The sequence below is a fragment of the Macaca nemestrina genome, chromosome 3, assembly GCF_043159975.1.
Source record: "Macaca nemestrina isolate mMacNem1 chromosome 3, mMacNem.hap1, whole genome shotgun sequence".
NCBI lineage: Eukaryota > Metazoa > Chordata > Mammalia > Primates > Cercopithecidae > Macaca > Macaca nemestrina.
Genome location: NC_092127.1, coordinates 160,323,537 through 160,467,715, shown reverse-complemented (window position 1 = coordinate 160,467,715; position 144,179 = coordinate 160,323,537). Strand labels below are relative to the sequence as shown.

Below are 144,179 nucleotides of genomic sequence, written 5' to 3'. Positions count from 1 at the left end.
ATCCTTCAGAACAGACTTACAGGCAGTTGTTTAAGGGAAGTTTAACATAGGAAAAGCAGTGAAATTCACCATATTAAGACTAAAAAAGAAATATGCAATCATCTCAATGCATATAAAAACACATTTAACAAAATCTGACATCTATTTTCAATGAAAACTGTAAGCACACTAGAAATAGAAGGGAACCCTCTCAACCTGATAATCATGACTACAAGAAAACCTACAGCTAACATCACAATTAATGGTAAAAGACTAGACGCTTTCTTCTAATACTGGAAACAAGGCAAGGATGTCCACTGCCAGCACTTATATTCAACATTACACTAGAAGTTCTAGTCAGTAAAATAAGGTGAGAAAAAATTAGTAAAAGGCCTCCAGGACGGGAAAACAGCAAATGAAACTGTTTATTTACAGATGACATAATTGTCTATATAGAGCATTATATAGAGTCTATTAAAATGTTACTAGATCCAATATGTGAATTTAGCAAGATGACAGAGTAAGAAATGAAACATACGAAACCTATTGTGCTTCTACAAACTAGTGATGAATAATTGGAAAATGAAATTTTAAAACATTATCATTGCTACCATCAGCAACTGTATGCCAATAAAATGAAAAATTTAAGAGAAATGGATAAATGCCTAGATACTACCAAGACCTGAACAGAACAAAATCTGAAATTCAAACCCTGAACAGACCAAAAACAAGCAATGAGTTCAAAGCCATAATAAAATGTCTACTAGTAGAGGCTGGGCGCGGTATCTCACGCCTGTAATCCCAGCACTTTGGGAGGCCAAGGCGGGTGGATCATGAGGTCAGGAGATCGAGACTATCCTGGCTAACACGGTGAAACCCTGCCTCTACTAAAAATACAAAAAAAATTAATCGGGCTTGGAGATACCTGGATAGAAAATAAATGAATAAAAAAATACTCAATTTTATTTATCATTAGGGAAATAAAATTAAAATCACAATTAGATACCACTATTTTTCCATCAGAATGCCTAAAATTAAAAAGATTAATCAAAGTGTAGGCAAAGCTGTGGAGCAACTGGAACTTTCATACAGTGCTATCTGTAATGAAATATGGTACAGTTATTTTGGAAAATAGCTTATTAATTTATTAGAAAGTTAGACATATATCTTTCCTATGACTCAGCTATTCCACTGGGCAATTATGCAAGAGAGATAAAAGCATATGTTCAAACAAATATTTGTACATGAATGTTCATAGCAGCTTTATTTTTAACAGCTGAAACCTAGAAGCAATCCAAATATTCCTCCACAGGTGAGCAGATTAAAAAAATGTGGAATATTTATGCAATAGAATGTTTCCAATCATATAAAAGAAGGAACTATTGATACATCTAATTATCTGAATAAATAGCCAATTATCTTGAATAAAGTGAGCCAGTTAAAAAAGAAGGCATATGATTTTATTTTATTTACATAATCTTCTAGAAAATGCAAACTATTGTGACAGAAAGTGGTTTGTGGTTGCATGAGGAATTTTGAAGGGACTCACAGGCATCCAACTGCGCCCATCAGCATCCCCGATTGCTTTTCCTCTTTGATAAACCCTCTGATCCCTGTTCAGGTCAGTTTCAATGGGAGAACAGGAGGCCTGGAAAGAGATCTAAAAGACTTAACCCTTCCACAGGGGGAGTTAATTTGCTGCATTAGCTGGGGGCTATGCAATACCTTCTTGCTCAGATTGCCTACTCCACTCTCACCCATCTCTCTCAAGGATTACGCCTTCCTCTGTGATTGGACTTTGAGGCTGGGTTTTGTAGATGGGGATTTATTTGCAACTGGCAAATGAAACTCATCTAGCCATTAGCCTGTTGCAATTATTCCTGTCTGGTCAGCCAAATGGGAGCTCAGCACAATTAGATGCCAGGAGAGAAATACCTAGGGGGTAAAATTTTTATGATGACTCTCATGCTATTATCATGAAGTAAATCCTCAAAATTCTCTTTCTGTCATTCTACCCTTCTCCCTGTGCCGGGTAAGATTTTGAGGTGGAAAGACATCACGTCTCCTCTCTGGAATTTGAAATCTAAGCATGATGCTCTCAGGGATGTGCCAGCACTCTGAGTTCTCCAACTGCATGGTATTCATGAAGCAAGTTTCTCCAAGGAGCTCTGAGCATTTACAGCCTTAATCCAATTCAGCCTTAAAACATTCGTGATATTAAATGACTTTTGCCCAGAGCCCCAGCAAGCAAGCCATCGTTGGATTGATCTCAATCCAGGAAGTCTCTTTTATTTACTCATGGGCTTCTCTGTACTCCCTGAGCACTTTACTGGGACCCTGCAAGCAACATTCAGGTTGCTTTGCCTTCAGATGCACGAATTGTGCGTGAATTTGTCTCCCTGGCTTAAGTGTAAACTCCCAAAAAGCAGGGCAAAATTAGAAAGGCTGTTGACACGCCTACCCTGTGCCAGCCACAGGATAGTCACTCTATGTCTATTGAACTGATCAGTTATATTTTTTATTGATAGTTCTTCCTTCAACTTGTGCACACAAGTGATGAGGACACTGCAAACACAGCTCCTTTAGCAGCTGAGTTGCAGGGGAGGCAGGGTCGTGGTGCAGATACAGGCCACCATTTGTGGGCTGGTTTCTCATCTGTGTCATGGAGTCACTGAGGAACTGCCTTGCATAGGCAGGAAGACTCATGTAAAAAGAGAAATGCGGCATCTATCCTAGGGGAGCTGAGAGCTCAGTGGAGATCAAACAGCACTGGAACAGTGGACAGTCTGGGCTGAAATCTCCTTGATCTCAACCCAGGCTCTACTTCTAAGTAGCTGTGTGTTCTTGAGCAAGATGCTCAACCTCTCTGAATCTCATGGTTTCTCTGTCCACCCCAGGATGCTGTCTCTATTCCCCTACACACCTGAGATTTTCCGCCTGCGTGCTTGCTGCACTCTGAGCTGACACCTCTCTCTTCACAGTGACTCCGTTTTCTTGCAATTGCCATTTTCCATGGCTGTTTCCTCAGTGAGAAGTCGATCTCCTTGGAGGCAGGGATTACATTTTATTTGTCTTTATTTCCCCAGAGCCCAGCATTGTTTCTGGAAAATTAAGATGATGATTCTAATATTTAGCACATAGGATTCTAATATTTATCTCATAGGATTGTGAGATAGAAATATATTTATTAAAGTGCTTAGTATGGTGTCTTTTTCGCATAGAAGGCACACATTATAATTTATTCAGTAACCGTTTGAAATGAGCTGTCTTATTGAAATCAGTGGTATTACCCCACTTTATAGATGGGAAAACTGAGTCTCAGAGACAAAAGCAAATGGGAGGTTCTTGCAGTGGAAAGACATGGCTGCATGATGCATGGGACTTTGTTGGTGGTGAGTTTGCAGACGGTGAGAGAATTTTTTCTTCTAAGAGACGTTGACTAACTAGAAGGAGGAGGGTCTTGTTCGGGGAGATGGGGAAACCACTGGCAGGAAGCCTTCAGCCCTAGAATTCCAGAGTCCACCACAGGAAGAACCCAGAGGAATATTTCCTGTAGGAAATGTGTCCTGAAGATTAATGGTGGGTTGAATGCTGAGTGCGAACATTTCCCTTTCCTCATCTGCATTTGGGAGATCTTTATTTTTCCTTTTTAAAGATCAGTGGTTTCTCCAGACAAGAAAGGGTGTAAAAAGGGATGGCAAAGAATCACAAGGACACTTTTAGAAGTGATAAATACACTCACTATTTTCATCATAGTGGTGGTTTCGCAGTTGTGTGACATATGCCAAAACATCAAATTGAACACTTGAAATATATGCCATTTATTTCATGTCTGTTACACTTCCACAAGCCATTAAAAGAGGAAGGGAGAGAGCAAATTTGAAGTGACAGGAGAAAGAATGAAATTCCTTTCTGCTTGTTTCTACCATGATGCCCTCATTCAATAAGCTGGTTACATTTCCTCATGGGTTTGTAAGACATAGAATAAGAAAAATATATATATATATATTTGCATTATATATAGACTATATATGTATTACATATACATATATGTATTTATACATATATACATTTAATTGTTTACATGTATACATTTAATAATACCTCTTTACAAAAGCCTCTCTGAGAGACCCCTTGTTCTTTCCACCATGTGAAGGCACAGCAAGAAGGTGACGTCTGTGAGGAAGCGGGCCCTCACCAGTCACCAAATTTGTCAGCATCTTGATCTTGGATTTCTCAGCCTGCAGAACTGAGAGAGAGAGAGAGAGAGAGAGAGAGAGAAGTGGTTAGCACATGCCTCCATTTTATTACTTTATTGACTGATTCAAAATCATGAAGTTGAATCTTTAAACTACTCCTAGCCTGAAATGGTTTGTGGTTTTAGAATTTCTTAACATCAGCTATTCCCTCCTCAGAGAAACTCAACTGGAAATTTGTTTAAATTATTAAAAGTAATCCCAGAGGAGAGTGGCCTAGTCAGGTCAATCATGATTCCCGTTTCTAAGGCAATTCATCTAGATTCAAAAAACAGAAGTAGATATTTCCAACTTACAGTTTATCTTAATCATTGGACTATGCCCAGTCTATTCATAGTGCTGTTGCTTCCAGCATATATTTCAATATGGATCGAACTCCAATTATGCTTCCTATAATTTTCTTTAAGTGCTAACAAGCAATGATACTCAAATATGTATATTGAGATTCTCATTTTCAACTGCTTTCTGAACATATGTGCCGAGATGTCTTCTGAAATTGAAGATGCTTTAAAAACATTTATGACATTCCCCTTCCAATTATTATTATTACTATTATTATTATTGACGCAGAGTCTCACTCTGTCGTCCAGGCTGGAGTGCAGTGGCGCGATCTCGGGTCACTGCAACCTCCGCCTCCTGGGTTCAAGCGATTCTCCTGCCTCAGCCTCCTGAGTAGCAGGGATTACAGTCATGTGCCACTAAACCCGGCTAATTTTTGTATTTTTAGTAGAGACGGGGTTTCGCCATGTTGACCAGGCTGGTCTTGAACTCCTGACCTCAAGTGATCCACCTGCCTCCCTTGCAATATTTTATCCTTCTCTTACGTTCCTATTTTTGAGTGATCATTAAAAATTCAGAAGCGTATATTAGGTACAGTGTGGCAAAATAGAGAAATGATCAAATCATTTTGAGGGCATCAGTGAAAGCTTTCAGTGAAGTTGGTTGAACTGCACCTTGCAGGCAGAGGAAGAATTTTCTAGGTAAACAGAAAGTTGCATTGCTATGGTCTGCATGCTTGTATCTTCCCCAAAATATATATGTTAAAATCCTACCTCCAAAGGTGATTGTGTTAGAAAGTTGGACCTTTGGGAGGTAATTAGGTCATGAAGGCAGATTCCTAATGAATGGGATTAGCGCCTTTATAAAAAGGCCCCAGAGAAACCCTTTGTCCCTTCCACTATGTGAGGACACAGCGAAAAGGTGCCATCTGTGAAGAAGTGGGCCCTCACCAGACACCGAATTTGCCAGCACCTTGATCTTGAACTTCCCAGCCTCCAGAACTGTTAGATATAAATTTGCGTTGTTTATAAACTATTCAGGTTATGGTATTTTGTTACAGCAGCTCAGATGAACTAAGACATGCATCTAAAAACAAAGAAAACTGCATGAACCAATGCATGAACTAGAAGCAGTGGCATGTGCCTTGGGGATCTGCAAGAAGTTCTATATGGCTGTTGCACAGCATAGAGTCTGTATATAGAAGGAAGGTACACAGACAGGAAGAGGGTCCCAGAGGGGGTAATGGTATATTTTTCTAATTTAAAATAATTCAGCATACACAAAGGGATATATGTGTTTATCTATAACTTACTATAAATCTACACTCTTGGGTAATTGGTTAATATTTGAGAGGAATTTTCCTAATATTACAGTTCCCCAGGAAACACTCCTGAGTCCTAAGATTCCATGTAGGAGGTTATTGTGGAGCGTTCTCAAGAACTACAGGTGAGAGAAGGGAAGAAAGCCCTGTCTGATGCAGTGGCAACAGATAACTCAGCTAAGAAAGAGAGCTCTGGGGCTGGAATGACTCTTCAGAATTATGTTAATTAAAGCAAGCGGGCTGGACCAGACCTTTGTGCTATCCACATCAAGCAATCATCGGCTTCCAGCTGCCCCCAAGAGGAGGCTGGTCTTTGTCCTGTTGTATTATTGTACTATGCTGCAGCTTGGTTTCTCCAGAAGACAAAAACTGAAACAGAGTTAGGAGTGCAGGTTAATTTTGCCATGTGGCAGACACTGAGACCTACTGAGGAGTGCACACATCCATTAGGGAATCAAATCTGTGAGAGAAATGAGGCAGAAACTGGCTTGGGCAAGGGGAAGAACAGACCACCATGTGGAGCTGACAAAGTCTCTCTTAGCCCAGTAGGGAGTTCCAGAGCAAAGATTATTCATTACAGGAGTCCCATGATGGGTAGAAACTACTAGGCCATTGTACTACCACTTTGTTCTCTGGCCCAAGGCCACCATGAGAAGAGTGTTACCTTAGTTTAAAAATGGAGGGAAGAGCAAACTAAAAAAGCCAAAAGCTGGAGGATATCAGTGAACCATGCTCCTCACAACTAGACAGTAAGGGTTTTCTCGAAGAAAAGTCTGAGCTGCACACCTCCTACATTTACCATGTCTGCCTCATGACCTCATGATCTTCTTCTTCTTTTTTTTTTTTTTTTTTTTTTTTTTTTGAGACGGAGTTTCACTCTTATCACCCAGGCTGGAGTGCAGTGGTGCGATCTCAGCTCACTGCAACCTTCGCCTCCCAGATTCAAGCTATTCTCCTGCCTCAGCTTCCCGAGTAGCTGGAATGCCTCATGATCTTCTAAGATCCATGGTGTAGTTATGGTGCTCTGCCTTTTTGTGGAATCTGTCTGTCTGGTTCATGAGAACCTACAAAAATATCTGTTATTTGACTAACCATTCCTTGAAGTTTCTTCCAGGGCTGGGATTTTATTCTTTTGCTTAAGTTTCCCTGAGATATTGCAAATACAAATGGCAAATGAACATATAATGAAGTCACTATTTTAGATGTCCAAATACCATACACATTGCTACCTCTGAGGTTATCTGAACTGCTGAATAGAATAACTTTTGTGTTTCCAATTCTTGCTAATGGAGAGAGAAGACTGCCTCTATGTTAATGTTGGATTTTAAAATATATCCTTTTTAAGCACTATTAAGCATGTTGTAGCTTACAAAGTATATTTTATTCATCTTTTCCATTGTAACAGAAAAAATATTACAAGGAAATGTCTCAAATTTTTCTTCTTACAGTTCAGTCTCATTGAAAAGAAAGATGTCAACATCACTGAGAAGAAAAAGAAGCCCAACGTGGATTCAGTACAATTACATGGAGTACTTGTCAAGGCCCAGACACTGCAGGAGTAAATTGTAGGCTGCATTTCTGCTCTTAGGACTCAGTCAAATGGGACATAGAAGCCATACAAGGCAACAACATAACTGAAGACAAGGTGTTGGAAGAACAATAAGAACAAGTTTTTTTGTTTTTTTTGTTTTTTTTTTTGTTTTTTTTTTGAGACGGAGTCTCACTCTGTAGCCCAGGCTGGAGTCCAGTGGTGGGATCTCAGGTCACTGCAAGCTCCGCCTCGCGGGTTTACGCCATTCTCCTGCCTCAGCCTCCCGAGTAGCTGGGACTACAGGTGCCCGCCACCACGCCCGGCTAGTTTTTTGTATTTTTTTAGTGGAGATGGGTTTCACCATGTTAGCCAGGATGGTCTCGATCTCCTGACCTCGTGATCCGTCCGTCTCGGCCTCCCAAAGTGCTGGGATTACAGGCTTGAGTCACCACACCCGGCCACAATATGAACAAGTTTTTATAGGATCAAAGGAAAGAAAGAATTTGACTGGATCTGAGGAGTACAAGAATATTCCAGAATTGGGGAATAAATAGGAGAGATCAATAGAAAGTCCATTTGAATCAGAACCAGCAGGCAAGAAGTCTGAAACCACCTAGCAGCCTGTTCTGTAAGGACAAAAGATCATTAAATAGGCAACTAGCAAGCTTTACTGCAGAAAGCCAGGGATAGCAAGGGTTAGCTTTCTTTAATTCCTCTTTGTTGAGTTTCCCATTGTCTTAGAAAGTATTCAGGAGGTAAGACCTACTGATGTACAGTACAGTAGGAATATCAGGCCTATTAATCATAATCAAGTCTCTAATGCTTGTATTAATAAATCATGTTTAATCTAGAATAATTTCTGAAAATAATGCCACAGATCAATAAATAAATCCCTAGGAAAAGCCGAAGGCCCCAGGACCATAGCTGAGAACTTGAGGTCAGGGGAGCTTAGACACTCTAAGTAGAAGACACCCAGGCAAGACTCCAGTGGATGAAGACAATTACACAAGCCCACAGCCTTCTGAAATAAGCTTAGTTCTAACAATCTCAGGAAAAACACGAAATAATTTAGCTCTACTGATGGTTATTGGAGAACCATTTTCCCTAGGTTTAAAAAAGATGATGGATGTGGCTAAATCACTGTCCCCAACCTCTTTATAGAACCCAGAGCTTCCAACCTTAAGATTTAATTTCCAGGGTTAGGATGCAAGAAGTGACTTACTTTTGAGTTCTACCAGGAAGCAAAATGGCACACATCAAAAATAACCCATCTGGTGATTTCATGAATTTCCAAGCAGCTCATACAATGTACAGTCATACAGCTTTGTTCTTATTGCACATAAGAGACTATTTAAATCCTAGAAAATTGTATATTTCCAACTTCAAAATGAAATATATCATCCAACAGAATTAAAGCAGTAACTACAGAAAGAGTAATCAATAATTAGGCTCTTCCTCTTATTACCCTAGAGAATGAGGAGATGTTATTTAATCAATTGGTTTTCTAAAATTTATGACTGTTAGGAGCCAAGTCTAAATGTATATAGAAAAAGGTTCGAGGAAATGATGGAACTGTTCTCTAAGAAGGTGATTTAAGCCTTTGGATTACAGGAGGTTTAAGATGTTGCCCTTGTGGTAATGCAGTGTTTTAACTTAAGGGCCATTGTGAACATCAATTTTCCCTCATGAAACAAATCACCAGCCAACCAAAACCTCTATTACTTCTGTATTTCCCAAAGGACTCTTCCATTCCCAAATTGAGTATATGAATTGCAGCCTCATAAAGGTACTACCGAAATGTGACAGTCTCATTTGGAGACATACGTTACAAAAGAGTTTCAGCCAAAATAGTTTGAATCAGAAAGTGGTCTTTGAGTAGTTTGAATCAGAAAGTGGTCTTTGAGTAGTGACTCAGCCTAATACATCACTAAGAAGGAGAAACAAATGAGGCATTGGAGACCATTCGTCCAAATGTCAAATGGGAAAAGTCATTCACACTCCATGGCATGTAAAGGAAAGCAGTGATGTTTCCAGAACTAACTGGCAAAGACTATCAGATTTTAGAAACAAAGTCTGCATTTCATGATGCCCTAAAATCTAGTTGAAAACATAATATTCAATATTGTTACCTCTCTTTTTGTATATTTGTTTGTTATGCCGAACTGAATATATTCACTTGTTATTTGAAGTTATGTTCTTATAGGAAGGTAGGCACCAACCAGCAGTTGCTAATAATATACTATAATTAAGTAAGTAATTCAATTGAATAAAATGTATGACAAATTTAACGAACATGTTAATTAAAATGCATACTCACCTTGCAGCATCACATTAATCTTTGTACCCCCAGTGCCTATGCCATGTTTAGTATGCATCAAATATTTGAGCAATACACAAGTGAGTACTCTGAGAGCTCCCCCCGCCAAAAAATGATTACAGTTACGATCAGATCCCCAGAGTGTGACTATAAACTGTATGGGGACCAAGTTTGAATACTGTTGTGTCCTACACTGTTATTACCTATCCAGTATCTATTTCCCCATATTCCTTATCAATAAAACCTAGATTTTGATTGGTACAGCAAGGTGTCCCACTGAAAACTCATTTCTCTAACCAATGTGATGCCAATGCTTGCCCATAAGGAGGGCACCCCTTCAAAATAAAAAGACAAAGCTTCTTTGGCTTTTTATTTTTACTTCTTCATGCTTGATAGGCAGGTATAATACCTGGTTTTGGTGCAGCCATGAGGATAACAGTTGCACATTTAGGATGGTGGAGAAAAAGTTAGACAGAGGCTAAATCCTTGATAACACTGCAGAGCTATTGCTCCTGTCATTAACTTAATTCTAGACTCCTCACTGAGTAAGAAAAATAGACTCATTGTTGAAGCTATTGCTTTCAATTGCTTGAAGTCAAATACATTCCTTCCCTGTGTGTCCTTTTGACAATATCTTTAAAGTAATAAATACATAGAAACATCACTTTTCACCTTTATTCTTTTATAAGTATCACCTTGGTCCCAGAACACTGATTTGAGTGAACAAATGGTTAATGTTTGAAAGCTTTCCTGAAATTTCTTGCCTCCAACAAGAGCCAGAAGGAAGACTGTTCACATATCCTTTATATCTTGAGCCAGATTGTCAGTTCCTCCAGGCCTAATCCATTACTTTGTGATTATTGATTATTCCGTTTATGAAAATGAGTATGACACAAGTTCCTTCTTGCAGATCAGATGTCAATACCTCAGAGGGTCCTTCACCCAGATTATGGCAGCCACCCAGTAATTTGCAACCATAGCATCCTATTTTAATTTTTGGTATAGCACTTATAAACCTCTGATACTTTTCATATTTACTTATGTATGTATTCACACATGTGTGCCTTTGTTTACTTTCAGTATCCTCCCCCAAGTGCTAGGATATGAGCAGAGAATTTGTCTGCTTTATCTAGAAATATATTCTTGGCTTATAGTAGACAACTAGGTATATTTGTTGAATGACTGAATGACTGAATCAATAAGCATGAGAGAGAATCAAAGAATTGTCAGATATAGTCACTGACCTGAGGAAATTTCAAAGACAAATAAGGAGATGAGAGACTTACTGGAAATATGAAAAATATGAAGTTATAAGAATACTTTAAAAAAGCCAAGTGTGGTGGCTCATATCTCTAATCCCAGCATTCTGGAAGGCCAAGGCGGGAGGATCATTTGAGGTCAAGAGTTTGAGACCAGCCTGGCCAACATGGCAAAACCCCGTATCTACTAAAAATACAAAAATTAGCCAGACGTGGTTGTGGGTGCCTGTAATCCCAGATACTCAGGAAGCTGAGGCAGGAGAACTGCTTGAACCCAGGAGGTGGATGTTACTGTGAGCCAAGATGGTGCCACTGCACTCCAGCCTGGGCAACAGAGCAAGACTCTGTCTCTAAAAGCAAGAAAGGATATTAAAAGGACAGAGGTATAGTCAGAACCCAATGAAGATAAGCCACAACTTGGATTTTTTTAGTAGCTCAGAGGATCAAGACTTTCATATGGATTCAGGCAGCAGAGAGAGCAAAGCCATAGTGAAAGGAGGAGGGCTGGAGCAAAGCATATTATAGCATAACATATCTGTGAATTTAACCAGAAAAAAAGGTGTGGTGTCTCTTTGAGAACATTTGTGATGTGGTTGGAAAAATGGGAGACTGCTCAAAGATTGTGGTTTTAGGATTGGCTGTGCTGAGTTATTGGGTGAGTGCAAAAGTAATTGTAGTTTTTGCATTGTTGAAATGTGCCATTTGATATTGGAATATATTCTTAAATAAACGTTATACATCATTTAATGGGCATTTCTCACTTTCTCTTTTTTCCCTAATGACATTACTTGCTTTTTATTTTATGTGTATTTTAGACTATGGAAACAATGTTAGACAAAAAGCAAATGCTAGCGATTTTCTTATTTAAGTTCAAAATGGGTTGTAAAGCAGTGAAGACAATCACATCATTAACAATGCATTTGGCCCAGGAACTGCTAATGAACGTACAGTGCAGTGGTGGTTCAAGAAGTGTGGCAAAGAAGATGAGAGCCTTGAAGATGAGGAGCATAGTGGCCGGCCATCAGAAGTTGACAATGACCAATTGAGAGCAATCATCGAAGCCAATCCTCTTACAACTGCATGAAAAGTTGCTGAAGAAGTCAATGTCGACCATTCTATGGTTGTTCAGCATTTGAAGCAAATTGGAAAGGTGAAAAGCTCGATAAGAGCTGACCAAAAACTTTTTTAAAAATTGTCATTTTGAAGTGTCCTCTTCTCTTATTCTACACAACAATAACGAACCATTTCTCAATCGGATTCTGATGTGCAAGGAAAAGTGGATTTGATATGATAAATGGCTATGGCCAGCTCAGTGGTTGGGCTGATAAGACACTCTAAGGCACTTCCCAAAGCCAAACTTGCACCAATAAAGGTCATGGTCACTGTTTGGTGGTCTGCTGCCGGTCTGATTCACTACAGCTTTCTGAATCCCACTAAAACCATTACTTCTGAGAAGTACGCTCAGCACATCAATGAGATGCACCAAAAACTGCAACACCTGAGGCCGGCATTGGTCAACAGAAAGGGCCCAATTCTCTACAAGACCCCATTGCACGTCGCACCACCTACTTCAAAAGTTGAACAAATTGGGCTAGGAAGTTTTTGCTTTATCCACCATATTCACCTGATCCCTTGCCAACCAATTACCACTTCTTCAAGCATCTCGACAACTTTTTGCAGAGAAAATGCTTCCACAACCAGCAGGATGCAGAAAATGCTTTCCAAGAGTTTATCGGATCCCAAAGCACGGATTTTTACGCTACAGGAATGAACAAACTTATTTCTCCTTGGCAACACTGTGTTGATTGTAATGGTTCCTATTTTGATTAATAAAGATGTGTTTGAGCCTAGTTATAATGATTTAAAATTCATGGTTCAAACTGCAATTACTTTTACACCAACCTAATAGTTTATACCTAGCATTGCTGAGCCTCAAGTTCCTTATTTGATAAATGGGGATGAGAATGCTTACCTCACTGAATTATAATCAGGATTAAAAGAGACAGTATGAAAGCAGTTTGAGAAGCATGAGTAATTATGAAAATGGCTAACAGCTCTCGAGTTCTTATTATGTGTCAGGCACTGGAGCCATCAGTTCACACAGATGATCTCTTTTAATCCTCACAAAAACCCAGAGGAAAAGACAAGATCCAGGTTTCAACATCAAAGGGAGAGAGCCAGCTAGGAGCAGGACTGGGCTGGGGAGAGGTTTGGGTTTTGGGTGATGGAAGAACAGCTCTCAGGAAAACATTCCCTTCTTTGACCAGCTCATCTAACAATTGCTCTGACGATCCACAGTTCCACGACTTACTTCACACTTAAACTAGGAGGATGACACCCAAACATGTGGTCACCAGGTGAGACATATATATACATCCCATTTTCGCCAAGCATCTACAAATCTACTTTGGCAAAGTACATTCAACAACTTGGGGGAATTCTCTAACTTCCTTGGAGAGGAAAGTGAGCCTCTTCAAATTTACTTTTTGCATCCAATTGTTCACAATCCAAGTATATTTTTAAAGATACATTTCTTTAACTGCCATCACATGCAAATTTCTAAGGAAATTAGAATGCTGCCAAACATCTTCCAGAAATGTAGGTAGTAACTCTTGCACAGAAGAACATGTACCATAAGTTAGAAAATCCTGAATAGAATTCCAAATATTCCAGTCATGATTTACCCAAGCAGAATGGCATAAGAATTAGGAGCATAGTCTCCAGGGTTGACAAATCTGTTTACTGCCTGGCTGTCACATATTGTTATGTAAACTTGGGGATGTTTATTTATTCACCATGTAGAATCATTTTTCTCAAGTGTAAAATGGAAACAAAAATGTATTACTCCAGTGCTACTGTAACAATTAGTTGAGATGATACATATGAAGCAAAGCATCCTGTGCTTCTCAGAGACAGTACCGAAAATGGTAATTTTTTTTCTTTTTATTACTAATTAGTTAAGTCTTTCAGCTTTTCTCACTTGGTACTTAAAATAACTACCTTTATTATATGACACTCATGACAAAAGTTAGGTTTTGATGTAATTTAAGTATTGGAAAATATAAAAAGCATATTACCTCTTTGATAATTATCCTTTCAGCACAAGTTAGCATTCAGTCCAGCCAAAATTACATAATGCTAAATGCTGAAATTAGTTTACATAAAAGTTAGTGGGCCGGGCGTGGTGGCTCACGCCTGTAATCCCAGCACTTTGGGAGGCCGAGGTGGGTGGATCATGAGGTCAGGAGATCGAGACCATCCTGGCTAAAACTGTGAAACCTTGCCTTTACTAAAAATGCAAAAAATTAGCCGGGCGTGGTGGCGGGCACCTGTAGTCCCAGTTACTCCGTAGGCTGAGGCAGGAGAATGGCTTGAACCCAGGAGGCAGAGCTTGCAGTGAGCTGAGATCTTGCCACTGCACTCCAGACTGGGTGACAGCGCGAGACTCTGTCTCAAAAATAAATAAATAAATAAATAAATAAATAAATAAATAAGTGTTCTGTAGACTCTGTGATATTTGTGGTTTAGTATCATTTCTCAAAATGGAGATAGTACATGTGATCTCATCCTGAAACCCCCAGCCAAACCTACTATTTCATACTTAATAGTAAAATAGTCAATATGTACACTGAGTACATTTACATAATTCTAATCAGCCCGGGATCATTAAGTGTTGATGTTCTCTTATTCTTTATGTAGATTTTGTTTTAGTTCTCAAGAAAGATTTTCAAAATCATCTAAAGGATTCATTTACTCATGTTTTTGAATCAATATATGCCAAAAGATTTTCTCTCTTTACCAGAAAATTTACATAATATATTATTCCTCTAATTTGTGATTCTCTGTGCCTGTGGGAAAATATAAAAGAAAACTTAATATACTTGTTAGTCTATGGAAATGATATTCATGTACATTTCTTATGCTTTCCTATGCGTAATTTTAAGAGTGGAATTGGTACCTTATTTAAACTCTGAGATTTATTTGCTGTCTCTTAAAGGGACAGATGACTCCTAACTGGAAATAAAAATTGTAGCCTAGATACTTAGTCAAATATTTAATAGGACCTGCATTGTTAAGTTTGAAATTTCACTCCAGCATTAGCAGTGAATTATATATTTTATTCTATTTAGAATCTGTGTTGTTATATTTTTGGTAGTTGTAATCACACCTATTTCCCCAGCTAGAATGCAAACTCTTTGAATTTGGACCATTTAATGAAGCTTTGGAACATTTACCCCCAACTCATAGGTCATCTGTAACATAACACATCTCCCCATACACTTAAAGTCGGTGAATGAACTTCATGGGGGGTAAATTATGCCTCAATAAGGTTGGGATTACAGGCCTCAGTCACCACGCCAGGCCTTTGTTCTCATGTTTGATTGATCCTTCCACGTGCTTGAGGCTCCACTGGCTCTCTGGGTCATTGTCTGCGTGTTTACTCATTTTATGCCAAAGGAGGTAAAGAGAGATATCTGGTAAATGTGGAAAAAAACAAACTGGGCCTGAGTATTAGTTCATTCTCACTCTGCTGTAAAGAAATATTTGAGACTGGGTAATTGATAAAGAAAACAGGTTTAATTGGCTCACAGTTCTGCAGGCTGTACAGGGAGCATAGCAGCTTCTGCTTCTGGGGAGGCCTCAGGGAGCTTTTCTTCATGGTGGAAGGCAAAGCGGGAGCAAGGCACTTCCCATGGCTGGAGCAGGAGGAGGAGAGAGAGAGTAAGGAGGTGCTACACACTTTGTTTGTTTGTTTGTTTGTCTTTGAGATGGAATTTCGGAATTTCACTCTTGTTTCCCAGGCTGGAGGGCAATGACGCTATCTGGGCCCATTGCAACCTCTGCCTCCCAGGTTCAAACGATTCTCCTGCCTCAGCCTCCCCAGCAGCTGGGATTACAGGGGCCCACCACCACGCCTGGCTACTTTTTGTATTTTTAGTAGAGACGGAATTTCACCATGTTGGCTAGGCTGGTCTCAAACTCCTGACCTCACGTGATCCACCCACCTCAGCCTCCCAAAGTGCTGGGATTACCAGGCATGAGTACGCACTTTCAAATAAGCAGACCTCTAGAGAATTCTATCATGAGAACAGCACTAGGGGGATGGTGCTAACCCATTCCTGAGGGACTACCCCAGGACCCAAGCACCTCCTACCAGATCTCACTTGCAATGCTGGGGATTACAATTCAACATGAGATTTGGACAGGCACAGAGATCCAAACCATGTCAGCCTAGTTCTACTAATCCTACCCTTCTTTTATTGGAATTCTCCAGGTCTCTGCTGCTTTCTGCAGTGAGGAAAGACCTGTTCTATAATAATCCAGCACTGCAGGCTAGGCTAATCATCTTTCCAACATGTGGTTCACTTAGCAAGCCTATTTGGCCTCACACATCCTACACTTAGCTCTTACTAGTAACTAAAATGGCACTTTGCCTTCTGCTTGCCACTCCTTATTTTTCAAATGTTTACAAATCCAGGTGAAGAAAAGAGATGCTCTTTGTTGAGCTCCCTTGGAAACACTAAGACTAATTCTATAATTTTTATTTCTCATCTTGGTAATTGTTATGGTGTGGAGATTCATGTACCTTCAGAGTTTATGCGCTGAAATCCTAACCCCCAGGGTGATGGTGTGAGGAGGAGGGATCTTTGGAAGGTGATGATATCATGGAAGTAGAGTACTCATGAATGAAATCAATGCCTTTTAAAAGAGATCCCAGAGAGTTAGTTGACTCCCTCAACCATTTGGAGGCACAGTTAAGGCACCATCTATGAGGAAGTGGCTTTCACCAGACACTGAATCGATGGCACCTTGATCTTGATCTTGATCTTCCCAGCTTCCAGAATTGTGATAAATAAATTTCTGTCTTTAAAAGCTACCTGTTTATGGCATTTTGTTATAGCTTCCCAAATAATCAAAGCCAATAGCTATTGTGACTTAAGTAATATACTTAATCTCCATTTTATCCCAAGAAATGTAATCACTTGACTCCCTTCCATTAAGCCCTCACCTCTATATGCACATTTTCTCTCTCCCCATTACCTCTCACCTTCCATCAGTAGCATCTCTACTTTTACATTATAATGCCTATTAACATTTAGGTTCTGTTCTATAACCATAATTAAATATTTATGCTATCTCTGTGGAGGTATTCTAAGAGCTGAAAACTAGTAAACAGCAGTTACAGTATAATGACTACATAAATATTCAATGAAGGGCCAACTCATGTGCGACTATTCTATTTCCTTCACTTTATTCCCATATCACCCACTGCCACAGCAATCAACGTGTAATGATCCTAAGCATCCTGGTCAAATGATTCTCCATAATTGTACTTCAATATTTGCCCAAAATCATGCCTTATTTAATGTATCTCACACTTGGACACTAACCTTATAGACAGGGTTAGCTGTTATTTTTCCTGGAGTTTATATTTGTCTTCCAGACATTTATATTTATCCTTATTGAGAGAAGAAGCATATGCTTTCTTCACTGTGTCACTACTGTAATTCTGCTCACTTGTCATTCTATTTATTAATTGGAATGCCCATTCATCTTTCTGAGAAACTCCTTGCAGCCTAGTAAATTCAAGTTCCAATTTGGCATTGGTTACTTTCTGGGCCCACTGTCCACTCGTTATGCTGAGATTTCTTTTGACTGACTTCCTAGGTCAGCTCAGCTGTTTTTTTTGTTTTTGTTTTTGTTTTTTTTACCTTGTATTCTCTGCACTCAAACACTGTCATTTGCTCAGTCTTTATGCGTTTACCAAGTATTTACTATGTACAAGGTATAGTATTATACACTATGAAAATTCAAGGTAAATCAAAATTTGTTCTGTACCAAAAGAGTTAATAAGTTAGGTCTTGAACACACATGTAAATAATCATAACATTAAAACTACAAGGAAGATAATAGAGAAATAGAATTTGACAAAGAAATAGAGAATGAAAGAAATAGAAATATGCCATAGATGAAAAATTTAAGAGAGCATCAGATGTGAAGAGGTGAAAGGGAGGTAGGGCATGGTGAGAGAGAGTCAAGGAAGATCAGAGAATGCATGAGAAAGAAAGAAGGAATCTCACCTTGTTAAGCAGTGGTTGTGCAAAACCATAGACACTTTCTTAGTGAACAAAATGTTACACTCCTATTCAACATAGTATTGGAAGTTCTGACCAAGGGAATCAGGCAAGAGAAAGAAATAAAGGGTATTCGAATAGGAAGAGAGGAAGTCAAATTAACTCTGTTTGTAGATTACATGATTGTATATTTAGAAAACCCCATTGTCTTAGCCCAAAAACTTGTTAAGCTGATAAGAAACTTCAGCAAAATCTCAGGATACAAAATCAACGTGCAAAAATCACAAGCGTTCCTATACACCAATAATAGACAGAGAGCCAAATCATGAGCAAACTCCCATTCACAATTGCTACAAAGAGAATAAAATACGTAGGAATACAACTTACCAAGGGATGTGAAGGACCTCTTCAGGGAGAACTACAAACCATTGCTGAGGGAAATAAGAGAGGACACAAACAAATGGAAGAACATTCTATGCTCATGGATAGGAAGAATCAGTATCGGGAAAATGGCCATACTACCCAAAGTAATTTATTGATTCAATGCTATTTCCATCAAGCTACCATTGACTTTCTTCACAGAATTAGAAAAAAAACTACTTTAAATTTCATATGGAACAAAAAAAAGAGCTCGTACAGCCAAGACAATTCTAAGAAAAAGAACAAACCTGGAGGGATCACGCTACCTGACTTCAAACCAAAACAGCATGGTACTGGTACCAAAACATATATAGACCAATGGAACAGAACAGAGGTCTCAGAAATAACACCACACATCTACAACCATCTGATCTTTGACAAACCTGACAAAAACAAGCAATGGGGAAAGAATTCCCTATTTAATAAATGGTGTTGGGAAAACTGGCTAGCCATATTCAGAAAATTGAAACTGGACCCCTTCCTTACGTCTTATACAAAAATTAATTCAAGATGGATTAAAGATTTAAATGTAAGACCTAAAACCATAAAAACCCTAGAAGAAAACCTAGGCAATACCATTCAGGACATAGGCATGGGCAAAGACTTCATGACTAAAACACCAAAAGCAATTGCAACAAAAGCAAAAATTGACAAATGCGATCTAATTAAAGAGCTTCTGCACAGCAAAAGAATCTATCATCAGAGTGAATAGGCAACTTACAGAATGGGAGAAAATTTTTGCAATCCATCCATCTGACAAAGGGCTAATATCTAGAATCTACAAGGAACTTAAACAAGTTTAGGAGAAAAAAACAACCCCATCAAAAAGTGGGTGAAGGATATGAGCAGACACTTTTTTAAAAAAGACATTTGTGTGACCAACAAACATATGAAAAAAAACTCATCATCACTGGTCAGTAAAGAAACGCAAATCAAAACCACAATGAGATATCATCTCACACCAGTTAGGATGGTGATCATTAAAAAGTCAGGAAACAACAGATGCTGGAGAGGATGTGGAAAAATAGGAACACTTTTACACTGTTGGTGGGAGTGTAAATTACTTCAACCATTGTGGAACACAGTGTGGCAATTCCTCAAGGATCTAGAACTTGAAATATCATTTGACCCAGCCATCGCATTACTGGGTATATACTCAAAGGATTATAATCATTCTACTATAAAGACACACGCACACGTGTGTTTACTGCGGCACTGTTCACGATAGCAAAGACTTGGAACCAACTCAAATGCCCATCAATGTTAGACTGGATAAAGAAAATATGGCACATACACACCATGGAATACTATGCAGCCATAAAAAATAATGAGTTCATGATGGGTGCTGACGAGTTGATGGGTGCAGCACACCAACATGGCACAAGTATACATATGTAACAAACCTCCACGTTATGCACATGTACCCTAGAACTTAAAGTCTAATAATAATAATAATAAAAACAATGAGTTCATGTCCTTTGCAGGGACATGGATGAAGCTGGAAACCATCATTCTCAGCAAATTAACACAGGAACAGAAAATAAAACACTTCATGTTTCTCACTCATGAGTGGGAGTTGAACAATGAGAACATATGGACACAGAGAGGGGAACATCACACACTGGAGCCCGTCAGGGGGTGAGGGCCAAGGGGAGGGATAACATCAGGAGAAATATCTAATGTAAATGATGGGTTGATGGGTGCAGCAAACCACTATGGCACATGTATACCTATGTAACAAACCTGTACATTCTGCACATGTATCCTAGAACTTAAAGTATAATGATAATAATAAAGACATCCCTTCACCTTCTGCCATGATTGTGAGGCCTCCCCAGCCATGTGGAATTGTGAGTCCATTAAACTTATTTTTCTTTATAAATTAAAAAAAAAGTTACAGTACTCTTAATCTAAAGAGAAACTAAAACCAATTTCATTCATTTAGAAAATAACAAAACTGAATATTGAAACCCATGGGACACTGCCAAGATCATTGTCAGAAGAAAATCCATAGCAATAAATGTTGTATTATTACAGAGCAGTAAAACCTGGGAGAAAAAAAAATGAACTAAGCACTCACCTCAAGCACATTGAAAAATATCTAAAATATAAATCTGATCTGTGAGACATATAAATTGATGAATAGAAACGTAAGTATAATGAGTTAGAAATCAAATTAAAAAGTTGAATTCAAACATAAAACCAAGAGTGATTTTTTTTAGAAAAGTTAATGGAATAGATAGATTTTGTGGCACTTTTTTTTAAGAACAAGAAAAGTCATCATATAGTGAAAGATACAGTTATTATAACACATATAATATTATAAGAAAGTAATATATATAAATATCACATAGAAAACTTGAAACCTGGATAAAATGATTGAATTGTTTGATATTATATATTATTAAAGTTGCTTATATATGAGAATAAACTGATAACTACAAAATAAATGTTTTTAATGTCAAGGAACACCATCTGCCCCTCCAAAAAGGGCTAGAAATTCAAGTATTTCCATATAAAGAATATTGCTTTAAATATCTTAGGATTCAGGTAATGATGACGCAGACAGAAGAGGTGCAGACTAATCTAACTTCCTACTAAAACCCAAAATCTAAAGTAAAAAATACAGATAAATCAAATCTAATGGAGCAGAAGGCCTGTTAGAGTTTATTCTAAGAATGGAATTTATTTATTTGACAGGGATAAGAAAAGGAGAAAGGGAGATAAAGGAATACAAGATGATTATCTGGATGTTAATTTGGTATACATAATGAAGAGTAACATTATTCATTGAGATAAGAAAGATAACTTCATGTAGATTGAAATATGTTGCTTGAATTTAGATATAAAGTTTGGGATATATACAAATTTGGAGATATAATTACAGTATAAATACGAGAGTCACAAGCTTTAGCAAAATCAACTAGAGAGAGCATTCAGAATTCCAACAGAGCAGAATAAGATAATTAACTTTACCAAACATTATATTTTGAATATTGCATTAACCATCTATTGCTATATATATAGACAAATTACCTCAAAATTCAGCAGTTTAAAACTCGAGAATAAACTATAATTATTCCTTGTATAGTTTCTGAGGGTCAGGCACCTGGGAGAATCTTAGCTGTGCTATTCTGGCCCAGATTCTCTCATGATATTGTAGCCAGGTTGTTGGCCAGGACTGCTTTAGCCATCGCAAATATTTTCTGGGGCCAGGGTATCTACTTCCAAGCTCACTCATGCGGTTTTTCTTGCAGGCTTCAGTTCCTCACCAAATGGACCTCTCCATAGTGCCGCTCACAAAATTTAAGTTTGTTATCCCCGGCATAAAGGAACTAAGAGAGAGAAGATGAGAGAGATACATACAAAATGGAAGTTAAAATCGTCTTATAACCTAATATTGGAAGTGATGCTCGATCATTTCTGCTATATTCTATTCCTTAGAAGCAAGTTACCAAGTCCAGCCACTCAACAAGTAGGGAATTTAAGCTCTACTGCTCAAAAAGAGTATCAACAAATATGCCAACATATCTTTAAAACCCTCACAAATACCAACCACTTGGAAGAGCTAAGAGTTTGTGATGAGACCCAAGAAGAAACTATTAGGAATCCACATAAACATGAAGGTGTTAGTGATGTCCTGGAAGTCAGTTGATTTGAATAAGTCACTGTGTGTTATGATAGTGGAAAGAAATATTATTTACTGAGTACCCACTATATACCTGGCACTGTACTAGGTGTATTATGTGAATCATCTCTTTTTCTTGCCATTAATAACAACCATGTACTTCCAGTGCCTTCACCACCTGGAATCCCAAGGTACCTGAATCTGATAGGATACATTTTGGTTTTGAAGGACAGAGTCTCAAGATAGTAGGAATTAAAACACAATGGAACGTATCTTTCTCACACATAAAAATCTGGAAACAGGCAGACTAATGTAATGGGAGCAGTGGCTCTGCTCCATGAAATCCTTGGGCATTCCAGCCCATGTTTCCATCGTTGATAGCCCACAGTGTCATGATGCAGAACACGCCTAGAGCTCCATCTTTCAAGAAGCACAATGGAGGGAAGATTAAGAGGAAAGGAGCGAAGGACAGGTGCCAGCTGTCTTTCAGGAGGCTCAACTGGAAATTACCAAACACTTTTACTTACCTGTCACAACTTTTCCATGGACTGAGAGATTTCTTTACTCTGGTAGTAATAAAGCCTAGATAAAATTCAGGGGTTTTATTACTATGGAAGAATAAATATATAGGGATAAATAGTGGTCTTTATGACAGTATCATACAGAATTATCAGAAGCATTCTAAAGTACAGGTTACTAGCCTTTTGATTCCTCAGGCATTGTGAAATCTGTTAGTTTTTTAAGGCCAATTCCTTAGACACTAATTTTGACCAAGGTTTATATAGTTTATATTCTTAGTCAAAGTATTCAATTCTATTTCATTTCTGCCCTAACAGCTCACGTTATCATGAATGAGAAGAAATTTGCACCTGCATTTTAAAATTTTTTGCCCAATTTAGCAATCTTGGTTCTCAGATGTCCTATCTAGTGATAATATCTTCTTATTAGCCTCTGGTATTTTGTGGGCTACAGAAACAACTTGGAAGGACCATAAAAGTTCCTAGTTTTATGTTGGTACTAAATATATTATTTGCATCCATTAATGTCCTCACCAAATTTTTTATCAGCAATACAATGCACAAAATTATGTGTGGTGTGATTATCTGTGATGTTCCCAAATCCCGCAAATAATTATGAGTAAACAAGGACTAGAGCCCAGGTTGGAGAATTGTAATTATTTATTACTAATATTCTTGGACAAAAGGGAATGCCATTTTCCACTACTCACACACACAAAAAAGGAAGTATATAAGTAAATGTTTAAGTTCTGTCCAAAAACCACTATGAGTGTTAGGGCTCAGAAACTTATACCCCAAGGTGAAGGCCTCAGAAGTAGACTCAGAAGAAAAGTTTCTCTGAACTTCTTCTGTCCTCCTGTCTCTTGCTCCTCATTCTTCCCCACAATGCAAGTCATAGAAACTTGAATTCCTCCTTTCTAAGGTGTGTCATAGAAACCAGAACCCCTTTTCCCCAAAGCCAGCCATAAAACCTGAAAACATTACCCTAACATTCCTCCTCCTTTCTGTGTAAAAGATGGTCATAAAGAAATTCTCTGACCTGACTTGTTTCGTTGTAGGTCGTAAGACCCCCTGAGTCCAGAAAGCATTCCACTCCATATCCCAGAGGAAGGAATGCTGTACTAAGAGGCCAAGAAGCATCTGAACAATCAGACCATGCTGAGTTTCCCCACATAGTCTATTCCCATTAGGTCATACTCTTTTTGTTCAACCATATTTCTATATGGTTTTTCATTCTTCATCAAATCTAAGCATAAAAATCGACAGTTATCACTGTATCTTTGAGTCTCCATTTTTAAGGCTCCCATGTCACATAAAACTATAATTAAGTAAATGTCTTATGCTCTTCTCTTGTTAATTTGTCTTTTGTTATAGGAGTGTCAACTGTGACCCTTATGATAGGGAGGAAAGGGACCACCTCCTTTGCTCCCCAACAAGAGAAAAACACAGGTCAAAGCAGGTTGAGAACATATTTCTGACTTTAAAGCTCAGAAGTATGGTTACCACCAATTCCATCTCTTCCCATTTGTAAACCCATCTCAAAAATGTTTTGTCCTCACTGAGCCTCACAAAGATTAAATATCACGTCCGCACTTATATACTTAAGAAATATCAGGATTAGGATTGTAAATTCATGTCTTCTTAACTTCAAAACACATCCTCATATTATTTCCAACACAAGGAGACTTGGATGCAATTACTTCTTTTTTTTTTTCTGTTTTCTTTGGTATATGTAATTTAAGAGCATTGTCATTGATCTTAGGTGTATTGTTTCTTATGAAGTATTTGTTAAATTTCATTTTATTTACATTTGAATAAATTGATGCCAAAGTATCGCATTCAACATTTGCTTTAAAATATATATTGTTTGTTGTTGTTTGGTCATTATGTAATTACAACATATTAAAATGGGGATTGTCTAGATAATTAACTGGAATAGCTGTAATCTGACATACATGTGTCCCCATATATAGCTATCCTCAATTCCAAAGAAGAGAGAGAATTGAGGACACTGAATTATTCTGCCAGTTGACTCTGCATCCCTTGGTGACTGATAATTTTCTATACTGTTGCACTTGGCAGTGCTAATAAGTAAGGATTAATACATTTTAATGCTCCCTGATTTGGTCCTTTTTTTTTTTTTTTTTATAGTTTAACTGTATTTTCCAGTCTTCAAGACTTCCTATTGTCTATGGTTAATTTAAACAAATCATATTTTCACAGACCCTAAGAATCTTTCTAGAGATTTTTTTAAGTGTCTCAAGGTAGTTTATTTTAAACTATATTTTAACATGGTGACAGTTCTTTCACTTGTCTTTCCCTTTCATTGTATTTGCTTCTAGGCTAATCTTCTGAAGTACAATTTGATCATGTTTTCTGATATAAAGTTGAAAGAGATGTTAAGTCATATCAGACCTTTTAGTAATCTATACAGTTCCAGAATCATTAAGGTGAGTAAGTTAGAAGAAAACATTTTCAATGGGATATTTATATATTATGACTTTAGAGAGAATTTTAAAACAAGAAAATGTCACTTTTTATCAAACCCTTTCAATATTGGCTTTTATCTCATAGATAACTTTTCACTTATTTTAATTCAATTTTTAAATTTTATTATCTTCATAGGAATTTTAGGAGTACTGTAGAACACACTGAAGTTCCTGACTTCATTTTACAGGTGTAATTACTGAGATTTAGGTTCTATGGTTGGCCCAAATTTCATAAATAATAAATGGAAAATAAAGACCTAAAGCCTATAGAGTCCAATTTCTATGTACAGAATCTCTCTGTAATCTTTGACCTCTTTGTACATATTAAGGGATCAGGAGATGCTAAGATTGCTAAATATACAGTAGTTTTCTAATATAAATAATGATTAGATATACCTAGAAATATTTTTAAGCAATTCAGATCCTGCCCAATCTCTCTACTCCCTATTGCTACCATCCAAGATGTATCTACTGCCTTTGAATCTCTCAGAGTCAGACTCAGCAATTCATAACTAGGGTATTCTGAGACAGCTGCAACTTCCCTAGAGAACCAGCTTGATCCACTGAAACACTGGCAACATGAATTTTCCTACAGCATTATATGTTAGTGTTACTCATGTTCCCAATCCCACATCTCTAGGCCAGGGGTCATATTTCTAAATGCCCCTGTATAGCTAATAATGTATTATATACTTGAAATTTGCTGAGTATAGATCTTAAGTGTTCTCACCACACATACACACACAAAAGGGTAAATACGTGTGACATGCTGTATTAGCCTGTTTTTATGCTGCTGATAAAGACATACCTAAGACAGCAATTTGCAAAAGAAAGAGGCTTAATGGACTCATAGTTCCACATAGCTCAGGAGGCCTCACAATAATGGCAGAAGGCAAAAGGCACTTCTCACATGGTGGTGGACAAGAGAAGAGAGCTTGTGCAGGGGAACTCCTCTTTATAAAACCGTCAGATCTCATGAGACTTATTCACTATCACGAGAATAGCATAGGAAAGACACGCCCCCATGATTCAATTACCTCCCACTGAGTCCCTCCCATGACATGTGGGAATTGTGAAAGTCGCAATTCAAGATGACATTTGGGTGGGGACACAGCCAAACCATATCATTCCACCCCACCCCCTCCCAAATCTCATGTCCTTACATTTCAAAATCAATCATGCCTTCCCACAACCCCCTAAAGTCTTAATTCATCTCAACACTAACTGAAAAGCCCAGAATCCAAAGTCTCATTTGAGACAAGGCAGGTCCCTTCCACCTATGAGCTTGTAAAATCAAAAGAGAGCTAATTATTTCCTAGATACAATGGGGGTACAGGCATTGGGTAAATACAGCAAATGGGAGACATTGGCCAAAACAAAGAGGCTACAGGCCCCATGCAAGTCCAAACTCCAGCAGAGCAGTCAAATCTTAAGGTTCCAAAATGATCTCCTTTGACTCCATGTGTCACATCCAGGTCACACTGATGCAAGAGGGAAGTTCCCATGGTCTTGGGAAGCTCCACCCTGTGACTTTGCAGGGTATAGCCTCTCTCTCTCTGTTGCTGTCATGGGCTGGAGTTGAGTGCCTGCAGATTTTCCAAGAGCACGGGGCAAGCTGTTGGTAGATCTACTATTCTGGAGTCTGGAGGACAGTGGCCCTCTTCTCACAGCTTCACTAGACAGCACCCTAGTGGAGGCTCATATGGGAGCTCCAACACCACGTTTCCCTTCTGTACTGCCCTAGCAGAGGTTCTCCATGAGTGCCCCACCTTTGCAGCAAACTTTTACCTGGACATCCAGGCGTTTCCATACACCTGAAGTATAGGCAGAGGTTCCTAAACCTCAATTATTGACTTCTATGCACCGACAAGCTCAACACCACATGGAAGTTGTCAAGACTTGGGGCTTGCACCCTCTGAAGCAACAGTCCTAGCTGTAGCTTGAACCCTTTTAGCCATAGCTGGAGTGGCTGGGACATAGGACACCAAGTTCCTAGGATGCACAGAGCAGGGGCGCCCTGGACCTGGCCCATGAAACCATTTTTTTCATCCTAGGCCTCAAGGCTTATGGCTGCTGTGAAGACCTCTGACATGCACTAGAGACATTTTCCCCATTGTCTTGGTGATTAACATTTGGCTTCTCATTAGTTATGTAAATCCAGCTGGAATTTCTTTTCAGACAATGGGTTTTGTTTTTATTTTAATCACATCAAATTTTCAAAATGCCAATTTTCCAAACTTTCATGCTCTGTTTCCCTTTTAAAACTGAATGCTTTTAACAGTACCCAAGTTGCCTCTTGAATGCTTTGCTGCTTGGAAATTTCTTCCGCCAGATACCCAAAATCATCTCCCTCAAGTTCAAAGTTCCACAAATCTCTAAGGCAAGGTCAAAATGCTGCCAGTCTCTTTGCTAAAACATAACAAAGGTCACCTTTGCTCCAGTTCCCGACAAGTTCCTCATCCCCATCTGAGACCACCTCAGCCTGGATTTCATTGTCCTTATCATTATCAGTATTTTGGACAAGGCCATTCAACAAGTCTCTAGGAAGTTCCAAACTTTCCTACATTTTCCTATCTTTTTCTGAGCCCTCCAAAGTGTTCCAACCTCTGCCTGTTGCCCAGTTCCAAAGTTGCTTTCACAATTTTGGGTATCTTTACAGCAATGTCCCACTCTACCAGTACCAATTTAGTGTACTAGTCCATTTTTACACTGCTGATAAAGACATACCTGAGACTGGGCAGTTTACAAAAGAAAGAAGTTTAATGGACTCACAGTTCCATGTGGCTGGGGAACTTTTACAATCATGGCAGAGGTGAAAGGCACATCTCACATGGTGGCAGACAAGAAAAGAGAGCTTATGCAGGGGATAAATTATCCCCTGATAATTTATAAAACCATCAGATCTCATGAGATGTATTCACTATTACAAGAACAGCATGGGAAAGACCTGCCCCCATGATTCAATTACCTCCCACTGGGTCCCTCCCATGACACATGGAAATTGTGGGAGCTACAATTCAAGATGACATTCGGGTGAGGACACAGCCAAACCATATCACATGTTAATTAGCTCAATTCTTATAATTATTTCACTATACATATATATAGTGAATATATATATACACACACACACACACACACACATATATATATATGCACACACACACAATTTTATATGAATCATACCTCAGTAAAGCTGGAAAATAGATGCCCACCAAGAGCCAGGTATAGAAGCATGTGCTTGTAACAATGAAGTTTCTAAAAGAAATAGCACTGCTCAGATAAATGTTACCAATTTCTCTGATACCCCCAAAATTCAGGTTTTTGTGTTAAAAATCCTGATTTTTAATATTGGTAAAAAATTTAATAACATAGATAAGCAATTATATGTCTTGATGGATATAGGGTCCCATGGGCTATAGCTTACAATATGTGGTCTCAATCTGAGATATTCTATAGTCTTCTCATTCTATAGTCTCCTAGGGTCTCCCATGTATAGACCTGAATGATGTCTCCAGTTTCTCTAAAATTGAGTTAGTTTAAGACATGATCCCAAAGCTCACCCTAGTTTGCCAGGTACTAGGTTCCAATAGGTGAATGTAGAGTTCTATGGATGAGGGAACTGTTTGATTTATGCATACTCGTGTCAGTATTCTGATTATGACAAAACTGAATTCAATAGTTTGGTATACATTCATAAGAAAAAATGAAACTCTTATGAAAGACTTGTCAACTATAAAGCCTCAAAAGTGGGGCATAATTAATCCATGTTAGTGCTTTTGAATTTGTTTTGTTCTGGAATAAAGTATAGCACATGCTGTCTTAGAGATTTTTCTTTTCCGTTCAAACATATAAGAAAACTTGGTATTGATTTGGTAATAGCACAGACACTTAAAAAGTTAGGCTTTTATTATTCTTTTTCTGAGTTTAAAACAGGAAATCTCATCCAAAAAATGAGCATCATCTCTTCTGTGAAGTCCAAGCTGTTTGGTAGATTGATGAATGATAGCTCAATACGGAGAAGCAAACCAGTCTCCTCCCTAAATCTGTGTGATCAGAGGTTGAACCTAAACCACCACTTCTGCTATTTGCCAGATATCAGCAAAACGGACATTTCACACATACCATGAACCCAAGCTCATTGCAATTATTTACTGTTGAATGACCATTATATATATTTCCAAAGATGCATTCTCAAAATATGTTTTTCATAAACTAGTCTCCAGTTATATACATGTTACTCTCTAGTTACTTTTTTCCATTTTTGATTTTTGATTTTTGTGTGTACATAGTAGGTTGATACATTTTTGAGGCACATGCAATGTTCTGATACAGGCACGCAATGTGAAATAATCACATTATGGAGAATGGGGTATTCATCCCCTTATGTATTTATCATTTGTGCTACAAACAATCAAATTACACTCTTTTTGTTATTTTTAAGTGTACAATTAAGTTATTATTGATTATAGTCAGCCTCTTGTGCTATCAAACAGTATCTATTTTTTTGTACCACTAACAAACCCCACTTCCCTCTCAATCTCCCACTACCCTTTCCAGCCTCTGGTAATGATCCTTCTGCTCCCTGTGTCTATGAGTTCAATTGTTTTGATTTTTAAATCTCACAAATAAGTGAGAACATGCAACGTTTGTCTTTCTGTGCCTGGATTATGTCACTTAACATAATGATCTTCAGTTCCATCCATGTGTCTAGTTACTTTAATAAACACCAGCACCAACACAAAGCAGCAAATGAAAAACATCAATACAAATAGATTAATCTTCCCTGGTCTTCATAATACATTCAAACACTGATGAAAGCCAAATAGCTTTTTTCCATATAATTCAAAATAAGAAGCAAAAGACATTTTAAAATGAAACTAAATATATGTATTTTTTTTTTCAAAATTTTACTTGTCAGTCTCTTCTCAACAACTAGAATATGAATTGCCTAAATGTTTTTATTTATGGTAGAATCCTCTAAAATATTTTGCCTATAGCAGAAGTTCAACAAATATTTGTGAACTGATCAGTCATTAGGCCTAACAGGATAAATAACTCTGACTTAAAGCCAATTCAAGTCCTAAGGCAATATGCTTTTTGGTTCATTACAAAAGCTTTTTCAAAAAATGCATGCAAACTCTTTCTAAAAAATTTTCTAATATGGCATATCCAGAGGGACACCATCCTTTTGCTATGGATTTTATGCCAATGTGTCTTCCCTGAAGTGGACAATGATTTATACTTCACCTATCTACAAGTTTTCAAATAGCTATAGATTCTCAAGACAAGGTCTGAAAGAAGAATATAATCAGTTTAAAAATGGTCAAAATTTAGAAGATAAAATAAAAGCTCCAGAGGATAAAGAGATCAAAAGCAAGAAACGTAAATGGCTTATAGTCGAACAATGAAAGAAAGGGGCTGTTAAAAAGTTTGTTGCACAGGCCAGGTACAGTGGCTGACACCTGTAATCCCAGCACCTTGGGAGGCCAAGGCGGGCAGATCACCTGAGGTCAAGAGTTCAAGACCAGGCTGGCGAAACCCTGTCTCTACTAAAAATACAAAAATTAGCAGGGCATGGTGGCATGTGTCTATAATCCCAGCTACTTGGGAGGCTGAGGCAGGAGAATCACTTGAACCCAGGAGGCAGAGGTTACAGTGAGCCAGGGTCATGCCATGCCATTGTACTCCAGAGTGAGACTCTGTCTCCAAAAAAAAAAAAAGTTTGTTTCACAGAGGCCACCATACAGGAAGATTTGGGAGAGGTCAGAGTTGAAAGGAATAGCACATCAGCTAGGACAGCACATTAAGTAAGGTTTCCACATGGGTGGTGAGCTCACTCAGGATGGTGGCAGCACTGAACTTAGAGACGATAACTGTGAACCATGTGCACCTTCCATAAATGAAGGGAAAATACCAATAAACTGATAGATGGCATCTAATGAAGGCACAGAAGCATGAAAGAGATGTTGAGTACGCTGCAGACTCCAGTCTCTCGCTAAATGATGTCTTCTAAGCACTGGTGTTAACGCTGGATAGACAGTGTTCAAAGAATACATTGGTAACATAAATGAGTTAACTTCAGAGAGTGCAAGAATTCGAAGGTGGAGAGAGGGAAACTAGAGATGGCGGCAGAGATTATATGTGGTAAAGAGGAAGAAGTGAGGGGGTCGATGAAGAGCAAGATTGAATCACCTAAAGGCTCAGACAAGTGAAGTGAATTATTTTATACCACGAAGCTAATTCAGAATAGAATCCATAAAAAAAATGCACATTTTATGCTTTCTTAGGCCCAACTGTTTTTGGCCAAATATATAGCAAAGTTGGTGATGGAAAAGCAATAGTCTCAGAAAATTAAGATAATAAATGCTTTGTTATAGTGGTTGATTTTTAACGTGAGATTAAAGTAAAATCCAAAATATACTTAAGTATTAAGATTGTATATTATCACTGAAATATTTCCTTCTCTCTTACAATCTAAACTCTTAAACAATTTCAGCATCCTACTACAGCCTGAATAAATTCCAATGGAACATGAACAAATTAACAAAGAGTAACTGGGAAATGTCAACATTCCCAGATGCTGATGGTCAGACTAATGACGCCAATTAAGAAAATTGATCTTGAAAATAAAACAGATGTCCTAATACAGAGTGGGAGCACAATTCATGAAGATTTAGAGCACCCAGAGTAGAGGAAGAGAATGGCACAGTTAAGTAAATGTTTGGTGAGTCCATCCAGCTGCACATTATTCAGTATAGATAAAGGGCAATGTGCTAAGGATTAGAATGAAAATGCACAGAAAATGTTAACAGGAGGGAGAAGGAGCTCCCAACTCTGCATTGAGGAGATAGAAGAAGAGCTGATTCAACAGGTGTTTATTGCACACCTATTAGGAACTAGGTACCATTCTGGGCACTAGGGAACAGTGAGCAATAGATTCAAAACTTCCTGCCTTTGTGAGCTGATATTCTATAAGGGAGATACAGAGAAAATATATAATATGTCACGTGGTAACAAGTGATGTGCAGAATAAAAAATTAGAGTAAGAAAATAAGAATATGCATTAAACAGGGTGGTTAGGAAATGTCCCCTGCTAAGGTGACACTTAAGCAGTCTCTGACATTTGAGGTGACATTTGACTTGGTTCTAAAAGTATGTATTAAGCGACTGCCAGAAAGAGAGGTGGGGAATTTCCAGACAGAGAAAGTAAAAAATGGAAAACCCCAGGGACTAAAAACAAATTGGGGGAAATAAGCTGTTTTTGACTCCCTAACATCTATTCCTCCTTCTAATGGTGGTATTAGATGGACAGACAAACCCTACTTCCTTCCTCTTAGAGTCCCAGCTAGCTCCGAGAATGAAATTAATATGGCATAGATTAACAGGAGGAAAGCATACTCTACAAGTTTTGCATGGCATGGGAGCCCTCGTACAGAAATGAAGACTCAAAGGAGCAGTTAGAGTCAGTTACTTAGATACTGAATTGGACAAACAGAGGTAAAATTGAAAATGTGACTAAATTATATTGGGAGGCTTAAAAGATAAGAGTTATTCTAACGAGAACTGAACAGAATTCTTTCAGTCTCAACTTCTTGTTCTTGAAGATAAGGATGTCGCCTTTCTTTTTAGTAAACAGAGTCTTTCATGGGAATTTCATCCTTTTAAGAAAGAGCCAAAAGGTCAAAGTGATCTTGCACTTGCTGTTTTTCAAGTGTCTTCAACTTAAATGCACCAAAATAGCATATTTTAGCCACCTCGGTACCTTGAAATTCCTTTAGAAAACTGTCTCCTCCTTCTCAGTCCATATATTTCAGACTAAGAGTAAGACACGTACCTAGGCCTGACTAATTAAAGCATCAAATTCCTGTGCAGTGATGAGTAGCTCAACATTGTTCAATCATGATAAATCCCTGGGCTTGTATGAAGGTTGTCAGAAATCTCCACTGGGATTGCCAGTGGTTTCCATGATAGAAGTCTGGAGCTTCTGGAAGCTATCATCCTAGAACCAGGGTATGAAAATAAGACACCACAACGTAGAGCTAAAATACAAAAAGAAGTAAGTCTGATCTTGATTTTAGTTTTATTTTATTTATTTATTTCTGAGACAGGGTCTCCCTCCTCCGTTGTCCAGGCTGGAGTGCTGTGGTGCAATCTCAGCTCACTGTAAACTCTACCTCCCTGTTCAAATAATTCTACTGCCTCAGCCTCTGGACTAGCTGGGACTACAGGCGTGCACCACTATGTCCAGCCGATGTTTGTATTTTTAGTAGAGACAGGTTTTACCATGTTGCCCAGCCTGGTCTCAAACTCTTGGCTTCAAGTGATCCTGTCAGTCGCCTTGGCTTCCCAAAGTGCTGGGATTACAGGCATGAGCCACTGCACCTGGCCTGATCTTTATTTTCAAAATCCTAGATAAAACCATGTCTGCAGGTAGATTTGGCCAGTATTTTTTAAATCTGTGAGCCAGTAAACTCCTCTCTTTAACATTAGACTGGATACACTATTATTTGGCAATCAGAGTCTTGATAGAATGAATATATTGTGTTGGTCTTAGTCAGTTTGGGTTGCTACAACAAATATTTGTAGATGGTGGTGGGGTGGGGTGGGGGGCTCAAATAACTAACATTTATTGTTTAGTCAGGTGCTTGGTGAGGGCCCTCTTCCTGGTCTTGTCTTCACATAGCCTTTCCTTAGTGCATGCGCAGAGAGAGGAAGACAGAGAGAGATGCCGTGTCTCCTCCCATTTTTGCAAGGGCACTTATCCCATCATAAGGACTCCTTCTTCGTAACTTAACTCCCAAAGGCCCTATCTCCAAATATTGTCACACTGGGGATTAGAGTTTCAATGTATTAATTTCAGGGGAACACAGGCATTCCATAGCAACGTTCAAGAAAAGAAGTGTCAAATGTTATTTCAGAAATTATGATGGCACTTGGTTGAGTATCCCACAAAGACCTCTAGGAAAACTTTATTCTTGCCATTTAAAGAAAGTGAGATTGTAGAAGCACTGAGAAAGTGGGGGAGGTAGTTTCAGAATATAGAGTAAGATGTTGTGCAGAGTTTAGAATGCCCACACACAGAACCTTGAGAAATCACCTTCTCTGGATTGCTTACTCATAAAAATGTGCACATGTGTTAAGCACAGTAGGTACTGTGGTGAGACGCAATCTGTGGGTGCAAAAATAGATTTAACATTTATACATTGTTAAAGAGAACCAGAGCCTAACAGTAGTTAAATCAGTTAAAAACAGATTAGCGGGAAAAGATCTCAGTACAGAACTGGGCTCAATTTTGAATACAGAAAGGAAAAGTGGGGATTTATAGCTAAGGAGCAGGTTGGGGTATGGGTGGATGGAAAGTTACTAAAAGGTGACATCACGGGTAAGGGAAATTCTTGCTAAACTGACCTAATAGAATTCTTGCTAAATGTAGGCCAGGATGATCGGATATCGAGGGTGAGAAATGAGGAATGTGATCAGATCTCAAAGGTTTGGGATTCCAGCTTCCACTGGTCGATGGAGGCCAAGCAAGGATGGAGGCCAAGGTTGAGACCTAGTGAAGAAGAGGATTCAAGGGGTCTGACTACAGTGTGGGCAAAGAGAGGGTCTTTGTCAGTGTGACCACAAATTTTAATGTGTTCATGATCATTTCTCGGTAAGCTGGTGTTGCCATGTTTAAATAACATGAGAGCTTGGGGGACATTGCTCACGGGAAAAATGACAGTGCACTTCAGAATCTTGAAACTTTGTTGTTTTGAACTCAACTAAACCCACACTCTTTCTTTTTCCTATAGATTTACTATTGTCATCACCAAACACTAACCTATGTAAACTTATAAATATTTAATACATTGCACCATATGCTACATATCTATAAGTCTACTTAAATGGTTCTCAGGTATTGCTGTACTTAAGTATAGTCAAAAAGCACCTCATCAAAATCACTTAGGAAGCTTGTTAAAAGTCAGATTTCTGGACCTTATAAACAAACTGGATCAAAATTTCGCATAGTGGTGCTCCCATATATGCACCATTCCAGAATACGTTAATAAAAATTCAAGCCTAGTCTTATGCACGCTGAAGTTTGAGAACTATTCAACTATGGAGCAGAGTAAATATTGGTTAGATTTATATGAAACAATGAGACTGGTATTCACTGATACCCACTGTGCTCTTTATATGCTTTGTACACCCAGTCTCACTTAATTATCAAAACCGGACAATGAGATAAATATTTTCCCTGTTTTACAGATGCTGAGATTAAATGAGAGATGGTTACATCATGCACTCAAATCCACACATGTGGGCACTGCCCAAGCTGGCAGGGAATTCAGGAAATCCACATATGTGGGCACTGCCCAAGCTGGCAGGGAATTCAGGTCTATCTGATGCTTATGTAATAGCCCAATGGGTTCACCTTGCCCGCTGCCTAGACAAAGCCGATTTATCAAGACAGGGGAATTGTAATGGAGAAAGAATAATTCACACAGAGTCAGCTGCACAGGAGACTGAGTTTTATTATTACTCAAATCAGTCTCCCCAAGCATTCAGGGATCAGAGTTTTTAAAGATAATTTGACAGGTAGGGGCTTGGGAAGTGGGGAGTGCTGATTGGTCAGGTTGGAGATGGAATCATAGGGTGTCAAGTGAGGTTTCCTTGCTGTCTTCTGTTCCTGGGTGCGATGGCAGAACTGGTTGAGCCAATTACCGGTCTGGGTGGTGTCAGCTGATTCATCCAGTTCAGGGTCTGCAAACTATCTCAAGCACTGATCTTAAATTTTACAGTAGCGATGTTATCCCCAGGAACAATTTGGAAAGGTTCAGACTCTTGGAACCAGAGGCTACATGACCCCTAACTGGTAATTTCTAATCTTGTCGCTAATTTGTTGGTCTTCCAAAGGCCAACTGGTCCCCAGGCAAGAAATGGTTATTTTTAGGAAACGGCTACTATCAGTTTTGTTTTAGAATCAAACCATGAACTGAATTCCTTCCCAAAGTTAGTTTGCCCTACACCCAGGAATGAAAAAGGCCAGCTTAAAGGTTAGAAGCAAGATGGAGTAGGTCTGATCTCTTTCGCTGTCATAATTTCCTGAGTTATAATTTTTGCAAAGGTGAACCAGGCTACCTTCTGCCTCTCATTTCTTGGATATCCCATGAAAATCTTCCATTCACAAAAGCATTTGCTAAAATGTTAACAGTACTTATTTGGATTGGAACCACCATAGTACACACAGCTGGGCTGATACAGGAAAATGTTAGATGTGTTTCCCAGATTATCATTTTTCACAAAAGGTGACTGATATTATGCCTGTCTCTTTCCCTGTGATTTTAGGAAGTCTCAAAATCTCAACCAACCAAGATAGCTGATCGCTCCTACCCCTGCCTTGTAATTCAAATAGGTGGATTAAGGTCAAGAATATTTAATTTCCTTAACATTTAATTTTATCCACATCCTTTTACCACTTAAGGAAAGTACGGTGGCTTGACTGATTTAATGTGTTGCATTAAACAACTATTCTAATGATAATGAGTCTTTTATTATGAATCTATCATTTCTGGCACAGAATCGGACACAAAGGATTCTTGAGGAACCTTACTATTCAAATGGTCTGAGAGATTAAAAAAAAACATAATTACAGTACAATGGATTGCATGTGCATATCTACAAAGAGATAGGTAAAAACGAATGGGTAATTGGGTGAACTAAATGCTTCACAGAGGACAGACATTTATGCTAAGAGATCACCAAGCAGAGAAATAATGGAAGTTATTCCAAGAAAAAGAACAGCATTATTCAGAGACCTCAAGTTCTATAGCACTTGCCCCTGAAATGTATGTCTCAGATCTTTTTCAACTTCTTCACTCAGTTCATCAGATACCCAGATAAGTGACTTCACCTGCTGTCCTATTCAGAGACCAAAATGCAGGCTTACTACTTACGCTCAGCTTAAGAAGCCCTGTCACGAGTTATTCAGATTTTAAATAATCTATTCCTACAAAAAACAGTAAATTCATATTACTTCTTCCATTGTCTTCAATTGCACCAGAAAATTTTGAATTGGAATTTGGGAAGGATTTCTAATGAGGCATTGGAAAAATACTTGATAAATATTTGAAAATTTCTTCCTAGCAATATTTTGAGAAAACATTGTAAAAGTGTTGTTGAACCTAAAATCTAGAGAATGAAAATATGTGCTCTCTTGAGACTTTATTTATGCATTCAGGGGTTATGAACTTTATGTCAAACTGCCTTTGTTAAAGAAAGCATTAGGATAAGGACTCAAACATTTTCAAGTTATTCTTGGTCAATCTTAAACATTGTGTCAGTATGCTTAGTGTGCTATGAGCATTTACCAATTTTCTATGAATTAATCACACTTCCATTTGCCATGGATACCCCTATTCCTTTACTCACCAGTTTAATTACTGCTTCCTTTTTAAGGCAGTATTTTCTGAAAAGAATACTGATGTCATTAAAGTGGAAACATTTCTTAGTTTTAGCACTTCTACATGTTGATTTGTCATTTTCATGACTTATAAATGCTTAGACTATTACTCCGTAAAACAATGGGAAGCTATTTCAAGTGAGGCCGGAAAATGGGAATACATATTCTCAAGAGAAAATAATTCATCAAGATGTTCCATTTATTCTTGCTTTGGACAAAACATTGTTATACCATATGACAGATTAAGAAACACTAAATTACAGTCTTGAAAATACATGTTTATCTCTAAAATGTCTGACTTAAATTCACATTACTTTTTCCAGTAGCACAGATTTTAATGTAGTCTTAATGATATGAAGTGAGGCAGAACTTAGGCATTTAGGTGCTTTATTAAGAAAGCTAAGATTCAGGGAAATATTTTTAAACAACTTGGAATCTAATCAGTAAAAATATTTTGAATTTTGAATCAAAAAATATATTGAAAATATATTGAATGCAACAGTAGGTACATATTTCTTAATTGACATATATTTGTTTCATCTAAATTTCCTTCTTTTGACATCCTAAAAGATGTCGGGCATCTATATAAAAAATTCCTTCAAAGCTTTTTCCTTACTGTTTTTCAACTTGGTAGACACTGTGAGCTACCACCTTACTCCATTTAATTGATTCATTTCTTAACTCGTGTCCTAGAACTTATCAACTAGGGCTGCTGCTATGGTTTGAATATGTCCTCCAATATTCATGTGTGGAAACTTAATTACCATTTTAATGGTATTAAGAAATGGGGGTCTTGAATAGGTGATCAGGTTATGAGGGCTCTTCCCTTGAGTGGATTAATGCCATCATTGCAGGAGTGAGTTCTTCATAAAAAGGATGATTTTAGTTTTATTTCACAATGTCTTGCATGCTCACTTCTGCCTTTTGCCCTTCCTTCATCTTATGACCTTTGCCAGGTGCCAATGTCATGCTCTTGGACTTCAGAGCCTTCAGAACTGTGAAAAATAAATTTCTTTTTTAAATAAATTACTCTATCTGTGGTATTCTATTATAGTGCAGAAAATGGACTGATGGTTGCTGTAATATATTAAATAATAACACTCCAGTCCCTCATTCTCAGACCATTAGTTCTCATCCTCTCATCTGTCCAGGCCCCTTATTTCCACAATTATCCTATAGAAATGTCACGTCCCTTGACTCCACATTTGTTTCCATATCAATGAGCTCCTTTCTGACTCTACTTTCTTCCTGATGCATCATTTCAACAACTTTCTGCCAATATTCCGAACATGCTCATCTATTCATCCTTCTGATGCAAAAGCCCTGAAAATCTTAAGCATTTTTCAATGTACAAATCCTTACTTTAGAGTGATATTTCCAGAAAAGAATTGGGTCACAAGTTAGAGATTATCTGGTTTTGGTGCTTTACAGCTTCCTTTCAAATCAAACTCTGTTCTTCAGGTAGTCAAATATTGGAATGATTTAACATTTGTTAGTGGCAACAAGGGTCATATTCAATATATTTAACAACAGACCAAATGGAACAGGCACCATACTAAAAATGTCACCTGTTAAAAGCAGCCAATATCAGCTTTTATTGAAAGCAATGAGAAATAACTCCAGAAAGAGGTGGGGGGAGGGAACGATACAATAAAATTAAGGGAGGATAACCAGGCGGCTAACAGAAAAGAAAAATGCACTGAATGACAAAGCTTTTGAATGAACAAGAATAAAGTCAGATCTAGGAATATTAGCAGCAAAAGACTGTCAGGCTTCTTTCTGGGTGCTGCCATAAAATGACATAGTTATAACCACTTTCTGCCTTTGTATATTTTCTCTCAATATCAAAATTCTCTAGGTGGTAGAATATGGTTGTCCCAGGCTAGGCATGCTCCTCCCACCCAAATATCATGAACCAATCACTGTGGTAGTGAGATGGGTTCCTTCTACTGGCTCAGTCAAGTTCCTAGGCCACCCAAGCCATCAGAAAGGTGAGGGAATTTCTGGAAGATTGAAAAGGGATACGTGGATGAAAGCAAGAGACACTACAGCATCTTTTGCTGTCAGTGAAAATTTCTTTTCTTGATGGCTTTTAAGGAGCCCTCTTGTTAGTATTATAAAGAGAGAGAATATCTTTGCTTTAGTGAGAATTCAAGTTGAACTACAGACCAAAAAGCTCCTTGAAACTCCTTCAATTACTTTCCAGATTGATCACTTCCCACTGGCTATTTCTCTATCGTCTGTCTTCCTACTCAGCTTGGAGTGTAAATATTGGTACTTCCCAGGGCTTTGACCTTACTTCTTTTTTGTTTCTTACTCAGCAAACCTTTCCCTACAATCTCATCCACACCCTTGGCTTCAGCTTCTGTGTATATGCTGACTCCTCATACTGTAGCACAGATTAATCACTTGCATTTTAGACTCTTAAACGCAACCGATCTACCTAACATTTCCCCTTCAGATAATGTGGGGAATTTCCCACAGAAAATTCAAATTTAATGTTTCCAAATAAAATTCATCATCCTTCTCCTCTTCCATGTCATTCCTCTTCTCCTCTGTGTCATTGTAGCCTCATTCACGGCATCACCATCTGCTGAAAAATCCAATCTGAGAGCTTGGAATCTTCCTAGACTCAACCCCTCTCTCAAACTCCCTTGTACAATCCACCAGCAAACGACGGCAGTTCTACTCACTGCTATTGCCCCCGTAAAAGCACTCTTCATTTCTCCTAACATATTCTTCTACCTCCTGCACCAACTACCATCAATATGCTTTCAAACTGCTGCTAGAAAAAAACTAAAATGCAAATTTGACTATGTCCCTTAAAAGGCTGCCTACAGAATAACATCCAAACTCCTTGGTCTGGGAAGCAAGATCATCAAGTTTATTATCTCCCTCTCTATCTAGTCACAGCCCTTGCCATCCCTATAACCACACTTAGAATGCCAGCTGCACCAAAGAGTTCCGTCTGTGGAACATGGCTGGTCACGTGCTTCCCTGGACAAAGAAAAATCATTCTCACTGAGCCTTGTCCAAATATCTGTTCTGTACAATCAAATATATGTTGTTTTACATTACTGAGGGTATTAGGATTCTCTAGAGAAACAGATCTCTAGAGAAAATAAGATACATACATACGAGAGGGAGAGAGAGAGAGTGAGAGAGAGAGACTTATTGTAAAGTAAGATACTGGCTCACACAATTATGGAATCTGAGAAGTCCCACAGTCTGCCATCTGCAAGCTGGAAACTCAGGAAACCCAGTGAGAGCCAGTGGGGTATATTCCAGTCTGGGTCTAATGGCCTGAGAACTAAGAGTGCTGAGGTCAGGAGAAGATCAATAACCCAGCTAAAGCACTCAGGCAGAGAGCAAATTCAACATTCTCCATCTTTTTGCAAAACCATCTGCTTTACTCAGTTTGCTAATTCAAATGCTAGTGTCTTTCCCACACACCTTCATAGACACACTGAGAAATAATGTTTAACCAGATATCTGAGCATCCCACGGCCCAGTCAAGTTGACATACAAAATTAACCATCACACTGAGTTTGAGGTTATATATTACACAACAATATATAACTGGAGCAGGTGTTTTTATGATTTACAATTTTCCCATGGTGAAAATCTCCAGCATTACCTGGAGAATAGATTTTACCTTTTTACAGAATATTACATTTTCTCCTTTCTGGATTATTATGTGGAATATTAGAAAATACATGAAATTTGAGAACAGATCTAAGTTCAAAAATGTTCATTTCCCTTATTATCTTTTGTGACCTTTGATAATTTCCTCTTAGTAAAATGTGTATGATATCTACTTTGGACATAGTTGTCGGGCTTAATTCAGCTAATAGGGATAACGCTCCTAACATCTCAGATGGAGTCAGAAGTTATAAACCAGGGACTATCTTTCTCCATGATGATTAGCAATGGAATGTCTAAAAAGAAATAAGAGAATAAAACATGAGACATAAATATTTAAAGATTGTACATTGTATAGTTGGAAACCTGAGAATCAAGTAAAAATTTATTCAAAACAGTAACAATAAGTGGTAGCTAGATACAAAATTAAAATGTGAGTCAACAACTGTTTTATATTTGAAGAACAATTAATTTGAAAATATTACTGAAAAAGACCTATATGAGAACTAAGTATAAAATATCCAAGAACATGTTTAAAAAGAAATGTGTATAATTATTTAAGTAAACAATGAAAGTCTGTCATATACAATTTTAATATGTGGTGCCCAGCAGTGAGTAATTGTTTTGATGAATGTCAGTTCCCTTCCCGCAGGCTTTAGGCATTACAGGGTACACTTAAGGGAGCACTACAGCTCTTCTGCGCAGCTACCTTAAGTCTTTTCTCATAAAGCAGATGAGGCAGATATCATCAACTGAGATTGGAAAATGCCAACAATCTTATTTGTAGGGAAATGTCAATAAATAAAAATTTCATGTGGAAACCAGTTAAAAGGCCCATGAAAGTCATTTCTTACCAGACAAGATCAAATCCTGAGATCAACTGCTTCAAACTGCCTAGAGTCAATGATTAGAAGAGAAATGCATAAAGCTTAGCTTTCAACAAGTTAACTCTTCACATGTTTAAAGACAGTTGAGTAGCTTACTTTTCTGAAAATGTGAGGTTCAAGAAAAAAAACAACCCAAGCAAATAGAAAATGGTGGTTCTTTAGCCTTACAGAAGAAAAGCATGCACCTGTTTAGAAAGTGTTGGGTTCCTTTTTAATTTTTTCCAAAGGTTTAGGTTTGGTTTAATGACATGATCTTGATATTATTATGGTAATAAGCTGCATTTGCTAACTATGTTGTACAAGATAATTATTGGTTGTTTTGAATCTAAAGTCTTTGAGAAAAATGTTTAATCATAAGCTAAATTCATCATAATTGTGCACTTTTTAGGAGGAGTTGTCATAAGATAGGTTTGGATTTACATTGAGTTTCAGATTGGAACGATAATGATAAGCTTCCTAAAGTTGGCGGGAAATTTGTCCTCTTCATAGATTGATCACTTTTTACACTGCAGTGACAGTTTCATTTTTGTTCAAAGGCTTTTGTAACAGAGTCTGTTATTTATCTTGCAACCTATGTTATCTCATTTTCCCCTAAACCCTAATTCTTAGCTGGCCTCACTCCCAATGGAAAAAAGATGTTTTCCAGCAACCCTTGAGTTCAATGTGGACATATTATTAAGATCAATCTGATGCCCTACAAATAAACATCTTTTGTTTAACTTTCTAGCAGAGGGTTATACCCCCTTTTCCCTTCTTTCATTTCTGCTAGGTGAAAAAAAATTCTTTCACACATGACAGAGAAATAAACTTTTATTTTATTTAAGCCATTATTATTTTGAGTACTGTATCTCAAGATAACTTAGTTATCTAAGTTATCTTAGTTTACTGTCACTCAAGATAACTTAGTTCCAATTACAACAATATTTATAAAATAAATTGAAAAAAAACAGGAAGGCTACCTTCATGTTAGCTAAAAAAAATTACACAGAAGCTAATAATTTTTAAATCTTGCTGAAAGAATATTTTCTGGATCCTATGATTCCGTTTGGTTTATTACCTAAATTGCTTGCATTTATCAGTTACTGCTGCTATGACTCAATCATTATAATAACATGATCAAAAGCCTCCTATTTAACATCTACTGCAATGCACGTTTGCTGCATTGATAATATTCAATTCTGCCAAATAGGATAAGAAAAACAAGTGGGAGAGATGAAACTCATAGGATATGCTAAGCACAGTTAATGAATAATTTAGCAGCTTGTAAAGAAAGGAAAAGCTCATAAAGATGTGTCAGGTAGAGGTAGACAAATAAGTTAATTACCTAAGAAACATGTCAGTCATAGATACAGTAACTAAAATGTGTGTGTTAAGCTTATATAGAAAGGGCTGGAAGAAACAGGAGAAAAGTAATATTATGATAGATGAAGTTCTGAAAGGGTTATGAGCGTGTTATTCAGCCTTCTAGTTGCTGCCCATTTGCTACAACTAAGACTCAATAGCTTAGTTGAACTGACTTTTTATTTTACTCTTCTGAGATAACACAGTAAAGAGTTCAAATACAGCCAAAAGTAGACATCCTGGAATCATTCTATGCATTGCCAATTAGATGTCTGGAATTACCTTTGGGAATTACTCCTTTTGGAGAGTCTCCTTCATCCCTTCCAATTCACACCCATGTTCCTCGGTGGTTTATACTTTGGCTATGCCCGATGATACACTGGACAGTGTGTGTCAATTCCACCTACTTGCTCAAAGATCTTACCTGTGAATTCTATCACACAAACACTCCAATTTTCAACAGCTACATCTGTGCTCTCCCTTACCATGGCTCCCTACTACAAACTTCAAACTTCCAGAAGATAAGTGTCTGGGGAACTGACTGGTCCTTGAGCTTAAGGAAACATTGTGGAATTAATAGGTGGCTTATAATAAATGTGGCTGTCACCGTCAAAAGAACAATGAAGTATTACGGCTCTGGATTCACTACTGAGCAAATAACAAAATGGATTAACTCTTCAGTAGAAAATAACAGCTACAGCCTGATATTTCATCATTTCATCATGGCATCAATTGAAATTGATAAGGGTCTAAAACCAAATTTATCAGTAGCCTGGTAGAATAGATTAACACCCTAGACATTAGTGAATTAAAAATAAAAGTCAGCTGCTTTAATGATCCATGGACAGAAACAAAAAGAGATTTTTTTAATGGGCCCAACACTCAGAAGAGTGTGAACAATGATTAATTTTTGTAGAGGACTACGTGCTTGCAAACGAGACATTCCTGATAAGTCCTGCTCTTGCAAACGAAGCAGGGCGTTCCCGATAAGTCCTGCTCTTGCAAACCAAACAGGGCGCTGGGGGGAAAGGTCAGAAAAACAACAATGTGTCTTGTGACTTGGCAACATTCCACAAAGGACTGTATAAAATAAAGCAGAGCACGCCATTCGAGGCGGCCGCCATGTTTGTCTTGTCTTGTCTTGTCTTGTGTGTTCATTCCTTTGTTTAGGAAACACGCGGACCCCAACAATTTTTAAAAACATGTATGTGGGTTTTTTTTCACTTAGAAGAAATCTGCATTCGGCTATCTCTCTAATTTTTTTTTAAATTCAGAAAATTCTATCACGTGTAAAGGAAAGGGCTGCTACTGGCATACCTCAGGTTTTCGTGAATAGCTCTGATTTCCCTACTTCTTTATTCCTTTTCTCCAAACTCTTCTCCACACTGATTCCAGATAACTCTTTAAACTGGCAATCTGATTGTGTCACTCCTTTGCTTAAAATTCTTCAGTGAGTCTTTACAGGATAAAATCTAAAGTCCTTTGCATGATGAAAATCCCTTTGCAGTGCACACTGTTTAACTTTAGGGCCTTTTCTTCCTTTTTGCTTTCCACTGTTCTCTGTGTTTCCCTGTAGAGTGCAGTGGGAAGTCAGCCTGCTGGATCTCCCGCTGGTGACGACTCCCAGCAGCACAAATGGCCTTGGATTTCTTCCACTCCCTTCCTTCTCCAGGCGTTTTCACTGGGTCCTGCCCAGACACCAGCCGACACTCTGTCTAGACCTGTGGGGCTGTCAGGCCTCTGCTGCTCCTGCTTCTCCTTCTTTCTCCTGGATTCTGATCTTTTCAGCATCCCCCGCAGTGCCCTCTTTCACCTGCCACAAAAAATAAAATGAAAACAAGCCCACATTTAAAACAAATTATTAAGGTTAGATATTTTCTCCTTTCTTAAGACCTGGAGAGCTTGTTAATTAAATAAACAAAGAAAATACCACACACAGTCCCTCAATCTCCATTCCCTTGCTCTTGATGAGGGTGATGAGCAAGACAATATCTGACTTGTAAATCAGCAAAGATGGAAATACACACATACACATACATATTCATATATTCATACACATATACACATATACGTACATACATATTTGTGTATGTTTCTATGTATATATGTGTGTTTGCATTTAGAATATGTATATCATGGTACAGAGGTAAAAACTGTTATAAAATGGGAAATTTTACCTTGGCTCTTAAATAAAGAGCTGAGAATGATTTTATGGCAAGATGCACTTTCTCTCTCTCTCTCTCTCTCTCTCTCTCTCTCTCTCTCTCTCTCTTTTCAAACTCTTTGTGCCTCTCTCTCTCTCTCTGTACCTCTGTCTCTCAGTCATTAGTTTATTTGCTAAGAATTGCTTTAGCAGTAAACAAAAGACATACAAAATTCTTGCTCTCACAAAATTTGTGTTTCAAAAGGAGAGGACAGACAATACACACACATCAATCTAGAAAGTCAGCAGGGTAAAGTGATAGGCAGCTAGGCAGTGACCATGCTGAAGGTAGGGGTGGGGATGCTGTTTGAGGTACATTTCTCAGGCAGCTCCCCAAATTGTGATTGAAAGTTTCTTCCGATGTTGGTGGAAGAAGCCTAATGCATTGTTTGGTTTCAGTATAGCATTTCCTTTTACATATTTATTCAAAATGTAACTTTTTTCAACATTTTGAAGCAGCTTACCACTTCCAAACTGTCATGTGAAATGTTGAAGCCCATTAATATAGACCTCAAACATAAAAACAAAATAAGAGGCTAGACGCAGTGGCTCATGCCTGTAATCCCAGCACTTTGGGAGGCCGAGGCCGGTGGATCATGAGGTCAGGAGTTCGAGACCAGCCTGGCCAAGATGATGAAACCCCGTCTCTACTAAAAATGCAAAAATTAGCCACATGCAGTGGCGGGCACCTGTAATCCCATCTACTCAGGAGGCTGAGACAGGAGAATCACTTGAACCTGGGAGGCAGAAGTTGCAGTGAGCCGAGATTGTGCCACTGCACTGCCGCCTGGGCAACAGAGCGAGACTCTGTCTCAAAAAAACAAAAAAGAAAGAAGAAAGTGGGGCTTTGAAGAAAGATGCTATCTCTGTACCAGCCCACCTAGACTAAGAGTGATTGCAATGTAACAAAGGAGCCCTACACAGTCAAGGCAAAGGGACAGATGAAAGGGTTCCGAGGATCTTCATGTTGAAGGAACGCAAGTCTATCCAACTTAGCATGGTTTTTCTTAGTAAAGCTTTTCCCTAATCAAGATTTTCCCTGGTTCTTTAATCTAAGAGAAATGCATAAATTGGTTGTTTGGGGGGACAGTTAAACAACAGAATAAATAATGTTCAAAAATCATCTCTTTCATCAATCTACTGTAAAGGCTAAAGGCATAATACTTAATTACAACTGTGTAAAGGCAATACAATGCTTTGCTTTCTGGAATTACTGTTTTTCTCATTATGTAAACATTTATTAAGAAAAGATGATATACTTTTACCTTTCTACTTGGAAATAATTTTGAACGTGCAAAAAGTTATAAGAATAGTTCAAAGAAGACAAGTATCTGTTTTACTCAGATTCAGCCACTGTTAATATTTTGTCCATCTGCTTTATCTTTGTTATTTGTTATCTATCTGCTTTTTTTTCTGAACTACTAGGAATAAATTACATACAACATGACCCTTTACCTGTCAATGCTTCAGTGTGTATTTCCTAAGAATTAGAATATTCTCTTACATAACTACTACATCGTTTTTAACATTTAAGAATCTACTAACACTATTGTAATTTTATCAATTGAACAAAGACCTGTGTAGCTTTTGTTTTTTTTTTTTCAGTACTTTCAGTATAGGATCCTCTTAGGATCACACATTACATTTAATTTTCAGGCTTCTTGAATCTTTAATCTGGAAGAGTTTCTCAGCTTTTACTTTTTATAACATTTTTGAAGAACATTTCCTTCCAGTTAATAGAAGGATCATCACTTGGGGTTTTCCTAATGTTTCCTCAGAACTAGATTCATGTTAGCATTCTTAGCAGGCATATTGATTTGCATACTCTTAGCGAGAGTGCTACACAACTTGTTTTATGGTCTTCTTAGGATATCGCATGTGGAGACACATCATGTTCATCTGCTTTTCCTTGTTGATATAAATTCTGATCACCTGACCAAGGTACAGTCCAGCTACTCCAGTATGTAGTTATTATTTTATTATCTTGCAATAGGTAAGCAATCTGTATGGAGATACTTCAAGACTGTGCAATATCCTGTTCTACATAAAAATTTTCACGTGTGATTTATCACTCATCCGTGATTCTTGCATGAACCAATCTTCATTGTAATGGTTGCACAATGATGACTCTCATACTCCAGCATGCCCTGCACATTCACCAGTCATCACTCAGCCTTCTACAATGACCAAGAGCCCTCCCTTCTCCCCAGTTATTTACTCACATATTTATAATCATCATGAACTTATGGATTCCTATTTGTGCAAAGTTTCTGAATTTATTACTATACTTACTTATTTGGATTCTCAAACTTACCAATGCTTGGCCTGTGAGCTCCTGGGTCTTTGTGACTTATCCCAGGTGGTATACTCCTTGATATAATGCATGGTAGGACCATGGAAACCAATGTTTCTCAATGTCTGGTCTCTCTTTGTCCTGCATATATCACCCAGGGTGCTTACAAATGCAGGTAACATCTTCGTACTCAAACCTACTGGACCAAATTTTTTGGGGATTGGCAAACTCAGATGATTTTTATGAACAATAAAGATCAAAGTCGATGACATAGGTAAGGACAGAGAAATCTTACACCAGATAGAGTTACCAGGCAAAGAACACTTTTCCAAGATGAATGAAGTAGGGGTCAAAACTATTGTTACAAAGGACAAAGATTAAACTCAACTCTGCTGAAACAAAAGGAGGCAGGAATTTTAAATGCTAGGGTGAGCTTATGGAAAAGTACTCAAGGATTTTAAGAAGGAAGTTGGTCAAAGTGATTAGACAGTTTCTATTTGCTAATTGGCACTTATCCTAGTTAGGTTCCTACCCTCCCGTAAAGACTTGGAGATAGGCCCTGTTTTTCTTGATTACATTTAAAAGGATGGTACCCAGATCCTTGAGAAAGACATTCCTGGGTTGGAAAAGATTTATATCTCAAAGGAGCAAACAAATAATATACAATCACAAGTTTTCTAGTAAGTTCTCTAAAAAAGAGAACTTAGGGACCCATAGTCAGGAAGAACTCTGTCTAAAGTTTAGCCAAACTGAGTGGAATGGTAAGTCTCTCTTGACCAGTCTTCACAAAAGCAGAAACTAAGACCATCTCGTTCATCTCTGGATTCCCTGTGGCTAGCTCAGTTCTTACCCTGTTGTAAACTCTCATTAAATACATATGAAATGAATGAATAGATTAATTGTTCATTTTATGATCAGAGTCATCAGGGAAATTGTATTTTATTTGCAGAAATTTACTTAAGCTCTGTAGGTATCCCTCTGTTTCTTTAGGCAGTATTTCTCAACCTGTTTGAAACTCTAAAAATCTCCCGGAGGGCTTCATAAGAATCAGGTTGCAGAGCTGTACCTAAGATTTCACTAAATTAAAATGTCAGGAAGTAGAGAGCTAAGTATCTGTATTTTAATGCAATTTAAAAATGCTACCAGGGAGATGATTTAAGCATCTATTTCCTTAACATCTCAGCACCATAAGATCATATTTTAAAAGACTCAACCTGTATTTATTTCAATAAGATGTCAGGTTACTCCATTCAGCTCAAATTTAAGGAAAGGATTCAGTTGCCATTTCCAAGCATGAGAGTGCCTGTGGTGTTATTGAGCACTGGTCTTAATCATACCCTCTTCTGCTGTAGCCTCTGGTTTTATGGGAAGCATAAGATCAAGTCCTGCTGGGATTTTAAATGCAGCCTCGGCTACCGCTGTGTTCTGAAACCTAGAGGCATTGAGCTATTAGCATTTGTATCAATTACTATTAAAGTAAAAGTTTAGCACAACCACATCACTTGAGTAAGCCTGTAATGGAAAAAAAAAATCACAAAATGCTTTTCTCTCAACACATTCTAGATTCTACCCCCAGGATGGTGGGCAACATTTCATCCTCAAGAGGCTATGGCACATGCCCCTTGTTTATATCCCTTGAGAACTAGTTTGAGAAATTGTCTATGTAATTATTTCAACTGGGATTAAAAAGAAAAAATACCCACTAATTAGTATCAATAATATAGCTCTTAGAGAATTGGTAAGAAAACCTCTAAATCTTGCATTATGTGAAAATTAAAGTTTTATTCCAAAGCTATAGGGATTATAATAAGAATAATTTCCACTACTGGTTAACAGCTTACTATATTCCAAGCACGCCTCTAAGTAGTCCTTCTGCATCATCTTATTTAATAATAATAATAGCCAAATAAGGTAGATAATTATTATGCTCATTTTACAGATAAAGACACTGAGTCTCAAAGAGCTTAATTAGCTAGCTCAAGGCCATATTGCTAGTATTAGGTTGGTGCAAAAGTAATTGTGGTATTTGCCATTTAAAAAAAAAAGTAATGACAAAAACCACAATTACTTTTGCACTAATGTAATACATGTGGAAGCAGAGCTTCAACTGCTAGGAGCTATCTGCAGAGTTAGCACTAACGTAATATTTTTTTTTTTTTTTTTTTGAGACGGAGTCTTGCTCTGTCACCCAGGCTGGAGTGCAGTGGCCGGATCTCAGTAATATTTTTACATGGTGTTTGTCCATCAGAGGCAATTTTGTCCCAGAAGACATTAGCAAAGTCTGCAAGGTTTTTGTTTGTCACAGGGAGAGTTAGAGGCTGTGTGCGGTTGGCATCGTGTGGGTAGAGGCCAGGGATGCTGCTGAACATCCTGTAGTACACAGAACGGCCTCCACAACAAATAATTATCCAGCCCCACATATCAATAGTACCAACGCTTGAAAAACCTGGCACATTGGAAAATAAAGCCTTTTGAGGTTAATATTTTATGAAGTATACCTTATATACACATATATGTATATATTATATAGAGTTTCCTGAGAATTATTCATGCCATTGAAAAGGAAAAGCTATACGATCGATTTCAAGCTCTATGTAGTAATAGAAACCTGGAGAGAACACTGAAAGACTAAATTCCTGTGGAACATTAAAAATCTTTACTTTAGTTAAGTATTTCATCAAACAGCTTTCCAGAAGCGTTGATTAGAAAGGTGTCTGTTTCCACAGAGAATCTCTGAGTCAACTCCACCAGATGTTTTATTTCATGAATAATTGTTTTCTCCAAAGATATTTTTATTTCAGAGGAAGACACATTGAAATGTTAATTTCTGTAAAATTGAGCTAACTTAGGTAACATATCTTCAGTGTTATATTCATTTAGAGCTAAGATTCTATATAATTGTAATTAAGATGACTCCCCTGATTTTGAATTAAATTTAGATAAGAGTAAGCAATTCGAATAGGGCAAAATCTTAAAATGTTATTAAAATCAACATAATTTTATATTTCCTTGCTTGATTTTTTGAAGTCATGAATTGAAATATATTCTAATTGGAAAAGCAATAAGAGTGAATGAGGCTCTGTCAGAAATTACATTTAATCTTTCTTTTCAATGACACAGACAACAAACTTCGGGAAAATGTCAAAGAAATATTTTATGTTTACTTAAATCAATGAACTAAATGAATACTTCTTTCTTCAGTCTTATCTTAAAGTCAATATACCTAAGCCGCAAGCATTTAATATATATTATAAAAGTTAGAGTGATTCCTTTCTAAACCACCATCGTTAGAGTCTTTGGAACAAATGACGATAAAATAAAATTCTTCTGATACTTCTGATAGCTAAACCCTTTTGTGTGGAACCCAAATATTTTAAAATATACCATCACAGTTATCAGTTGCTAGCAATAACTTCCTGTCAAATGTAAAACGCTGCATGTAAAATATTTTTCAAATTTAAAGTGGTTATGCATGAGCAATCAATGTGCACTTTCATTTGTGAAGAGTAAGAAGTTATTACCAAGAAAAGCAATTTTAGAGGAAGAAGAGCTTTAAAAGTTTACCCAGTACATCCTGTTCCTTTTAGAGCTGAGAACACTAATGTCAGAGAGGATGACTTTTCCAAAGTGGTGAAGAGTAGGGCTAGGACAGTCTGTTAAGCCACTTATTCCATGCAGCCTCTTCTAGTACATTGTGCCATTATTCCCAATAAGTAAAAATCAGGTTTTTTCCCCTTTCAATACTTAGAATGCCAAGTATAGTGTAATGTACCAAACTAGCTGTTATGGTCAGCAGATGCCAAAGAGTTTAAAATCTTTTGGAAAAGGAATAAATGAAAAAGATAAGAAATGGTAACACATGGCACAAACTCTGGTAGAGAAGAGACATTTCCAGTTGGGATGAAAATGATCATCTTTAAGGGGAATTGTTTAACTAAGTCAGCTCTTTAAGTGGAAATGGGATTTCAAGAGAAAGAATAAAAGGACAGGAGCTTTCTGAGTGGGGAGATCTATGTAAACAAACATGTGGACATAGGAAATTACAGGCGTGGCTGGGAAAAGACGAAAAGATTTATCGTTCCAGGGTATGTGATTTGCATAAAGAATGTGATAATAAAGTTAGGAAAGATAAGTTGGAACCCGGTGACTCTGGTGCCTTGCAAGCTCCTGGTGATTGTAGAGAGTCCTAATTGCAGGCCGGGCGCAGTGGCTCACGTCTGTAATCCTAGCACTTTGGGAGGCCAAGGCGGGTGGATCACCTGAAGTCAGGAGTTCGAGATCAGCCTGGCCAACATGCTGAAACCCTGTCTCTACTAAAAATACAAAAATCAGTCGGGCTTGGTGGCACACCCCTGTGATCCCAGCTATTCAGGAGGCTAAGGCAAGGGTATCGCTTGAACCTGGCGGGTGGAGGTTGCAGTGAGCCGAGATCACACCACTGCACTCCAGCCTGGGCGACAGAGTGAGACTCTATCTCAAAAAAAAAAAGTCCTAATTGCAACTAGAAGCAAATCATGAGCAGAATTCACAAGAATGGCTCCTTGAATGTGATCCTGTTGAAGGCTGTTTTGTCACTAGAGCCTAAGTGAATAATATATAATATGAAGGAACTTTTTGTTTGTGTATTTCTAGGATTTATTTTATTTTTGTGGTCAGCAATTGTGTAAACCAGGTAACATGATGAAACTTTAGGAACCTACTAAAACTGCTGTACATGAATGTTGCAACTGAAGTTTTGTAAAGTTTCTGATGATTCTTGATACCAAGTTCACTGTATTCCTGACATTTGTAGGTCAGATTGGAAACTACCAAAGTAATGAATTATGGATGTATTTCTGCTTAAAGTTGTTAAAATTTGGAGTTTACCAGTCAAGTTTTCTGTGATAGAGAAAAAATGACAATTAAATGGTCTAGAACATAAATAATTTAAAAAGAATTTTAAACAAAAATCTGAAAGAATCTATTTGCCGTTGTTTGACTTTTTATTTGTGTTTTTATGAGAATCCAGGGATATTATTACTGTGAAATTTAGGTGCTTCCTGGGAAATATTTTAAGATTTCTTCTTCTTACTAGACAATTATTCTTTTAAAGAGATGCTGGCAAGGAGAATCATGAGGTCAGTACACTTTTAAGCCAATTCCAGGATGGTTGAGCCAAGAGTACAAACATGAAAATAAAATGAAGAAATTCAAGTTTGAAGGAAATATTTCAATTGGAAACCGTGGTTTCCTATGACAATATAAAACAAGGAGTTCCAAAATTAATGATAGCTAATGTTTATTTAGCACTGAGAACTACATGTTATTCTAAGACAAAAACCCAATCAGGTATTTTATAGAGAGGGAAATGGAAGCACAGAGAGATTGAGTAGCCTGCCAATGGTGAAGCTGGAAAATAAAAGATGGCAGTCTGACTCCAGAAAACATTCTCTTAACTATTGTGCCATGTTGTTTCTTAGGACATGGGGAGATCTCCAGCTCCAGGAAAAAGGTGGAAAGAGCGTGGAAAGGACTATTAGATTAATAAATCCTCCTATCAAAGCAAGACCAAAAGAATCCTATATTTAGTAAAGACAGAAGTAGATTAAAATTCATAACGTCAGAATATTTTTTGTATAATTCCTTCTAAGAAGAACCAGAAATCAGTGAGAGTAGCTGACTCTACTTGAGGCAGAAAATCTTGAGGTCAGCCTGTATATTTTGTTATTGCAAGAAAACATGGATACTTTTAAAGGTGTCTGTGGCTAAGCAAAAGAATTTAGACCCGATGGGCTTTCATTGTCTGTACTGTCACAACTAGAGCCCCCGGGTTGTGCTGAGAGAGAATCTAACAATGACTTTAATTATTAGAACCAGTTGACGGCCAGGCACAGCGGCTCATGCCTGTAATCCCAGCACTTTGGGAGGCAGAGGTGGGTGGACCACAAAGTCAGGAGTTCGAGACCAGCCTGGCCAACATAGTGAAACCCCATCTCTACTGAAAATACAGAAATTAGCCAGGTGTGGTGGCACGTGCCTGTAGTCCTAGCTACTCAGAAGCCTGAGGTGGGAGAATCACTCGAACCTGGGAAGCGGAGGTTGCAGTGAGCCCAGGCCATGCCATTGCACTCCAGCCTCGGTGACAGAGTGAGACTCTGTCTGAAAAAAAAAAAGAAACAGTCCACATGGAGAAAAGTTATTAATTGATGATGATGCTCTGTATGAGTATACAACCTACAGCATGTCTCATGGTCTGAATGTGTCTCCCTAAAGTTTGTATGTTGAAACCTGAACTTTCAAAGTAGGTGGCAACAGGGCCTTTGGAAGATAATTAGAGTCATGAGAGTAGAGCCCTAATTATGCATGGGATTAGTGTCCTTATAAGAAGAGTCATGAGACTGATGATATCTCTCTCCACCATGTGAGGATAAAGCAAGAATGTGTCCATCTGCAACCCAGGAAGAGGACCTTCACCAACAGTCGAATTAGCGGGCACTTCATCTTGGACTTACCAGCCTCCAGATCTGTTAGAAATACATTTCTGTTGCTTAAGTCATCAGGTCCATGATATTTTTGTTCTAGCAGCTTGAACTAAGACAGTATCTTAGATAAAAATCATATGTGAGTTATTTTATGGGTACAAAATCATCAACACCACAAATATATATGACCAATGGTGCTGCAAAACTGACCACACAGCCTCCCCATCAAGATTCAGGTGTGAACTACAGTGAAATTACTGTGTGAACATGGTCCCTGTATTCAGTATCAGAAACATCCCTAATAAAAGAGAATTAAATCAAAGCAGGAGACTGGCTACAGGCAAATAGATTTTCTATGAGGCTATGACCTTGTTGATTCATGTAGAAAGCAACATCTTGGATATGTGTAAATATACTTGATTAAAAATGTAGTTTGTTTTTTTTTTCCTAAATTCTCTCTGACCACTGATTTATGCCCCTGATGACAAAAGGCCTGGGCATGGCACAAATGGATTTCTCATACCCAAAAGCCTCCTTCCCTGCTCAAACGGTATCACAGGCACTATCTGCACCTATTAGATATTGTGCAGGCCAGGGAGGCGGTGTTGTGATATACGCATCTGCTTCTTCTCCAAATGGTCAACCCATACCCAATACTTTTTTGCATTCTTGTTTAATTAAATTAGAAATGTAATCAAATACGTCAATGAGTATATTTTCGGTATATTCTTTCCCATTTGTTGGATTATCTGAAATAATACAACCTTTGATATACTTAAGTTTTCTAAGTTCTGTTAGACTTTTATATCAGTCATATTACTCAACCTTTTGTACCATTTATTTGATTGCTGGGTAATTGTATTCTGATTATATGTTTACAATAATACCAAATTTATAGGATTGTTGGAGATGATGCCTAACACATAGGAAAGTCTCAAAAAAATGTAGTCTTTTATTACTACTACTTCTCTTGTCGATGACTATGTCCTAAATAAGTGTTCTACCAGATTTCACAGGACAGAAACTATGTGGTTTCTTCCTATGGCTATTTCTCCCCATTGCGTACACCTTTGTTGCCTAACATTAGCTTGCATGACACAAAGCTATCCCCTAACAATTATGGTTTTTTTTTTCCATTGATCTAAAGTTGATTAATACGAAGACATCTATAGGGAGTCATATTTTTCTATTTACTTTCATTATGTCTTCAGTTTTTAGCTTAGTAGTCATCATGTTGTATGAAACTAAAAAAGATAGATATTTTGAATTTATAATACATCTTCCCCTAGCATAAGCCAATAAATGAGAGACAGTCTCCCCACTATGTTAGCATGTTTGGGAGAAAACAGAGAGTCAACTTTACACTCCTAGAGCCCCTTAAGAATATAGCATAATGCTCATCAACATGAACATTGTGGGGAGCACAGTGTACCCCTGCTCACAGTCCTAGGAAATCCTTGTACTCCAGTGTGCTAGAGTTTCTCCAGCACTGGAAAACTGTTGCCTTTATTCAATCTGTCTCAGTAGTTCTCAACCTCATGAAGCAAAAGTCAGTGTTGGGAGAGAAGAAAGAGACCAAAGAGAAGCATTTGGACAGAGATTATGGGAACGATGTAACTACTGCAAGATAGTCAGAGAAGGGTTTATGTTTTGAAATAATGTTCAAATATTCATCATGACCCAGAACTTTTCCTTTTGTTCCGGAACACAGTGAGATGAAAGAGAGTACATTTTACATTTCCATTTGCCCTTCCTTTGTATATTCTTTTGTAACACTTATCATTAAAAAGAACTTCCACAGGTACTCAAGCCACCCCAATGTGGTATCAGTCATTTAATTTATAATATACATGTGCTGAAAGTTCTGAGCTTTTCCAAAGCCTAAAATCTCTCTCAGTCCAAGTTCTGAAAAGACAGTAAGAAAAGGCACTTTAGTGAACACCTACGTGGTTAGAGAGACCAGACAAAACACAGAAGCACTGTGCACACCCATAGTAAAAGGAATTAGGAAGAACAGGTGACTGCAGCTATTCATATTTAAAGGTTGTCTGGAAATCAGAAACAGCATATTTGACTACTCTAGTAAACTCCAAAGCATACAGTGATTCAGACAGGGTAAGTTTATTCTCATATATTTACTTTCAAATAGATAGTTTTATTCTGCCAGTAGCTCTTCTCCAATAAGTGATTCAGGGACTTGGACCCGTTGATTCATGCGTCTCTGAGATCTTCAAGTCCTGATTTCCCAGGTTACCAAGTGTGTCTGCCTCACTCCTGAAGAAGAAAGAACATAGTGGGTCTAGCACCCATGGGCGATATGTTACATTCAAGCCTAAGAATAGCTTGAATCTCACTTTCACTCACAGCCCATTGGCAAATATTCAGTAATTGCAAAGGATACTGGCAAATGCAGTCTAGCTGTGTGCCCAGAAAGAAGAGTAAGTAGATTTAGTCAACTGTTAGCCACATACCTGTTGGAAAAATGCTAACAAAAAAATCATACCTTAAAATTTTAACTGTCTCTTTGAGAAGCATTTTGCCTTTTAAAATTATATAAAATATAACTGTATTCATACTTTATGTATAGGTATATATTTTTAATTCTCACAAACAGTTCATATTGAAAGAGTCAATCTAAAAATTCATCATTGACCCCACTTGGGCTTGAAATAACACTCATTGCTAGTTGGACAATCCTATCAGAGATCATTTATTTGGACAGGCTCTGTACAGTAATTCTCTAGCATTCCAGTGTACTGTTTGGTATAACTTATAGTATAAAAGGAGTGGCTCTTAACTTGTATCATCTTGTTCATGTCATTAGAACTTTAACTAATAGATGGATTGTGTCTGTAATCCCAGCACTCTGGGAGGCTGAGGTGGGAGGATCACTTGAGACCAGGAGTTTGAGACCAGCTCCAGTAACATAGGGAGACCCTGTCTCTAAAAAATAAAAATAAACTATCCAGGCATGGTGTCGCATACCTATAGTCCCAGCTACTCTGTAAAGCTGAAGCAGGAGGGTCACTTGAGCCTAGGAGGTCGAGGCTGCAGTGAGGTATGATCATACCATTGCACTCCAGCATGGGCAAGAGAGCAAGAACCCCGCCTCTGAAAAATAAAAAATAAAAAGAACTTAACTAATAAACATTAGCAAAGCCCCCACTACAGACGGTTCACACCTATGTTTATAACTGACACTAAATTCTGTCCAAGGGCTGCTTGGACAGAATTCCAGGTGTTTAGAATTGCAAAGTGAATTGTTTCAATTAATGCTTGAAAGTAAATTGCATTTTTCATGCATACAATACTTTATTATTAACTATAGTCACCACGCTGTCCTTTAGGTCTCCAAAACTTATTTATCTTATAATCAAATGTTTGTACCTTTTGACTAATATCTTTCCATTTCTTCCACCCTGACCTTGGGTAAGCACAATTCTACTTTATTTCTGTGACTTTTTTTTAGATTCCACATGTAAGTGAAATAAGGAGGTATTTGTCTTTTTGTGTCTGGCTTATTTCACTTGAAATTTGTTAAGAGAGATCTTAAGTATCATAAGCACACGGTAAAAGGGGAGTAATTTTCTGAAGTGATGCCTATGTTGACAGTCATTTCACAGTGTATACATAAATCAAAACCTCATGTTGTACACCTTGAATATACACCATTTTTTGTCAATTATACCTCAATAAAGTTGATAAAAGGTTAATTGTATTAACAGAATATACATAAAAAAGACAAAATCACCCATCACAATAATGTCTCCCATATTTTCATAGTATGCACAGTCTAAACGAGGACCTTCAACAGATTTTAATTTTGTATCTGTTGGTACCATTCAAGCAGTTTTCATCTGGGTATTAAATACCAAGCATGCATGTAGTGCTCACTGGAAAAAATATGAATGATTTTTGATCCACTGTCACTACAGCTGTTTTCATGAAGTAACTGGAAAATTGCATATATTATCCTGTCACCCCCAATTTTATAGTCCTGACGCCTTTTATAAATCTATGGCTAAGGGAGACCTGCAGAATCAGAAAATTCTCTCAGAATGGGTCTGGGCTTGGAAACAATCTAAGTAGCCTAGGGAAGCTGTTACTGAAAGTGGTTTCTCCCCAGCTGAGAAATGTTTCAAATTTAAAGATTAAAAGTCTCCCAACCAATTCACATGACATGTCAGATGAATGTGTTAAAGAGCTGGCAACAATTTCTTTAAAATTCTACTTCATCCCTACAGGGAAAGAAACAAGTCGGGATGTTGTTTCTTAATTGGCACACTCATTGAGTGTCTCTCCATGAAGAGCAAAATCAATTAGTTTCTATGAAGCAAAGACCAGTAAGCCCTGGTGCCTGCATTAACAAGTGATCGTGTAGTAAGAGTCACAGGAAAGCCGAATTAAGGATAGGGACAAAATCTCAGGTGGAAATATGGGGGAAAGGTGTGCTGAGTAGTTTCTTTCTCATGTTATAGAGAAAGATGGGCAAGAATATAGACAAAGTTTGAATAGGAATGTGCCTGCCTAGACTGCGTCAGACTTTAAAAATTAGCTTCATTGATATGAGCTTAAGAGCAGGAGTACGATTCAAAATATTTACCAACTGGTATGGTTTGGGCACCCACCCTTCGGTACAGGTCCTGAGTCTAAGCAACAGATCGGGCAATGAGTACCAGCAGTGGCGACCCTACTGAAGAGGCCAATTGAGCACTCAGTGTGGCAAGAGAAAGTTATAGGAAAACAGGGGCTACTGCATGGACAGACTATTTGATGGGAAAACAACACTCAAAGATGATTTCTGTCTTTGCTGTGCAGGGCCAACCCTGATGTCACAGCAGGAGATGCAGGCCAGGTGAAATAAAGCCACTCAGGGCTACTGAAACCCTGTGATGCTGTGATTTATCAGGGTCAGCCAGAGGACTCATGTCATCTCTTGGTGTATATCCAAAACACTGGGGTTTGAGTTGTAACTGGACTACTAGAATGCTGACAAAATGACTGTAATGGCTTCTTCCTTAACTTCTCTCCAACCTCTGGCTGTCTGTATTTTCCCATAATGAGTATCATCATCTGAACTTGCATTATTTGCTCACTTTTCTCCCTCACTTAAAATATACGCTTCATGAGAGCAGAACTTTGTTTTATTATTGTTGTTGTTCACTGCTGTATCCCTAGTGCCTAAGACAGCATCTAGTACATAGTAGACTCTCAATAAATACTGGTGTGTTTGTGAATAAGTAATAACAGTAACTGTCACCTAGTAAGGGCTTAATCTGTTTCAGTAGTAGTCTCTTTAACTGCATTACTTAATTTTTTGTAGCCTTAATGTCCTTATAAGTTTTTGAACAGTAATGCAGTGACATTAACAATAGAAATCTAAATATCCCCTGCCTCCACTCTTGGATTTCCATAGGGTGCCTACCATCTCAGGACAAACTGACCCTAAGCTCAAATCACCCTAAGGCAAACTTTTTAAATATTTTTGTTCATTATGTCTCTTTTTCATATGATCAGCCCCCATTGCCCTCTAAGCCACAGGAATGTGCCTGCCGCTGCCACAGTGGAAGGTGTTGTCAAAACAAAAATTGGCACAGGACAAAGTCAAACAGGCAAAGAAATTGCTATTCAAAGCTATTGCACTAAGGGAGAGAGGCCAGAACTAAGTCTGAACTTAACTCCACTGAAACAAAGGACAAGAAGATTTTTAAGAGCTGAAAGGGAAAACTCAAGCTATCTGTGTTTGCTAATTGGCAATACTCAAAGAGGGAGAATTCAAGATGTCCATGTTTGTTCATTGGCTTTACCTAAAGGAAAAGTAAACGTGCACTTATCTTCACATCAACAGGCAGTTTTACAATGTGGAGCAAGATGCCCACCAAAGCTAGGCGTCTGTCTCCCCACAGAGACTGAGCGAGAGGGATTCTATCTTCCTTGATGATTACGTTTCAAAGGGATGGCTCCCAAGTCCTTGAGAAAGATACTCATAGGTTATAAAGCTGGCCAGAAGCCTTTAAAATGATACATATCTCAAAGGAGCAGAGAAGGAATTTGAAATTACAGGCTTTCGAAAGTAAACGTTCTAAGAAAAGGGAGGTCAGGGCCCTAGAGTGTCTAAAGTTTCATCAAGCTGAAGACTGCCTTGGTCCGTGTTCACCATGGGAACACCCACTGCAGGGCTGTCTCTTGCTACTCTCAGAGCCAAGAGTCATTCACATGTCACAGCAGCACTGTGGTCCATGCAAAAGGAGAATGCCCTTCTCTCCCAAAGGGTACCATGCTATAACTTGAACCTTTAAGTAGCACTTTCTGTGTAATTCTAGTTCCCATCTCTCTGTCCACTGGATCCAATATCAAACTGAAGAACTACAACATGGCACAGAGAATGGCACCCTCTCCATCTCCCTCATCCAACTTACCTTTCCCTCTAACTGCTTAACTGGCAATCCTGAAAACTTGTTTTCTCTACTTTTGGCAAAACCAAATCTTGTGCGTATGAGTCACCAACTCACTAGCTCCATAAACACTATATTCCGGATCCGACTTTGAATTTTTCTTAGACACCTTAATACATTACAACAACACTATTAAGCAGGCATTGTTATTCCCAGATTACAGATAAGGAAGTTGGCATTTATTCAGCTAGAGTAAGTTTAGGCAAGTTAATCTACACAAAACTAGAACTTGGTGAAAGATGGAAGCAAAATTCAACCCAGAATGTTTCTTTAACCCCAAGTCTGTGCTCTGAACACCTAAACCATACTGGTTAAAATAAAAATTCTGAGCAACTCTACTTTTTTCATCAAAACACTAATACGGTAAGAAGGAAGTAAATTTACTCTAAGAGGGCTGCAAGAGAGAGGTTAAGAAACCAGATGAGCAAGGTTCATAATGAACATGGGATAAATTATAATCATTTCTATTGAAATTTTAGCTTTGCCCCCAGGCATTCATCAGTCTCTGAGGCAGTTACCACCACAAAAGGACCAACCTCTACCTACAATGCTTTCAGGGCTCTGCCCCCTTAGCCCCTCATGCAGCCTTCTACCTATTTAAAACATTTGGTCTCACTGTCAGCCCATCTCAAAGCTGTTGTACCTCATCATGTTAAAAACCTGAGAATAAAGGCCTAATGATTTCCTAGATTGTTGTTAATTCTACAAGCCATGTAATCAGGTCCTTTGAAAGTGTGGAACTGACTAGTGATTAGTGAATGAAAGGAGCTAAAGCAAAATTTGTGAAGATGTTAATCTAATCGGGATAAATAGTTGGACTTCACCTCCAAGAGGCAGCCCTTCTCCATCCATATAAAAGTAGAGGGGGTTTTGAGATATTGCATACACTTACACATTCTAGAGTTCTAACATAGTACTTGCAATATTTACAAATGTTTTTAATTAACTTAGAACCAACCATCTCATCCATCTTTCTGCCAGTGAAAGATAGTCTCTGGGTTATAGTTATTTTTAATATTTTTTACTTTCTCAAATTATGGACATTTTAGCGGTTTCTTTAGAAATTAAAATAAAAAAAGAAGAAAGTGGGTAAAATAATAATTAAGCTTAACTCCAATCCAGTTCTTCATAAGCCTTCTAAAATACCTTGCAAATGTTTTATTTCAGGCAAATTTAGAAAGCTACTTGTACAAGTGCATATTAAAAGAGTGTCAAGGGAAAAATGCAAATTTGCATGCCTGAGGCAAAGACTGTGCCAGAATGCATGGAGGATACAGAGAAATGTTAAGGCATTAACAGATGCTAGATTGGGCACATTAGCATACAGTGTCTCCCAGTGCAGGGGAGAGAAGAGTGGGGAATTGGGAGTGGGGCTTTTCTTTCACCATTTAGTGACTAAGTCTCCATTTTCCTTCCTCTGCCCCCTTGTCATCCCTTCACTGACTTCTGATTCATTACCATCCACTTCTCCTTTCTCTTCCTCCCCTTGCTTTCCACTTCCTTCTCTCAGTCCACAAAATGTCACTAGGACAGCTAGCAGGGGAAAAGGATAAAGGGATTCAAGTCCCATTTCCTGCCTCAAATCCACAGCAGAGCCCAGGATTAGGGTGAGGCTGAAAAATGAAGGTGCAGATGGAAATAAAACTAATTATATAGGCAATATTTATACTTTATTTCTTAGCCCTCTCCATGAAGGTATTGCCTTTTCTTTTTGTTTCCAAAAATGATCACTAGGAATACTATCTAAGGCTTTCAAATTAAATGAAATCATATAAAAATGTATAATCAAATCATATAAAAATTTCTCAACCTTCTTGGATATAGGCTTTGTGACATCAAATATTTTTAGATTTTAATATTATCAATGAAGATTCATGTATCCATTAGCAACTTAACCAATAGCCTCAAAATGGGGCCTTGACAACAATTAGAGGGTCTTACCGGGGCCAGGAACTGGGTGTTGTGCATGAGTTGTCTTATTTAGTTCATACACCAACCTTGCAACTTACAATCTCTTCTACCCTCAATTTATAGTTGCGAAAACTGGATCCTAGAAAGATTAACTAATTTACTGAAAGTCAGATAATCGATGTCAGATCTGGGATTCAAAACCTCATCTGTTTGAATACATAGCCTAAACTTTTAACAACTAAGTCATATAATCAGTACTCATCCAAACTGACCTCCTGATCATCCTTCTATGGCTTTCCAATCATTTTCTCCACTTCTAACACCTCAGAGTTACCAAGCTTCCAGTCCAAATGAATCTCTGTCTTCTGCCTCCTCTTTCACCTAAACATTTTACTATCTAGTCCCCTGTTATAACCCGCTCTGTGAAAAATTGACATAGCCATCAAGGGCCCTGCCTGAAACAAGGGGTCTCATGAGTCCAATCTCTTAAAGTGGTTCTGGGACATGATCCAGAGTTTCTATCAAAAGTCAAGCCCCCTCAGTTCCTGCAGCTGTAATCAGCCTCTATGCAAAAAATAGCTAGACACATTAGATACATGTAATCAAGTGACCAACGGGGAGAATGGTCAATGCAGACAGTTGGAGATACACAGTGGTCAGTCCAGCTGCTATTCAACAGAGACAAGAAATAAGTGAGTTTTGGGAATAAAAAAGAAAAGGAAAACATCTGACTCGTGGAGGTATGAAGTTCACTTGTGGGAACTGCAATAGTAGATACATGGCCCAGAGACGAGAAGTCCTCTTCCGATCGAAGGTTTTTCTTGATTGAAGGGTTTGTGATCTCACGGGCTTCAAGGAATGAAGCCGTGGACCACAACAGCGAGTGTTACAGCTCGATTAGAGAAACGCGTAGACTTCAGACAAAGGCGCGGACCCAAAGAGTGTGCTGCCCCAAGATTTATTAAAGCATAAGGAAAACGAAAGCGAAAGTAAAGCTTCCACGCGTGGAAGGGGACCCGGAAGGGTTGCCGTTTCTTGCTTGTGTGTCTTATAACCCCTTATGACCCCTCCCCGTTTCCTTTTTCTGTCCTATAGAATTAACTTATATTTGTTTGTGGGTTGGTGGGCTTAATTGGTTAAAAACATCAGACTGCAGCTAAAGCTTAAACTCCCTGTATGACTGGTTGAAGTTTCAATCCCTTAGCTTGCAGCTGTTGACTCATTTTGGCTCAGGGGAAAGTCCCCTTAGGGAAGTCCCTATTGACCCAGGAACTCCAGCCAACTTAGCCACTTAGTCCCTCAGCCCTGGCTTGTGGAAGCAGAGATTCCTAATATGACCCTCACTTCTCCATTTTCTCGACTGGGGTTGGAAGCAGTAGGAGTAGCTACAGAGGATGTATTAACACCAATTTACAGAGATCCTATTGAATTTACGCCTCTCCACCAGGTGTGATGCAAGGAAAACAAAGCTAATACCCAAAGTCTTTGGTAAGGACTAGCTCCAGGCACTGGATGATGTGGATATTTAAAGACTTGCTGACCCAGAAATCCTGGTATTATTGTCTTAACCCAAGAAAATATCTTGGGTGCCATGGAAGACAAATAATGGAGTTTGGGGGTAAGTCTATTGGAAAGAAGCTCTGTGTGATCTGAGTCCCTGGTATCAGGGTATCAGATTGGAACAGGATAATAAAGTAACCTTAATACTGGAAGAGCAAGAATTCTTACAGTTGAGAACCATTACTTGACTGGTACCTCCAGCCCACCAGCAGGCAATGATGGCATCAGACTAGAAGATCACTAGTAAATCACTGTAAACAGTGAGCAGACTTTCCAGTGTTCTCTACTAGTGATAGGAACCAACACAATAACTTTGTATCAAGAAGGTCCAAGATTTATGAAGTTGTCAAGCTAAAAAGACCTCTCTCAGAAAAGAAAGACTATTTTTGCAATTGCATTTTGTAATTTAGGAGCCAGTGTCATACAAATTGCCTATTAAAAATGAATAATGGGCCGGGTACGGTGGCTCACACCTTTCATCCCAGTACTTTGGGAGGCCAAGGCAGGTGGATCACTTGATACCAGGAGTTCAAGACCAGCCAGCATGGTGAAACCCAATCTCTACTAAAAATACAAAAATTAGCTGGACTTGGTAGCATACGCCTGTACTCACAGTTACTTGGGAGGTTGAAGCAGGAGAATTGCTTGAACCCAGGAGGCTGTGGTTGCAGTGAGCCAAGATCGCACCACTGCACTCCAGCCTGGGTGACTGAGTGAGACCCTGTCTCAAAAAAAAAAAAAAAAATGAATAATGATTCATTTTATACTCCAAACTAAAGAAACTCACATACACACACACTTACCTAAAACTGTCTTAGCGTTTCCAGGGTCCCATCTGCAAGTCTATCTTTATTTATAGCAGACATCATGGATACAGAAGGGCTTGATTCGTAAGCCTACTTTGTTTAGTGCTTCTTTCCCAACTGCAGCCAAGGTGTTCATAAGCAGAAAGTCTCTCCGTTACTGTCCATAATGTGTCTTTTTACTTTTCTGGAACATGAGAGATGCTGAGTCAATGCTTTCCTTTCTACTAGCTGAGAACCTCTACTGGGCTTTCCTGGGGCTCACTTTGTCCCCCAGTAGCTGATGTCAGTACAGCAGCATTGGGGTTGCCACTTCCAACTCACCTCAGGATTCCCTAGTTCCTTAAACCATGTATATACAGAAGATGTCACAGCCTATAAGGCCGAACAAATGCCACACTTACATGCTTGATTTAAAATCCTGAAAGATAAAGCTTTAGACATTGGCTAATAATAAATAATAAATCAATTCATTTGTTAACTTAGACTTCATAGAAGTAGAGGTCCAAGCACCAACATGAAACTGAGAAGATGCACCTCCTTCCCGGAAATGGTCAAGTCCCATTTTCTAGATGAAACTCTGCCACTTAATAATTGTACCTCTTTTAGACAGTTACTCTCATTTTTTTCTATAAAATTAGAATAATAGGAGCATTACTCAACCCTGCAATATTTCTTAGAATTGTTATGAAGATTAAACCAATTGATACATATAAAGTTCTGATCACAGTGAGAACCTACGACATTGATGAAGAGAGGCTAAGGGACCTGCCCGAGACCCCACAATGCCTATCTGTGTGGGCAAATGGAAGGGAGGGCCCACGTGGATGCATGACTTCTTGTCTCTCGCTGAGAACCAGGTCCCCTCCACTAGCCTGGTTCACAGATGGGAATGGTTCAAATGATGAGAAAGAGAAGTTACAACCCAAGCAAAGACACCTGGCTCCATCAATTTTTTCTTTCTTTCGCTCCCCTTACGAGAATAAATATAGTGCCTAAAACCACTGCAGTGACACAGTCAGAGGTCTCTTTATTTTAAAGTTAACAAAAGGGAAAAGATCCTTTTCTGAATTTTGCTTATTGGCCAAAATAAAAATAACCCAGTTCTGCCACAGCTAAATTTGGATGACTTTTTCTATCCTGCCTCTCTCCCTTGTATATCCCAGTCCCTATCCATCCTTCAGCTCCTTCTTCAATTCCATGGAGACTTACACTTTTACTTTAAAACTGAACTTTGACATTATTTGGAAGCAGAATCAGAGCTGATATGAGCACTGGCAGACATAGCAGAGAGGATGAACAGATAGGAACAGAGTTGGACAGGGTTCTGGGACCCGTGCCAAGTCCCTAGCCTAGTATCTGGCACATTAAAAGTACCTGGAAAAAAAAAAATAGCTGCCTTCTTTAGTAAGTTTGCTTAAGAATCTTTAATCTGATTATTCTATCATCAATGCACTCACAATGCATAGGAGAAGTCTTCATATAAATAACTAATGGGCAATTAGAAGGGAGGGGCCACTGCCACACTAGTAAGGAGCTTTAGTACAAATAAGGTTAACAAAAAACAAAACAAAACAAAAACCCGCTAAGGTTCACGCAGCACCGTGCCACAGCCTGTGGCTTAGGCTGCACAGCATAAGCTTCATTTCAGATCCCACTTGCTCTCTTAGCCCTAAACACCTTTGTGCGGAGAAAAAAACAAAACAAAACAAAACAAAACAAAAAAATCACCTTACCCATCAGTCCTGGTGCTCAGTAAAGGTCTTGATATGATACACCTCCTCACTGATCTTTTAAATCCAATTTTATGTGACAAGTGGTTTGTAACAAGAATCTCAATGAACTCTTGAGTGGGATGGGGGCCACAATTTTACAGCTACAATTACAAGGTCAGATAGCTACAGCAACAATATAATAGAGCGCAGGGAACAGAGCAATCATGGTTCATTTTCTCTGAACATTTACTAGCATGGTTGTTGAGGGCTTTCTATGTACTGTCACGTTTAATATTCACAAGAATCTGTCAGGTCCATTTCCATCTTACAAGTGAGAAAACGTTAAATGAGAGAAGTTTATTAACTGGAAATTGCTGGAGCAAAGATGTGAACCCACTTCAGTCTAACTATTATTTCGCAAAGTACTAGACTGGTAGAATATGAAATATTTTAGGTTTGACTTGACACTCAGGTACAGCAATAAGCACCATGGATTCACCTGGTAAACTGTAATTCTCTTTCCATTTTTTTCTCAATGCTCCTGAATACGAGTCAGTCTGGTATGAACATGCCTCTAACAGCCTCACATACACACTTGCTAATCTCCCCCTTACAAGCAACAGAAAACAGGTCTTAACCCAGAGCCTTCAACAAACAGTGTCTAGATAAATCATCACAATTTTAATCACAGTTGTTATCTTCTATTTATGCCAAATGATAGCAGTTTTCCATTTTCCACCTATCATGCAAAGTTTCCATTTTAAATAAAATCAAGTTATAAAGAAAAAATATTAAGGAAATAACAATATGGTATGTTCAGCATGCTAGAAGTGATTACAGTGATAGTCAGAAGTGCTCAAATATGGAAAATATCAGGTATATGTTGAGCCAACAACTAAGAATTGGGAAATAGTACCTTATACCACTAGCCATTTGCATAGGCCTTAGTGTCAAGAAATACACAAGCTTATATCCCAGTTTTGCTGGTTACTAGTTGTGTGGCCTTGGAAAATCATTCACTCTCTCATCCTCAGTTTTCTCTTCCAAAAATAGTTCATAGTAATGACATTTGAGGTATCTTTATGACAGGTAAATGAAATAATTGTTGTTACTACACCTTAACTGTTTGGCACATAGTAGGTGCTCAATAAATATTAGTGTCTTCTACTCTCTCCCTTCTTCCTAGTTAAGAGTTGGTAGAAGAAGGATTAATTCTCATTGCCTTACCAAGAACTCTTTTTTCTTTTTTAAATTTTTTTATTAAAAATTGAGTACTTATAAATATATATTTGGCATAAAGCAAAACATGTCAACTAACAAAAATTCATCTATGCCATTACTTTTATAACTCCTATATGTCCCTTTCTTTCCCCTTCCCACTAAGAGCAAAGCAGTCTTACAAGTTTTGGGTTTCCTTTTCCTTGTTGTCTTTATAGTTTCATGGTCCCTGATGGCCATTTGAAAGTATCACCTTCCTCTTAGCACTATTATATCACAGAATCATGATCCAGAACCATAGTAGTGACCTTGAATTTTCCTTAAGCTTTGTGTTTGGGCTTACAGCAACTTAAGTTTAATTCTAAATAATACACCTTTCTCGTTTGCCAAAATAATATCATGAAACACAGCATGTGGCTTAAATATTTATACAGCATGAGTAACTTGCATATGGAAAGTGTCCTAGGTAGAATCAGAGTCTCACAATTAGAATGGGGAGGTTCTGACTCACACGGTCATTCAGGGAGCAAGTGTATACCCCTATTTCTGCTGCTTTCCCATCCCCTAGGACATTTTTCTTGTCTGTATGATCAAAGTTGGGTCCTGGACACAACCATGTTATATCTTGCAGAGAGTGGAAAGCGAGAAAGTCCACTTTAAGCAATGGAAAGTAAGCCCCAATTCTGAAGGAACAACCATGAACAGATGATGTAAGGAGAATCATTTCTTGGCTCTTTGCGGGAGAGCCAACAGAGTGAAATGAAGGGGACACCTTCAGATACTCAAGCAGAAGGTAGGCTACAGTGAAGTAAGTCCAGCATCTTTATCTATTTTTTTTCATTTTTTATTTCCATAGGTTTTGAGGAATGGTAATATTTGGTTACATGAGTAAATTCTTTAGTGGTAATTTGTAAGATTTTGGTGCACCCATCACCCGAGCAGTACACTGAACCCAGTTTGTAGTCTTTTATCCCTCACGCCCTTCCCATTCTTTCCTCCAGAGTCCCCAAGGTCTATTGTGTCATTCTTATGCCTTTGCATCCTCATAGCTTAGCTCAAAATTATGGGAAATCCAGCATCTTTAAATGATGTCTTGAGACCATATTCTCCTGTGCTTCCCCTGTGAACAAGCAAGTAATGATGGATCCAGTAGTTACCACCATGATATAATGCATGAGAGTCCACCACAATCATGTTTTCTAGCCATGCATAACCACAGGAAAAATGATAGGTAAGTAAATATACCAATCTAGGCCTAAGGATGAGCATTTGGTTCTACTACTGCCTTTTTGTCCACTTAACCCAATTATGTGGCTTCATATTTTTTAAAAGTTCAGTGTCTATCTGTAAGCCCCATGAGTATATGATCCTAGAATTTAGAAATTGTTTTATAATTTGTATTTAATTTACATGGATTAGAATGTTATTAACTACCCTTGGTGCTCATGAAGTATCTTTTCCCCTAATATATCTTCCACAGTGCAACTTAATAGTGAGTCCACATAGATAGAAAAAGCTATTTGAAGAAAATACTTTAGCAATTTCTCCCATGAGCAGTTTTTTGTTTGTTTGTTTTTGCCTCCAGCTTCAGTAAAACAAGTTGTAAATAACTTTATAGGCAAAACATTGGTCCCTGATAAATCACAGGATTTTTTTTTCTTTGAAGGCTAGTAATGATATTGATGAGGAAGAGCAGCTTGCTCTACAAAATTATTTAGGGGTTCAGATGCCTTCCATCTTGCTCTGCCATGCCCTCCTGTGCTATACCTCTTCTATCTATGTGGCAGACCTTACATAAATGCTTGCAGCTGTATTGTCAACACAATGTATATTACCTGAGAGGGGAGAAAAAATTCCAGAGCAAGCATTTATCTTTTGAGACAGTGAAATCTGAGACAGTTACAGTGAAATCACACACATTACTCCCATTGTTCAGAACTAGTAACATCAGCTTGCCAGCTACAAAGGAGAGAGGGAAATGTAGTCTCTAGCTTCTCATTCATAGGCCTAGGTAAAATGCTATTAAGATGGAAAAGGAAAATAAAATGGAAAAAGAGTACAAAGTCTACTGTAGGCAATAAACAAGTGTACAATTAAATACATAGTATGGCAGATAATGAACAGTACTATGGAAACTATATATATAAAAAAGAATCTTTTCCCCTGTTATATCTTCCGCAGTGCAACTTAGTAGTGAGTCCACATAGATAGAAAAAGCTATTTGAAGAAAATATTTTAGCAATTTCTCCCATGAACAGTTTTTTGTTTATTTGTTTTTGCCCCCAGCTTCAGTAAAATAAGCTGTAAATAACTTTATAGGCAAAATGTTGGTCCCTGATTAATAAGGTTGGTGCTCTAATTTATATATATATACACATGTATGAAAAAGAGTGAGAGGTTAATATCATTTATTTTAAATAAGGTGTTCAGGAAAATCCCTTCTGGACATATTAGCAAAAATGATGGCAGAAGGACCTCCAAAAATGATCTCCTCCACAAAAGTAATGAGAAAATTGACCAAAAAAAATGTCAGAATCATTTCTTCAAAATACTGGAAAAAATAACAAAAATCTTGAAGTAACACAGGGAGGATTTATTCAGGAAAAATAAATGATCTCAGCAAGAGCAGTCAGTGTTCTAATCTTATCTCCTGCTCTCCAGCTCTGCAGTACCCTTGAGAATAAACAGCCCACATTTCCACGGTAGCTCAGAAGCCATCAAAGGGAGTACAAAGGAGTTGCAACTTTTTAAAAAGCTTCATTCCAAATCAATTGTCATTATTTGAGCAGTCTGACGATTCTCTCAAAGATATCACTTACCAGGCTACCTATACTTGGCCTGTTTAGGAGCTCACCTAGTGCAAAAATTATTTTCCCTGAAGAATATTTATCAAAAACAATTACTGGAAAGTGTTTTAACTTTGTGGTTGCCTTAGGCAGTGGATAACAGGAGAAACAATGAATAAAAATTTAAAAGGAAAAGTTGAGAAATGACATGTCAATACGGTCTTTGAAAAAATCTTAAACACAATTTTTGTAATTTAGAAAGTCATATACATGCATAGGATTGTGCACATGCTCAGGGGTGTGGTAATGCTCAGAAAATCCTTAAGAAGTCCTATATTACCACCACCTCTGGCTGACCATAGGGACCTGTGCAACGAGAAACTGAGAGCTAAGGAAGAGTTGTCCATTGCCTAACTGAATGTTGAGGGCCTGCTTTGCAACAAGCACAGAAAGCCACTCAGCGAAAGCTGGAAGATGTATTGGTTCCAGACTTTTAAGGAAATTATCCAATCATTATCTAAGCACTAAGGTAATCGAGTAACCTAAAATACCACATATGACAATAAATATGGACTTTACCAAATTAACTCAGAAATTACTAAACAAACAAACAAGACTACTATAGCAAGCAGCAGCATCAAATCCTGGAGAGGGGGAAGAATTTTATTTCTAGAATTGTCATATTAGATTATTTAAAATGTCCCGTTTCTAACAAAAGATTATGAGATGCAAATACCTAAGAAAGTGTGACCCATGCATAAGAAAAAAATCAATAGCAACTATTCCCAAGAAAGCCCAAAAGTTGACTTACTAGATAAATATTTTTCTACCAGCTGTATGAAATATGTTCAAAGACCTCAAGGACATGATAGGTAAAGAACTAAAAAAAAAATATGAAAACAATGACTTACCAAATATGGAATACGAATAGAAATAATCTTTGACAAACTTGACAAAAACAAGCAATGAGGAAAGGATTCCCTATTTAATAAATGGTGCTGGGAAAACTGGCTAGCCATATGCAGAAAACTGAAACTGGACCACTTCCTTAAACCTTATACAAAAATTAACTCAAGGTGGATTAAAGACTTAAATGTAAACCCTAAAACCATAAAAACCATAGAAGAAAACCTAGGGAATACCATTCAGAACATAGGCATGGGCAAAGACTTCATGACAAAAACACCAGAAGCCATTGCAACAAAAGCCAAAATCGACAAATGGGATCTAATTAAACTAAAGAGCTTCTGGAGAGCAAAAGAAACTATCATCAGAGTGAACAGGCAACCTACAGAATGGGAGAAAATTCTTGCAATCTATTCACCTGAAAAAGGTCTAATATCCAGAATCCACAAGGAACTTACACAAATTTAAAAGAAAAAAAAAAAAACATTAAAAAGCGGGCAAAGGATATGAACAGACACTTCCCAAAAGAAGACATTTACGTGGCCAACAAACATATGAAAAAAAAGCTCATCATCACTGTTCATTAGAGAAATGCAAATCAAAACCACAATGAGATACCATCTCACATCAGTTAGAATGATGATCATTAAAAAGTCAGGAAACAACAGATGCTGGAGAGGATGTGGAGAAATAGACATGCTTTTACACTGTTGGTGGGAGTGTAAATTAGTTCAACAATTGTGAAAGACAATATGGAGATTCCTCAAGGATCTAGAACCAGAAATACCATTTGACCCAGAAATCTCATTACTGGGTATATACCCAAAGGATTATAAATCATTCTATTATAAAGACACATGCACACATATGTTTACTGCAGTACTATTCACAGTAGCAAGACTTGGAACCAACCCAAATGCCCATCAATGTTAGACTGGATAAAGAAAATGTGGCACCATGGAATACTATGCAGCCACAAAAAAGAAAGAGTTCATGTCCTTTGCAGGCACATGGATGAAGCTGGAAACCATCATACTCAGCAAACTAACACAGGAACAGAAAACCAACCACCACATGTTCTGACTCATAAGTAGGAGTTGAACATTGAGAACACATGCACACAGAATGGGGAACATCACACACCAGAGCCTGTCGGGGATGGAAGGCAAGGGGAGGGAGAACATTAGGACAAATACCTAATGCATGAGGTGCTTAGAACCTAGATGACAGGTTGATAGGTGCAGCAAAACACCACGGCACTTGTATACCTATATAACAAACCTGCATGTTCTGCACATGTATCCCAGAACTTAAAGTATAAAAAATAAAATATATATATATTCTGGAATTGAAAATAAAAAAACTGAAATAAAAATTTACTAGAGTGGTTCAACAGCAAATTTGAGAGGGCAGAAGAAAGTATCAGCAAACATAGAGATAAGTTGATTGAAATGATTCAGTCTGAGAAACAGAAAGATAAAGAACAACAACAACAAATTAACAGAGTCTTAGAGAGCTCTTATAGATAACATCACCTGTACCAATATATGCATTACGGGAATCCAGGAAGGGAGGAAAGGAAAAAGGGACAGAAAGAAAATTTGAAAAAAAATGACAAAATCTTAACAAATTTTATTTCAAAAGTAATATTAATCTATACATCAAAGAAGTTCAATGAACTCCAGATAGGTTAAACTCAATAAGGATTACACTCAGATGAGTCGTAATCAATTTGTCAAAGACAAAGAAAGAACCTTGAAAGCAGCCAGAAAGAACTGATTCATCATGTAAAAAGAATTCTCACTAAGGTAAACAGCTAGTGTATAATTAGAAACTATTGAGGCCAGGGACAATGGAATGACATATTCAAGTTGCTAAAAGAAAAACAAAAACTTCAGTCAGTAATTCTAAATCCAGCAAAATTATCTTCCAAAAATTAAAAAGAAATTGAGATATCACCAAACAAAAACTGAGATCATTGTCACTGACAAAATAGGTTTATGAGAAATGTTAAATGTAGTACTTCAGACTGACCTGAAAAGACACTAGACGATAACACGAATCTACATTAAGAATTAAGGATATTCTGAGATCCAGCCACTGCACTCCAGCTTGGGCGACAGAGCGAGACTCCATTTCAAAAAAAAAAAAATAATTAAGGATATTGGTGAAAGTAATTATACAGGTAGATGTAAAAGAGTGTAAATATATTTGAAATTTGTGATTACTCTTTTTTTTCTCGTATCTGATTTAAAAGACAACTATATAAAGCAATAATTATATATGTGTATTCATTTATATTACATACAATGTACAAAGATGTAATATGAATGACAATGATAGCACAAAGGAGAACAAAAGAAGTGGTGCAATATTGGAGCAAAGTTTTTGTACACTATGGAAATTAAGTTGGTATAAATCTGAAATAGACTCTTGTAAATAACAATGTTAATCGTAATTATCAGGGAACAATTAAGAAAATAATAGAGTAAAAGAAATGGCAAAGGAATTAAATGGTACACTAGAAAATATCTATTTAGCCAAAAGAAAGCAGGAGTAGAATAATAGAAGAATGAAAAGACATTGAAAACAACTAGAAACATGACAGATATAAATCCTAACTTATCAGTGATTATAGTAAATTTGAAGGGATTAAACATTTCAATCAAAAGGGAAGCAATTAGCAGAATAGATAAAATGCTATGCTGTGACTATATTCCATCTACAGAAGATACACTTTATGTTAAAAGACACAAATTGGTTGAAACTAAATAGATGGAAAAAGACATACCATGTATACAGCAACCAAAGTGCTATAGTAACTTTTCTAATAAAAGACAAAATATACTTTGGAGGAAAACTATTACGAGAGACAAAAAGTACAATCTATAATGCTAAAAAGGTCAGTCCATCAAGGAGATATAATTATAAAACTGTATGTCCCTAACAACAGAGACCCAAAATACATGAAGCAGAATTAGAAGAAGAAATAGATAATTCAACAATAATAGTTGGAGATTTCAGCACCTGACTTTCAGTGATGAATAAAATAAGAAGACAGAAGATTAGCAAGGAAATGAAATATACAAATATGAACTCAAGATAGGTAAAAGACATAAATGTAAGAGAAAAAAAGGATAAAACTCATAGTAGAAAATATAGGCATAAATCTTTGTGGCCTTGGACTAAGCAAAAGTTTCTTAGACAAGACACCTAAAGCATAAGCAAACAGAAAAAATATTAACAGATATATTGCACTTCATCAAATTAAAAACATTTGTGCATCAAGGGACACTTTCAATAAAATTTAAAGATAACATACAGAAGAGCCAATCATACTTACAAGTCATGCATTTAATAAGATTTTAGATCCAGAACATATTTCTAAAACTCTTAAAGTTCAATAATAAAAAGATGATTCAGTGAGGAAAAAAATGGGTCAAATATTTGAATAGCTATTACAACATAGGAGATATATAAAGTTTACAGAACACATGAAAAGATTATCAAAATCATTAGTTATTAGGTAAATGCAACCAAACCATAATGAGATACCCCTTCACACCCACTAAGATAGCTATAACAAAAAAGATGCACACTAACAAGTGTTGGCAAAGATGTGGAGAAATTGAAAACATATATTGGCAAGATAAAATTGTGCAGTTACTTTGGTGAACATTTTGAAGGTTCCTCAAAAAGTTAAACATAAATTTACTATATGACCCAGCCATGCCACTTTTAGGGGCACATACACAAGAACTGAAAACATATACTCACTCAAAAACTTGAACACAAATCTTCATAAGATTAACATATTTAACATATAAATGAATTCATACCAGCTAAAAAAGTGGAAGCAACCTAAATGCCTATTAACTGATGAATGGATACACAAAGTATAGTATAACCACACAATGAAATATTATCAAGTTCTGATACATGAACTTCGAAAACATTATTCCAAGTGAAAAAAGCCAGACATAAAATCATACACATATTGTACAATTCTACTTGCACAAAAGGTCAAGAATATGCAAACTCACAGAGATAGAAAGATTAGTGGTTGCCAGGAGCCAGCAGGGGGCTGGGGAAGAGAAAAGAATGAGGAGTGACTGATCTATGAGAAAAGGGCTTCTTCAAGAGGGTTACAAAAATGTTACAGAATTAGTGGTAATGGTTTCATAAGCTTTTAATATACTGAAACACACTGACTTGTATGATTTTAAATGGTGAAGTTTATTATATGTGAATTATATTTCAATAAAATAAAAGAAGGTTAAAAAAGAAATCCTTTTTTAGAAAGCAGCATTTGGAAAGAAATTTGAAGAAAGATAAGGAGTAATCTACCAGATATCCAGGAGAAAATGAACACCAAATGATATTAAACAACAGAATTTATTCAAAAGTTTAATAATTAATATTCCTGTTTTGATTTGTAAGTCTTTGTTACTGTCATGGCAGAGTTTAATGTAGTCATATTTTGAGGAAAGAATGAGGAGAGTAAATAAAAAGTTAAGAGACTTAGAAAGAAGATATTTAATTTTTGAATCATGTAAAAAGGAAAGTGGGAATTTTTGAAAATATAAGAAAAATTAAAGTAAACTTAAAAGAGCTGCAATGAGGATAAAATATGAGAAGCATTGATATAATAATAACAAAATTAAGCACTAAAATCAGACAGATATGGAGTATATCTCACCTCTGCATCAACTAGCCGTTTCTCTAGAAGTTTCCTTACTCTGTGTTCTTTAGTTTCCCATGACCTATACAGAAAACTGAGGAATAATTTCAAGAAAATAACATGGAAATAAGATGAGAAAAATCACATTTACCTTAATGGTTTTCTGTGAAAGATGAGCAAGATGACTTAAGATGAATTTGACACCTGGTAGATTCTCAATATATAATAATTATTCACAATAATCACCTGAATGGACACTACATGAGTTCTGAGGGGTCTGAAGTTTTAAAAAGTAAAATTATCTATTTAAATATGTGTTTTTAAAATTGATAAGATATATGGAACATATTCAAAAAGACTTCACATTTTAATTATTTAAATACTAATTTAATTTTGGACATTTTAATTTTAATGTAACAGCATAGGAGACTAATGCAGAGGCTTTGCCTGTATTTTTAAGGTGTTAATTGGTTACAAATTGACCTTTATTGGAGAGATAAAAATGTATTTAGAGACTAAATTTAAAAAATGCTTTCCACATTAACCCAATATTTTTAGAAAACAAGCATGTTATCCTTAAAACTAATTTTGAGAATAACACTGTGGTGAAAAATGCTACCAAAACAATTACTTTGCTAATTAAAGCCTATGAAACCAAATAACTGTTTTTAGAAATTGATTCTGCTGGTTCCCATGCTAAAGAGAAGTACTTCTCATGTTTCTTTCAAGTGAGATAAAGTTAGTGAAAAATCTGGCTAAGGGAGGATGAGAAGGAGTTTACATATTTGAACATTTTTGCTGACATATGCCAGAATATTTCTATAAACAATGCTAGGGAGATTGAAGTCTTCTGGCGATTAAAGGAAACCATGAAATAGAGAAGGAGCACATCAGGGGAAAGGGGCCGTGTCCCTCCTCTGAACAGTCTCCAACCAAAAGATCTTGGCAAGTTAACACCTCTGTTTCTCTTTTTCTGATTTTCTAAAATGAGAGACTTTTACTTAATGGAATATGTGATCCCTCCTGATTCTAATTTTGTATGGTTCTGTGCAATATTTTCTCTTCTACAAAAAAATATGCCAAGGCTTAATGCAGACTTTTCCTCTTTAGGTATTACTAACAGGTAGCTGTAAATTCCAGAGGTTGGGTCAAATTTGCCTTGGTGGATTATATGATGTTTCTCTCTTCAGTTTCATTCTTTTTTTTTTTTTTTTTTTTTCTTTGCTGTTGTGGTTCCTTCTGCCACTAGAGAAGGCAACTAGAATTTCTGCTATAGGTCTCATTATACTGAATGCCAGAGGGATATTCAAAACACACAGCAACCAGTATAGCAAAGGTATAAAACAGTCAAAAGACATTGGCCATGTAGGCATACATCAGCCCTGCCAAAGCTAGAGACAAAACCTGATTGATTTAGGTGAAGCTCAGAAATATTTGTGTATGTGCTGATGAACACATATATCAACCTATATAAATATATCAACCTAAATAACAAGCCTAGAGAGATTCTCTAAAAGAAAATTATACTTATTCAGGAATAGGGCATTGCCATGTGACTACACATACCATAGCAAACTATGTGCATATTCAGAAAGGTAAAGGAAGACATAAATTTTTAAAAGAAAAATGTAGGAAGGTTATGTAATTGTTTTCAGATAATTTCCCTTGGCCACAAGACTCAATAACAAAGGAGACACCAGTCTGAGGTTGGACAGGTAGTAGCTGGGCATATGTTCTCATGATAGTATTTTTTGTGTGAGGTTGCAATGACCTTTGTACGAGGTAGTTTTTACCAAACCTCTTGTTATAGTTCTGATATCAGGCATACCAGGGTAAGAACCCTTTCTTTACAGCCTTTCCAGGCTCTATTTGCCTTTTTTTTTTCTTTTTTCACAAGTGATTTCATTTTGATTCTCATAACTCTTATACATACATTTGATAAATTAGAACTGTATCAATTTCAAAATATATTTATTTTATAAATGGAATTATTTTAATGTTTAAAATGTCCAAAGAGATAAATGAAGGAATAATATTCACTAAAACTAAACAGAAGGCATCTTCATCCAACCATCCATTGATGGACTCTTAGGTTGATTACATGGCTTTGTTATTGTGAATGGTGCTGTGATAAACATACAAGTGCAGGTATCTTTTTAGCATAATGATTTCTTTTCCCTTATGTAAGTAGTAGTGGGATTGCTGAATCAAATGGTAGTTCTATTTTTAGCTCTTTCAGAGATCTCCATATTGTTGTTCATAGACTTTGACCTAATTTATATCCCAAACAACAGTACATAAGCATTCCACTTTCTATGCACCCTCACTGACATGTGCTGAATTTGAATTTTTAATAAAAGCCATTCTAGTTGGTGTAAGATGGTATCCCATGTGGTTTTAAGTTGCATTTCTCTGATGACTAACGAGGCTGAGCAGTTTTTTTGTGTTTGTTGGCCACTTGTACATATTCTTTTGAAAAATGTCTGTTCATGTCCTTTGTCTGCTTTTTAATGGTGTTATTTGTTTTTTCTTGAGTTGTCTGACTTCCTTTTAGGTTCTAGATATTAATCTTTTGTTAGATACATAGTTTACAAATATTTTCTCCTTTTCTGTACATCATCTTGTCTACTCTGTTGATTATTTCTTTTGCTGCCCAGAAGCTTTTTTAGTTTACCTAGTTACCATTTGTACATTTTTGTTTTTGTTGCATTTGCTTTTGAGGACTTACTCATAAGTTCTTTGCTTAGCCCAATGTCCAGAAGAGTTTTCCCTAATTTTTCTTCTAGAATTTTTATAGTTTCATGTCTAACATGTAAGTCTTTAATTCATCTTCAGTTAATTGTTGTATATGGTGAGAGATATGGGTCCAGTTTCACTCATGGCTATCCAATTTTCCTAGCATCATTTATTAAATATGGTGTCTTTTCTCCAGGGTAGTTTTAAAAAAAACTTTTTAAGAATCAAACCTACTGATGCATTCATCCAGGGTAGGTTTTTTGACTTTGTTGAAAATAATTCAGCTGTAAATATAGAGGTTTTATTTCAGGATTCTCTACTCTGTTTCATTGATCTATGTGTATATTTTTACACCAGTACCATGCTGTTTTTGTCACTATAGCCTTGCAGTATAATTTGAAATTGGATAAAGTGCCGCCTCCAGCTTTATTAATTTTGCTTGTGATTACTTTTTCTATGTGGACTATCTTTTGGTTTCATATGAATTTTAGGATTGTTCTTTCTAATTCTGCAAAAAAATGACAGTGGCAATTTTGTAGGAATTGCATTGAATCTGTAGATTACACTGAGCAGTATGGTCATTTTAATAATACTGAGTCTTCCAATCAATGAGTATGCCATGTTTTTTCATTTGTTTGTGTCATCCACAATTTCTTTCATCAATGTTTTGTAGTTCTCCTTGTAGACATCTTTCACCTCCTTGAGTAAATGTATTCCAAGAATTTTTTTTTTTTTTGGTAGTTATTATACATGGGATTGAGTTCTTGATTTGGTGCTCAGCTGGATCGTTACTAGTGTGTAAAAATGCTACTAATTTTTGTAGTGTAATTTTGTACCCTGAAACTTTACTGACATTACTTATAAAATCTTGAGTCTTTTGGAGGAGTCTTTAGGGTTTTCTAGGTATAAGATCATATAATATGCAAACACAGATAATTTGACTTCCTCTTTTCCAATTTGAATGCCTTTTATTTCTTTCTCTTGCCTGACTGCTCTCCATAGGACTTCCAGCACTATGTTGAACAGGAGTAGGGAAAGTGAGCATTCTTGTCTTCTTAAAGTCCTTAGGGTGAAATGCTTTTAACTTTTCCCCATTCAGTATGATGTTGACTGTGTGTTTCTTGTGTATGGTTTTTGTTATTTTGAGGTATTTTTTCAATGTCTAGTTTGTATCCTGAAATTGTACTGACATTACTTACTTATAAAATCTAGGGATCTTTTGGAGTGTTTTTTCACGAAGAGATGCTGAATTTTATCAAACGAATCAAATGTTTTTTCTGAATCTATTGAGATGATCATATGGTTTTTTGCTTTTCTGTTTATGTTGTGAATCACATTTATTAACTTGTGTGTGTTGAACCATCCATGAATCCCTGGAATAAAAGCTGGTTGATAGTTGTTTCTTTTTAATGGGCTATTGGATTTGGTTTGCTAGTACCTTGTTGAGGATTTTTGCATTTATATTCACCAGGGATATTGGCCTGTAGCTTGTTGTTGTTCTTTCCTTCCCTGGCTTTGATATCAGGGTAATACTGGGTTCATAGAATGAATCAGAGGGGATTTCTGATTCCTGAAATGATTTTGGAATCGTTTCTATAGGATTGGTAAAAGTTCTTCTCTGTATGTCTGGTATAATTCAGCTGTGAATCCATCTGGTCCTGAGCTTTTTTTGGTTGGGAGATGTTTCATTACTTATTTAATCTCACTACTCCTTATTGGTCTATTCAGGATTTCTAGTTATTCCTGGTTCATGTTGGGAGGCTGTATGTTTCCAGGAATTTGCCTGTTTCCTTTAGGTTTTCTAGCTTGTGAGTGTAGATATGTTCATAGAAATCTCTGACAATCATTTGTATTACTGTGGTATCAGTTGTAATGTCTCCTTTTCATTTCTGATTATGCTTATTTGAATCTTCTCTCTTTTTGTCTTAGTTAATCTAGCTAGTTGTCTATCAACTTTGTTTATCTTTCCAAAAGAGAAACTTTGCATTTCATTGATCCTTTACATTTTTTATCTCTATTTCATTTAGTTCTGTTCAGATCTTTGTTATTTCTTTTCTTCTGCTAGCTTTGGGCGTGGTGTGTTCTTGTTTTTAGTTCCAAAGATGTGATGTTAGGTGGTTAATTTGTAATCTTTCTATTGTTTGATGTAGGCCTTTCATTGCTCCTTTTTAGCACTGCTTTTGCTACATGTTGCCTCTATTTTCATTCATTTCAAAAAAATTATTGATTTTCACTTTAATCTAATTATTGACCAAATATAAGTCAGAACAGGTAGTTTGATTTCCACGTATTTGCTTAGTTTTGAGAGTTCCTTTTACTATTGATTTCTAGTTTTATTCCACTATGATCTGAGAATAGTATACTTGATATAATTTTGATTTTTTTTAAGTTGATCAAGACTTATTTTGTGGCATAACATATGGTCTATTTTTAAAAATGATGCATGCACTAATAAGAAGAACATATATTCTGCAGTTGCTGGGTAGAATGTCTGTTAGTTTCATTTGGTCTAGAGTTCAATTTAAGTCTAGTGTTGCTTTGTTGATCTTCTGCCTTGATGATCTATCTAGTGCTTTCAGTGGGGTGTTGAAATCTTCAACTATTATTATGTTGCTATTTATCTCTTTCCTTAGGTCTCTTAGTATTTATAAATCTGGGTACTCTGGTGTTGGGTGCATATATGTATGTACACATATATATATATATATGAATAATTATTATATTCTCATGTTGAATTGATCCCATTATTATTATATAATGACCTTCTTTGTCTTTTTTTTTTTTTACTATGGTTGATTTAAAGTCTGTTTTATCTGATATGAGTATAGCTACTCCTGCTTGCTTTTGGTTTCCATCGCATGGAATGTATTTTTCCACCCATTTATCTTGAGTCCATAAGTGTCATTACCACTTAGGTGGGTTTTCTTTCATCAGCTTATAATTCCATCCTGTTTTTGTATCCATTTCATCAATGTAGAGCATTTAAGTAGAGCATTTAGGTAATTTACATTTGAGGTTAATACTGGGGTGTGAGATTTTATTTCTGTTATAATGTTAATTGTTCCCTAGTTGCTTTGTAGTCTCAGTTGTGTAATTGTTTTATAAGACCTGTGAGTTATATACCTCTGTATCCTTTTATTATGGTGATTATTGACCTTTGGTTTCCATGTTTAGAATTCCTTTGAGAATTTCTTACCAGACTAGTCTACTGTTGACAAATTCCCTTAATGTTTGCTTGTCTGAGGAAGACTTTATTTCTCTTTTATGTATGATACTTGGTTTGGTAGGATAAAAAAATTCTTGACTGACACTTTTTTCTTTAAGAAAAAATAGGACCCCAATCTATTCTGACTTGCAGGGTTTCTGCCGAGATCTGCTGTTAGTGTGATAAAATTTCCTTTATTGTTAATTATGCTTTTCTCTTGCTGCCTTTCAGATTTTTTTCCTTCCTGATCACTTTAAATAGTCTGATGACTATATGCCTTGGTGGTTTGTCTTGAAAAACTATCTTAATGGAGTTCTCAAAGCTTCTTGTAGGTATAAATCTATAACTAGAATAGGAAAGTTTCCTCAATTATTTCCTCAATTAGGTTTTCTAAACTTTCTATTTTTTCTTTTTCTCTCTCAGGAATATATATGACTTGTAGGTTTGAATGTTTTACATAATCATCTCATATTTTTCAAAGACTTTGTTCCCTTTAAATTTCTTTAATAAAATTTTTGTCTTACTGTGTTAATTTGAAGAGCTGTTCAAACTCTGAAATTCTTTTATCTACTTGGTCTAGTCTACAGTTAAGGCTTTCAACTGTACTTTGTAATTCCTTCATGACTTTTTTGTTCCCAGAAGTTCTGAGCGCTTTTCTTTTTTAATCTATCTCTCTAGTGAACTTTTCATTCGTACCCTCATTATTTTTCTGCTTTCTTTGGTTGGTTTTTCACTGCATCTTGGATTTCACTGAGCTTCTTTAAAATCAATATTTTGAGTTCTTTATGTGGTATTTCAAAAATTTAATTTTGGTGAGAATCCATTGCTAGAGATTTAGTGTGATCCTTCAAAAATGCTGTAACATTGTTCATCATATTACCAGAATTATTTCTCTGGTTTATTCTTATCTGGATATCATCTATTTTTATTAATTTTCATTTTATTTTTATTTGAACGGAATTTATTCATCCTTGGGGATGTGACTATAATGTATGTTGTATATGATTATTTGCCTTTGATTTTGTATGCTTTCATTTGCCAAGACTATACTTTTCTTGGTTATTGATAACCTTTGTGCAGTGGCTTTCTAAATGTTGGTTGTAGTAATGATGTCCTGGGTATATGAGCAGGCTCACTGCCTTATGTGAGGCCAGGACTACAGAGGTCACAGGAAGCTTATCTCATTTCCCAGTGTTTGCACATCTGTCAGCAGGTTTTGTATTGGGTTGTGCAGTTCAACATCCAGGCCAGTAGGTGGTGATTATACGTAAGAGCTGAGTATGACCAAAGCAGATGGGTATATGCTTGATCTTGGTTTATTAGGAGGATCTCTCTGCTGCCTTCAATAACGGACTTGTCTGTACAATGCCTGGTCCACTGAGTTCCCTGCACAGCTGGAGAAGGGAGAAAGGTGGGCAAAGCTGGGCTGCTAAACTCACCCTCGGGCATCGCAATGAGGAGCACAACCTCAGTCTTAATGGGGATTCAGGGGAGATTCTAATGAAATGCATCAAGGTCTTTGCATGAAGTAGAGGGGATTTACCCAGCTCCATGTCTTGGATAGGTAGAAACATTATTTCCTTCCCTGTCAGGCCCCTGTCCTGGGGCTTCTGACTCTTAATTCAGACAGACACTGCTGTTTATCTCCTGGCCACAATGTAGCTAAGAGCCATAGAAAACAATTGTTCCACGGCATGCTGCCCAATGGCTTTGGGTTGAAACCTCTTCTTTCAGTCTAAAACAGATAGCTTTGAGACCTGCCTGTTTTCCACTGCAAGAATGCTGCTGCTCCATGTGTAGAGGGAGAGGGGCCCTGCCTTTCATGCATTCCCAACCCAGTGGACACTCAACAGTGGAGGTGCAGCTGCTCCTATTAGCCCTGGAATGGCCATCCACAGGTGTGTCCATGCCTCTTCCCTGTGGGAGCAGCCATGTCTGTGTTTGTGGCAATGAGCAGGGTGAAGAGAAGTTCCCTCCTCCACATCAATGTCCAAGCACTGGAGCTGCTTAGATTCTAGGACAGAACCACACTCCTACCCCACAGGGCTGAGCACAGTGCCTGTGTATCCACTAGGAAAGGAGAAGTCACCTTCAGCCCACAAGTGTGGCATTCTGGGGGCACAGGAGAGCACATGTTCTTGTCTCCTTTGTCCCAAGGGGGCTTTATTGGTGTGCCACACTCTTCCCCTAGTAGCAGCATGGCCCAAGGGAATTCTGCAGCTCCCTTGGGTCCAGTCAGCCCTGTTTGGCTACCTTAATTTGAGCAGGTGCTTTGGAATGTTTGCAGGGGATCCAATGATGTGGCAACAAAGGGGCTGAGATTTCCTGGGCAGGACAGTCCCACAATGGGTATGCATCAACCCACCACTGCTCAGGTGTGGCAGGAGAGTGAGCAACCCTGCATAAACAGGCAGCCCAATGCAATGCCCTCAAGAAGTTCCCACGTCACCACTCACACCCGTGCCTGGGCTCATGATGGCAGAGGACCTCTCCAACAGTTCAGCAATCAGCAGCCTACTGCAAGGGTGACAGAAGCCAGAAAACCCCACCTACGCTGTTCACCAGACACCAAGGGAGTACAAGCTCTGCCAAACTCTTGCTTTGTTGTTGTGGTTGTTGTTCTGCACTCTAGCTTCTCTGGTAGGCTCTGGCACTCTCCTCTTAATATTCTGTTCAAGTTATGATTATTCATCTGTAACTTTGGTTCTTCTTTCTGAGGAGAACTGGCCTCTGACATCTCTAGTCAGTCATCTTGGAAAAAATCTCTATTTTTATTTTAAGGGGAAAAATATTAAGTAGCACAGTTCAATTTAAAAATTTTTAACAAATTTACAATTTTTATAAAATAAAACTAAGACACAGCAAAATGTCTATATGCAAAAGTAACAAATTATAACAGTAAGATATGACATGCTGAAAACGTTGCTTCCTGATTATCAGTTATTAAATAATATGGTTGTTAACAAACAATACCTTTATATCCAGTGACATCATCTCCAATCTCCTCCTAATTAAGTGTACTCTGGTCCTGTTGCTTCTTGTTTCAGGAACAATATGTGAATTGAGGGGAATTCTCATGATCTCTAGCTGCACTTGGTGGAGGTTGAGTGGGGCTTTAAAATTCAAACGTTCTGTTTCATCTACTAGGTCATTTGCTCATGTGCTCATTGTTTAAATAATGGCTCTGTGTTTCTTTTCCTAATAGGCATTGGATTCTGTTTCAGGAGCTGTTTGAGTACAGGAAAAGATAGTTGTGGTTTAGCTATCAAGTGTGAGAAGAGGAGAAAGGAGCAAGGGAGTATTACAGGAGCATCTTTATAGTGACAAATATTAAGTCTTCTTTGGCAAAGAGGAGAGTGAACAAAAAAGAAGGTTGATGGACAGGAATGAATTGGGGGACACAGACTCCGGGAAGGAGTAGTTTAAATGGTACTTCTAAAAAATATTCAACCTTTTTTCTATGTCTCAGGAATTAAGGTGTGGGTGACAGCATTGGAAGATAAGCTTACACAAGAATAAATTATTTGAATCGGTGTTATATTTGCTTTCAGTAGAAATGTTGCAGTTGGTTAACGGATAAATCAATAAAATGTTAAGAAGGATGAAAATCACATTGGAAATAAATTAATTAGAAGACTTTAGATAGTGTAAAAACTGAATCATGATGAGGTGGCAGGTTGTCATTTCTCATTAAGCCTTTTCACAATAATAAATAAAAGAGTGTGTTTTTGGAGACAAGAATGTGCTGCTAGAATTCGGTGCTTCATCAAGAAATGGAGGCATGAAAGAGAGCAGCTGAAAAGAAAGTGAAATAAATAAATGTTTTCTCTGTTTAATCTGCCCCAAATGCAGTCATGTAATGATGGATGGCTCAATTTAGTTAGCGTACTCTACACAGCAAAAGGTTATTTGCTTTCCATAGGTATTTGCATAGTTAGAAATCTTTGTTCCATTACTTGACTTAAAGAAGTAACATGTCATCAAGTATTTATTTCTTATACGGTAATGTAGCTTCTCAGTGGTGTCATGTGAAAAGAAAGGGAAAAAATAAATACAGAATAAAGTAAAACAGATCCTAAAACTTTTCATAACAAAGATTTCTAAACATAATGCACATGAATATCTGAACAATAGTTTTAAATATCAATGATTGTATCCCACACACTTTCAATCTCTTTCCAAGGCATTTCCTCAGACCACCTGGCCCTTCCTTATTCAAACTAGATTGGTATATTCTTGCCACAGGAGAGAATATAATAGCCAAACTCAGGTCACAAGGGAGTCCTCTCCATGAAAATCTAAAGTCTCTTGAAATTTATGGCAGAGGCATTAGCTTGAAGAAAAGATGTTTTGAGAATCAAACCAAAGGTCCTAAAGGATTCGAGACATAAACTTTATGCCATAAAAATACATTTGAGAGAATGATGAAGCCAGGATAACCTTGTCCCCTGAATAAGAATTCTATAAAGTAGCCAGGGAGCATGAGTTGCCCAGGGAAGAAAGAGAAAACCTACTTCAGTGCATCCCGGATGAGGAGCCTGTGTCTTACGCCCTCACCCGAGGTCCAGAAGCAATTGAGTAGTTTTGCAAAAGTGCATGCAAATTGCCTGTCTACGATTCTGATTATATGCTATATGCACTGGGAGACGTAAAATTTTTAAAGTACTCCTGCAGGTTTGAAGACTTGAAAGCAGAGGTTCCAAATCTGCAGGTGAAGAAAAAAAAAACACTTTGCTCCCCATGACTGGGGGGGGCCAGTCAAAGGAAAATGGCTATGACATGTAATTAGGCAGACACACCTCAAGCAGCCTCAGAGAGTTCTCATGCTTTCCAGTGTGGCACAGGAAGCAGTAGAACTTTTCCTTATGTGGCACAGAATGGTGAGGGCGTGACTCGGAGAGCAGAGATCCTGGAAAGTCCTAGTGGTTGAGATGATGTGAGGGCACTGAAGTCATCTGTACGACCAAAAAGCAGAGAATTTAGAATGCTGAGGGTGTCTTAAAGGAACATCAGCATGGATGCCTGAGACCACATGTTCCCTACTTCCACCATGCCACATCCTCATCCTCACACCGTGGCACCAGTTCAGATCCTCAAGAACTCAGGAAAGATATTGACATCGTTGAGAGTAACGCTAATGATTAACCAATACATTTGGGCTGGGCACAGTAGCTCACACTCTTAATCCCAGCACTTTGGGAGGCCAAGGCAGGAGGAATGCTTGAGTTCAGGAGTTTGAGACCAGCTTGGGGAATGTAACAACACCCCATTTCTACAATAAAAATTTTTTTAAAGAAAATATTAGGTAGATGTGGTGGCACAAGCCTGTAATCCCAGCTACTCAGGATACTGAGGCAGAAGGACTGCCTGAAGCCAGGAATTCAAAGCTACAGTGATTACAGCCTAGGAAACAGCGAAGGCCCATCTCCTAGGGGAAAAAAAGGAAAATTGGGAATTGACTAGCAATACCCAGAAGGAACTTCATCAAGAGGCATGGGCGAACGTACAAAAAAAAAAAATCAAAATTTTTCTTAGCAAAAAAATAAAGTTAGATGTTTTTGTTTTCCGTTCGGGAGTTTGTGCTTGGGAAGTCAACAGCATCTTTGAGGAAACACAAATCCAGATCAATAAACAGATGCATTATGGGGTGAATGTTCCCTTTATAAAAGTGTTCTTCACTATGGAATAATGTACCAGAAGATGCTTTTAAAAATCCAATACTCTTTTAGTGCATATAACACATAATTGCAATTACAGAAATGCAGTTTACATAAACTTGTAAGGAAATAATCAAATGCCTAAAGCAAGGCCATTTGAAACCTACCATTTCTTTGGAGTATTTAACAAAATTCAGGTATCCATCTTTCTGTAGAGCTTAAGAAAGTGGTGCCTGTTTTAGTCACAATCCAGTAAGAAACATAATATTAACATGAATGAGCAAAGGGACAGGCCTATGGGTATCAGAAAGAGGGGACAACCTGCTGAGATGTGACAGCAGGGCCTGAGTCCTCAGTTGGTGGCATCTGGAAAGAAATTCAGGCCATTATCCTCAGCAAACTAACACAGGAACAGAAAACCAAATACCACATAGTCTCACTTATAAGTCAGAGCTAAATGATGAGAACACATAGACACATAAAGAGAAACGAAACACAAGGGAACCTTTCAGAGGGTGGAGAAGGGAGGAGGGAGAGGAAAATAACTAATAACTCATCGGTACTAGGCTTAATACCTGGGTAAGGAAATAATCTGTATGACAAATCCCCATGACACAAGTTTGCCTATGTAACAAACCTGCACTCGTACCCCTGAACTTAAAAGTTAAAATAAAAAAGAAATTCAATTGATTTCTTTTTCCAATGAACATATGAGAAACACAATAACTAACACATGCACACAACCTTGGCACTAGGACAAAAAATAATAATAAACAAAGAAATTCTGTAGGAAGTTGAACAGGGTTGAATAGGAATCACTATAGGTTGGTGAATAGAATCAGCCCCTCTCAAGTCCATATTTATGGAATTCTTATTTCTCCTACCTATAGCTTGAACACAGGAGTCAGAAAACTCTTCCATTTGGTTGCTCTGTAAGTTGCAGGAGACAACATATGATCTGGGGAGAAATGATGCTTATGGCTGCCTTTGAACTCCACCAATTAACCTCATTGTACTCCTCTTACAGTACTCCTGTAAGATGCTCAGGAACCTACTGATCTGGGTTCTTTTTCCCAGGGCATAAAAGGTGCCAGCAAATATTCAAAGATCATCTCATCCTATAAGTCAGAAGCCAGGTTAAAGCAGAATATCTGGTCTGGTGGAATATGAAATGAAAAGAGGATTTCCTTTTTCTCTTGCTTTCAGGCATGTACACTCACAGTTCTTATTCAGGACACCCCGAGGCTGCAGAATATACAAGGCAATGAAATAATCACAAGACTCTTACTACAGTATACTGAAAATGCATTTATATAGCAGTACACAGCATATTTTTGTTATTTATGGTAATAGTGTCTTCAAAGTCACCAAGAACACTGAATTAGTGAATACTAGACTATTGCTTCTAGGGGAAAATAGGTTCTATAAGCCCCTAGTCATGCCATTGTCATCAACTAATCAGTAAGTAACCTTGTTTTATGCGTATTTCTATTTAAAGACACCGTATTTAATAGATATTGTTGATTAATATTGAACTTAAGGCTAATATCACTTTAACTCATGCCTGGATGGAGCTTACCTAATATAAGCTCTTTAAAGAACATCAAGGCACCTTCCGCTTAAAAACACTAGAAGGTACTTCAGCACTGCATTTGGGGCCAGTCAAGCAGCAAAATCACCAATTAAAAAAAAAAGGAGAAAAAATGCAAAAAAAATGGCACTAAATAGACCACAAAAAGGACACATTTACAGTATGAGAGCTGAAATAAGAAGGTGGAGCATTACCTTACTTGACCTCAGCTGGGAACTACGAATTGGGAAGCTCAAATTTTTATCAGTCTTTGTGTGTCATAGTCTGCAAATTACCATGAAAGTGACATGAATATTGACTTGGGGGTTACAAATACATTTTAGTAAGAAGGCAAATTTTCCAATATGAAATCTGAATAATGAGGATCAACAGTATTTAAGAAGCATGGATGTTAGCTTGCTAGTGGGTACAAATCAGGTAGATTTCATCAGTGAAAGAGCGCATGATTGAAAACTTTTCTTTATTCTTATTTGTGTTTGGCTTTAGGAAATCTCCAGATTCTTGCAGGACTCCACATATTGTCTATCACAGCATATTGCAGACAGCTTCCCAGGAAGCAGATTCTGAGTTGGTGATTTGCATGCAGGAAGTTTACTGAGAATTGCTTCTGAAATCAACACCTGTGGGGAAATGAAGATAGCAGAACTGGGCAAAGGGAAACATTGAACTGGGATGAGGTCATAAAGAAGGCATTAGGGAGGGCTGGAGCCAGACTAGGACTTCAGAGTGATACCACATCGAAGAAGAGAAGTTTGGTTTTTAAACTCACACTCTCTCCCCAACCAGGACAAGTTGTGCAGGTGGTCCCCCAGAAGAAACTGTGACTTTGGTTAGTGGCATTTTTCAGCAGCTGGCAATTCCCAAAAAGGGATCCAGCTGCATGCAGTTGCTGTCAATGCTCTCAGCAGCTGAGGGAATGAGTGCCTGCATCATAAGAGAAATGCAGGTGGTACACCATAACACTCACTACACTGTCAAGCACAAGAGGGCATTTTAGCAACTCAGTTGGAGACACTTTCAATGATGATAGAATAACTTATGGTGGCAGAATAATGGCCCCTGAAGATATCTATGCCCTGATTTCCAAAGCTTGTGACTGTTACATTACATGGCAAAAGGCCTTTGCAGATGTGATTAAGGTTAAGGACCCTGAGATGGGGTGATTATCCTGGATTATAGAGGTAGGTCCAATGTAATCACATGAATCCTTGAAAGTGGAGGACCTATCCAGGCTTCAAAGAACCAGAGAGATTTCAATATGGGAAGGACTCACCTAGCTGTTACTGACTATGAAGGTGGAGGAAGGGGGCCATGAGGCAAGGAATACAAGGAGCCTCTAGAAACTGGAAAAGGCTAAGAGCTGGATTCTCCACTACAGCCTTCAGAAAGGAATGCAGCCTTCAACTTAACCCTAGTGAGACCCATCCTGGACTTCTGTCCTATAGAACTAAAAGATAATAACTGCATATTATTTAAGTCATTAAGTTTGTGGCAATTTGTTGCAGCAGTCACAGTAAACTAATACACTACCTGTCCAAATAGTGAACTTGGCTCCATGCACTGATGGAGAAGAAAGATACCTGAGGGCTCCATCCTGCGGGGTGAATCTGCAGAGATCTCCCTGCCAGCTGTGGAAGTCAGTATGGCAGCTTCAGCTACCTATGGTCCACTTGCCTGGTGATATTATTATTATTAATTTGCACTATTGCATCCCAGTGTGTGCCTCCAGAGCCATCTACTTTATTTATTTTTTCACTGCCTAAACTCACAATTGCAGAGCTATTATCAATTAATTTGCTGGCAGCAAAAGTCGGTGTGACTCCCAGTCAGGCAGTCCTGCCCAACCTAACAGCTGTGGCTTCAGAAAGACAGGAGTGCCAAAACACCTTTCCTGTTGCTCTTCATACCATTGGTCTTCCCTGAAAGGAAACACTTCCCAAAGTTCACTGATAAAATACTAAAGTACAATTCTGTTACTTGCCTAAGAGCACTCCTACCTACTCTGTGCTGTGCAGGAGATAAAACAGTGAACAAGAAAGACACAATCCTTACCTCTAAAGAACTTACAGATTGATGATGATTATAGACAATATTTAGTTTTGATAGAGTGTCTGTGTTTTCTGATAGGAAAAAGCAGAGTTCTCTGTGATCATGTTGGAGAAGCACTGAACCCAACTTTAGATGGTAAGGGAAGAATTCCCCTAAGAAATAGCACTGAGGCCAGGCACGGTGGCTCACGCCTGTAATCCCAGCACTTTGGGAGGCCGAGGCGGGCGAATCATGAGGTCAGGAGATCAAGACCATCCTGGCTAACACAGTGAAATCCCGTGTCTACTAAAAATACAAAAAAATTAGCCAGGTGAGGTGGCGGGTGCCTGTAGTCCCAGCTACTCAGGAGACTGAGGCAGGACAATGGGTGAACCTGGAAGATGGAGCTTGCAGTAAGCCGAGATAGCGCCACTGCACTCGAGCCTAGGGGACAGAGCGAGACTCCGTCTCAAAAAAAAAAAAAAAAAGAAACAGCACTGAAACTGACATTTGAAGAATGCATAGAAATTATCTAGACAAAAAGGGTAATGGCAAAGACTGTTCCAAGTGAATGGAATGTGGACAACTGCAGAGGCAACAGTAATAATCACTAATATTTATAATATTTATTAAGTATTTATAATATGTTAGGCCCTGTGCTAAGTCTTGTACACACATGGTCTTGTTGCATCCTCACAACAGCCCGATGAGGTATGTGCACTGTTATGGATTCCATTTTCCAGATAGGAAGGCTGAGGAACAGTGAGTTTGTACATCTTGCCCAACATGACACAGCTTGTAAGTAGTTGAGTATAGAGTTGAACCCAAGCATTCTGGCTCTAGAATGCTCATGCTTAACTGTTCTTCTGCACTACCTCCTACTGAGTCTCAAGCAAGAGATCCAATGGCTCATCCGAGGAACTGAAGTAAATTCCAGGTGCTTGGAGCTGGTGCTTGGAGCTGAGAAGAGTGGGGGCAGGGAATTGGATTCAGCAATAGCAAGAGATGATGCAGAAGTGAGTATTTATAACAGATCATAATCACATCTATCCAGTACTCAAGATTACATCAATCTTTAATGAGGACTTGGAATCTGCGGGATACAGTGGGAAGGGCAGAGGCTTTGGTGTCAGACAGACGTTAGTTCTGATCTTCCCACTAATGCGTAGAAGCTGAGGAATTTAACTTAAGCAAGTTCTTTAAACTCCCCCTATACTCCCATCTGTGCCTTGGAGATTATAATAGCTACATCAAAGATTTGTTATGAGGACTACATGGTAAAAAGTACCAAAGTGTCTGGCATATAGTGAGTAGGCACTCAAATGTTCAGTTTCTCCCCTTCCTTTCCCTTATTGAAAGCAGCAGAGCAGACTGTCTAAATATCTCTGCACACTTCAACCAACACAGAAAAAGAACTTGAACAAAAGTGAACATTGATTCCCCCACTTTAAAAAAATGCATTTGATTTGGGGTTCAGACCTCAGATATTGTTGAACCAAATATTAAACACCAAAACCAGTGTGGTTTTGAGGAAGGCCACGTGGGTTAGAAATCAGGACATGCAAGTGCTGGTGTCAGCTCCCCGACAAGTAACTATGATGCTTTCTTCTCTGAGCATCAGTTTTCTCATCCAAGACAAGAGCTGATTAAACTTGGGGGCCTCCAGGGACCACTCAGATCTAACTTGGAGCTCACTCAATGCCTTGAACATCTGAGTAGAAACAGAACTGGAAAATCAAATTGATCTCTGAATTAAGACAAGATTCTCAGGTTAAACAAACAACAAAACAAAAGAGATCAAATAATCTTCTTGGGAGTTGCAGAGAATCTATGCAGGAAGATAAGATGTGGCGTCTTTGAAGGAGATAGATGTTACAGTCTCATTTCCTCTTTGTTCTTTGCTAGATCTGTCACCCAAAGTAAATCATTCTCTCTTTAAACTTGTTTCCTTACCTATAAAATGAAAATGATAACCTTCTTTTATAGACTTGTATTCAAATTAAAGAACAATTACAGCCAGACACAGTGGCTCATGCCTGTAATCCTAGCACTTTGGGAGGCTGAGGTGAATGAATCAAGAGGTCAGGAGTTTGAGATCATCCTGGCCAACATGGTAAAACCCCGACTCTACTAAAAATACAAAAATTAGCCGGGTGTGGTGGCGAGCGCCTGTAATACCAGCTACTCTGGAGGCTGAGACAGGAGAATTGCTTAAACCTGGGGGGCAGAGGGGGCAGTGAGCTGAGATCACACGACTGAACTCCAGTCTGGGCGACACAGTGAGACTCTGTCTCTTGGGGGAAAAAAAAAAGAAAGAAAGAATATTTACAATTTTCAGTGTACTCTTTCTCCTCCAAGAGAAAAAAAAATCATTAATCATAGGCCTCCAAGAAAGGTTAAACTCTCCTCCTTTCTGCTCCCATCACTTAGAGTCCACCCTGTGCATCATCAGAACATTCATCTTGCTGCCTCCTATGTAAATGTTTCCTCTGTTTCGAGCTCCCTCAGGGCAGACACTTTCATATTCACATTTATATCTAAATAGGGTCTAGAATTGCTCCCTGTGCATAGTAGTTTTTAATGAATGTTGGTTGTTGAAACTAATGAAAAAGAAAATAAAAACAATGAGATTGCATTTTTATCCAGTGAATTAGTCAAGATTTTCAAAAACTTACACATTTAATCCAGGCAAGTGCACGTGAGCTGAAGGAAGTTTTCTTGAAATCAATTTAGTAAATATGTTTCAAGACTTTAAAAAATGTCTATGCACTCCCATCCAGTAACTCCACTCGTAGGACTCCATCCAATGGAGATAATAGGTTATTTGCCATGTAATAAAAGAAATGCATGGGGAAAAAAATTACTGTAAGGAAAAACATCAAAATATTAATAGTGGCCATTTCTCAGTAGAGGGATTAAGTGTTATTTTAATTCTCTATTTAATTCCTTTCTGTATTTTCCAAAATTTATTTAGCGATCACGTAAAATTTTTCCATCAGGATTACATAGAACGTATTCATTACATGGAAGATTTTAAAAGTTTAAATGTAATAATTTAAACTTATAATAATTCTGAATATGTTTAAAGCATGTTAAAGTTTCTCAAACGCCTAAACTTTTAAAATTTACCCCAATACCCAATGTAGTCCCTTGCATGTTGGAGGCACTCTATAAATTCATACATACAGTTGGCCCTTCATATCAGTGGGTTCCACATCTGTGGATTCAATCAAACATAAGTCAAAAATATTTGAAAAAACAGTGAACCATTGTGTCTCTACTGAGCACATACAGACTTCTTTTTTCATGTCATTATTCACTCTTCAATACAGTATGACAACAATTTCCATAGCATTTATATTGTATTAGATATTATAAATAATCTAGAGATGATTTCAAGTATGCAGGAGGATGTACATACATTATATGCCAATAGTACATCACCTTACATAAGGGATTTGCATCCGTGGATTCTGTCACCCTTGGGAAGTCCTGGAACCAGTCCCCTACAGATACCGAGAAATGACTCTACAATTTTACATGAGTGTATCTACTTGGGTCTTTAATTTCTCTTTCTTTACTCTCTAAATTTAGAGGTGTCACTTATATTTTTCTTCCGGTCATTTGATTTCCAGAGACATGCAAGAGTCAGCAGATTTATTTTTCTCCAAAACAGGTTAATGCTCCACTTAACTGCTGTCCAGATAGTTTTTATTAAAAAGTAGCACAGTTCTCCCGGTGAGATTTCAACATCACATGCTAGGAAAAACTGAGAAGTTAACTAGGTTATAAGGATTTGTTGGATTGTCTAATCATTGCTGTACTGTCACTCAGGTAAAAACAAATGGAGTTCTTAAGTAAAAAATCATTATTGTGACTCTTCTTTGTTAATGGAATTCTTTTAAGTTAAAAAAAATGCTGTCATTCTTGTTTTCTGTAGAAAAGCCACTGTTTACTTGGTCAAATTTATTTTCATAGCATGAAGATTTTAGCTTTCAAGAGAATTAGCCACCATTGCATCTTTTAAATAGCATTAGGCATTACTGCATCTTTTTAAAGTTTTTAAACTTTTTCCCTGTCTCTTCAAGGCTTCCTCCTGAAGTTTGTCACATCAAAACCCAACTTCTTGTATTTTCATGAGATTTCCACTATAGTCTTCCTCCCCTCTGGCCTCAACATGATAAAGTCTTCCCTCCTACATTAAAAATATGTCCTTCCCTATTATTCCTTTAAGCTATGAATCTGTTTCTCTCATTCCCTGAAGTATTAATGTTTTGAAAAGATAGTCTACACTCAGCTGAACAAATTTAAGTTCTTTAACCTTTTCTTATTCCAATTTCTTATTTCCACTCTTGCTGAAATATTTTATTGAAAGTCACCAATAAACTCTTACAACCACAGCAATGACTCATTTCTTTAATGTCCTCAACTTCTCTACATTTAATGTTACTTGTTCTTCTGTATAACTGAAACTCACCTCTGCTCACTTAGACTCAAAGGGTAAGAATGTCGGTGATCAAGGAACTGGGATTTCACCTTTGACTCAAAATTCTCTACTAAACAATAGTTTGAAAGTGGCTATAATTTTGTAAAACATTTCAGCAAGTTAAACATAGGCATGTTTTTTATTGTGACGTGAAGAATAAAACGTGTCTGTGGAATTCTGTCTTCATACATTGTTATCAACCTCAACTCATTCTACTCCTCTGGTAACTATTTTTAATAACTTGTTATTTTTTCAGCCCTTTTTCTATGTAGCCATGTTAATATACTGGTATGTATACAAAAATAGAATTTTTACAAACATAAATATATCCCCATAGTTTTAGGTAACAAATGAGATCACGTATGTATTTTTTCTTAAACCTGTTTATTGCTTTAAAACTAAAAAGAAGAGACACTAAGTAAGGGTAAGAAGGAAAATAGCATGAAGAGTGGGGAGACACGAAGATGGGCAGATGGCTTGCGTTTATGCTTAAAATACCTTATGAATACATAGGCATATTTCATGTCCATGCCATACAAAGCTTCTTAAATTTAGCAATGGAAGATTAAGTGTAGGATTTTGGATTTCGATTTCTTTTTTATAGTGTTTTTGTTGCTAATATGAAAAATGAAACCACAGCTTGGTTTGAGGGGCATTGACTAAATTCTCCTTCCATTTTTATTAGGCAATTGACAAAAAGGACTTATTTCTTTGTGACTTTATTATAATGGTAGGCTTTGATTTTCAATAAGTGTGAAGTCGAAGATAGCTTTAGACAAGGAATAGAAAGAAGGTGTCTTAATTTTAGTATCCTTTTCACATTCTGTCTGTGCTGTCCAAGGTGATTAGATTTTACAGCCCACTCACGCTGTAAATATCTTTACATGTGGTAAGTCTTACCCCAGCACTTTAGTAACATGCCTAAAACAAAGTATTAAAAGCTTTGAACAAGATGGCATCTAAGTATGATGAGGTTTACTAGTTTTTTTTAAAAAATGAAACACCTTTTGAAGTGATTTTCAGAAGAAGAAGAAAGATTTGTTCTACACTGGAGAGGATTTCAGTGCTGAGTTTAAAAAGAAACTCAGGTTGGAAGGACTTTAGAGGATTTTTCTATGAACTAAGAGATTAGAGATTGATATCTTGTCAAGCACTTTGTAGAAAAAAGGAAAGGTTATAAAAGGGCAGATAACAGACTGGGCCAGGGGATTAAAAGATGAGGATAAGCAACATTTCTTTTATTATACACAGTCATTAACAAAGAACTAGAGTTCTTGTGAATTATATTACATTAAAAAATTAACAGTTTATTAAGATATGATCATTACCTATTACCTGTAGAGATCAGAAAAAAGATTTAAATAAAACATGTTACAAAAAATCCAAAATTAAAAAATATTTTGGCATTTAGAGACCATTAAAAAAGAGATAAAGGATACCTTAATACATGTTTAATGAAGGGTTGAGGAAATTGGTATCTTTTCCTAAGGACTTTAAGACTTATGATGGCCTAACCCTCAGATGCATGCAGTGAAAATATTACTTAAGCAGGACAGCATTGATTGATATTTTTCTCTCATTCAGTCTCATAAATGTGGCTAGAGAGACCTTAGTAACTGATACCCTCAAGACTAACAGCTCTCATTTTACTTATTAATGTTGATCATCATACATACCAGGAGCATTAAAAAATGCAATCAACAATTGATTTCAGCTTTTCAAATAATTTTGACTTTTATTTTACATAAAGAGGATACATATGCAGGTTGTTACATGGGTGTATTGCACGATGCTGTGTTGTCTGCAAGGTTTTACAAAACAAATATTTAGTGGCTATTTATTTCTTCCAAGGTAAGTCCCTACCTGCTGCCTGTTATCTTAACATGAATCCTTCATCCGAATGGATGAGCTTTTCACAGGTACGGTTACATAAATAACTAAGGAATGTAATACACATTTTTTTCTTTAAAATGAAAGATAATATAACTAAAATCAAGAAGCTTTACATTTACTAATCATGTATTGCTATTCAAATGCCTAAATACAGAGAGGTATCTCTTAAAACTCTAGATTCTACCCTTTTATTGTCTCACCCACTCCCATCAAAGATCCTTATTCCATCCACGCAGGGCTTCATGCATGTGAGTGTACACATCCATTCTCCTCCAGGTGATTTTGACATGAATGCGGCCCATCACCACAACCAAATGAAAACCACTGCTTCAATGCATCAGTAAAGATTAACTGAAAAGAGAAATCAAAATGTCTGCTTACGATCTTAACTTAGTTCAAACCATTTTTTCACCCTTCGAAAGCAAGAGCCCTTCTTTCCAGAGACAATCTCTTTTTTGTACTTTGTAGGGGTTGAATCCTGTCTTTTATTTAATCTTCTTTCCTTGGACACATGGGTGGTTGGTCATTGAGCCAGCCCTATCAAATCTGCTTATCCTACCCCTCTGACCACAAACTTAAAATAAGCCAGTGAGAGTGAGTACTCCCAAGGATTTTCTTCCAGAGTTTGGAGGAAAGAGAAAGTCTCACTTTTTCCACTGAGGATGTTAAGCTGATGAGATACATCTGAGCTGAGCAGTTCTATATCTGCCATATTTAGCCAGTTTGTTTGAGAGATACAGCTCCTAGGCTCAAACATTTCAGAGTTTTCTGTTATGCTTATGCTGGTTTGAGTTGGGTTTCTATCACGGGCAAATGAAAAGGAGCAACAAATACCTCACACTATATTGGGTAATTACTTAAACCCTGGCTCATTTTCTTCGCCTATAAAATTTGGATAATGGCATCTACCACGCCTACACACCAGAGAAGCAGTGATGATCAGACCTAACAATTTAGGTGCAAATGACATATTCATCCAGTAAAAGGTTATTCAAATGATAAACTTTATATATATGCCAACAGGATAAATATTTAATTAGACAATAATATTAACCCAAACTGATTATTCAGTATTATGTAAAAATATATTGGTTATATTCTCAATCCTTAGTTACTTTGTTGTCATATGAATATTGCTCAAGAGCAGACAAAGCTAAAACTTCAACCTATTCATATGCCAATAATTGATGCAATGAATTATTCTTTGTTGGCTTACTTAATAGTTCAATGATTTAATAGTTGTAATAGTTAATAGCTCTTTCCTCTAACACTGAAATTAAGTTTAGACTTCCAGTCTCCTAGGACAATATGTATCAATGCCTGTCAAGCTTGCCAAACACTTGGAGGTCATGTTGCATGGCAGACATAACTGAAAGCAGTAACTTCACTTATTTGTGTTCAAAGTTCCAAACTAAGGAATCCGGGAGTGGCCAATCCAGAGATTCATTCCTTATCTATGACAAACATCTGAACTCCTGGTTCATCCGGTGGAATTCAGGCCATACAGGAGATCACGGTCATTTGTTTTGGGTTAAATGGATGTTGCCAGGTGAAGGTTGCTAGAGGGAGGGTGCTAAGTTAAAGTGCTGTATGAACTGCTTGCTTTTTACAGACAGTAGTGATTCTTTCTCCTGTCCAGCCTGCCACAACTAGACATGGAATGTAAGTTGTGGACATCCTGTATGTCAGTCCCCTTAATAAAACCTGTGTCTCATTCCCTGGCTTCAAGTCTCTTCCTTGGCCTCTTGAACGTGGTGCCACCTGTACTGAAGTCAGCAGAAGTTCAGCACAACACAGGTCCAAATGAAGATTTGGACTCAGTAGGTCAGAATGCTCTAACAAACTCTAGCTGACATGATGTATCAGGGCTGCAGACTAGCTTTGAGCAACAAGGGGCTAGAGAAATAGCTATAGAACAACATAGATGCAAGACAAATGAGTTGGAAGTTAAAAGATTTAAATTTTAGTCTTAGTTTTCTCTTTAAAGAAAAGCTGTGTGACTATGAAAAAAACGGCTCTGAGATTTTTGTTTGCTCATCTAAGATGAAAATATTGAAATGTATTATACAATAAACATTTGCAAACAGTGGGTATGTAATAAACTATTGACTAACACTGAAAAATACCATAGAATTCACATGTTAGGATTTTTAAGGCCCTACTATTCTAAAGTGGAAAACATTGGCACCTTACTATTAGGTAACTGTGGTAGAGCTTTCAGATTTATATTTAATTTTCATTTTCATGTAATAGTCAACTTGACAAATATATATATATAAGATGCTGTCACTTTCAATAAACAAGTCAGCCTATAATTCAATGTGGTTCACAGCTGGGTGACCCAAAGTGCATGCTGAAAAGACAAGTTGAAATGGTAGGTGAGTGATGAGACACAGTTCTCATCAAGTGGCTTCATGAAAATATATGACGCAGTGTGGCTGTCAGTCAAGGTAGCCTCTTAAAGGCAGCCTGAATTAGAATGGTGTATGAATTTACTTTCTATCCCTTGCAGTTCCCCTGCAGAATAGCAAACATATAATTTTAATATAAAACAGACATTCTAGTTCAGAAGTTGTAGGACATAGGTGACCTTTTGAGCCAGAAGACACTGATGTATACAGAGAGGCAAAATTACTTCACCAAGAAATGCACAACATTTATCAGATTTCAGCCAGGAAATTGTATTCTTTCTTAGTACAAAAGATGTTTGACATTCTCTTTTGAAGAGACTTATACAATGGGAGTGACTTAGTGTATCTCAGACATTGTTGGGGTGATCGATGGATGGGTTTCCTTGCCCCAAGGTAGAATAGCAAGTGTTCAGTGGAATTGTTGGTGGATCATTCTGACCCAGCCTTAAGGATATGTCTGAAAACCAAAATAATAAGATAACATTTTTTCAGGTTTTTTTTTTTTTTTAATTTTCAACTAAGTTTTGATCATTTTGGCTTTTTTTTTTTTTTTTAACTTATCAGTATTCCACTAATGCCTGTTACAACAATTCAAAAAGATTTAATAAAGCCTCAAAAAAGTCAACTTGGTTAATTTTCCCCCAGAAATAGGTAAATGTGATCAAACGTATTTTCACTTAGTGAAAACTGAGGTGGTTTAAAATTTTCAAAATTTATGGGCTGGTTTTTTTGTTGTTGCTTTGTTTTTATTGTTTGTTTGCTTGTTTGTTTTTTGAGACACAGTCTCACTCTGTCACCCAGGCTGGAGTGCAGTGGCACGATCTCGGCTCACTGCAACCTACGCCTCCCCAGTTCGAGCAATTTTCCTGCCTCAGCCTCCTGAGTAGCTGGGAATACAGGCATGTGCCACCACGCCCGGCTAATTTTTGTATTTTTAGTAGAGACAGGGTTTCACCACGTTGGTCAGGCTGGTCTCGGACTCCTGACCTCGTGATCCACCCACTTCGGCCTCCCAAAGTGCTGGCATTACAGGCATGAGCCACAGTGCCCAGCCTGTTTTTGTTTTTGTTGTTTTTTTTTTTTGTGAACCACAGAATTTTAAGCTAACAGCAACATTTCCATGAAGTATATCTCTAAACAAAATGAACATCTGACAGTGGATTTCAGAGCATTACACCATGCTAAGTTTAACACAAATTCTAGCACAACGTCATATGTGTTTTGATGGATGAAGATGGCCAGCCTGGAGACAGTTGCCACATGACACAGGCAAGGACTTATCCATTTAGCTTTGATGAGCCCTTTAATGCTCACAGAAATCATTCTTCTCCTACTGGTAGTTTTAGAGAGTGTGGGAAAATAGGCAATTTTCAAAATGTAAGTGGCAATCCAGAGAAGGATTATTAACTGTTACATAGCACAAGTATTTGTGACATTTTCAAGAATCCTCTTATTTCTGCTATAGGTTGTTTCTTAATCACAATTTTGAAAGTGGACAATTGAGTTGAAATGGAAGAAATGCTGAAGGAATGAATTTATGATCTATGTGGAAACAGTCCTTACATATCTTACTTAGCACGTGTCAACATACAGAATGCATAGATTACTAATTTGATTTAGAATAAATATAAGTATTGTTATTCAAGTACAAGGATAAATGATGCATATTGCCATAATTCTCAGTCCACAAAATCCAAGCCTTTACTGTATTAAAAACAGCTATATGTCCAAGAAAAACATTTTTATGTTCTTTTCCCTACCCTTTCCCTGGAGTGTTATGTTACCTGAAGATTCAAACAGTTTTCCGAAGCATTTGGAAATTTCTTAGTTGAGATAATCCCACTTGGATTTTGGCCACTTTTTCATTATCTTGGATGGGAAGTAAACATAAGGCAGATAATACGTGAGGCACTTAGCATGACACCTGGCACATGGCCTCCATTGAGCAGTTACAGAATTATTTATGGTATGTTACATAATTTTTACACTCAATATTACAAAAATCAGAGACATTTTCACGCACAATAAGATGTCTTTAATCACTAACTTAGAAAAATAGGTCTTCAGGCCAAACTTCAGAATGGTTGTTAAATATTTAGATTTTTTTGAAAAAACACTAATGAAGAAGTTCAGTCTTTTCCCCTTTTAGCAGACGTGAGTAATTTTCAAGACAGCTCTAGTGGTAAGAACTGGGTCCTCACTCCTTCAACGCACATGTGCTGAAATGTTCTGTTTCCCAGCTTTATAATTAGAGATTATTTCACAGTGATTTTCAGTGCAGATAAAATTTAGCTCACTGAAGATATGACAGCCATCATCTCTTATTTTCATTAAACATGCTCCAGAGCGAGTAGTTATAGAAATAAGATAAGAATTAGCATCTGAAAATTTAAAGATGATTGCAAAATCTTTTCCTTAAAAAATTATGGGTTTCCCTTGGCTTAGCTTTCCAATATAAATCAGCATTGCTCCAAGTGACAGCCGCTGGCACCTGATATCTCACATTTTTGAGTGTTGATCTATGTTCATGAAAAAGAAGTCTGATTTCAGTTGTTCCAAAATGTAAGATGTGTCTCACTTTGGGGATTTGGGTACAATTGGCTAAGTGTGCTTTCAAAACCCAGGTGCCCCCTGCACTATTGGCTCATTTTTCCCTCTTTGTGTCTCAGTATATATGTATCTGCTTCACCACACCTGCCCTTCAATGACAACAGTTTCCTGCATCTCTTACCAATCTTTTGTAGTAAAATGAAAACATCTTCAGAAACCATTTCTAATTCCATTAAAAAAAATAAAACTTCGTTGATGTAGGATCATCAAACAAACCAAGCCATTTTCTTTGGTACCCATTTACCAAGAAAATAGGTTGATCCATGTTGACTGGCTTCCATGTTCCTTAGTGGCCCTGTCAGCATTCAGAGACAATGACAGTTCTTGGCTTATCTTTCTTGGAACCAAGCCCTGATGCTCTTCCAAAAGAAGGTCTAAGAAGCAAAGGAGGTGCTCTGGAAATGAAAAGCCTCCAAGATGTAGGTATCCTACTTTTTATCTGAATTGTTTCCATCTCATTGCTGTGATATGCAAGGCTATTCCAAGCACATTCCTACCAGGCCTGCTTCTGATATGAGTGATCACTAAAGGGAGCTTAAAAACAGAAATGATCCTACATTTCATGTGAGTGTCACAATTCCTTCTATTGTCTTCTGGAAAACCAAAAGAATAATCATAGAAACAAAGACATCCCTTTCACTATCTTTCCTCATTCATTTCAGGATAAGGGGTTGCTTAATTGTCCACTAACATTCCTATCTCACTTAGAAAATTTATGACTTAGTAGCAGTGTTACTTGGTACCTTCAGACAAGCCAATCTGAAGGTCATGTGGAGTCAGGGGTGAGTTGGCACAGGTAAGACAAGACCATGAAGTGCAGCGAGAAGCAAATAAAGCAAACAAGTCAGAAAGACAAAGACAGGAGACCGTTTTGCCCCCAGCAAATAGAAAATGTAAGCTTGGTCCCTGACTTTCCAGTTCCCACTTCTAGCAGCTAATGAGACTTTGCTGTTTCCTGTCCTGGTAGTCTACAAGATACCACTGCTTCCTTCCAATAGATTCTTCCAAGAATTCAACCAACACATATTAATTGAGTCTGTACTACGTGTTCAGCATTGTAGCAGGTACTAAGTACATAACAGAGTAATTAAATAGACATGGTAACTAACCATCCTCATAGATCTTTCAATTGACATGAAAGAGAATCATTGACTAGGTAATTACACCAAAAAATACATTGTGAAATGGGAAGTAGAATGTATGATGAAAGCATGTAGTTTGGGTAGCACAGATCATTATCCCAGTCAGAGAGAGAGATGCTTGCTGGTTAGTGGGGATCTCTTTGTTCCTGGTTAGTGGGGATCTCTTTGAGACAGCACCATGTCAGCTGATACCTGAAGGATGATGGGCAATTGACTAGGTAAAGAGGGAGGGGTAGGTGAAAACATTCCAAGCAACAGTAAGAGCTGTGTGAAACTGAGGATAAAAAAATGGCATTTTGAGGAAATGCCAATATGAGGAAATCTAATATGACACCCCCCCCCAAAAAAAAAAAATGAAGAGGGGTCAAAAAAATGAAGTAAGGGTCAAAACTTGGAAATGCTTTTAAGAATTCTGGATTTTATTTGAAAGGCATGGATAAGTTAAATAAGGTTTTTTTTGTTTTTGTTTTTGTTTTGTTTTGTTTTGTTTTAAAGGTAGTGACATGATTAGGTTTACATTTTGCATAATTTACGAGAAACCAAGTCTGTTGCATTAATGAGTGACAAAGATGGTATCGACTGGGTCTAAAGCAGTGGTTCTCACCTAGGAGCAGTATTGCTTCCCAGTGGATAGCTGGTATGTTTGCAGACATTTCCGATTGTTGTAAGTCTAGGTGAAGGGCAGGAAGGTTGCTATTGGCATCGAGTGGATAGAGGGCAGTGCTAACTGCTAAACATTCTATGATGCATAAGACAGCCTACCACAACAAAGAATTCTCTGATCCAAAATGCCAGCGGTGCTAAGGGTGAGAAACTATGGAGTAGATTGAAGGTAGTAAAAATGAAGAGTAGCAGCCTATTAGAAATATATTTTGGAGATAACATTTGTGATATTTAGTGATTAGATAGAGTGGTCAGGCATAAAGAGCAAAAAAGAATTTGACTCTCACATTTCTAGCTTGAGCAATTGTTGATTGGTAATATCATGAACTGATTTAGAGAACAATGTTGGAAGAACAAGGCTAGAAGAAGTAGAGTAGAATAAAGAAGATGAAAGGTGGCATTTTGAATATTGTGCCTTTGAGGTACTTTTAAGAGAGTCAAGAGAATTTTCTAACATACATTTACATAAGCAGTCCAAGGACTTAGCAGAAAGCACAGGGTGGAGTTAAGCATGTAAGAGTTGTTATGAGGCATAAATTAGATACTCCTATGAAGAGCTTAGTGCGGCGCCTGGCACATTGTAATTATTCAATAAATGCTCTTACTACATTATTGAAAGTGTTGGGAGTAGATTGTAATTGAAGCCAAGAAAGTAAATAAGACTGCCTCAGGAGAAGATGTAAAGTGAAAGAAAAAAGGATGGATCCCTACGCATATCAGAAGAGAAGCAGCAGGCAGGAGAAGAGCTAGAAACTGCAACTGTGCAGTCAGATATGGAGGCCAGGGGCATGCGTGCGTGTCTCATGAAACAAGGGGAGGGAAGGGTTTCAAAAGGAGTGAGTGATCAATCTTACTAAATGCTGCTCTGAGTTCAGGTAGATTGAGAATTATTTTTTTTCCAAATAAAATTAGAGATGAGAAAGTCTTCAGCGATCTTGGAAAATACTGGTTTTGTATAGCAGAGGGAAGAGTAGGAGTGAGTTGGAGAATGAAGAGAAAAAATCATAACTTTTTACCAACCTTTATGAAAGTGCTGGCTGTAAAGGAGAAGAGAGTAGAGTTATAACTGGAGCAGTACATGGGTGGTTTGTCATTATTATCATTGTTGTTCAAGATAGGAGACATTTGGCATGTTTAAATGTTAATGCATGACTAAGTGTCAACAGAAGAAGGTTGAAGATAAAGAACATACAGAAAATAATTTGGGGGGCAAGATTTCCAGGAAGGAAGGAGGAGAATATGACAAATAAGACGACTGTCATAGCCCACATAAACACCTTACTGATTTGTTAATTTATTACTTTGTGTAAAGACTAAAGTGTGAAGACCCTAAGGAATTAGAAGTGAGAGCATCACTAAAGAGAATGCTTGTATGTTTGCTTTTCTAGGTTTAGTGGCATTTGAGTATTAAAAGATATTAAAAGTATTTTTAGGACTCTCTTCATAGCCAATTTTTGCTTTTATTCACTTTATTAACTTAGGGCATAATAACATGCTCTAAATCAATACCTTTCCTGTAGGCCTAAGACAGAGAAATAATGAGTCCTACTTGTAATTATGAATACATTCATAAATTTATTTGGTAGTTAGAATGAATATGACTTTGAAACTTTTCATAATGCTATAAAGAGCTTTATGAGAGTATGGGACACATATTAGAAAAGAGAATAGAAAAATCTTGGATTAAGATCTTCACATTCTATTGTAACCTGTGGCTTAGCTGTGAGGGAGAGAGATAGAGTATTAGGAGTGGATCCCAATCATGCCACTGACAAGCCATGTGACCTTGAGCAAGTTTCCTAACGTCTCTATGTCTCAGTTTCCTGGTCTGTATAAAGGGAATCATAATAGTTTTACATTCATAGGAGTCATCCAGAGGATTAAATGAGATAATGCATGCAACAGTCCACAAATGATTATTTTATACTATTTTTAGAGTGGACTGTTTCTTTGCCAGGTCAGTGAGATGAACATTGTATTTATTTTTATATTCACTATTTAAATACTCCTAGATTTAATTCATTCTCTTGAATACCTAATATCAAGTTAAAATCATGACGATTGGTTTTAATACCTAGAGTAATTGAGCAATAAAGCATTCTTCTTGTTTCATAGGACATTGTCTACCTAAAAGCATCAACTGAAATCCTAAAGATTAGAGGGAAATCAAGCAAGAAGAGATAGAAACTCTTTGCCTATTTGGAGGCCTTCCATTATCAGTTCCGGTGCTCTGATCTCTCATTTATTACATTTTTCCCAAGAAGAAAGCACAGAGAGGGAGAAATAAAAGTGCTCTCAATGGAAATATTTTACAGGAGGAAAACCTTAGCTTGGTTCTCTTTGCCATACATTGAATAGCCACTATCTTCCTGTCACTCATTTTGGCATTTTATGCTTTTGAGAAAGAAACATGCAGAAGAAAAATGTCAGAAGCAGCAATTATGCAATTGGGCTGATCCACATTTCGAAGGGCCTGGACAGGGCAAATGCCATGACTCTTCATTGCCCCAGAACCAAAAACTAATTGAGTCAGCCTCACCTCTTTGCTTTGAACATGCCTTGGCTGAAGGTTAATCACATTAATTTATGTGAGTCAATGTTTTGCCCTGTCCTGGAAAAAAAAGCTATCAGTCATTTCAATAGTTAGATCCTCATGTGATGATTTTCAAAATTTCCCGAACCATCAGAATCCTGCCAACTTTGTAGGTATGTTTTGGGTTATTTTTTCTATGCAACAAATATCAGGCTGTTTACAGTCTAGAAACTATTGCCTTTGCAAATCAGAGTTTCTTAGTTGAGAAGCATGGAAAATTGCAGAAGGAAAGAGGGAAGCTAAAGTATAATCATAGGGAACACAAGAGAAAATGGGTATTAGAATTGTGAATGAATGCTTTTGCCAACCAGCAGTCACTGAAGTCCAAAATAAAATGAGACTCTAAGCCTTTCTCCCATTTTCCTCTCAAGCTAGCTTTTTACCTAAAAATATATCTGGGCTCATATGTGGTCAGCTCATCACTAGACCAAAAATACAAAAACAAACGCATGCTTTACATGAGGTAAAATTTTAACTCATTACAATGCTTAATTACTAAAATGATGACAGATACAGGTACTTCTTAAACAGTAATGTCCATACAAATCACTGGAGATCTTCTTAAATTGCATATGCTGATTCAGGAAACTTGGAATGGGGCTGATATTCTGATTTTAAACAACTAATTCTATTACCTTTGGATTCAAGTTTTGTACATTGCATTAACTAGTTCACAATAAAATCACTTCTAATAATTTATCTCATTATGACCTAATCTATGTTAAAATTTTGTGATTCAGAATCCAGTTCACAATTTCAGTCCATCAGAGTCATCATAAAAGCAAGTTTTAAAAAGCACATTGATGCTCAGTGCTCAGTTAATGTTCAATTGATCATGAAGATTATTTAGAGGTATCCAGTTACCCAAGTCTTAATTATTAAAAGTTTGCTGAGATGGGTCATTATGATATATACAGAATTTTACATTTGACTCTTTGCTTTTGATTTTTCTCAGGTGTAAATTTTAACGTTTTAGACTGAAAAATAAAATTTGAGATATAAATTTAGGGCCTGTTCATATACTACAACATAGACATTTTTTATTATGAAGTGATATAAATGACATAAAGGAAACCTGAAAGTCATCATTGATATAACCTTGCAAGTGAGGTGGAGTAAATATGTAGGCCAGAGTGAAAGCACTGAATAATCTGATGCATTGCTTTTGGACAAAATCTGTGGAACTAATGGCATTAAGAATAAACAGCAAAGTCCTAGTTCAAAATATGCCTAGCATCTAACAGAATTTAACATATACTAATTCTCAGAGTATTGAACTTAGCTAAATTTCAAGGTTCTGCTCTATTCACCAAAATTCTTTGCCAGAGGAGAAAAATACTGCCATAGCAGAGCTTTTTAACATGCAGAATATATTTCCCAAAGCCTCTTTTCTCTGTAGAATATTACAGCCATCCTCACTCTTCATTTTCACTTTGTCCTCCTGCCATACCTGATAGATCCTAACCTGAGATAAACCCAACAGTCTGTCTTCTCAGTGCCTGCACTCCAGTAGCTGAGACCCTCAAGAGCGAATCACATCGCCAGGTTGACTGATAGCACTTTCAATTTGTCATGACAGGTCTCAACTGGGCTCTAGACATCCCTTATGATCTTATTACATTATTCCAATCATTCTGCCCTTCCTTCATACTCCTTAGAAGACCCACCCCACCCATGTCCCCTGGCCTATCAGTGAATGGCCTTAGTGAAATATGCTTGTAGATAAGACTGTGAGCTCCAGAAGCAAATTATCTGGGTTTTATAAATGTTCCGGCAACTTTTATAAATGTAACTTTAGGCATAGTTTATGTATATATAATTTCTTTTATTTTAGATTCAGGGAGTACATGTGCATGTTTGTTATATGGGTATATAGCATGACGCTGAAGCTTGGGGTATGATTAATACTATCACCCAGGTAGTGAACATAGTTCTCAATAGTTTTCAACACTTGTGCCTGCTCCCTGTCTCCCTCATAGTAGTTTCCAGTGTCTATTGTTGCCATCTCTCTGTCCATGGGTATTCAGTGTTTACCTCCCACTTATAAGTAAGAACATATAGTATTTGGTTTTCTGTTCCTGCACTAATTTGCTTAGGATAATGGCCTCCAGTTGCATCCATGTTGCTGCAAAGGACATGTTTTTGTTCTTTTATATGACTGCATAGTATTCCGTGGTATATATGAACCAACAATTTTTTAATCCAATCCACCGTTAATGGGAACCTAGGTTGATTCCATGTCTTTGCTATTGTGAATAGTGCTGATACATACAAGTGCATGTGCGTTTTTGGTAGAAGGGTTTATTTTCTTTTGGATATATATACCCAGTAATGGAATTTCTGGGTCAAATGGTAGTTATAAGTTCTTTGAGAAATCTCCAAACCGCTTTCCACAGTGGCTATACTAATTTACATTCCCACCAACAATATCTAAGATTCCCTGTTCTCCACGGTCTTACTCACCAGCATCTATTATTTTTTGACTTTTTAGTAATATACATTTTAACTGGTGTGAGACAGTAACTCATTGTGGTTTGGATTTGCATTTCTCTGATGATTAGTGATGTTGAGCATTTTTCATATATTTGTTGTTCATATGTCTTCTTTTGAAAAGTGTCCATGCTTTTATCTGCTTTTTTTTTTTTTTTTTTTTGCTTGTTGAATTACATTTATTATAGATTCTGGGTATTAGGCCTTTGTTGGATGCATAGTTTGCAAATACTTTCCCTCATTCTTTAGGTTGTCTGTTTACTCTGTTGATAGCTTCTTTTTGCTGTGCTGAAGCGCTTTAACTTAATTAGGCCTCATTTGTCAGTTTTTGGTTTTGCTGCAATTGCTTTTGAGAACTTGGTCATAAATTATTTCCCAAGGCCCAGGTGCAGAATGGTGTTTCCTAGGTTTTCTTCTAGGATTCTTATAATTTCAGGCCTTACATTTAAATCTTAAATCCATCTTGAGTTAATCTTGGTATACAGAGAAAGGCAGGGGTATAACTTCATTCTTCTGCATACCACTAGCCAGCTATCTCAGCACTATTTACTGAATAGGGAGTCCTTTTCCCGTTACTTGTTTTTGTTGGCTTTGTTGGAGATCAGATGGCGATAGGCATGCAGCTTTATTTCTGGGTCCTCTACTCTGTTCCACTGGTCTATGTGTCTGTATTTGTACTACTACCATGTTATTTTGGTTACTGTAGCCTTAGAGTATGGTTTCAAGTCAGGTAATGTGAAGGCATACATTTCACAGTTCTGTGCCTCTGTGTCTTATTGGTAAAATAGAGAAAATAGTAGCTCCTGTCTCATAAAGTTAGTGTAAATAGTAAATGAGTCATAAGTATGTAAATCTTCTAAAATAATACTTGCAATCAAGAAAAGTTTACTATTACCTGTATTCTAATTATATTTTCACAGGAAAAATAGAAGCCACCAGGTAGAAATTCCCTTAACTGTCTAACCCCATACCAACAAATCCATCTTCACCTAACTTTCCTTCTTCCCATCCTTTATATTATACATCTCTTGGGGAAAAGTCCACCTCTTCACTTGTGCTCTAGAGCAGAAGTTGGCAAACTATGATCCAGGGACCAAATCCCACCTGTTTATGCATGGCCCTAGAGCTAAGAATGACTTTGATATCTCTAAATACTTCAAGAAAATTCAAAAGAAGAATGATATTTTTTGACACATAAAAATGATATGAAATTCAAAGTTCATTATCTACAAATAAAGTTTTACTGGAACATAGTTACACTGGTTCCTTCACATGCTGTCTGTGGCTGCTCTATGGCAGAATTGAGTCATGGAGACAGACACTGTATGGACTGCTGAGTTTAAGATATTTACTTATCTGGCCCTTTAAGGAAAAACTACGCTGACCCGTGACCTAGAGCCCATTCCTCCCCACCATGGCTCAACCACTTCTTGTCTACTGGATCTTCTCTATAAGCATTCAAAGACGCCCAAATTTGTCCAATCCTAAAATAAAACAAAACAAAAGCTCCATTCCACAACTCGTTCAATGTCTTTCACATCCCCACCAGTCAGAATCATACATACCTCTTGAATAAATTCCTTCCCTTTCTATTCACTATTCAACCTACGACTAGCTAGTTTCCACTCGCTAAACCAAAAACCCTCTTGCTAAGGTTACAAATAATTTCTATATTTCTCATGTTCAGAAATCATTTTACTTGAAGCTCTTTGCAGCATGCAACATTGGCCATCTTTTCTTTTGGTTTCTCTGACATGACACTTCTTGGATTTCTCATCTTCTTACCTCCTTCACCACCTACTCCATAGCTTATGTCAGAAATGTCACGTATCCAATTACCAAGTCTAATGACTCTTCATCCTAAATATGTTTCAGTATATCCACTTTTCCTCATGACTACTGATATCACCCTAGAGCAAAAAACATTCTTCTACCTAGATATCTCAAATCTCTTTTTTATTCCTGATCATTTATTTCTCCACGAAGCATCCAGCAGTGAGCCTATTAGGCAGGTGCAAAAGTAATTGCGGTTTTTGCCATTAAAAGATAAAATCTTATCATGTAGTTCTCCTTAAAATCATTCAATAGCTGTCCATTGCTGTTAGATTGAAGAGTGTTTCTTCTTACACTGATTTTTACTTTATTATAAAAAGTCAAAAATATTTAAGTAGAGAGAATATTATATAGAGCTCCAAATATTCATCACCTAGTCTTAATACTTATTATCATTTTACGATATTCTTCATCTGCTTTCTGTTTGCTTTATTACTTTTTATTGTGGTATAATACATATAACATAAAATTTACCATTTTAATCATCTTTAAATGTACAGTTCTGAAGCATTATGAACTGCCATGCAACCATCACCACCATCTATCTCCTAAAGACTGCATTCTTTGCATTATTTTTACGTAAGTCCCTGCCTGAATGATTCCCTGCCATGAACTGCTCTCTTGGACACAGGTGTATCCCCAGAGCCTACCATGCTGATAAGAATCACATAATTATTCAATCAATATCAGTTAAAAAGTTGAGTGAGGCCTTCGGGTCACTTCTTAAATATCACCAGTGGTTGTAAAGATCAAGTTAAATAATTTATGAAAATCTTTTTTGTAATCTTCAATCCTGGTATACATCATGATATTATTATTGAAGAAACTAGGCATAAGCAAATGAAAATAAAGTATATTTGAGATGACCAGGAAGCACATATTAAATTGCCATATTGCATGCTATGTATTAATGCATCCCAAAGTGAAATTCTTCAAATGCTAGCTTATGAAATAGTTTAAAAAAGAAACTTTTTACTTAAATTAATAAATTCGGGAACTGCTTCAAATAATTGTTCCCCTCTCCTTTGTGGATATGCAATTTACACTGTTGTATGGGGCATTAAAAATTAAAATTCAACTTTTTTAACCAAGAATTTTATCAACTTATTCTTTTGACCAGAGAACTTTTTTCAAATTTTTTGTTAATTACTCACATGAATTAGTTTTTTAGAGTCTAGTATGGTAAAACCTGGGGTTCTACCCCAGATTCCTTCTAGAGATACTATATTAGCAAGAGCAAGATTATTATACATTCAAGAATGTTTCAGGTACAAGTTGGAATGTGAGTTGGGCAGTTAAGAAAATAAAAGTTAGATATGCAAGGGAAAAGGCATTTCAAAGATTGGTATTAAAATAATACTTGGCCAGGTGTGGTGGCTCACGCCTGTAATCCCAGCACTTTGGGAGGCCGAGGCGGGCAGATGGTGAGGTCAGGAAATCGAGACTATCCTGGCCAACATGGTGAAACCCCATCTCTACTAAAAATACAAAAATTAGCCAAGTGTAGTGGCACATGCCTATAGTCCCAGCTACTCAGGAGGCTGAGGCAGGAGAATCGCTTGAACCCAGGAGGTGGAGGTTGCAGTGAGCCGAGATCATGTCACTGCACTCCAGCCTGGTGACAGAGTGAGACTCTGTCTCAAAAAAAAAAAAAAAAAAAAAAAAAAAAAAAAAAAAAAAAAACCCATAGTCACAGAAACAGAATTAATTTAGAATTATTCCAATAGTTGCACCAACATGTTTTTGTAGTCTTTTGTTTCACATGCCCTGTAAGGTAGCATGAATACAGTATTACTTAACACAACAGTCATGCATTGAGCAATTCCTTGGAGAAAGAAAATAAATTCCTTCATAAATATGAGTGTTTATGGAACTAAGCTACTGGGACTAAAAGATATCACTGCATACTAATGCAATTCCAAGAGTAATATACTCTAAAAAGAAAAAGGTAAAATGTTATCATTCACTGAGAACTTAATATGCCTCACAGAATAAGATAGATTGACTGAATAAATAGCCCTGATTTTTAAAGTCTCACTGTAACCAAGCTTTTGCCGTCTAACCTTGTAGTGTCTATGTGAATACATGCCAAGTCATGTAACAGTTTGCATAATGAAGCGTCAGCAGATGTGATGGAAACAGAAGTAAATAAAATATTTGCACCTTGCTGCTTGCTCTCTTGTACCTCAGCCTTTACCAGGGAGAACAAACCCAGCTAACCTGCTAGAGGATGACAGACATGTCAACCAGAGCTGATGTCCCAGTCATCCAAGCCAAGGCCATTCTACCTAAGCCCGCAGCTAATTCACCTCCAGAAATGTGAGCAAGTCTAGCCGAGATCAGATAAGCCAAGCTCAGAGAGACAATTTAGCACAAACTATCAAAAGCTTTAAAAGATGTCTTTGTCTATGGTAAGAATTCCTCATTTAAGAATCTACCTTATTGGGAAAAAATACAGTCAAAGATTTTATAGAAAAAAAAATTTCAGTGTTATTTATAATTGTGAAAAAATTGTATTATCCTAAAATTTTTGAGGTAGGTTATTAATTATATTAAGTGTGGTTATGCAAACAATGCTACACTTTTAAAATGAAACGCACCCTTGATCAAGGTAGAGTAACAGGGAGTGGAGTGATTCTCCCAACAGGAGCAATTTAAAAAAAAAACAGAAAAAAACGATAGAAAACAATGTTTTTTATGACATTAGACATCTGAAAATGAAGGACACTATGCAAGATGGCATAGTGATAGAGTGCTATGATTACCCAGCTAACTGCCTGGAGAGAGTTTCCAGGTCATGGCATAAGGACAGGAAAACCCATTTAGCATTCCATGGCCTCACTGAAGGCCGTGTGCTCTGCCCACAAGGAGGTTGAAGTGGCTAGAGTCCACAGTAAGAATATCAAAGAAGAGAAAGCTGCACAGAGAGTTAACTGTATAGATCTCCTCAAGTCTTTAGGTGAGCATCAATCAGCACAGGTGTGAAGAAACTACACAAGGCCGAGGAAAGAACAGCCTAATAGAACAATACAATAGAACAATACATGGAGTTGACACGGTGCTGAGAATAGACCCAATTCTCACAGCCACAGTAAAAATCTCCATAAATCATAGACCATGGTGTAGAGTACACAGAAGGGTACTGCCTCGTAGGAAGGAAATGTTAGTTACAGAACGATTTGTGCTCTGGTCATACCTAACAACACTCAAAAGCAAGACCTCAAAAATCAAAATGTGTTCACTTATAACTAAACTGTATCTCAGAACAAAAAACCAAAAAAAAAAAATCATAAATACAAAAATGTCAAGCATCTGATAATGTAAAACTTTACAATTTCTCACATCTAATCAAAAGTCACTAACCAGGCAAATAAATGCCCATAATGAAGACAAAAAGGAATCCACCAAAACTGATGGATTACATATATTACATAATTAATAGAAAAGGACATTAAAGTAGTTATTATCATGCATTCTATAAGTTCAGGAATCTAGAGGAAAGATTAAATATTAAAAGTATTTTTTGACCGGGCACGGTGGCTCACACCTGTAATCCCAGCACTTTGGGAGGCCAAGGTGGGCAGATCACGAGGTCAGGAGATCAAGATCATCCTGGCTAACACGGTGAAACCCCGTCTCTTCTAAAAATACAAAAAATTAGCTGGGCGTGGTGGCGGGCGCCTGTATTCCCAGCTACTGGGGAGGCTGAGGCAGGAGAATCACATGAACCCAGGAGGTGGAGCTTGCAATGAGCCGAGATCATGCCACTGCAGTCCAGCCTGGGCAACAGAGCGAGACTCCGTCTCAAGAAAGAAAAAAAAAAAGTATTTTGTAAGGCTCAAATCAAACCTCTAGAGATTATACCACAATATCTGATATCAGAGCTAAAATGGATGGGATTCTTAGCAGATTAGACATTCAAACACAAACGGTAATTGCAGACCCCAAAAGAAAAGAAAGAGGGTGGTAAATTTTTAAAAGAAATAATGGCTTAATTTTTTTTAATTAGAGGAAAAGTATAAACCCAAAGACACAAGAAAATCAATGAACCCCAAACACAAGATACAAGAATAAAATTCAAAGGAAGCACATTATAATTTAACTGCTTAAAACTAAATAAATAAAGGGAAAAATGTAAAAAACAGCTGGGGGAAATAAAAGACAATGCCCAGAGGAATAAAGGACATATGATAGTACATTCCTGTTGAGAAATAATGAAAGCCGGAATACAGTGGAATGAGCTCTGTAGTGTACTGCAAGAAAATAAAAAGACAACTATCAATCTAGAATTCTAAACTTAGAGACACTCTTTCAGAAACAAAGGGAAAAAGCAAAATATTTTTAAGCATTAAAAAAAAGCTGAAGGATTTCAACATCAACATACCTCTACTAGAAAAAGTATTAAAGAAAATCCCTACGGCAGAAGGAAAATGGCACCAAATGAAGATATAAATCTACACAAATAAAAGAAGAGCACAAGAAATGGTAACTATTAAATTCCATTGCAAACTATAAAAAAATTCGCATTTAAATATATTTACAAGACAACTATGTGTTTAATGCAAAGGCCATAGCACAATATTTTAAGGTATATAACATACATGCAAGTAAAATATATGCTAACAATAGCACGAGGCCTAGAGATGAGAAGATAAAGGGAAATATTTTCTTGTAAGGTCTTATACAATACATGAAGTGACATACTTGAAGAGAGACTATGATATATTCAGATGAATACTGTAAACCCTAAACAGAAGCATGAAAATAACACAACAAATTGTTATAGCTAGAAAACCAAAGCAGACAAAATGGAATCATAAAGTCTAGTCAATTTATGCAAAAGTAATCAGGAACAGAAGGAAAAGGGAAAAAACAGATGAGACAAATAGAAAACAAATAACAAATTAGTAGGTGTTAACATGACTTTATCAATAATTACATCAAATGTAGATGATGTTAACCATGGATTGACAAATTTTTTCTTTATAGGATCAGACAGTCAATATTTTAGGCTTTGAGGCCATATGGTATCTGTCACAACCACTTAACTCAGTCATTGGAGAGCGAAAGCAGCTGTAAACATTACATTAAAAAAATGAGCATGATGACCATGACTGTGTTTCGATCAAATTTTATTTACAAAAATATGTGGTAAGCTGTTGTTTGCTGATCTCCGATCTAAACATATTCATTCAGAGGCAGAGCCAGTCAGATTAGACATAAAGCAAGGCCCAATTTGATGTTGTCTACAAGACTCCACCTTGTACTTAAAAATGCCAATAGGTAAAAGTTAAAAAGGGGGAAATATATAATACATTAACACTAGTCAAAAGAAAGCTAGGCAGGCTCTATTAACACCTAAAAGAATAGCTTTTAGGATAAAGAATGTGACCAGGTGTAAAGACAGTCATTTCATAATGATAACAGGGTCAATCCAGGTAACATAACAATCCTAAACATCTAGGCACGAAATAAACAAACTTCTAAATACATGAGGCAAAAATACCATTTATACCATTACAATCAGATTTTTCAATATTCTCACTGAAAAATAGATAGAACAAGTAGAAAAATGACTAAGGATGCACCAACTAGTCCTTAATGCCATTTATAATGCACTCTAACAACAGCAGAATATACTTTCAAGTGCATACAGAACATTTACCAATTTCTATCATAATTTATTTTAGACCATCAATTAAGTCTTGATAAGTTACAAATTATTCATTTCATACAAGGTATGTTCTTTTATCACAAAGGAATTAGAGATCAATAACAAAAAAAATCTGAAAAATCTCCCCCCAATATTTGGAAACTAAACATTACACTTCTAAATAGCATAATGACTCAAAGAGGCAATTATGAGGAAAATTAGAAAGTATTTTGAACTATTTAAAAATATAAATACCAATCGCTTCTCGGCCTTTTCGCTAAGATCAAGTGAAAAATATAAATACCAAATATCCAAATGTGGGGATGCTGCTAATGCAATATTTACAGAGATTCAGGACACTGGACACTTGAATTAGGGGGAAAAAAGAAATCTCTCCAATCAGTGACCTCAGCTTAGGAACTACAAAAATGAGCAAATTAAAACTAAAGTAAGCAGAAGACAGAAAATAAAGATTAGAGCATAAATCAATGAAATTTTAAACATAGAGAAACCAATAAAAAACTAGTTCTATAGTCATTATAATCATTAAAAGTAATAAAACACTAACCAGACTGATAAAGATAAAAAGAAATAATACAAGCGTTACCAATTTCATGAATGAAAGAAGTCACATCAATAGAGATTTTACATATATTAAAAGCATAGTAATAGAATATCATGGGCAACTTTAAGCCAATAAATTATACAATATAGATGAAATGGATGTATTTCTTGAAAGACAAAAATAACAAAAGCATAACAAAAAATAATTGCATAGCCTGATTAGTCATATATCTATTAAAGATATTCAATTTGCATTTAAAATACTTGTTACAAAGAAAACTCCAGGCCCAGATGCCCTCACTGGACATCTACCAAACATTTAAGTATGAAATAATGTAACTTATACACAAATGTTTCCAAAAATTTCAAGAGGAAGGAATATTTCCCAACTCATTCTGAGGTCCCCATTATTCTGATACCAAAATAGATAAAAGACATTACAAGAAAACCACAGACCAATATCCCTTATGAACATGGATGCAAAAAATTGTTAACAAAGTTTAGCAAACTGAATCCAGTAATATATAAAGAGGACAATACATCATGACCACATGAGGTTTGTCCCAGTAATACTCAATTCATTTAACATTCAAAGCCCAGTCAATGTAACTCACAGAGACAAAACAATCAATCTTTATGATTGCCTTAATACACGCAGAAAAAGCATTTCACAAAATCCAACATCCGCTCCCGATAAAAGCTCTCAGAAAACTAGAAATAGTAGAGTACTAAATCAACCTGATAAAGGGCACTTATAATAAAACCTACAGCTGATACCATACTTAACGGTGAAAAACTGATTGTCCTGATTGTCCCACAATCAGGAACAAACCCAAATATTCACTCTCATGACTTCTATTCAACATTGCACTGAAGGCTCTATCCATTACCATAAGTCAAGAAAAGTAAAATATAAACGCCAACCAGACTGGAAAAGACAAAGTAAAGGTTTATTTGTACATGATGTAATTGTCTATGTAGAAAACAAAATAAGATCTACAAAAAGCTATTAAAACTAATAAGTATTTTTCATAAGGTTGTAAATTATAAGATCAATATATATGAGCTTTATTTTTAACATCAGTAATGAAAAATCAGAAATTGAAACCAACAAAACACACCATTTAAAATAGCATTAAAAATAATGAAACTCTTACAGATAAACCTGACAAAAGAGATTTAAGACCTACACACTGAAATTATAAAATATAGCTGAGAGAAATTAAAGAATTCCTAACTGTATTAAGAACTATATCATGTTCATAGATCATCCAGCACAATATTAAGATGTCAATTCTTCCCAAAATGATCTGTTGATTCAACACAATTACAATCAAAATTTCAATAGGCATCCTTATTTTAATTGACAGGATGACTCTAAATTTATACAAAAATGCATAAGAGAGAATATCTAAAACAACTTTAAAAACCAAAAACAAATTTGAAAGACTTATGCTATACAATTCCAAGACACAATATAAAGATATGGTAATCAAGGCATTAGTGAAAGTATAGGCATGCAGGCCAATGGCACAGAATAAAGAACCCAGAAATAGACTCATACACATACAGCCAACTGAACTTTGACAAAACTGCAAAGGCTATTAACACACTCTTTTCAGCAAATAGTGCTGAGATTTATTAGTTACACTTGTCTCTGGTAATTGTATTATATTTTGCCAATAAAAGTACAGTGCTTCAGCAGAAGAAACGGCCTTAATGAAACTTGGCAAATAAATACTGTCCAGCTGACTTCACGTTACCACATCCGTTTCTCTATACCCAAACATAAAGCCCAAGGACCTGTCTAATAACATAGACATGAAAGAGAAGAAATATTTTATAGCTCTTCAAATTCTTATCAAAGATGCAACACAGACTCAACTCTGTGCTTTGGGATTTGAAGGATGAAATAATTGCATGAAGTATAGTCCCTTCCTTCCACGAATTTGCAATTAAGTCAGTGAGAGAGAATCAACACAAGTGGGGTGATGGATATGAGTGTGTAGAAGTATGTGATCAAGGGTTACATTGTATATTGAACACTTGTAAATGTTTTCTTGCATTATTTGTTATCTACTCTGGGATCTAATTGCATTTACTGAATGTTTATTATGTGCCACACACTATGTCAAGGGCTCTAACTGGTTAGTCTTCTGTAACCCGCACAAGAGACCTAAGTTCAATACTGTTATTATTCTCATGATATGCATAATTTGAAGAAGGTGAGCAACCTTGATCTTGCCCAAGATCACCCAACTTTTATGTGGCCAAACTATGTTTTGCTATCAGATCTCATGATCTTGCGTTTTGTTTTTTTTTAGGAAATCTTTAGTGAGAACAATAGAATCACTAAAAAAAAAAAAAAATAGTTTCATAGAGAAGTTGAGGATTGAACTAGCATTTAAAAAGGGGAGGTTTGGGATAAGAAGTGTAGAAAAGAGAAGGAAAAATATAAAGATTTCTGAATGGGAAGGGAGAAAATGGACTGGCTCTCATTGAGAGCCCTCCACTCAGGGCTTTTCTGTATATTTTATCATTAGATCCCCCAACAGCAATCCTCTAAAGTGATTATTACTATTTCTCTCTTACAATTCAAGTAAGCAAGCTGAGGCTCAAAGATCTTATGTAACTTGTTTATAACACTCAGCAGGGTTTTCAATCATAATCTAAGATACATACTGTGTCTATTATATCATACTGCCTCCTAAATTCAATTAGAAATTAAGTGCATGCACATACAAATAATGTGATCTTCATTTTTCTGAATATAATTGTGCTGTCCTGTAGGGCAGCCACAAACTACATGTGGCTTGGAGCTCGAAATGCGGCTAGTCCAAATTTATATGTCCTGTGTGTGTAAAATACACATCAGATTTCAAAAATCTTGGAAGACAAAAAGAATATAAGTATCTCATTAAAATGTCAATATTGATTACATGTTTAAAGATAATATTTTGAGTACGGTGGATTAAAATCTTACTGTTAATTTCATCTACTTCTCTACTTTTACAACTACTGCTAGAAAACTTTCAATTAAATATGTGTATTTATGGCTTACATTACACATCAATTGTAGAGTTTTGAAATATGATATAAACTTTTTTTGTCCTTTCATACAATGTACCTGAAATCCCCAAGATTTCCATCCCTTACCCTCAGAATTAGGATTTACTTCTTACAATGCAAGTTCACTTAAATGCCTGACATGTTAAACTACCATTTGTTTTGAATGAATTTATAAAAAAATTAACCCAGTCAACTGGAAAGGCCCTGAATGAATGGGGCTGAGGCAGGAACAAATTTTGATTCAGGCGGAATCAAGTTCAGTTAGAGAAAGTGGAGAGATGGATGAGTACTGAGCTTGGTGTCACTGGCAACACCAGTTAGCAAACTGCCAGGGAATGAGGGGTTGAAGAAAGTGGGGAAGAAATTACAAAATAAACTCATGGCCAAGCTGACAGTGTCCTGAGGATTGGCCCTAACCATCCACTTTCATGACTCCTTTTCGAGGACTAAATGCGGTTCTGTTCAAGCTATGATCTTAATGTCAAAGATACTCTTTGATCCTTTAACTCTGAGGAAGGCTTCAACACTGCGGTCTGACTAGGGCTTTCTGGCAGCCCCTGCACTCATCAAGTGCCTTTGTTTGCAGTGGGTATTTGGCTTGAGAGAGAGAGAGCTGCAGTGGTCATGCCCTTGGCAAATAATTGCTGAGGATCAGTGAAGCTTGGACTTCAAAGGCATAGTGCTTAGGAGGGGAAACATGGCAGTACCCTCTTATATCAATTATTTTGAAGAAAGTCACCACTATTCCTGATATAGAAATCTCCTTTTCAGCCAGTTTTCAATGAGTTGTTTTTCCCTGATGTGGAAACATTTTGCTGGAAAGAAAAACTTCGTTGGAAGAATTACAGCCATATACTTATATGAGGCAATTTGAGTATTCTTGTGATGGAAGTTTAGAAATTTTGTTTTTTAAAATGTTAAAACATGGAGCAAGTGGTAAAGAAAATGGTGCTATTTTACATGCTTTTGTTTTATGTAATTAAGCATTTAGAGATCCTGGTATGTGGCTTCTCTAACAAGGTAGATTTAAAGGACAAAATGTGATTTTTTAAATGGGGGCTAGCTGAGCGCAGTGGTGAAGCAGCTTCGTTGTCTGGGGTAAACACCAAGGTTCTTGGTCTCACAGCCAAGGAGACAGAGGTTGTGAGCACACACACAGATAGAGTGAGTTTGGAGCAGGAGTTTAACAGGCAAAAGGAAAGAACAGCTCTCTGTTACAGAGAGGGGTCTCCAGCAGGTTGCCAAGTTATAGTAAAAATGTCAGGGGTTTTTTGCACGTTCTGTACTGTATCCCAGAACTTAAAGTAAAATATAAATAAGTAAGTCAGGGTTTTTATAAATGGGCTAGCGAGGAGGGGGCTCATGAGGAGGGGATGTCTTATCCTCCTAGGGTCCCACAGTTTAGTGGGGACCAGGTGTGCTATCTGTACAGAGTAGAGTTTTTTCTATCAGCTCTTATCCCATTCCCTGACCACACAGGCTGACACTTAATCTGTGTTTCTTTTTCCAGCTTATCTGGGAGGGAGAGTTTCTGTGTCTCTTCCCATACATGTTCTTTCAGCTGCAGGCATCCCAAGTCTGCATTTAGCTTCCCTATCTTAGTGCACCTAAAGGGAAAGGAAAGTGCTTATTAAGGCCCACTGTTTTACTGGGGCCTATTGTGTTAAGTGTGAAGTTTGGTGATTACCCAGGAGACTTCCCCTCGACTCCCCAGCCCCCAGCCTTATCTGTACTTTACTGTCTGCTCTTTCAGACTGCTCGTTGTTAGAAGAGAAGTGATTTCTTTGAACTGCATGAGGTTAGAAAGGGAGTTATTTTTGAGCTGCTTTTTGTTAAAAGGAAAGTTTTCTGCTGGGGACTCACTTTATCTTAACTGTCTACCTAAATAATTTACTTCTGCCTCATATAACAGTGGCTCATGTCTGTAATCCCAGCATTTCCGGAGGCCGACGAGGGCGGATCACTTGAGGTCAGGAGTTCAAGACTACCCTGGCCAACTTGGTGAAACATTGTCTCTACTACAAATACAAACATTCGCTGGGCATAGTGGTGCACACCTGTAGTCCCAGCTTCTCCAGAGGCTGAGGCAGGAAAATCACTTAAACCTGGGAAGTGTGGGTTGCAGTGAGACAAGATCACGCCACTGTACTCTGGCCTGGGCGACAGAGCAAGACTCTGTCTCAAAAATAAACGAATAAATAAATAAATAAATGTTTTTAAAAATGAAATAAAATGGGGGCTAGAATCTTTTGAAACACTGTGTTTACATAAATGGCAATATATACATGTTTTATATGTTGTAAAATAAAACGAACTTAACTCTATTAAGTTGTAGGGAAACACTGGAAAAATTGTCGCAGCTCCTTGTTTACTATGTTACCTTGAATCAATTACTTCCTTTACAAACTTTCACTTTCCCTCTGTAAAATGGGGATAATTAAATCTCCCTCCTGGAAGTGGAGTGAGGGAGAAGATTGATCGAGTTACTACACCTACCACCACCTAGGCTAGAAGAGATGGTAACTATCTCAGTGTTGTCCTCCATTCCTAGAGTCAAGGGCATTACCTCCTTCACTCGGGAATCCTCCGTCATTCAAAGCCTTCCTAGCGAATTCACAAGTCCGTTGTTCCAGCCATAGCCATCCCTCTCAGGGAGACCCTGTTGGAATGCCACTCCATCCCTGGTCCTCAAAGGCATTCCTTCGCCTTTTTTGCTTGCATAATAAAAAATTACAATGTTTTCCATCCCAGTTGAGCCACCAGTTTTACTCTTTCAGTGTTTGCCTGTCTAGTGGTCCTTCGTTAAGAAGGAAGTCTTCACTTTGCATTTTAGTCAGTATCTTCGAAGTTTTTTGAAGACTGTGATATGATGGCAGGACCAGAGCTATTCCCTCAACTTCTAACACTGTGGCATTTTGCTTTCCTGCAAAATTATTGAACTACTGATTTCTATTTATTCTACATCACAGAGAGCTTTCAAATGGCAGAATCTTTCAAAACTAGATCTGGCACTGTGAGGAGGTAACAAGCTCCCCATCATTGGAGGTGTTCGGGCAGATGCTGTAAGATAACTTGCTAATTCACCAAGTAAATACTTAAGAGGTTCAACTTTATACATGGGATAGGGTACTAGGAGTAGGAAGGGAACATGACAGATAAGGTTCCTAAGTCAAGGTGCTGCTATCTAGTAGGGGCAACACATATAAAGGCAAATAATCATGCTATGTTTTGCTAAATGTTATAACAGCAGTAATCATTATGTTGCAGAAACACATAGGAATGCAACCAATATCTAGTACAGACTTTCCATAGGAAAAAATATCCAAGTGAGATACGAAGGAAATATGAAGGAAAAATGAGTGGCGGAAACATGTTTAGACAAAATAAATAAATAAATAAATAAATAAATAAGGGCCTGAAAAGTTTCTAAAGCGGAAAGTAAAGCTCCAACACCACCACAAAAATGCCCAGAGAGTATGAAGCAGACAAAAAAATTGAGAGTTGCACAAGATGAACTGGAAAAATAAGCAGGAACATGGGCAATGGAGCTTGAAGAGCCATGCCCACATGTGAAAGAGTCCATTTTACCCAGTTGAAGCCAGAGTCCATTGAACATTTTCAGCAGATCCTGTGCTTGCAAGCCTGATCCCGTGCCTGAGCTCTGAGGCATTGAATAGAAACCTACTGGCCTCCTATTTTAATATCTCCAGTCCAGGGGAGAGCTCTCTAGCAGAAGGACACTGGAATTTCTGACCTGGGGGTATGTGAAGGGAAAAAGAAAGTTGTTCCAGCTGTTCTGAGCTTCTTTCATTCTCATCTCTCTTAAAAAGCCAGAGAGGAAGCTATTTCCCAAGCAACCCTTATAAGGCCCATAGAGGAAAAAGTAGCCCTGACAGCCAGAGGTCTATTTGGTGATGATCAATGAGAAAAAAACATTCCTTCCGGAGGATCTGTTGGCACCTCAAAGATAAATTTTCACCGTTATCAAAAGGGGGGGAGGAGGACGAACATATAATAAAGATACTCTAGCATATTAGTCCATTCTCATACTGCTAATAAAAAACTGCCCGAGACCGAGTAATTTATAAAGGAAAGAGGTTAAACTGACTCACAGTTCAGTATTGCTGTGGAGGTCTCAGGAAACTTACAATCATGGCGGAAGGGGAAGCAAACAGCCTTCGCCACACGGCAGCAGGCGGAAGAAGGAGGAGTGCCTAGTCAAGGGGGAAGCCCCTTATAAAACCGTCAGATCTCGTGAGAACTCACTCACTATCGTGAGAACAGGATTGGGAAAACCACCCCATGATTTATTATCTCCACCTGATCCCTCCCATGATATGTGGGGACTATGGGAATCACAATTCAATATTAAATTTCGGTAGGGACACAGCCAAACCATATCACTCAGGCAAAAATATATATATGTATATTACTGACGTTTACAGGCGCAGCCTAATTCCCTACCACCATCCCATCAGCTGCTATGTAGAAATGGTAGTCCATAACCACAAAGACACAAAAAATTTCTGGTAGAGAAAATGACTGAATTGTTTCTTCTTTAAATAATACCCTCTCCTTAGAACAATAATAGCTAATATTAACTGAGAATTTCCTAACTTTCAGAAGCACTAAATGCTTTGTTTAATCTTCACATGTCTAAGAGTTAGGCATTGTCATTACTCCCATTATTTAGAGAGGAAAACCGTGGCTAACAGGAGTTGAGTAACTCTTGTAACATTATCTAGCTAATAATGATGGAGCTAGGGATCCAGACTTAGAATCTAGGCAACTACTAAGGATATCAAACAGCAGGCTTCAGACTACCTGCACCAGGAACATCTGGAGTACTTGTTACGGATGCCGATTGATCACACCTACCCAGGCTTATAGAGTCAGAATTTATGAGAGTGGGGTCCAGAAATCACATTTTAATCAGGTAATTCTACTGATTATTGAAGTTTGTGAATCACTTCACTACCAAAAGACATTAATTGGTTAAAGTAACTGTCCCATCCCTCCAGGAAAAAAAAAATGATCTGAAGAAAGAATATTAGTTTTTGTTTCCTTTGAGTTTGATTGTTCAGAACCTCAAAATTATCAAATTGGCAGGGGAGAATCTAGCTACTCCCTGATGCAGAGTTTTAGCTCTCATTAAGGCTGAGGCTATCCCCCTACCATTGGTACCCATGGTACCCACACTCTTATACCTGGAGCAGCCTTTCCCAGATGACACAATTGATAGCAGTGTGATGCCATGCAAGGATTAATCCCCATGGATCCAGGACTTCAGGTTTTATCCTTTACCAACTATGCAAAAATGGAAGAGTCATTTAACTTCTCTAAGCCTTACTTGGTTTGGTTATTTTCAAAATGGGAATAATAATAATTATCTGCTATATAATTAGAGATATATATTATATATAATTATATAGATATAATTATTGAGTGAATAAATTATATATATAATACATAATTAGATCTATATATAACTAGATCTATAATTATAATTAATAATAATAATTATCTGGAAACAACTGTATAACAAAGAGTAGATACATGTTATATGATACTGTATGTGAAAATATCTAGCCTAATGCCTGAGACCTGAGATGTGCCCAAAAAATGATGATGGTGATTTTTAGAAATAGCCCAGCATCCTAGGCTGTTTCTTCTATTTTCTGCCCAATTCAGGTATTGGGCAAACAGCCTTGGCTTTAGAGTTGGACAGACCTGGGTTCAAGTCCTGATTCTGTTACTTACTAGGTATACAACCTCGGGAAAGCTACTCAAGCTTCTATCTTCTCATCCTGAGACAAGAAGAAATACCAATCTCTTAGTGTTGCTTTAGGAATTAGAAGAAATAAATTATGAAAAGTCGTGGTACACAGTAAGCACTCAAAATCTGTTGTTTTTCCTTCTCATTTTAAAACCAAACACCTGTTTATCAACAACCTCAGAAAGCAGTTTGTTATCATCTTAGCATTAAGTGTATTTCAATGAGTTCTAATTCATCCCCAATCAGAAATGTGGTAATTTAGAAATTTCTTGTTAATGTATTGAGTAGCACCCAAACATTCGCCAAAGACTAGATATGGCACATTTATTGTTCACCAATTTCTAGTACTTATCAGCACAAAGGTCATTTGGCTAGAATTTGTTCCCTTGGAGATTATCCAGCTCAAGCTGCTTCTTTTCTAGGCAAGATATTGGTGGCCCAGAGAGGTGAAGCAACAAAAATCCAGGTCAGCTACAGAGATGATTAAATAGTTGGAAAATTAGATTTGTGAACAAAGTAATTTAATAAAAACAGAAATTGTTTATTTTAGAGATATCTGAGGACAATTCAGTGATGATCATCAAGCATAGTAATGTTCATGCCACAAAAAGTGTGTTACTCAGTTACCCTCCACTTCTTTTTTTTTTTTTTTTTTTTTTTCTTTGAGGTGGAGTCTGGCTCTGTCGCCCAGGCTGGAGTGCAGTGGCCTGATCTTGGCTCACTGCAAGCTCCGCCTCCCGGGTTCACGCCATTCTCCTGCCTCAGCCTCCTGAGTAGCTGGGACTACAGGCGCCTGCCACCACTCCCGGCTAATTTTTTATATTTTTAGTAGAGACGGGGTTTCACTGTGTTAGCCAGGATGGTCTGGATCTCCTGACCTCGTGATCCGCCCGCCTCAGCCTCCCATAGTGCTGGGATTATAGGCGTGAGCCACCGCGCCCGGCCCCAGTTACCCTCCATTTCTGCAAAAGACAAGGGGGGTCTGGACCTAATTACAGCATGAGGGATTTAGAGTAAATATAAGAAAGAAGGTGGCAAGAACAGAGTTGACAGGTTTCTCTGATTTATTTTCTACTATCTTTTATAACAAATCTCCCAGAATCATGATACAAATGTTAGATGTTGGCCATGTGTAGTTACTTCTCTAAGCTTCATTCATTCACTCAGTGAGCAACTGGGGAGCACTGTCTCTCCTCCAAGGGCTGTGGCAGGCTCTGGTGATGCGGGAACCACATGGACATGGACATGGCCCCTACTTTGTGACATTATAGTCCAACTGGAGTACAGGTCATATACAGGGTCCTTAGAAAGCTAGAATAGTATGATCATTTCCTTATTCAGAATTTCTCCAGAACTTTCCACAGAACCCTATGTAGTAAAGATAATGAATTCTAACTTATTTAGTGTGTCACTCGAATCCCTTGTGGCTCATGCCTGTCGTTCCAGCACTTTGGGAGGCTGAGGTGGGCGGATTACCTGAGGTAAGGAGTTCAAGACCTACCTGGACAACATGGCAAAACCTCATCGCTACTAAAAAGAAATAAAAATTAGCCAGGTGTGGTAGCAGGTGCCTGTAATCCCAGCTACTCAGGAGGCTGAGGCAGTGAGAATTGCTTGAACTCAGGAAGTGGAGGTTGCAGTGAGCCGAGATCATGCCATTGCACTCCAGCCTGGGCAAAAAGAGCAAAACTCTGTCTCAAGGAAAAAGAAAAAAAAAGATTTTACCCTCCTTTCTAGACTCATCTCTCAATGTTCCTTTATCATCCTCCAACTACATATACACTTACCCCAACTACTCAAACAATTGTTTAGGGAGCTTATCTTCCCTAAATACACCTTTGTGAATAGACATTTTTATAGCTTAGAGATTTAACCTGTGCTGTTTTCTTCTATTCGGAATGCTATGCTCCCCACCATCCCTGAGCCCCAAGAAGTAGAGTGGGCCTTCCAATTAAGGCATGGACGCATTGTTAGCTCCATGCCTCAGTGCACATGTATAGATTTTCAGTTCCAAGACAGCAGGAACTTGGAACCTCTTTGTGGCCTAGTGGTTAGAAAAGGGCCTACTTTATATTATGTGACATATATGTGGGTAATCACTATAAGACAGAAAAAGGCAAGTGGGAAAGGAGAGAGGGATGAAGAGAAGAGAGGGAAGAAAGGGAGGGAGTGAGGGAGGAAGGAGGGAGGAAGGAAGGAAGGGAGGGAGGGAGGGAGGGAGGGAGGAAGGGAAAAGGAAGGAAAAAGAAGCCAGGTAGAGAAGGAGGGATGAAGGGAAGGAAGAGAGGAAGGAAGGAAGGAAGGAAGGAAGGAAGGAAGGAAGGAAGGAAGGAAGGAAGGAAGGAAGGAAAAGAGGGAGGGGGGAGGAGGAGGGAGGGGGAGAGAGGGAAGGAGAGTCTCATGTAATCAGTATAATATTTCTAAGTCTTAACTGTGTTTCTATTCTAAAGGTCTCTTCCTACTCCTCTATTGTAAATAGAGGTACAATCCATCCACCTGTACCTCTATTCTTTTTGTAACCCACTATAGAAGCTGAAAGAAAATCTGTTTGAGTCAGAAAGATTCAGATACAAACCTACAGAGTGAGTTTTTACAATAGCAGATACTAGATAAATGACCCTGGCTCAGAGTATCAGTCTGCTTGGGCTGCTATAATAAAATACCATAGACTGGGTGACTTAAACAACAGAAATTTATTTTCTCACTGTCATAAGGACTGAGAAGTCCAAGATTAAGGTGCCAGCTGATAAGGTTCTTGGTAAGGCTCTCTTCCTGGCTTGCATACAACCAGCCACCTTCTCACTGTGTCCTCACATGGCAGAGAAAGCTGCCATGTCTCTTCCTCTCTTAGAAGGGCACCAGCCCTCTTGGATCAGGGCCCCATCCTTTTGACCCCATTTAACCATATTACCTCTTTACAGACCCTATCTCCAAATATAGTCACATTGAGCATTAGGACTTTAACATATGAATTTTCATGGGACATAATTCAGTCCCTAGCTATAAGAAAGAAAGGAAAAGTCAGGAATATTCCTGAGATGAGAGAGGAAGAATATAAAAGCCTCTGACTAGTAGGACAGAAGGTTAGGATTGGAGGGTGAGGAAGGACCTTCCTTTGAAGGCACCTGGGATCGACTTAGTTCTAAATTATCACTCTTCTTCACAGTTAAGGAGGACGAACTGTCCAGAGTCAGCCTCCCGCCCAGAGAGCATGAGTTTGGAGATAACTGGGCAGGGTCTTGGAGATCCTGCCATGGCTCTGCCCATCTTGAGCATCTTGGACTCAGCAAACCAGAGATCTTATAGGAGGAACATGGTCACTTGTGGCAGGAGAAAGGTATGAAATTATTCAAAACTGTTCATCATGAGTGGAACTCAGAGTACTTCTTAAAAGGAATACAGTTACTGAGAATTCCTGGATGGGCATCAATGTCCCCTTTAGCTCTGTCCTGCAATGGATTTTAGAAAATGTGGCAGGTCAGACCTGTGACCACCAGAACAGGCATCAGGAAAATTATTTTGGAATCCTACTTGTTTCCTAGTACTGCTGTAGTAAATTACCACAAATTGGGTGACTTTTTAAAAAACAGAAATCTATTATCTCACATTTCTGTAGGCCAGAAGTCCAAAATCAAGGTGACAGCAGGGCCATGCTCCCTCCAAAGGCTCGAGGAAAGAACTAGTTTAGTTTTTGGTTGTTGCCAATAATCCTTGGAGTTCTTTGTTGTGGCAGCATAACTCCAATCTCTGCCTCTGTATTCACATGGCTGTCTTCCTTCTGTGTGTCTGTCTCTGTCTCTGTGTCTCTTATAAGGACAGCGGTGATTGGATTTAGGGCCCACTCTAATCCAGTACTACCTTGTCTTAACTTGCATCTTAATAACATCTGCAAAGAGTCTATTTTCAAATAAGATACATTCACAGATACTAGAAGTTAGGCTTTGAACATTTCTTTTGGAGTGACATAATTTTACCCACAGTAGAACCCTAAATATTATTCTTACTACAACCTATAATGAAGTGGCAAACTAGATGCTATTAAGTGGTGACTTACTCTAAATGTGTTTTTCCTCAAGTATTGAGATATTTCCATGCAAAACACTATTCAACCACATTAGCAATTTCTACTTAATGTTCTGCAAAATACTGTTTCTTGAAGGTATAATTTAACTGTGCCTTGACTCAAGGGCCGTGTATTATTAGAGCCCCAATCAGAGAAGCAGACCAGTAGGTGATATATATGTTGTATATTATATACCACATGTTATATATTCCAAAGGATTTTATCTTACATAATTGTTGGAACCTTTTAAGCACTATTTTTGTCTCTCTAAAGTTGTTGTCATTATGTCTGCTCTGGGGCTTGAAGTCCACAGGACAGGCAATCAGGAAGGAAATAACATGGAGGAGAACAAAGATCAATTAAATTCATGAGCACAACTGGAACCCAAGTTAGTTCTTACTGCCTCTGACATTGTTGACCTGATGGCCTTCCTCATAGAACTGAATGCACACCTGGCCCAAGAGCTGGAGAAGCTAAAGGTAGGACCAGGGAAAGGTGGAGTGGTTGCAGGCCCAGCTGTCATCCCTCATCAACAAGGTGAGCCAGCAGGTAAGCAACATTGTGGGAGAGTTACAGAATGGCTGCTGCTTCATTTGTACTTCCCAAGTCTTCCACAAGAACAAGAACGTCTCTCTTGGCTACCCTAACTGAAAACATTCACAGGAGGGAATTATGGGAAATGTAGTTCAACCTAACCAAGCTTACCCATTAGGAGGCCGCTACAGGTACCATAGCCAACAAATTAAGGACCCATGGCATACAATATCCCTCTCTAAGAGACTCACAGCACATTAATATATCAAAGACTCAGCAAAGTCCTTGAATTTAAAAGTAAATTCACTGTTCCACTCGGATATAGGATTTCCCACACTTATTAGAGTCACTGATTTGGAGATTAGGATGATGAACTTACTGTGGAAACTTAATGATTGCTTATTGGTGTGATGTCTGTTTTTTGGTACATTTCTCTGAGTAAATCCCAGAGAAACTCTATAATGAGATGCTGTATTTCTTTAAAGTGTCAGTGTAAGTACTGAGTACTAAGTGAAAAAGAGTTTCTTCGATTTACGAATCAGTATATCCAAACACTCTCAATTTCAAGGAAAGATATACTGCATTTGGGGAATAGTTTGGAGAAATTTAGACTTCTTAAATCATCCTTAAGTAACCTATTTTAAATGCTGTGACTCTATTTTATTTTCATTAAAGGCTTAATAAGTAAAGTTCATTTGATTTCCGATTTGAAAGTGACTGTAGTAAAACTTCCTTAAGAAGCAATGGACACACACACACATCTTGCAATTTACAGTTATCGTAGTCAACATTGTAAAACTAGATTACAAAAACAGCTACCATCGAAGGCAGCATAGTAACAGTTAAGAGCGTGGACTCTGAAGCCAGGCTGCCTGAACTTGAAACAGAGCTACCACTTATTGGCTGATGGCATTAAGTCACATCACTGCTGTGAGCCTCACTTTTTTTCACATGTAAAATGGTGAGAGTAATATTTTCCTCTTCACAAGTTATTATGAATAGTAAAGATTTTAATAATTGTAAAGTGTTTTAAACAGTGCTTGGCACACCGTGAGTGCTGTGTGCATGTGTGCATGTGTCTGACAAGCTCCCAGTCTATGATATGTGCCACATATTCGCTGACTCATTTAATCCTCAAAATTCCTACAGGACCCATACTATTATCCCAATTTTATAGATGAGGAAACTAAGTCAAATAGAGGTGAAGAATCCTCTCTCAGGTTACAGGGGCTGAGGTGGTGCCAGGACAAAACTCTAGATGGCTCTGACTCTGAGACATGGTCTCATTCCACAAGGCCATGGTGCCTCCCAAGCAGTTTTAAGTCTCTCTGAGACTCCTTCCTGAAAGTCTCACAAGATGAGATCAAATTGAATAGGTCCAGAAATGGAATTAGTTCCTCTCCCAAGGGGTGCTAAAGTTGTTGCTGTCACTCATTCTTGACCTAGACTAGATACGAACGCGGAACTTAGAATGAAAGGCTCCATGGGTTGATTTTGCCCTGAGTTTACACGGTCCCTAGAAAGTTCCTTAAATACCTTCAATCAAGGGCTTAGAAAAATGTTTAAAAATAACCTTGCACATACAATTAGAAACTGGCATGTGGGGAATTAAATATGAAAAATGAAATCGTTTATAATTATCCGGGACTACTTGAAGGGAGGTGATTTGAAGAAAATACCTTGGATTCTCAAAACCCACACAAAAGAGGCTGACTTTACTTGTTGGTGGCAGAACTCATATGAGCCCAAGGGCAGAGATTCTGAGCCAAGGGCTGTCTGTACTCAGCAGGTCAGAGGCAGAGACCAGGCTGAAAGGGTTTGGGGCAGGTATGGGTGTGTTAATATGATTATAATGACAATTACAGAAATGTAAGGCAAGAAAATATTTTTAAAGTAAGAATGAAATAATTCATTTGACATCATGTATCTGTGTGAATATGCATGCATGACAGAATTAGAATTTAAAAATAAACTTAGATCTATATTAGCTGGTACAGATGCCATTCTGCATTAAGAGGAAAGAAGAAAAATCATATTGCAAAGCATGACTCTATTTAGCTAACAATACACACAAGAAACCCTCTATGAGTGTCTAGATGTTTCTCTCTCTCTGTGTGTGTGTGTGTGTGTGTGTGTGTGTGCATCTTTGCATGAGCAAGGAGATAGATAAGAAAGAATATATACCAAGTGTTTATCATGGGTTAACTGAGAGGTACAGCAGTGAAGGTGGGTAGAAAATGGTTGGATTGGCTTTTATACAATTTTTGTCAAACATTATTCCTTCTTAAAATAATCTTTTATTGGATTTATAATTTGAAACCATTCTATAACATTAAATATTAAAGTCATAATAAGATTGAAAAATGTGAATGCCTGTGTTGGGATATGGATAATAAGGGCTAGCAGTGTGGCACACATTCAGCAAGCAGACAAGCAAGACTTTGAACCTTTGTCTAGATAAAACTAAAATTATGCTTCATTCACTGTATCATGCACCTTCAGGAATCCTAGACATACAGCTCTGTAGTCAGTTCATCTTGTTCCCTGGCAGCACATTGCTGCCTAAACAGCAAGCCAACTGATAAGGTATCTCAGAATTTATGCCAGACTAGACAGTTATTTTCAATATTCCATTTGAAGAAGCTGTGGATTTTATGAAACAAATAACTAATCACAAGGGGGATATGCTGCTTCAGTCCATGTAGAAAGCTTTGTAATCTCAACAATGTGCTACAGATAAAAAGCAAAGGAGGAAGATATGAATGTCATTCAAAAGCCAATGAGTCTGGGGGTTGAGTCAAGTTTATTTGCTCTAAGTGAGATTTTTATTTCTAACCAGGGGTTTGACAAAGGATGCTGACTTTAATTACGGCCCCTTGGTACATTCTTTCCTGTCCACTGAAGGATGGTATTCCCTCCAACCACCACCAGAGTTTTTTTCCCAGTCTACATGATGGATGTCAATCACAGTTCCGGATTCATACCCAAGTGACTTCTGAGAATGGGAACCTGCCACGGCCTGCTCCTGCTAGGTGCTCTGTAAACGACTGAATGCAATCTTTTAAAGAAAAATGAAAAAAGAAGCCACAGTTTAGATATACCCCAAAGCCAGCCACTTATACCAACATAGTTAAAATTTAAGTCATCCTGATTTCCCTGAAACACTAGCTCTAATCACAAATGAAACACAAAATGTAGGCTTTACATCCTTGTTAGCATGATTCAACAAAATTAAACCAATCAGTCATACATAAATCAGCTTAAAAACTCTACTTGTCTTAAAAAGAATATTAATGTGTAACAGCCAATCATGAAAAAGGTCAAAATATTTTCTCTTTTATGCTTTATAAACTGTGCTGTGATTGCTGTGAAGTAAGTTTCTTTCCATTTTCTGTTCAAAGTGTTCTGGTTTATAAACTGTTGTTTTGTATGCATAATGAACTTAAAATGTTAAATTCTCTAATTTGATCTGATTTTATTTTTGACAGATCCTTCCACCCCACTTGCTGATACAGCTTCAACAATGAAGGGTGGTCACCACAAGAATCACTGCTAACCAGGGATGACTCATTCTCACATCCATCCTAAATAGACTTCCTTGGATACGAAAAATCCAGAGTTTGCCGTATCTCCATGGACACTGTCATTTAGACAGGACACTTCTTGGGGAACTCACTTCCATTTTCCTAATAAGGTTCCCTTCGAAGTCTAAGAATTTCTCCAAGACAAAATTCATGTAGGCCAAAATACCAGACATCAGGCCTGTAACTGTGGTCACCCTGGCCACAACCAAGTTGTCACCTTCACTCACGGTCATCTTTCTGCCCTCTGCTACTTGGAGAATAATAATCATAAAGTATTGTTGCTGAAGCCCCTTTAGAAAAGTTGATTTATAGCAGCCCATGAGAGAGGTAGCTTAGAGATGACCAACGTCTTGAGAACACCAAGAAGCACTCTTCCTTGATTCTTAGGGCTTGAAATTTCAGAAACAAATGTAAGACACATTATAATAATGACCCTGGTCCATTGTGAGCCCATTAGAACATACTCACAAATAAGTATTCAAAATTTCCCAGTTATTTTAATTCCTAAAAATGTCTTCCAAGATATATCAACGTTTCCGTAATTTTGCAATCAACTTGGTTTTTACTTAAATTCTCTGTAGCAACCCTGACTTTTCTTGTTATTAAATCATTTCTATAATTAAATATAAAGTTATAGGTGACATTTACAGAAAATCCTAGAGAGGGTGGAGTTCTTGCTACAGAAGTTATACTTTAATGAAACTTAAAAGACGTCAGTTAAATTTATATAATTTCAACTTACCCAAACATTTAGCTCAAAAGTAGTGATCTTAGTTTTGACACTTCTTACATTGGACTCAAGGCTTCTCTCACAACTTCCTTTTATTGATTCAACACATTATTATTGAATAACCGTTGTTCTAGATACTGGCAAAGTTAAAATAATAGCAACATAAATGAAAGGTCTTTTCTTACTGTTTAATGGGAGAAACATATATTAGATAAATGATTTCAATGCACTGATATAAAGGCTATAGCTATTCACTTAACAACTGGGATGCCTTGAGCAAGTCACTTGATCTTTCTGGACCTCACTTTTCTTTTCTTTTTTTCTTTTTTGTTTGTTTTTGTTTTTGTTTTTTGAGATGGAGTCTCGCTCTGTCGCCCAGACGGAGTGCAGTAGCACCATCTCGGCTCACTGCAAGCTCCGCCTCCCGGGTTCACGCCATTCGCCTTTCTCCTGCCTCAGCCTCCTGAGTAGCTGGGACTACCGGCGCCCGCCACCACATCCGGCTAATTTTTTTGTATTTTTAGTAGAGATGGGGTTTCACCGTGTTAGCCAGGATGGTCTCGATCTCCTCATGATCCGCCTGCCTACACCTTCCAAAATGCTGGGATGACTAGTGTAAGCCACTGTGCCTGGCCTGGCCTGTTTTTTTGTTTTTTTGAGACGGAGTCTCGCTCTGTCCCCCAGGCTGGAGTGCAGTGGCGCAATTTCGGCTCACTAAAGCCTCCGCTTCCTGGCTTCAAGTGATTCTCCTGCCTCAGCCTCCCGAGTAGCTGGGATTACAGGTGCCCGTCACCACGCCAGACTAATCTTTGTATTTGGTAGAGACGGGGTTTCACCGTGTTAGCCAGGATGGTCTCTATCTCCTCATGATCGGCCCGCCGCAGTCTGCAAAAGTGCTGGGATTACAGGCATAAACCACCGCGCCAGGCCTGTTTTTATGCTTTTTTCAGACGGAGTCTTGCTCTGTCGCCCAGGCTGGAGTGCAGTTTGCGATCTCAGCTCACTGCAGCCGCCTCCTCCCAGCTTCAAGCAATTCTCCTGCCTCAGCCTCCCGAGTAGCTGGGATTACAGGTGTGCTGCCACCATGCCAGACCGATTTTTGTATTTGGTAGAGACGGGGTTTTGCCATGTTAGCCAGGCTGGTCTCAAACTCCTGACCTCAGGTGATCCACTCCTCTCGGCCTCCGGAAGTGCTGAGATTACAGGCGTGAGCCACCGGCCCAGCAACAGTTTTCTTTACTGTAAAATTGAAAAGCAGTACAGGAGCTAACAGTGCTGACTGCCATTGAGACTTGGTTCAAGGCCTCCCTCTGCACACACGGGTTGTGTCACAGGGGCAAATCACTTAACAGTTTCTTGATTTGCAAGATTAGGATATTGCTATGATCTGGATGTTTGTGTTTCCCCAAAATTTATGCATTGAAATTCAAAGTCCCAAGGGGATGATATTAGGAGATGGGGCCTTTAGGAGGAGATTAGGCTATGAGAGTGAACCCTCGTTAATGGGATTAGTGCCATTATAAAAGAGATCCCAGACAGCTCATTCACCCCTTGACTATGTAAAGACACAGCAAAAATAGGGCTGTCTCTGAACCAGGAAGCATCTGCTGCCACCTTGATCTTGAACTTCTCAGCCTCCAAAACTGTCAGAAGTAAATTTCTGTTGTTTATAAGCCACCCAGTTTATGGTATTTTGTTATAGCAGCTTGAACATACTAAGATATTAACAAAATAATAGCTTTGGAGTAAATATTTTTATTTCCATTTTCTTTTTTTTCTTTTTTTTTTTTTTTTTTTTTTTTGAGACAGAGTCTGGCTGTGTCGCCCAGGCTGGAGTGCAGTGGCCGGATCTCAGCTCACTGCAAGCTCCGCCTCCCGGGTTTATGCCCTTCTCCTGCCTCAGCCTCCCGAGTAGCTGGGACTACAGGCGCCCACCACCACGCCCGGCTAGTTTTTTGTATTTTTAGTAGAGACGGGGTTTCACCGTGTTAGCCAGATGGTCTTGATCTTCTGACCTCGTGATCCGCCCACCTCAGCCTCCCAAAGTGCTGGGATTACAGGCTTGAGCCACCGCGCCTGGCCTTATTTCCATTTTCTAAATGTCATTTTGGAGTAGGAAATTTGAGAAAAAGATTAAAAATGAGTTTTCATACATGTATATAATAATTCAAAGGATGACTTCAGGACACCAAATCATTGTTTTACTACTGACTTTGAAATGATGAAACCAAGAGGAGAGGTTTCACTCACACTTTACCGGGAGACTTTTCTGATTCCTGCAGCCTGCATTGATCTCTCACATATCTGGACTCCTAGGCTGGGCATGGTGGCTCAGGCTTGTAATCTCAGCAGTTTGGGAGGCTGAGGTCAGGAGTTCGAGATCAACCTGGCCAACATGGTGAAACCCCATCTCTACTAAAAATACAAAAATTATCTGGGCATAGTGTATGCACCTGTAATCCCAGCCACTCAGGAGGCTGAGGCACGAGAATCACTCGAATACAGGAGGTGGAGGTTGCAGTGAGCTGAGATTGCACCACTCTACTCCAACCTGGGCAACAGAGTGAGATTCTTTGTCTCAAAAAAACAAAACAAAACAAAATAAAAACATCTCTGGACTCCTACCAACAACACAGTCAGTGCAACATATTTTAAATTTGTGATTCTTCTACTTATTCATGTAGTCAACTAAAGCAAGTCAGCCAACTTTTTTCATCCTGTTTCTTCGGTGTCAAAATGAGAAAAATAGTATCAATCTCATGGGAATGTAATAAGACTAAACTTTGATAATTAAAAAAGCACTTACGACAGTGCTTGGCACATTGTAAGTTCTCAAAAAATGGTAGCAGTTCTTTGGCTTTCACACCCCTATCTTCTCTCTCTTACAAAATATAGTATTTTCGTATCCTCCTGAGGAACTATCATAAAACCCACAAGAACTTGGAAATATCTGTTTCTGAGATTTCAACTATAAAATCATCACAACATAGATCAAACCGGAGATATTCAAAGTCAGCCAAAAGATATAAAATGACTTTCAAGACAGAGTAAGTCATTATTTGTGGTATTACCTGCAAAATTAAGAATGTATAAACAGCCATGGAAGGCAACTTGGTGGTTTCATCAGTATGCTTTTGGATCTACATTGCAAAAGCCCAACTCAGATAATAAGAATGTGTGGGCTCTTTGCTATGGTTTGAATGTGTCCCCTCCAAAATTCTGGTGTTGCCTGTGTGATACTTACAAGGAGGTAGAGACTTTAAGAGATGATTAAGCCATGAGGACTCCTTCCTTATTCATGGGATTAAGACCCTAGTAACAGAGGCTTCACACACCATTAGACTAGCTTGCTTGTTTGTTCTTCTGCCTTCTACTATGCGAGGATACAGCAAGAAGACCCTCATCAGACACCCAATGCCAATGCCCTGACCTTGAACTTTCAGCCTCTAGAACTGTGAGAAATACATTTCTGTTCTTTATAAATTACCCCATCTGTAGTATTCCATTATAGCAACACAACATGAACTAAGACGTTGAGCTAAAACTTTGGGGGAGATTATTTTCAGGCACTAAAGAGCCAAGTGCTCAAATAATACTATATGAAATAGTTCTCCCTCCATTTCTCAATTTTATTTCCTGTATATTGGTTTCACTATTAGGCAAACTCTCATTTGAGAGTTTGATAACTCTCAAATTGATATTGAGAGTGATTGATAACTACTGCCAGTTTACATGAACTTGATTAACGTTCTTATTACAAACATTTTTACAAAGTATTTGATCTATTAACATGGAATCCTACATAATATCTTTGTGAACACACAAAGAAACACACTTCATAGTGAAGCAAGTAATGCTGTGTATAAACAAAAATGAAATTCACTGGTCCTAGCACATACCACACCAACTAGCAGCAGCTGGCCTGATAAGCAGTGATACATTTGAAAAATCCTCTGGGTCACTGACTTGGGATGATGCCTTTTAAGGATGGGAGGGCACCCTCCAGGAAGCCATAGGTATCATACACTGATGACTGTTGTGAGTGCTGGTGCTGTGTCCCCTGTAGTAGAATACATGGTCTCAGAGCCAGGGAGTGAAAATAGAAATGGCCTCACTCATAATTACTCCCAAGAACCCATTTGGGAGTTTCCTGCCCTGCGACATAAGCTTCTGTGTGTTTGAAGGATCTGGTTGCCAGAGGGTATTCGTGCTTTCCATTCTCACAACTTTAAGCTCTATGGGTCTAAAGGCCCTGGTGTCAGCAGTGATGTTTCTACCAGAGGACAGAGTAAGGGTCACATTAAACTTGGTTTCTGCCCAGTCACTTCAAGCTGTTCATGCCAGGAGACCAGCAGGCAAGAAAAGGAGTGACCATTTTGGCAAGGCTGGATCATAGTCACCAGGAGGAAGTCAGGGAGCTCTCACACATTGGAGGCAGAGAAGAATACAGTTAGCACCCTGGTGGCCATGGTGGTGTTTCTTAGTGTTTCTTCCCCTGCCCAGTTTTGATGATAAAAGGACAAAGGCAACAGCCATGGCCTGACATGGGCTCAGAGGCCAGAATTCTGTTACCCAGATCCCTCCTTTGGAACTAAAACATGTTCATTCTCACAGCTGCTAAGAGAGTTGGCTACTGATTTATCACAGCTGAGTCTCTCTCTGAGGCTTTCCCTTGACAAGGGAATTACCCCAAATTATCCCCTTTTGATGCATCTCACTACCAGAGCTCTCTCAGAGGCCTCTGTTGCAACCACACATTTGATTTCTTCCTCTGCCCAGTTACTCCTTCCTCATTTAACTTATAGGTGATGTTCTTGAGATCACTCCCCAAAACACCCCCCGCATGCAAATCTTTGTCTCGGAGCTGTTTTCCTGAGCACCTGACCTGAGGCAATGCTTATTGTGTGCTATATATTTTATACATATTGACTCAATAAATTCTCACACAAAAAAATATCCCCATATGACAGATGAGAACCTTTAGGTTTAGAAAGGTTAAATGACTTACATAAAGCCTGATATGATGATCTGAAAATTAGATTTGGAACAAATATATTCTTCATGTTGGCTCCTATGGGAATTTGGAATTCCAGAGTTTTTCATTATCTGCAAGTGCATCTGATGATCCATGACACATAGGCAATTGCAACTGCTGAGGTTCCATTCATGTCTCACATCTTCTGAAATGACTAGTGACAGTGCCTGAGAGGTCATCTGGTGGCCGCATCTCAATGAACTTTATTGTTCTCTACTTTTTCTTGTAAGCTATAACCTCAGCATAGAATGCATTTAACTACTGAAATATAAACATTTGGTCTTAGCTAAAAGAAATGAATGAAATAATTTTTATTAGAAAAGACAAGGCATGGAACATTCTATCCTCCCTTCCACCCAATGAGCAGGAACAAGTGAGGGAGTGGAGGTATGGATCTGCTGCTACCCTTTCCATCACAGTACTAATTTGCATGTCATCGTGTAAGTAGAAGATTTTAAGAAAATGTAAGGGATTTAATGGTGGTTAAAAACCAAGTCCCCACAAAGACAGGATGACATATATTTCTTAAAGATTTAGGTTGTTCCCTCACAAGTTGCAGTGGTCAAATGTAATTGTTGTGACCAAATTACAGTATACAATGCTGGTGAAAGGTAAAATTAAAATGAAAAAGATAGATGTTAATATTTACTGACTACTTAATCCTATACAAGTGTCTTAAAGCTTCTTCTACCTTAACCCACAGTAAGAAGTATGTTTTCAGAGTTATCTTGTATATACAAGTGTGTGTAGGTCTATATGAGAAGCTGAAACAAAAAGTTCACCATCCAATACATACCCTTAGTATATATGATATACTCTGATATTTTCTATTATGTTTGCATGTTCTTAAGTTGTGTGCTACCTATTATATTGATTTTGTACTAAATGATCAGGAAGAACAATTTGAAAATCACTTCCTAATGCCAAGACTCTTGATATGCATTTACTAATTTAGCACTTGTAGCAACTTTCCAAAAACTTTTTACTATTATCTCATTTTTTTCTAATAAAGTACAGGTTTTGACCTGTATCCTAAGGTCTCACAACTCATAAATGATAGGGTTGGAATGTAAATCCTACTAAATTATTTCAGACGTGTTTGAACCTCTTGGTCAGTGCAAAATGCTTACAAAGAAGAAGAGATGCAGAGAGGAAAAAATGAAGAAATATAGGTATTTCCTCTATTCATTTTCTTTTGCCTCTTATATCAGCTGCATGATCAGTTCTTGGAAAGGAGTTAAGGCTAGAAGATTGCCCCAAACTCAATGCAGATGCCGATAACTAAAGGTAAATTGTAACATCTTGCACCTCATCAGAATTTGTGGAATTCCGTATACAGCTCAGGAAAACTTGTTTCCTTATCTAGTTAATGTGGTTTCTAATCTCTGAGCAGCAGGACACAGAGGTACAGATGCTGGTGTTTTACATCTTTCTAGTTTTAAGCACTATTTATTTTGCTTCCTGAGAAGTAAAAGAGCTGTCAAGTCAATCAATACTCCTACTGACTCTTTTCTGGAAATCAGTAAGGTGAGAACATTTGTCCTGATGTAACTTAAGCACTTTATTCACTCTGGAGTCTTATGGATTAATTCGAATGTATTGTGATATAATCCTTGAGCATACACAAGTTTTAGTGTATGCTAGCATTTGTGAGAAAGATGAATTTGAGGCCCACATTTTCCTTAATCAGTTCTGAATTTTTTTAGCAATGCAATTCTTATAACCAACACATTGATGAAACTCTGCTGACAGAGCATCTTCCTCTCCATGCAATTTTTTTTCTTTCCTACTATTTCTCAAATATGTATTTCACAATGAAAATGTATACCACAGTGGTTAATGGGAGCTGTGAATTTATGTCTTTTCCAGTGGAGTGGTGGGGCAGAGATCAATTTTCATGGTATCCTGTAACAAGAAAAAGCAATTTTAGACTAAGTTTTTACAAAATATCTGTAGATTTAATGCTGTCCCCATCTGAATCCCAACAGAAATTATGTAAAACTGACAAAGATATATTTTTTAAAAATAAGTAAAAGAGAAAAGAGCAAGAGTAGCTTGATTGTTTGAAAAGACGAATAAATGTCTCTCTGTGTGTGCTGGAGGTTGAGGGACACTTGCCCCAGACCAGTGGTTCTCAAGCACTGGTGTGTAGCAGAATCACCTGAAGAGATGATAAAGAACTCTGAGACATAAGTTTGTTGAGATAAGCTGACTCATGCCTTTGTGGTTTTAAGTTCCCAGGTGATTCTGAAGCTCATCAGGGTTTGAAAATCACTGCTCTTGTAGACATCCAAACAAATTATAAAACTATAGTAATTAAACCAGAGTGGTATTGGCACAGGAAAAGATAAAAAGAAAAAACTAAAGTTACAGATTATAGAAAGCCTAGAAACATACTGGCCTATATGAATTCTTCATATATAAAGACAGTGAATTGCAGATCAGTGGGAAGGGACTACTCAAAATTGATGCCAGGACAATGGTATCTACATTACAATAAAGTTGGAGTCCAAAGATAGAGAAAATTAAAAATATAAAAGAAAAATTTTAAAGTTTTTGTAAGAAAATAACCTTATTACCTATAACACCCTAGTGTAAGGAAAGACTTCTTAAAGCTTATAAAGCACAAATTATGAAGAAAACATTGATAAGTTTTCACACTAAAATTGAGCTTCTTTCAGCCAAAGGCACCATAAAAATGAAAACAAGTAGCCACAAAGTGACAACAGATATTTGTAACACATAGGATTAGTACCTTGAATGTATCAAGGACTCCTACAAATCACTAGGGAAAAAATACATAATCCACCAATAAATAAGCAAAAAGCCTAAATGTGCATTTTTAAAAATTTTACCGCCTGGGTGAATCTTACTGTCATTTACTCCAATGGAGAAGACTGGAGGAGAAACAGGTTCAAGGAGAGAAAAATCTAGACTTCTATGATGAACACGTGGTGACTCACCCATTGATGCACAATTTAATGAGAAATTTTTGCAGGAAAAGAAAACATTATATATAATGTTATGAAATGTCGTTATTTTAGAAAGACTGAAGTCCAAAAATTGCATCTTGACCCAAAGAAATGTAAATATTCAAAAAGCATTATTAATGAACTACCTTATCTTGTCAAGTTAGCACACTTTTAGCAGACTTTAGAATACAGCTGCTCTTGCATACATTGAAACTCCTTGTAGATAGTTCATTGCTTAGGGTGACTATGTTCCACTATGCTTCTGTTTTTTAAGTTTTCTTAATACAGATCTAGAATATCTATTCCTGTAAAACTTTACAGGCAAGTACACTCCTATAGGACATACGCCCATATGCGTTTGCATGGCAACAAAACTTGAGCTTAAATTTTTATCACAATTAGAGTACAAATACTTCAGAAACTTCATCAGAAGTTTCAGATTTATGGCACCTGATAATATATATATAGTCTGTAATTG

General features: G+C 37.6%; 1 long non-coding RNA gene across 3 annotated transcripts; it reads right to left on the bottom strand.

Annotated features, from left to right (window-relative positions):
- Positions 1-56,187: 56,187 nt before the first annotated feature.
- On the bottom strand, positions 56,188-125,224 carry LOC139362216 (uncharacterized). Of its 3 annotated transcripts, none has more exons than XR_011620613.1 (5): positions 125,156-125,224; positions 65,078-65,264; positions 64,888-64,995; positions 57,334-57,459; positions 56,188-56,622 (listed from the first exon to the last, which is right to left on the bottom strand). It is a non-coding gene; the product is annotated as an uncharacterized lncRNA (long non-coding RNA). The 3 variants fall into 3 exon arrangements; XR_011620611.1 differs by having other exon boundaries at positions 125,120-125,217; XR_011620612.1 differs by lacking the exon at positions 64,888-64,995 and having other exon boundaries at positions 125,120-125,217.
- Positions 125,225-144,179: the final 18,955 nt, after the last annotated feature.